Genomic DNA, 101,452 nt, shown 5'->3' on the forward strand with positions numbered 1-101,452 from the left:
ATGTTTGTGTCTGCTTTATCAGTTCTCACAAATGCATCAGCCTCCACTGTTAGTATTGCTGACCATAGTGAGGGCGACTGGAGCTTGACCGCAGCAGTCTCTGTAGGTTCTCTGTCTGTCATCATAACCTTGATCATGTTTGGGGTTCTGTATCTGAAAAAAACAACGGGCGAAACAGGCAGCCAAAGTAAGACAACTGATGCCCTTTGTAAATGGCAAAAAAAATATTTGTTTTCTACAACGTTTATATACTTTAATTCTGTTGTGTTTTGATTCAAGTATAGTAATACCTCTTTATGTTTATTGCAGCTGAATTAAGTCAGAGCTCCTTATATTTTCTTCAGGATTCTTTATATTTATCTCAGATTTCAGATGGTGAGTATAAACCCATACGGCAAAAATATATTTCAAATATAATTTTAAATATGTTTCTAAATATACAAGAAAATTGTCAAAAAATATATATGCTGAAATACATTTTGAAATATGTTTATAAAAATTATTTTCACCAATAGAGTTTTTTTATATTTTGAAATATATTTAAAAATAAGTATACTTTAAAGCATTTATATTAACATCGCATTGGAAGAAAAAAAATGCAAAACACTGTAAGCCCGGATAAATTGAGTTTACTTAAAAAATGAAGCAAACTTGTTGCCCTAAAAAGTTTAAGTAATGATTACTTAGCAACTTTAAGTAAAGTTTACTTAAACATATAAGTTGTTCTAACAACAATTTTAAGTCGAATAGACTTAATGTTTTAATTTCCTCTAATATTCCTGCACTCTTAACACAGATTAGTTGACATTACTAGAAATTTGTGAGGAAACCCTTGGCATATAACACGAAACTGTGTTTTTGACATTGTGAGAGAAATGCAATAGAATGTTCTGAACAGGGTTCATGTACGGAAACACTGATCACCTGAACTTCACAAAATTATAATTTACAACAAAACAACATCAATTAGAGCTTGAACCTATATGACATTTTATTAACAAATATTTCAGTAGTGAAAGTTTTATCAGTTTTTATTCTGTGAAAAAGCAGAAACTAATCAAAATATTCAGGCGCAAAGGATAATGGGTATCCATCACAACATGAACTAATAAGTTACTTTTACTTGAATGTTTTAGTTTAATGGATTTTGTAAGCTTAAAAGTTAAATCAACAATTTTTTTAAGCTTTGGCTTCAAAACACAAAATATTAAGTGATGATTACTTACCGGTAATTTGTTTAAGTAAAGACAATATCTGGGTTAACAGTGCATAACAGGTTTGAAAAGGTTAAAATTAAATTAAAACTGCTCAAATGCAAAAATATACGGACAGTTTTATATTTAATACATACTTTTACATTTTATACTTATAGTTTATACATTTTGTAAAAACTTTAATATTTTGGCAAGGAAAAATAGATATTTTTTTCCGTATAGGTTGTAAAATTTGAAATGTATTTGTTGCTCCTGAAATACATTTTAAAATGTATGTTCATATATGAAGTTTAAAACCAAATATATTTTCAAAAATAAATTTAATTAAGCTTTACTTACAAAATGGATTTAGCAAATATTTAAAACCTATTTTTCGCCAATTAAATTTATTTTTTGCTGTATAGGAATCTCTACAAAAAGATAATATAGAAAGTTTAATTTATTAAAGTGAGGGTGTAGACACTTTTGTTTTTTTGCTGGCAGGGCTCCAATTCCCACTGAATCAGTTGTTGAAAAATCCAGAAGCAATCTGTATGTTACTGCAAAACAACATTCATACCAATAGTTTTGTTTACATACCGTAAATAAATAGGACATGGAGCCTACACTCTAAAAACAAACTGTGCTTAATAGCACTAAAAGTGGTTCACTGGCTCGTTATCATAGGGAAACCTTATGCACCTGTATGGTAAAACCATATCGTTCTCTGTAGGACCATAAGCGGTGCTATAGTGGTGCTATATCACCTCTGTATGGTTCTTCATAGGTGATATATTGGTGCTATACAACACTAAAAATGGTTCCCCTATGATTACAAGCTTTTAGTGTAATTAAGCACCAATTATTTTTAGAGTGTATGTTAGGTCACTTCAAACGGGGCTGGACTCCTTTACATATTTACAGTATGACTCAAGGCCATCATTAGATTTGTTTTTGTAATAGTGACCATACTTAATTACTTCTTTGTCTTTTTTAGAATACAACCAGAAATACAGGAAATTTGTATGCAGTATGCAACTGAATAAAATTTAAGCTAAAGTGTGGTAGTGTGAGCTTCCCCTACACTTAATAGCATTAACAGGAACCTGCAGGCTCTCTTAAACCGAAATTAAATAAAACCCTACATTTCTATTGCCGTCAGGTCTTCATCAAGATGTATTGTGCTTTTTAACATGTTGTGTACATATTTACTGTATTTTCTGTTTGTATCTTTATGGACGGTCATTTAAAACTTTGCTAAAGCACAATATCTGTTCATGCACACATTTACAAATGTATTTTACCTAGATTTACTTATTTTTTTGCAATAAAGCCAGTATTATTGTAGCAATGCCATGCATAACGCTACTGAGGGTAGCTTGGTAGGAGAAAATACGTAATGTAAAAGGAGAACACTTGGATTTTGAGTGTTAATATGTGCTTAAAAGTTTATTAATGTAACAGCATTGAAGGTTTTAATGGTAATTAAAAATAAAATAACTTTTGACATTTAAATACAGCATTTCTTAACAAAAATATGCACCCAGACAAAAACAATTGGCATCTTTGTACATTTACAAAATAATATTTACATGTCTTATATACTGTATAGTATAATTAATTGTTGAATCTTATCTCTCAACAGTTGGTGCTGAACAAACAGAAGTTACATACGTCCAGCAGCCTGTAACAAAATGTAGTTCTTCTTCATATGTTTCCTCTTAATGTTGACTTTGAAGTCTCTTTACTGTAACTTCTAACTTACTTATGCTGTGCCATCTTTCAAATGCTGTAATAAAGGACAAAAATCTGTCCTCAACTGATGTTCTAGTTCCACTCTTGGATGTTTAGAATGCTATCATAAATATATTATTTGACTTTATATGTAAAACAGATGTTTGGTGTTGCAAACATTTCTTTAAATGTTGATCCTGTCAAAGTCAAGACTCAAAATTCACACCTACAACGCACACATACTGTAAGCCAGTACTAATCCTATTTTACTATTGCTTAATATCTATTGTCAAACCAATTTACTTATAGTTGAAGCTATTTTGAAAAAGACTTATTGTCCACTCCACTTCTCAGAATTGTATAGTCCCACACAGCTAGAGGACCTTGACGCTACAAATACACTTTGTTTCTTTCTTAGAACAGCTACATTTTTACCAATGTGGGAGTCTTCTTGCCCCCCCCCCCCCCCAATAATCTGGTGCTTCACCTCACTGAAGAATGTGTACACATACACAAAATGATGCTAAATACTAAAAGCTTGTAATGGAGAGCCATTTTAGTGCAGAGCACCTAACACCTATGTAGAACCATGGTTCAGCATAGCACAATATGGTTCTACACAAGTGCTACACTGGTGATGTTTAGCACTAAAATGATTCCCTACGGGCCAGTGAACCACGTTTAGTGCTATTTAACACCATTTTTAAGAGTGTACTGTATAACAATACTTTTGTTTCCTTTTCGCCCTGACTGTCCTAGAAGTACTAGTTTTGTTTCATTAGACCCATTAAATTCAATACCAGTATCCGGCCAGGGTTACAGTGATGAAATTATGATAGTTTCAATGTAGTTTCAATGGGTGCACAAGAAGTATACATTAAACTCTATATAGGATTTCTGAGAAAGAATTAATTTATGACTCTGATTAAGGCACACAAGTCAGATTTTGTCGTTTTCCTTTCTTCTCATTACGTATTTATAATAAAATATTGAATATAAACTAATAATTTTACTAATTGTTCGACTAAACATAAATTCTGTTTATTTTATTCCTTTAGGTTTTGACTATTACAGTACAAGGCTATTTGCTTATTTATACATTTTCATGCTGTACTAAAAAAGACTATTTTAGTCAAAAAGGCCAGAAAAAGCTTTCAAGAATCTACATGTTTAAGAGTGCAAATTCATTCTTTAAGATAGATAGATACATTAAAATACGTGAACTTTCACATTTTACTAGTTTTGTGTTGCTAATACTTCCAATCTATATTTGTCAATTTCGATTGCTTAATTTTCCATAACCTCAGGTAAGTGGAATGAGATCATACAGTAAGGAGGATTTACGCAGCTCTGCACAACGGCCAGCTGCCGTTGCAGTGAGGTCACCCGACGCGTTTCAGTCTGACGCCTATAGGTGTGTATGCGACTTCACGTGAAGTCGAGCAGAACGAACAGCATTTTAGGACCTTATGACATTAAAGTGCCGCGATAGCGAATCGAAACCATACGGAGCAGTCGGCACTCGAATCGCTCTCGCGGTACTTTGATGTCATATGTTGTTCTGTCATAGGTGTCTCCGTCTGCGCAGCACCGCATATAGTCGCACACACCTAATGAAACTTGTGAAAAGGAGGAGGGAAGTATCTGCCAAAACCGTTTAGCGCGAGGCTATATATATTCACACGATTCACACACTGCAGATCACAACGCAAGTAGGTTCAAAACGGACAGACGGCTTATATCGGGATATCAAACGTCTAATTTAATTGTCTATTTATTTATTCTTATCCGTTTATCTTTTTGAGCTACGATTTACGTTTCGTTAAAATGAGGCGAACCGGGAGTCTGTGCACAATTGAAGAAATGAAATGGGACGACAGAGTGGTATGTACCCTCTTGTTTATTAACAATTTATTTTATCTTTAGTAAGTTAAACCTTTTAACAATTCAGCAATTTAAATAATTTTACGCACTGTATAGAGAACTGTGTGGTTGGATCAGATGTAGCCTAACGTTACATGTAAAGATAAGACGTAAGTGATAGTTAATGTACATAAACATGAAGTTGTCCACATGTTGCCCACATGTGTTGTATATTATAGTAATTCCTACACTTAACTGCAATATTTTGCAATATTAACTATAATAAATTCATGAACTATAGCTAGTAAATACTATACTAATATCTAAATGTAAGGTTTTTACTAGGAATTTTTACTACAGGCTAATATAAAAAATATTTAGATAAAGAATATAGACTAAAGTATACTACATGTTTTTGTCATGTAGGTGGTTTATAAGTTAACTTTTTCATTCTCATTTAACGAAAACTTTGTTCCATTATAATGTATTCATTTCTTTCTGGTGAATGCTTTAATGCTGTCTGGTGTTCCTGAATCTTCTTTTCTTTTAAACATTAATTTTATGCCAATACTAAGATGTTTTCTTCATTCATTTAAATAGTAAAAATCAAAATGGTAAAATCCAATTTGTCTAAATGTAAATATGGATCTTTATTGATTATTTACAGTATACAGAGGAACTGTCTCTGCATCCACTTTTTCATTAATTTATGCACAACAGGTGCTTGATCAGCTTTAATGCCAATGACTTGATATTACTGTTTTAGTATTAACCTCTGCCAGCACATGGGACAGTATTAAGCCAGATCCCAGCTGTGTTTGCATCTGCTTCATTACCCGTCTCTTTTAGCTGCACTGACAGACATCTTCCTATCTTGTCATATTTATGTAGGCTAGCTTTGAGTTAGGTGATGATTAACTTGATATTTCCTTCTAGGCTCTCACAATGTTGACTATTACCATAAAATGCTTTTTATTGGTACCATTTAAATTACTGTAACTGAAATCAAAATATGAATTTAATGGCACCGTCAACGAAAGTCTCTCTTTACAATGTTTGCTTTTTGGGCCATTAAAACTTCACTTACAGTATATATGTGGCAGTTCATTTTATTACAGGACAGTTATGAGGCTGTATGTTTTGCATATCTTGAACACAAACTGGACCAGAGGTTAAACATAGTGAGATAGTGTTCATCTAGTGAGAGTTTGAACAATGCAATCTCAGAGGTCCATGTTGTTCAAAGTGATATGACTTTGAATCTAATATTAAAGAAGGTCTCGGTAGTTTGAGTTTTATCCAAAACTTTGAGTCATCTGACATTCAGCACTGTATTGTGTGTGTGTTTGTTGCAGCTAATGTTTTTTGCATATGATGTTCATTTGCAAGTTTGTAAACAGGAATATCTATTTGAACAGGAAGCTCTTTAATAGACATCCTATTGGAACGAGAGTTGCTTATTGTCACACATTTACAGACATGTGATTTACATATTTCTTTAGAAGTTAGCATGAATTAGACATAAACATTTAATTCATTTATTTTAACATGCAACAGAGAAAACACAACAAAATAAAATACAAAAATATCTCCCTAAATATGTAAAGCGCACGCCTACAAAAGTTATTTTGGTTGCTATATTTCTGGCAAGTTTGGCTGGATAGTAATACAAGGCGTTTCCCTTAAAAAAAATCCTTTGTTCAAGCAGCTGCGTCTGTAGTATTTACTCTCTTGCTAATTTTTTTCTCATCCATTTAATTCGTTTACTTCTATCAAACAATATAGCATTCACTTCTAAGATACACTGTAGGGCGAGGTTTCCTACAGCAAATATTTATTTCCAATGGTGTATTTATTCATCAGTTAAAATAACAATTTTCCCTTGATCAAAAAGATCACAGATTGTGAAGCAGGTTGTTATGCAAGATATGATTGTTATTTGTTGGTTCAGTCTGTTGTATTTGTCCTGTGGTGATATATAAACATATATAATAGAAAAATGCACACTATATAAAATGTGACTTGGTTGTGTGTTGCCTTAAAAATTGTAGTCGCTTGTGTTTACAGTAGCACCCATTTTAGATTATTATTACAGTTTTAACTCAAAATTCTGATTGGATGAACCGCATTCAAAGCCATTGTGAGGTTACTATAAACACACATCCGTGAGAGAGTACATGCATAGCCTATGGTTACAAAAAAAACTATGACAAATGGTTTGTAAACACTATTCATAAAAAACTAACTGTTTGACCATTTTAATGTCTATCTAATACTAATTATTTACTAATGTATCCCACACTTTTGCCAAAATTAACAAAATGATGGCATCATTATCATTGTTGCATTTCATTCAAATTCAGTTGTTGTGTAATGCAGCATGTAATGTATTCAGCCTCAGGTTTCCAGCAGCTATTCATTTTTTCTTGTGTGACCTTTGCATCTCACGCTTGTGTGATCTATTGTTTGACTCTCAGTGAGGCACGGAAGCCTGTATCCAATAACACATTCCACTCGCAAACAATCTCCTTCTTTTACAAGTTTTCATCTCTTTTTTCACCTTTACTTTCTCTGTGTGCTGGTTCTCTCATGAAGAATCTCTTCTCGGTCTCCATCTCCCTTTTTCTCTGTATACCTCACACACACCTGTGCTCAGGTTTCAGTCTGACCTGATTTGATTTGCAGTGGAAAAACAAATGTCAAGGGCTCAATCTCTCACCATCTGTTCACCTGCTGTTTTATTTGTTTTTTTTAATACTTGTACGTATGATTCTGTTTCCTTGGTACAAGCAATATGCAAATCTGATTAAGCTGTTACGTAATTGGCCAAATTATTCCTGCGTAGCTGTGTTTATTCAGCCTTTACTGTCCTACATTAGGGAATGTATACTCTATGTGCTTTTTATTAGCATTTGATTATAGTTTAAACTCTATGATTGTTTTATTAGAAGACAGGTGCACCAACAATATAGTCGGTGTGTGCGTTCACATGTGATGTTTATTATGAAATGTTCTTTTTGTAATGAATAGCCCTGTTGTTTGGAGCCTCGAGCAGAAACCTTGCAAGCTTTTCTCCAAAGAGATTTTTTAATCCTCTCCCATTACAGGCATGATGATTGTTTTCGACCGGGTGCGTGTCACCTTGCGTATGTGTGAGTTGATGTACTCCGTGTTTTTGTTGCTCTGTTGGGGTGAGGTGTGGTGTTGAACTTTACCGTGCTCAGATCTAAATGCCGCTTTGCCTTCTATGGCAACACCCGATTGACGTGCAGTCCCATTCATGGCACGTTATTCAAAGTATCAGAACAGGGAACCAGGAAGAGTAGATTTACTCAGGTAAATATATCACAGGATTTTCGTGTCAAATCCTTCTTTAAACTTTTAATTCGCAGTCATGACTCGCCGGAATTCTGTAGAGCTTTATTTAGTACACATTCATTGACATTGTGTTGACAGGGTGACCTGTGTACCGCCTGATCGTGTTGTTCTACTGTTTGTAGATGTGATTGTGATAAATGAGTTGTTTTGATACGGTAGGATGAGGTGTGACTCTGTATTGTATTTCAGTGATAATAATAGGTATTTCTACTTGACCGGGTTGCGTTTTGCAAACTTGCATCACTTGACTAATACTGTAATCCAGCTTCATTGCATGTAATAAAGCAAGTGCTTTACAAAGACTGTTGGCGTTGTCTAGACCAAACACAGAGATTATGTCATGGTATATGGTAGTATGCTACAGTAACTCCTCATTTATCATTTTATTATGTACATTTATTTGTTGTGAAATAAAAGCGGTACCATATAGACTCTCAGGATAAACTATGAAACGTCAATATGAAATATTTGTCTGACATATAATAACTTGCGTGTTATTGCTCCTGTAGCTTAACTGGTAGAGCACTGCATTAGCACCGCAAAAGCCATAGGTTTTATTACCTGGAATCACACATACTGATAAAATGTACAGTAGCTTGGATTAAACTAAAGTGTCTGGCAAATACGTCAATGCAAAGTGCATGTGTTATGTATCTGCTGGACTGTAGCTGTGGTCTGTACATACAGTAGCATGTCTCCTGTACAGCTTACAGCATCTATACAAAAACATTGATATGCTTTTATGTACATGTAGTGGTCCACTAGACTGTAAAGCGATGTTACAGTCAATTTTTTCAAATGCCATGCGTTCAAAAGAAGATGAGTTTACAGTATGACTGGAATGTGTTTTGTGTCCGTGCATAGTGCTCTCTATATCCTTTGTTATCTCACATTTCTTGATCTTGGTCTGTCTAGGTGGATTGCATACTGTTAATCGGCCCCCGTTGTCTCACACGTATTAGGAAATATGTCACCATGTTTATGCATGCGTCTGTCCTCTACATGCACGCACACACACTTTATATCCCCCCTCCATCAAAATACTTTTAGTTTCAAAAGACTGGACTCTGGATTTATGCATTGCACCCATCCTGTCCTCTGTGGTGGGTTTAATTAAGATTTGGATACCAAGTAATTTCGTATCCAACACAGTAGACTATCGGTAGCTTCTTTAGTCTAAATTTCATAGTGTGGATGTTTTCTGAATGGTGCACATGTGAGTTAAGCTGCTTTTTCTCTGCCTGCAGATGCACTGTAGTTTATGTTGTTGATGGTTGGCTAGGTTGTCATGGTGATATTCCGTTGGCCGGTGGTGTGCATTGTTCCATAGATTTGTGGCATTCCTGGTCTGTCTTTTCCACTATTTAAATTTACATTCAAATTCAAAGTTTTGGCAAGCCAAGGAGGCCCGGGAATGTTCCAGAAGCTAGGAAACAAAATCAAATCAAACTTTGTATATCTTTGAGGCTGGACAGGACTGTAAATACCTTTCACTTCATTTTTACTTTCAAATTGAGTGACCACAGACCTTCATGCCAAACTTTATTAGCCCACTCAGTCTCTCTCTTTCTCTCTCTCTTTCGAGTTTTTTCACTGGGTATTACTCAACTTCTCCACCCCACATGTTCCCCTCATCCAGATGACTCCCACCATTTCGTTTTTTATAACGGTCTCTTTGTTGCATCCCTCACATTTGTTCTCCTCTTCATTTCATTCAGAACGGGCGCAGGAGGCTCAGACTCACTCTCCACGACCAGAACCAACAGCAACCAATCACGGAAAAGGTAAATGTTTGTTTCTCTCTTTTAATGTCTCACATACACATCTAAGAAAATAAGGAAATCTATACCATAGTTGAGTGTGACATTAGGTAGTGAGCCATTGATGAAGTGTGACTTTTATTTATGTAAAAAGTTTTATATGACATAATTTTAAAATGTATTTAACTGAAGTAGTTTAATGTAAATCAGTGGACCTCACTGGTGATATGCAGATATTGCATTCTGACTACATTGGTCATGTGTATTTTTCTATGTGATTTTGTTAACTGGTGACAAATTTTATGATTATTATAAATCTTCAGCCGTTATACATGAACTTTATGAGGATATACCAGGAATGCTCCTGAATCAGTCTTGCATGCTTTCATAGTTTATAGCTGTGTATAGTATTTACTGTATCCATAGAAACGGTTTGTTATGGCACGTAAGACTGTGTAGGTGGTTGCGTGAAATCAGTATCCCCTTCTCATTCATTTCTAGTCTTTTCTCTCTCTCTCGCTCTCTCGCTCTTTCCTATTATCCACCAAAAGCTCTGTAAACAAGGAACAGGCATGTGGCTGTGTTCCAGGTTAAAGGGGCTCCTACACAAGACATTCTAGTAGAACCAGAGGCTCATTGTTTCAGACTTCAGGACTTACATAACTTTCCATGTCCCTTTTCCCACATCTGCGTCCATGCTGCTTTTAATGGGCTTCCTTCTCTTGTGTGTCACTTGAGATATTTATACTCAGCATTTAGAAAGGTCCAGTTTTCTACAAAGACGTACCCTGTTTTCTACAGTGACGTACATATGAAATTAATTTAATCATTGGTTATTAAGGGGCGGTTTCCCAGACAGGGCTTAGACTAAAATGCAAGTTTGAGTTGCCTTAATTTAAAAACACCTCATACTAACATATCTTAAGATATATCAGTGCCAATGTTTTGTCTTAAGATGCACACAAGTTTTGTTTTTGTAAGGTATGTTTGTAAAAACTACTAATATAACTAAGGCTTAAACCGGGAATCCACCTCTTAATGTTAATATATTTATTTACTTTACATTTGGATGTAATTGTTATTTTGACACAAAGAAGAAAATTGTTTTTGCGTCAACATGAAATTAAAAGATTAAGTAATAGTTTACCGTAATGTTCTTGTTATACTTTAAGTATTAGTCAGTGTGTACTTACATAACATCCAATAATCTTTTGACTTACATTACTAAGTACTCAGAAATTGGGTTCGACTGTGACATGTTCAATGTAAACTAAAAAAAGTTGTATACACACTTAAATACCTAAATTAAATGTTTTTTCAGTATGTAAAATAACAGCTGATATAAGTAGCAAGGGCATAGATGTCAAAAATATTTAACTACATAATCTTTATATTTCAGCCAATTGGCAGAGCTTTTGCTTTGGTGCAGCCAATCAATGAAAGGCAGCCACAGAAGACCGAGTTGATCAAACCATCTGAGGGTCCTGTTGAAGTCATTAAGGTGGGTGATATTTACTGACAGCTATAATAATTGCATGTTAACCCCTCCACTATTAAAAGATTAGCACAACCGTTTGTACAGCCCTATGCATATTGATTTGTGTTTATTCAGACATAATCACCAATGCTGATGCACTTTTCATCTTTATGTAATGTCTTACATTTTATTTCTGTGTTGCTTTATGTTTTAGGTTTATCTCGACGAGCGCAAACAAGCCCAAGCCAGGCACCAACAAAGTGTAAAAATGCTCTCAGAAGAAGTTTCACAAATACAAGAGGTAAGAGCGAAACATTCACATCCCCTTTCAGCCATTTTGCAACAGTTCTCTAAATTCCAATGGCTCTTACGAATGTTCACATTAAGACGATTCTGTGTTGTGTGCAGGTGAGATATTGTCTGAAGAACCTCAGAGAGCAAATGGCAGCTAAAAGTCACAGGTCTGAACACAAGGTAAGACAAACAAATACATTTATCTGCAGATGGGTGTGTGTGTATCTTTCTAAGCTTTATTAAATATAATGTAAACTCACTTACAACTTTCTCTCTCTCACACACCTTCAGCTGTTTTTGTCTGGTACTGGCTCCAGAGACGTTAAAGGTACTCACACAGTACTAACAAAGGCTCCAGAAAGACAGGTGAGAGATTAATGTGACCTGCCACATAGCACACGCACACACAATATATCTTTGTCTATGTGAAACGACTGTTTTTGCGTGGTCATGTTATGTAATGTAAAGAAAATAACATTTAGGTGATAGTTTTTTGTATCATTTAGATATTTGCTTTTTGACACCCACATAATCAAATGTTTACGTTTCTCACCCGTAAAGATGAACACCCATAAGTGTTTGTTATCCAGGCAGTAGTTCATAAATAATTACCCTGGAAACTATATAAAAATGCCGCAATTAAACCCATCAATCCAGCTTCTGTAATTTTCTCGTTTTTTTATTCGATGGTATTTGTTAGACTGGTTTTAACGCGTCTCACATTTTTCAAATTCCTCACTTTTGTAGTTTAGTGAAACTTAATTCAGTGTCTGCACATTCCTCAAAGTATGATATGAATCGGGTGGATCAGGCTCCCAACTGGATGTGTTAGTCCATGTTATTAAAGCTGGAATATGGATGTCAAACTTAATACGTCAGTATTTGGCGGTTTAAGCACTCCCTATTGACGCATGCAAGGCCCTCCCTCTCTCGCTCTCATTTATATTGTCCTGTCTTGCTTACACAAGTCTATTAATAACATCTGTGGGAGATGTGGGTGTGTTTTGATGAAAATAATCATCAGGACATAACATTTTTTTGGTGTGATGTCACGTTCGGTATGAAAATGTGTCATTTGCCTCTATTGTTATTACATAATCCAATATATTAGTTTGGAACAAGTACTGCATGAATACAAAACAGATAAAAAATCAGACAACAGTAATGGGATCTGCCATTATTGAGAGTTAAAGTGTTGTCACTTACTATATTTATTTTCTCTCTGTCTTTTTCTCAGGAAAGCATGGATGAACATGAACGAGAGAAGATGAGAGAGGCGAGTAAGCGTCTGTACGCTCAAATGCAGGATGCAGAAAAGCAACACCAGGAAGAAAGAGATAGACTGATGGTTTGTTACATCCCACCCTGTTTTTCTGTATTTTTAGTTCTTTTTTAAGTTACCAACTATATCACCTTTCTCTTACTCCAAAAGAGACTTTTTTAGATAATCTAGTCTGTAGAGAGGTTAGGTATTTGTTGTAATGCAATGCCAGTCATTCTGGTTAGCCAGCTGGAATAGATCCAGGACTGGGAAGAACAATGTGTCCAGGGGCGAGATTGCACATACCTTCATGATTACATAATGTTTCTATTTGCCCCTGCATGCTTTTTGTACGTCAAATGAAGTGAGTCAGTGTTAAGAAATCTAGCTACTGTAATGTGAAATATTATACGGTATTAAACAGTATGTTCATTCTTATTTAATTAAGTGTTTTGATCATTAAGTGTTTCAATTATTTTAATTTTCTATCTTAAAATGTATTGTGTACGTGTAGTGGTAATAAAAATGTATACAATTTTCTTAAATGGATTAGTTTACAAAAAAATGTAATATTTGGAGCAATTATCTCTAAGTAAAGTACCTGCTAAATAAATTTTTATGTAAATGTGCCTTCACTTGATGTGTCTTTTAATTATCGTTCTCTATTTTCATGTTCTCCTAGGCGGAAGCTCGACAGTACAAGCAGCAGTTATCTGAGCAGACAGACTATCTGAATAAAGTTCAGAAGACTAAAGAGCAGCAGGATCAACAGATCGAAGACCTCCAACGTCTCATGAGCGGTATGGAGCAGGAGAGCTCCTCTCTCAGAGATCAGCTGATGACCAGAGAAGCTCAACTCATGCAGCTACGAGAACAGAGCGAGGAGAACCAAATGGGAAGAGAGAGGTGGGGAACAAAACACATCCATTCATGTTGGTCATGTTGTGTAGGTTTTTTTTATAACAAATTTATAAATAAAATACCTATCTATCTAATAGGTCAGAAGAGCTGGAAAAGGAAAACGCCATTCTGAAAGAGAAGATTCACCACTTAGATGACATGCTGAAAAGTCAACAGAGAAAACTCCGGCAAATGATTGAACAGGTACATACACACACACACAGTTGTGGCTAGAAGGGATACAGCTATGGCCATAATCTCAAGAAATCTCCCCGGATGATCGCTGTTTTCATCCTAATCCAACTACCAAACATAACCCTAACCCTAACATTTGATGGAATTTAGGCTGTAGCTGTATCCTATCTAGCCAGAACCTCTGTTTTTATCCTAATTCTAAACGCAGCATCTCGCAAGATTTGGCCATAGCTGTATCGCCTCTAGGCAGAACACACACACATACAGATTTTTACATTGTCAAATAAACATTATTTAGTATGATTTTCAAGCTGTTTCCCTCATGGGGACCAAACATATGTCCCCACAAGGTAAACAAATGACTGATATTACTACTGTATGAATTACCAGGACCAGACACACACGTATACAGACGTGCACACACACTCTCATTGACATTTGCTTGCTTACACAAGATTTGTCTTCATTTGTGATTATTTAGCTTCAAAACTCTCGCATGGTGATCCAGGAGAGGGACAGAGTGATCAGAGAGCTGGAGGAAAAGGTGTCCATGCTGGAGGCGGAGGTCAGTGTACAGCGATGCTCTTCTCCATCATAGAAAATGCACAATTCTATCATGATCAATAAAAATGTGCAAAGATATATTATGGTCATTAACAAAAAGTGCACAGTTTTAACATAATCAATAAAAAATTTGCACAGATGTGTTATGGTCATTAACAAAAAGTGCACAATTCTATCATGATCAATAAAAAATGTGCACACATTTATAATGGTCATTAACAAAAAGTGCACAATTCTATCATGATCAATAAAAAATGTGCACAAATGTATTATTGTCATTAACAAAAAGTGCACAATTCTAACGTAATCAATAAAAAATGTGCACAGATGTATTATGGTCATTAACAAAAAGTGCACAATTCTATCATGATCAATAAAAAATGTGCACAAATCTATTATGGTCATGAACAAAAAGTGCACAATTCTAACGTAATCAATAAAAAATGTGCACAGATTTTTTATGGTCATTAACAAAAAGTGCACACATCTATCATGAACAATAGATAATCTAATGTCTTACTTTTTGTATGCAATTGTGCATTGTCTATTGCGACTTGAGTTCTATAATAAGACTTATTTACATAATAAGAGGTATGTTTGTGCTGTAAAGAATGACATTATTTTTATACATATCATGTAGCGTGTTTACTGTCTGGTCAAACCGGATTACTTTGGTGACAAAGACGCAGGTGTTTGGTATAAACCCAGCATGCAAACCTATTGATGCGATGATGAATTCTTATCCTGATTTATAGTGTCTAAATATACTACTGTGTTACAGAACAAACAAATGCGTGATCAGATGGATTACTACCTGGAGAATCAGAGGTCAAACTCATACCTGCCTTCAGATAGCAACGCCCAGATTGTTTACAGGTAGGCCAAGCACGCACACGCATCTATTGTACATGCAAATAATGCTGCAGATACTCTCTATGTGATTAATGCTAAATAAAGGAACACACATACTGTATAAGCACAAACAATCTAACCATACTTTTATGTGTCTTCACCACAGCAAGCCGCTGAGACCTTCCACCCAGAACAACAAGAGTCTACCATTCATCAAGGTCATTGAAATCAAATCGTGAAGGTTACCACGGTAACATTACAGCACTGCTGTGACAAAGCACCATCCTTCAGCAACCGTTGGAGGTGAAGGGTCCACAAGCACCATTGCACAATGACACACACCATCACCAAAGGACATTGTGATTGCTTAATGTCCTTGTATTTTGCCTATTGACCATTGTTAAAATGCTTGCAGAGTGACATTGCATTTATGTGTGCAGGAATATTATTATTGCTGTAAAGCACTCAAACGCTGAAGTAACAGTTTGTTAGGTTTGATGAAGGACTGTTGAAGTAAATAAAAAAAAAACATGAAGACAAGACCGTGAATGAAGAGTGGAGGAAGGTTAGATGGATGCTGAAATTTTTTGGGGCGGGACCTCCAAAGACGATGTGGTCCCTCACTGACCATTAATGGACAAATTTGTTGTTAAACTCTCTCATTGGAGTTTAATGCAATTAAGTTCTTATTCTGTAGAAACACGTGCAGATGTGTTCAAAGTTCAGAGGCAAAAGAAGGAAAGCAACATTTCCAATGAATTTATGAAGGATTGTAAAGTACTGAGTCATTCTTAGGCAGGGTTTAGGGGTCAAGCAAAGGATGATACAGGCCAAGCCCCCATTTCACAAGCATGTAACATGTGCTATTTTAGTACAGGGCTGTCTGGGAACATAAAGAGCCTGAAGCAACTTTGTTGTCTTTAGAAATGTTGCTATGATACAGAGACAATACTAAAGTCATTTGGTTAGAGGAGGGTGAGATTCATGTTTAATTAACCCTTCTCACTACCTTTGATGTTATTTTAAAATTGAAATATATATTTATAACTGGTCTACATACTTTTCCTAACCAAAGAAACTCGCCTTCGATGACAAAACAAGTCTTTGTGAACGTTACATAAGTTTGAAAGAATGTAACACGTACCCCCCACTGTCCAGTTCAGGCCAATAGGGCAGAGTGTGTTGACTAGTGAACCGCTGCGGTACTTGTTAGTTACTCAGTTAACCATCTGTGATATTCAATAAACTTGTTTATTGTACGTAAAAGTTAATTGAGAACTGATGTGACTGGTTGGAGCACCTGCTCTCCTCAAATAAAACAGCAGCGTACATTGAAACAGTGAATATTATTAATAACAGATTATTTATATTTAAAGCAATAATTTAATTTCAAACAGAGATGTTGAAATATGCATTTCATTGCCGTGTTATCCAAGTTCATGTTTGTAAATACTTTTTTGTATGCTTTTTTCTTTGTGTGAACCTTATATGTATTCTTGAGTTTGTGATGGCAAATAACATCTTGTTGCTTAATATTTTTGTAGTAAAGTGATTTTCAAAGCTTAAATTAATACGAATGCACCTTATGTATTTTATTTAAATAAAGTAGTTTCTCAACAGTGTTGTCAACTTGACTTCTCAACTCAAGCCAACAAAGAAATGTGGTAGTCATCTAGTTGATAGTCCTCTCTGTCTTTATAATAGCATTACAACTAAGTTTAATATGAGTGCCATTACACCAAGAAGTCTTTTCACACATGTAATAAAACACATATACTGCAAAACACACACAGTAATCATCTATTACACTGTTGGCCTATTAAGGACGTTGCCCAAATGCTCCACTGCATATTATTATACACGTAAACAACCATTTAAGTGAGAGAGTAAAATGCATAGAAAGATAAAAAAACTGCATCTTTAAGTTGATTCTATTACAGGCATGGCAGTAAGATAAGTCTGCGGTATAAAACATCGAGACAATCACATTTGATCAGATAGACTTTATAATACATAATATGTTCAACATACAATCTCTCATACTGTAGCTCTTAAAGCTACACATTCATCCGAACCACCATATAAAATGCATGACTGCAATTGCTTTCCTTGTTTTATATACAAATTTACATGAACTAATCAAAGATTTAAAAAAGTGCACTTACAAAAATGAGGACCACATTCGGGAAGTAATATTATGTAATTGTGTTACCTTTTATTATCTGTGGGAATGATAACATCTGGCCTGATTTTTGTAACCGTTCTTGAGAATAGCGATTTGAAGACAATTTGATTCCATGTTACTCTTGATACAGAATGAAACCGATTTCATTAGAAATGTTATCTCAGTCAAATCTTGATTAAAGCTTGGGTTACTGTCGTTGCTTATTTGACTATGATAATACACCATGACCTTTAGATTTTCATATTAAAGGGACATCTAATAGGAAATAGTAGTTATGCCTTTAAAAAATGCATCCAGTCTAAAGGGAAGTGGTTACTTTGAAGCTCTCCCAAAACACTGATTCACATTGAAAGCACAGAATGCCAAATGCCTTTTTTTGCATTTTAACATTTCTTATAAATTTCCACTTCTAGATCTACTCTCACTTTCATTTTTCCAGTGAATGATTTTGGTTTAAAGTTTCTCTATTACTCAGTCACAGTTTTGACACAAAAGGTCACAGTGTGCTCTCTAAAGTGTTGTAATTGTCTTTAAAGTTTTTGAGCTCCAGGAAATGCTTGGGCCTCTTGCTGCGCTGGCTGGTGGAGGGCAGGTATGTGACCTGAATAGTGGAGGCGTTAGAGGGTCCGGAGGAGCTGGTAAGATCTTTAGCGGCCGATTGATGCTGCTGGTTAAGACTTGTGGTGCTGGAGCGGAGTTTTACACTGTGGAGAAAGAGGAAAAGCCAGATTATGATACCATGGGTGATGTATAAGAAACTGAGTGAGAAACAGAGAGAAAAAGCTGAACTTACATATTGGCCAGTTCAGCCAGGTCCTCCTTATACTTTACAAACTCTGATTCACCAAACACCTATAAAAACACAAGCTTTTAGTTTTGGATATACGCACTGGTAATATGGTTATATGTCCTATAGCGCCCTCTGCTGCACACCAACATTAAGCACCATTTACTACACATGCATTAAACACTAGAGCAGGAGTTTCTCTGTCCTTCTCAGTGGATGTTCAGACAATAAATGTTAAATTAATAAATATTTCTGAATTTTGAAGTCAAATTTTTTTGTTTTATTATGTTGTGTCCATCTGAGAAGATTGTCTTGTTGGACAAAACGTGTAAGTGTCATAAACTTTTGTTAAACCCGAAGCTTATTTTTTTGTGATAATCCAAAAGTCTATGGGGAAAAAAAATTAATGGGCTTTTTGGAGAGAACCCAGTGTCCTGCTAACTTCTGGGGTTGGTCTACACAAATACGTCATCCCTGTGGCACTCTATAGATTGCAAATGAAGCAAAGACGACAACATCAAGATTAAGGAGATTAAACATCAATTACCATTTAGATGAATGAGAATGCTAACAGATTTTCATGTATATTAGTTGTCTGATTTATTTTAATGGCTGTGCTGAACTCTAACAGACACAGACTCTGTCTCAGGCTCACCCCGGTGCCGTGGCGAGCCCTGTCGTATCCTTCCAGTAATCGCTCTATGAGTGTGCTGTGATTTGACTTGAAGAGAGACTGAGAGTTCCTAAGCTCCATCAGCCAATTCCTGTAGCGTCGTCCAGTCAGAGCGCTGGCACTGTGACACAACTCATGGAATGGAATATCTGTATGTGAGACATATATAACCTATTAGTATAAGAATAGACCTAAAATCAGGTTGCACACAGAAATTGCTTAAAAAGTGCATGAAGCTCAAAGAAACCTGTGGACTAACTGCAGAAAATACAATTTTTCAAAATGTTTTTCCATTATCCCTAGCCTTAAATCCCTAAACTTGGGCTTTACAATGGAGGAAGGAGCTTACCAGAGTCTCTGATGGCATCTAATGCTTGCATTCTGAAGAGATAGTTATAACAGCCTGTACAAATAAACAAATATAGCTTTTATTGTACAACTGTCCACAACTGTAAGTGTCATAATAGGTGCAAGGGACTTATTTTTGTCTTTCACCATTCTGTCCTTGATGCTTCAGTCTGTCATCCTCCTTAGCAAGCAGACGTGGTTCAAAGCGAATGTCATTTACTTTTGACAAACGGGAGTCAATCTCTTCTTTTAGCTCCTGTAAAAGATACATCTTTGTTTTAGTGCACTGAAGGTGATGGACAAAAGAAAAAGATGATATGTATAACACTCAAAAATATCAGTTACCAGTTATATTCTGAACGTGGTACAAATTAAATAAACCTATACTCAAATATTTCACAAACTAGAGCATAAACTAACACAAATTAATCCAAAGTAATCTAATAGTTTTTATACAGTATAAAAGAAAATATAAAAGAAATTAAACACAAGACTACAAACAGTGAATGCACAGCTTTATAATAACAACAGAATAATCTTCATAAAGAAGCATTCACAGTATTAAGAAAAAAAAGGCTTTTTAGTGAGACACATTTTTAACATTAATGTTTGTGGAGCAAAGCGTAAAAATACTATAATAACTACGTACTAGAATTTATAGGAAATTTTGTCATTATTATTTGATAATTATTATACGTTACCTTTGGTGCGTTATGACCCAATGCGGCGTGAGGTCCTCTGCGAGACTTCATGGCGAATCTCATAATCTGTCTTTTCACAAAAATGAAGAGTAGCACAAAAACCTGCACACGACAGAGACAGGCTTCAGTCAACACATTATAACAGACTAATAACACACTAACTGTAAGTCTTTCTTATGACATAAGAATCATTTTCCTGACTTCCTTATTCGGATTTAAGACAAAGCTACAAAGCGATTCACCTATTCATCTTCTCGATTATAAACTATTTCATATCTTGCAAAAATTCAGTAAAGTAAAAAGTATAGATTCGCATACAGTACAACCAAACACATCGAGTTTATGAAAATGCTGGACAAACGCTAGCAACTTTGATACTCACCAGGCTACCGTAGGTCATAACAAGCACAATATTTACACCCGAAAGCGTTTGTCCTTGTTGCATTATGAAATATCAGTCGCTCAATAACTGCCCATAAAAAGTTAAAGAACACATATAATCAATATTATTTAGATGGACGGCACAAATATCAGGATGTAGTGCTCGGTTTTGTTGACATGTCTCGATTACTTCGTCGCGTGTTTTCAATGTGAGCTCGTCTGTTAACTTTATCGCCCCCTTGTGCCTCGGCATATATTACACAATACAATATAGTGCAGACCGATGTCTGTTCATGGAGCTCTTAGCAATGCACATATTATTTCAGGTAATTGCACTCAACCAGTAAGCTTTTTTACAGATTATAACTTTTTTATGCTTTTAGTATGAATATGTAACTATAAACTAGATTGCTTTGAGTGAGTCATTTAAATGCCATGCTAAAGTCAATAAACTTAAAGGTGATATATGATGTTTTTATAATGCTAATTATCTCCCATATTTAAATAAGCCATTCTTGATTTCTATAAAAAAACTGTTAACACGATGGCTCTGTCAAAACATTCAAACATTTTGATCATTTCACAACATTAAACTAATGGCAAGAGATTTTGACATGGCAGATGTGTTTAGGAAACATAATGGCCTACGATTTCAACATGGCAGATGTGTTTAGGAAACATTATTTTTGCAGTTTTATTTAATGAACATGGTGGATGATGAGCACTATAAAGCATATACCACACAATGCTGTTTCAAAATCAAATTCCCTCATTTATTATTTTAATTATTATTATTTATTTATGATGACAATTATTGTACCACTGCTGGGAGAATGACAGTAGGCCTATGTCTATTAGGTGTCCATGTGACCAATGTACCAAAATTGCTTGGTCATTCTTTTCTCATTTCTTGTGTTAGAGAACTTGTGAACCTGAAGAATTCATATTATAATTTTTATGATGAAAAAAAAGTTAAGATTACCACTGGTGTCCTGCCTATAGACGTTTTCATTAGATGCACATGTATTGTTATGTTTAAGTGTCTGAACCAAAGTGAACTTCCGGTTTGTATTTATTTATCCGTCTGGCTAGTGGGTAAACTGATCTCTGAAACAAATCCTTTATCGAATATAAAATGTTTTGGTTGACTAAAAACTAGGGGAGACGACGAGCATGGATCACAACTTTGCGGAGAGGTTGGGCAACCAGGCAAGAATTCAAAAACCATCTGTATACATGAATTTTTCACAAAAACTAAAAGACTCTGTAGTTATTAATACTATATGGAAGTCTACAGGATGTTACGTTTAGTCCACAATAGCATTGTTTATGTTGTTGCTGCTGAAACAGTCTGTAATATTACCAATAGGCCCAGACCAGTATTGTGTTGTAACCCATCTACATTTGCATCCATCCCGCTATATCTGTTGTTGCTCAGTGCCAAACACCTTCGTGTCACCTTTTCCAATCTCTGGGACTGTAGTTCTCACACGGCATCATGCACACATGCAGATATGCATTTCTTCAATGTTGATACTGAGAAACAAAATGAGCTCTCTCAAAGCAGACAGTTGGCCCTTATTTGACCAACAGAATGAACAATGGCACCAATTCTTTTAGAGGGAACAGAAGTGGGTGGCAGATACATCAAATGACAACAGGGATGAATTTATTTCCCTAATCAGGACTTGATACTCCATCTCAATCATCTCTTTATCTCAGCGTGTCTCCACATACTTTTATATATCATGTTCACTTCTGTGAATCCCTTTGGCGAAAAAAAGAGAGAGAAAAAAAAACTACAAATTAAATCTGTATTTAGTACAGAAAACCGACTGTGGTGGAAAATAGGAACGATCGTACAGTACATGAGTATAACATCTGTCCTGTTTTAAATAAACCCCGCTGACTGTTTGCATATTCGTTTGTCAGATTTTCATGAAGAGTGTTGAGATATGATATCAGACATATCTATAGGGAGGATCCAAAGCTATCCAGCAGCCAAAAAGTTACATTCCTCCACACTGACAAAATGTTTCCAGTCCAGAAAAAGTGTTGGGGCTAAACAGGTCGCCAAAGGACAGAAGACGCCGAAACGTCTAATTATACGCTGTGCCCACAAGCAGCTCAGCAATGTGACTTATTTTGTTTTCTTTATCATTCCTTTATGGGTTTCATGTCAGTGTTACTCGCAGTCACATGCAATCAGAGTCTGGTCAGAAGAAACAGTTGCTGTGTTACATTTTTGTCTGTGAAACCACAAACCTGCTTCCTCCGCTGTTGGCATCCGCAGTGCAGTCTGTGATGCAAGACAGACTGTTGAGTGACAATGGTTTTAAACAGGATTTATCTAGTTTGATTGTTCTTTTCAGTGATGTGCTAAACAACAGAACATTTAAATGTTATGGTATTTTATGGCATAAAGATATATTATACTGTACATATACGGTATATGCCACCATATCACCAACACTTATAAAAGTAATTCTACGATTTTCTCTGAGCATCTCTTGTCATTCATTCAAATTGTTGAGGCCAGGTCTGTCTTTACGTACATTACATTTACAGTGTGATTCCCGCCCATTTGTGCTCTCTCTCTCTCTCTCTCTCTCTCTCTCTCTCTCTCTCTCTCTCTCTCTCTCTCTCTCTTGTGCAGTTCTTATGCTGCACCATACATGTGCATTTGCATCTGCAGGAAGTTGAGCAGCTCTGCTCAACGTGTGCTACAGAAATACAACCAGGTAATTCCAAATATTTAACTTTCTTTAATAATTGTATATTGCTGTTTTAACCTGTGCATTTATGCATTTGGTAGACATTTTTATCTAAAGTGACTTAAAGTGCATTAAATTCTTTCATTTATCTGTATGTATCCTGGGGATCCAACCCATGACTTTGCACTACTACCAGTTGATCTACAGGAACACCATTTGTAATATATATTTATCCTTTAGCTGTATTTTGTCCCTTGTATGGTGGTTAAAGTATGTTTAGTGTTACTGTATACATGCATATACAGTTTCATCCTCAGACACCATCTGTCTGCAAATGTCTTTGTTTTTCTAGGTCACGGTTTGCTGGATCCCACAATTATGTTGTTTCAGTCAGAAAGCTGAAATAATGTTCTTTTTGTGTCTTGTTTTGTATACACACTTCGTGTAGTCATATCGGTTTCTATTGTTTAAAAGAATAAAGACTTTCAGTCTTTTATAGTAGTCTAGCCGCACTGGGTTTAGTGCTTATCAGTCTGTCTGAAAAACACTTCTTCCTTTGCTAATAATGTCATATTAGTTCATAATCATTTGTACTGCGGTGAGTATCAATCTCATTGGTGATTCACAGATGGGATAACTGCTCCTAACCACAACCACAATCTGACAGTTGAAAACACGTAAATATGGATGGAGAAATGAAGTGTATTGGCAGGCAGACCGATCAACCTATTAGCGCAATGTAAGCTCCCTATCAGTAGGCGTTAATGATGTCACGGTCAAGAGGTGTGTTGTCGGAAAAGATGCACAGTGACTGAGTGCTAGCAAATTGCCAAAACAGTGCAGACATTTTAATTAGACACAGTGTACACACGGCATGATTTGTTTCCAGTTTATTTAGCGGGTGGAGGCCAGGAAATATCAAAGGGAGCACACGTCTGTTTTAGTGATGTTTGCATGCTGACTGATTCAAATTCAGAGATTCAAACTCAATCACATACAGTATAAGGATTGGTTATATTGATCAAATATATTATTGTAAGTTAGGATCAGCCTCTACATTCATTCACTCTTGGTCTGTTTTGAAGGTCCGATCCACATTCAGGGCGCTGTAGCCGCAAGCTCATGAGCCTCATCATTACCTACCTAGTATTTACCTTCTCTACCCACTAACACCTACTGAGTCACCAGGAAACCAAGAATGTTCTCATTAGACGTGAAGGGTGTGCGTGTTGACAGGTGTGTATATGTGTCTGACGGAGAGAAAGACAAAAAAAGACAGAAATAGATAGAAAGAGAGCCGGACAGAAAGAGATGGGGGTGGAGAGAGAGGTAGGGAAATAAGAGAGGAAGGCCTAACAATCAAAGGGGGTGGAAACGGCGAGCATGTCGAACCAGTCAGGCGAGTTCTTCTTACAGTACAGATGTATTATAGAAAAATGACAGACAGTAGGGAGTGAGAGACAGAGAGAGAGAGAGAGTGAATGAAGGATGGAGGCACCTGTGCTCTTAAACATCTGAGTCAAAGCAGCAGACCTCTGAGGTACGATGTTTCTGTTTGATTCAGAGCTAAACCTCAACATAAGTGTTTATGTAGTTGACGTGGTGGGTTAAGTGTATTGTTGTTGAAGTTTATGTGTGTGTGTGTCGTGGGAGAACAGGTGTTTCTGTAAACTGACACTGACCTGTTGTCCTTGGAAATCCAGTAATGCTGCAATTATATGGTATTGGTGTTATCTTATTTTGCTTGTATATCTATGACCTCAGTTGTTGCAATGAGAAAAACAAATTTGTGAGCAAAAGCCTGGTGAAATGACCAGCATTCACCCACTGTTTATTAAGTTGTTTTCCGTAATTGGTTTTAAATCAGTTTAGGTTTGTGTTGGCTCTTATGAACGTTTAGGGTTAGTTAGCATCATCTATTCATCCCATATGATCTTTGCTTAGATCTTTAGATTTTTACATAATTCTGCAACTCCTGACCTATATATATTCAAAGATAACAAAGGCAGTCCTTGTACAACAACAGCACAAGGTGCGGCAAACAAATCTGGATTAGAGCATTTCAAAGCCCTGGTACACGCTTCTGTTTCTGCCTATAAAGAGTGCGATGTTGCATTGTGAATCTCATCTTCTGATTCAAAATTCTCAAGTGACTTGAGCTGATGTGTATTTCGAGCTTGATTGTGTGGACACGCTTGCTTGATTGCATGCGAGTCTTATCAGATGCCAGTGAAGTTTTTGAATGAATTTCAATGTGCTGCTTTGAATGAACGTGGGTGTGTAGGAGAAACAGATTGGCGTCAGAGCGATTTCTTTAAGGCTATTTAACATATTTTAGATTTATGAGATAATTTCATTATTTATTTATTCCTCAGACCCAGCAATTTTTTTTTCATGCCTCACGTCATTTTTATGTAAACATGTTTTGGGGCATCTATTTAAAGATCCTTTGCTATGCAGAAACTATTGTAATGATCAAAGCAAAACTGAAACTCTTTTGTTACTAACGTAATATATTAATGTATATATATATACATGTATATATATGTATATATATATATATATATATATATATATATATATATATATATATATATATATATATATATATATATATATATATATATATATATATATATATATATATATATATATATATATATGTATATGTTAATCACTTAATATATCTGAGTCTATTTACATGTAGAGTCTTTTTAACAGGTGGAGCCCAGTGTCTCGGATGACAATAAACTACACTTACATAAATTTTGAATAAAAAAACCCAATTAAAATAAATTACATATTAACAGTGTTTACAAAAAAATACATCTTATATTCCTCATTCAGTTATATGCCCAGCTAGAAAAAAATGTGATTTACTGTTTTCTACATAAAATCATCATATATAATGTATATAAATAAAATCTGATAATCTTTAATATTGACTGATTAATGTCATGCCAAAGATTGAAATTAATTTTAATTCAATGAGTGAAATTAAACTTTGACAGTGCACTCATAATCCCATAATGAGATTACACTGTCTGAAAAAAATGGTCAAAATTTGTATGCAAGTTATCACTGGGGCTGTACCCTTTGCAAGAAAGGAGTTACCTCATAGGTACATATTAGTACAAAGAGTGCTTATTAGTACCTTAAAGATACATATTACACTCTCAGAAATAAAGGTACAAAACTGTACCTTTTCTGTCACTGGGGTTGTACCCTTTCAAAAAGTACAACTTTGCACCTAAGGATTTCATTTTAGTACCTCAGAAGTACATGCTGGGGCAAGGTACATATTGGTACTAAATGTTTACACATCTGTACCAAATGGTCCATACAATTACCTTTTTAAAGGGTGCTGCCCCACTGACAGCTAGGTTACATATTTTGACTTTTTTCTAAGAATGTAGGTCCTTAAGGTACGGTAATCTACCCAAAATTGTATTCTGTTTTGTATTCCTGTAAAGGTGCCAAACAGAAACTTAGAGTACAGCCCCAGTGACAGAAAAGGTACATTTTTGTACCTTTATTTCTGACATTGTAGTATCTCACAAGTGCCTATTGGTACTAAAGGTATACATAGGCTTTATGTACCTAAGGTCGCCGTGAATTCACCAAGTAAGATGTGATCTTGGATCAACATTTTTTGTTGATCCTGGATCAACGTTTTAATCAAAGATACCCCAACTTACTCTTAACTCAAACCCTAACCATTTTAAAACACTCAAATTACTGTGAAATAAGAGTTTAAGGAGTATTTCTTAAAAGCCCCTAACCCAATCCAAAACCTAAATCTGACATACACAAGAATCCTAATCCTGCAATCTGACTGGTTAATGAAATTGTTGAGGACCAACAATGGTGTTGATCCAGGACACATCCTACGTGGTGAAATCATGTTCACCCTGTAGGTCGTGGTACATATAAGGACCTTTTTAAAGGGTACTGCCCAAGTAATAGCTGGGGTACAAATTTTGCCCATTTATTCTAACAGTGTATGAGACTTTAGCCTGGATTTCACAGACAGGGTCACATAAATATCTCGTAAAAATAGCATGTAAGGCTCTATGCTGTAGTCTAGGATTTGTATCTGTGACATGTAAATCAATACAAATCCTCTGCAGAAGACAGAACTGATTTGGGCCTTAGGTGGATATCATTTCATATTGTTAGGATGTGCACGCATATCTGCACTCTGACTGTGTTACACATGTGGTGTCAGGATTGTAGTCTGGTGTGTTGGACCTGTTATCTGACTGCTTATCAGGTTTTGTACTAGAACTAAAGACCGTGACGTGTAACATAAAGAATGTTTTCAAAGTAAACATACAGAAACTCACATATACACACACTAAAAAGTCACGGTAACTAATTTTTACATTTTTTCTACTTTTGGGGATGTTTGCGTAGTCTACAGTGTTTCCATAACAAGGGCATGGATGCTGTACACATGGCTGAGATTTATTGACTCTCGTTGTAATAAATACCGAGTTTCAGTATGGTGAAATCCTGAGGCACTAGAATGAACTCAGCCAGGTGATTTGATTGTATACATACTTTATGAATGTATACTTTAAAGGTCTGGGCCAGGTTGTAATATATAGGTACACTGGACAAGTAATGTTTAACTACTTAACAATTTTAGTAGGGGTCTGAAAGTCTGTGACCTCTATACTGTACACTCTAAAAATACTTGGTTGTTTCATCCTAGCACTGGGTCTAAAAGGATAAATCTATCCTGTGCTTGTTTGTATTAACCCAAAATGCTGGATTGTTTTAACTTATTGCTGGGTCAAATATAAACATTTTCTGGGAACCCAACAACTGGGTTGGTCGCTTTTTGTTTGACCCAACACTGGGTTTTATTTCAATACATAAGAAATACTTTTAGTTAGAAATGCTTTTAGTAACAATAATTTTATCTGTCTAACTAAGTGTAGACTTGACATGACTCCACACATTTGTGCCACACCTGATGATTTATGATAATCCAGAATGATCAGAGAATCTAAAGAGCACCTTACTGTATGTGCCTAAATAAAAGCAAAGATAACTTTTATATGTGACCCTGGACCACAAAACCAGTCATAAAGGTCTTTTTTATAGAGATTTATGCATTATCTGAAAGTTAAATAAGCTTTCTATTGATGTATGGTTTCACTGTAAAAAGTTAAAAGTTGGATCAACTTAAAAAATTACCTCAATTGGTAACCCTAAAATATTTAGTTTATTCAACCTAAATTTTTCACCTGAAGTTAAACTTAAATGAATTTTCAAGTTAAATAAACATACATTTCTTGGGTGGTACCAATTGAAGTAGTTTTAAGTTAAATTTTCACTTTTTACAATGTTGTTAGGATAGGCCAAGAAACAATATTATAAAAATCTGGAATCTGAGGGTGCAAAGAATCTAAATATTGCCATGAAAATAAAAAAACAGTAATTTGCTTTGGAATATTGTGCTTTTTTTTACAAATTACTTATCATAATTTTTTTATTCATGTGCCCTCATAATCTTTAATCAAAAACGCAAATCTCCTCCCCTCCTCAAAACGATTTCTCTTTACTTTACATCATATGGTATGGCAGGTGGAGGGGGCCCGGGAGAAGATTGCTGCCATTAGCAATCAGCAACACAACCCAACTTCAAACAATCCAATCAGGTCTCAATGGACAATCTCAATCCAGCCCTGCCTTATTTCATTTCAGAAGCCGTTTATACGTCACCACGGGGAAAATAAGGCAATCGATATTTTCGTTTCATGGTGACTTTAACAAAATCGCCTTTAAAGTTGTCCAAAGAAGTCCTTACCAACTGCCTCCACCAGTGGCGGCCAGTGACTTTTTTCGAGGGCGCTAAATGTGAAGTTCGTCACAATGTTTGTCATGTATGTCATGTTTGTAATTTCAAAATATGTGTTCGGCGAGTCAGTTCATTACGTGTCTTGTCAAAATAAGTGTCTGCTGCAGATGCGTCTGAAGGGTTTATTATAAAAGAGACGCTCGCGTTTGCCAGATACTCGCATAATCTCATGCATAATCAGAGTTTACTGTTAAGGGAGTGTCTTGCGTGTATTTTGTGAACGTGAGCGTCTCTTTTATCATTAACGGTTTTGACGCTTGTGCAGCAGACACTTATTTTGAGAAAAACACGTGATGCACATGGTTCACATGATGCAACAAACACATATTTTGAAAACGCAAGCAACACACATGACACTTCGAACACATATTTTAAATTTGCGCCCCCTGGATGAGCAGTCACGAGCCACCACTGGCCTCCACTCACAAAAATAAAGTATTCATATATTTACATTAGGAAATTCACAAAATATCTTCATGGAACATGGTTTTTAAATAATATACTAATAACTTTTAACTTAAAAAATATATATTTTTTTTACATCTCAAACTCAACACTATTTATTCATGGGCCATTCTGCAGACTGCTGTCCTGCTAAAATTGTCACTACAGCAAACATAGCTTCACCACATCTTAAGCCATGACTGTTTCGGAAGTGCACTTTTAGCACATGGTTCGCTTATAGCATTCTGAACAGTTGCACTTCTATGGTCCTTGTAGGGTCTAAATAATACTTCTAGAATTTCTAAAATATTTTTGTCAGGTTGTATGGTAAGAACCTTAAACATCCACTGAGCCTTTCTGTTGTACAAAATGATCTTTGTAGTGTAAAATAAGGTGCCTTAAGGCTTCTTCACAGCAATTGCAAAGAAGAACAATTTTTGCTTCCTCAAAAAAACATTAAGTCCGAGGTTCTTCAAAGAACCATTTCTTTCTTATAATTTTACCGCCTAAAGAGCCCTTTTCTCTGCTAAACAGAACGGTTATTGGTATTAAAGGTTATTTATAGAACTGTTCAGACAAAAATGATTTACCTATGGCAGTGTTTCGGGGTCCACATGGGGGGCTCAGCAGATTTCCAAGGGGGGCTCAAGGCCTTCAAATATTGTTGTGGGCAACTTGGGGGCAGTGAAGTGAAAAAGGTTGGGAACCACTGTTCTATGGCATCATAAAGCACCTTTATTTTTAAAAGTATATGGCATCACTGTGAAGAACCCTTTGTAGCTATTTTTAAGAGTTTAGAGTTTGGAAAAACTACTAAATCTACCAAAATAAAACTTTTTATTTTCCTAAATAAAAGTATCAATTTTAACTTGTCCTTCTGTCACAAACTGGAAATGCTAACCTTTATATGTCACGTTAGCAATATACAGTGCCCTCCATAAGTTTGTGGACTTTAAAGACAACATTGTATTGTAAGATGAATATGAGGCAAAAGAACAAAATGTATTTGATTATGTTGAAACACATACATGCTTTACCAACACAGAACGATAACCTTTCATACTGACTTATTTGTGTTGTCATCAAAGACTGCGAAGCAATGGATCAAACTGACACTACACATTATCTGCTTTTCATTTGTGAACAATAAATGCATTAGGACACAGTTTATCACACAACACTCAGACAATTTTCTCAATATGATCACATTAGATAGAAGAATTTAGTGTTTGTCATTGTATTGGTACATTGTATATGTGAAAAATAAAATGTGTCATTGTCTCATACTTACCATTAAATGTTTAGGCAGCATTTTTTGACAGCAAACAAAGCAATTTTGCCTTTATTGTCCCAATACATATGGAGGGCACTCTATGTGAATGCCACCATCACAGTATTCCAGAGGCAGTTTCTACACATAAACCTTGCAATTTGTAAAGGGCATCATATGAAGATGTAAATGATAATTGTGTTGTGCATTCTTGCAGGATAGACCCAGCTATAAGAAGTGCAACAAAGTCACCAGATCTCCTCCAGCACTGGATTACCAACACAGTTTCTTATAAGTGCTACCACTTCCTTACAAATGCTACCATTTAAACAAAAAGGAAGCTGATTATTTGGAAACTGAAACAAAAACCTTTCTTAAAAAAAAAGATGCTAAAAATCCTTTTAGCAACTGGCCTTCCATTCACACTGTAATGAATGTACTGTGTACCATTCAGAGACATTAAAAAGCATGAGTTTGTATCCTAGACCTACTTTTGGACGTCAGTTTTCTGAACCAGACGGCATAACATCAGATACACAGTTATCCAATGAAACGGCAGCACAGGGGCAAAGTCAGTTATCTGTTGGGTCTGCAGCCGCTAGATTCCAAATTCGCTCCGCTAACACACTTCACTACAGACCCATAAGACACATAAAGGAAGACAAAAGTCAGGAGGGAGGTGACAAGAGCTCTGAAGATGTGAAGAAATTTTATGACTCAAACAAAAGCAAAAGCTTAGACTGGAGAGGAGCAGGTGCAAGAAGAGGACATGGAAACGCAACTTGGACTTCTAGTGGGACCCGAGACTCCGGACAGAACTTTGTTAGGCGTACTGAAAGTTTAGGCAAAAAGGAGGACAACAACAACATAACTTCGGACAAAGAAGCTAATCTACCTAATTCGATGTCATGGAGGAGTCACAATTACAATGTAACCGAACAAGGGGACAGAAAGGTTTACCTAAACTCTGTTCCAACGCCTGTGGGAACGAATCATATCATGCTTAATATGGAACAGACAGGCAGTGGCCAGTCACTCCCCACTAGGATGAAACCAAGACTTAGCCAAGGTAGTATAGGAGAAGCTAGCAATCTCTGGGCACAGCTGCCACACAATGAAACAAGTCCCGATCAGACTGACAACAAAATAGGAGTCTGGGCCAGAGATCAAGGACATAGCAATACCCAGGAAGTAACTGGAAATCAAACAATTTTGGAAAGAATTGAGAAACTCTTAGGGTCAAGTTCTTTGCACAGTAAGCCTGATGCAAACTCAAATGATCTGGTCATTGATAAACGCAGCCCTACTCATGATTCTGGTCATCTGAACTCTGACACCATAAATTCCCATTTCCGTCAAAGAAAATCAAACCCTAACTCCCCCTCTGGACCTCTGTCTCCCACTGACAACCAACAATTGAGACCTTCATACACTGTAGAAAAATCTGGAACATTCCCAAGATGGTTCTCTAAAAGCGAACAAACACCCTACAGTAAGATTCAAGAGCCATCTAGGCCAGAGACCGTAAATGACCAAAAGGACGATTCTTCTGGCGTATTCTTCTCGAAGCCTAAATGGGGAATGGAAAAATCTTCTGGTAAAATCATTCAATCACTGCTCTCTAAAAGCGAACAAACACCCTACAATAAGATGCAAGAGCCATCTACGCCAGAGATCAGAAATGACCAAAAGGACGATTCTTCTGGCGTATTCTTCTCGAAGCCTAAAAGGGATATTGAAAAATCTCCTGGTAAAAGCATTCAATCATTTCCACCTGCAGCCAGTGAGGAGCCAAGTAAAATAAGCTCTCTCGATTTCAAAAGTCAGTCCATAGAGAAAAACAGGAGTAAAGTTTTTGAAACTGCTCAACCCAGCGGTCAAAGAACAACTGCTCAGATGATATTACAGTCCACGTCTTCAGATGGTATCTCCAATCAAAGTGTCAAACAAATCGCAACCCCTTCAGCAGGTTTCAAGAAAGAAATTGAAAAAGAAGAACCAACCCAACCCAAGCATCCATTAGCCTCAAGAGGAGCACCCCACGATGAAATACATCAAGAGGATTCTTCTGCAGTAAAGACTGAAGAAAAGAGAGGAGATGAAGAAACCATCTCCAGTCCAACTTTAGACTCTGTGAAGAATACGATACATAAGTTTGAAGCCTTGGCTCAACAAAGTCAAAACGCACCACAAATTATACGTCCTAGAAGAGCCTTATCAGTACCAGAGCAGCCCAAACCTGTGGTTCATGTGAGGAAGAGTGATTCAGATATGAATCTAAATTTTAGAAGGATGATGGGAAACTCGGAGAGCATAAAAGCAAATCCCATTGAGGAGCCAGAAGGCAATGTAGAACTAAACAGAACCCATCAGTCAAATCTCATCGTCAAAGTACAACCCACGTCCCAACAAAGATTGACATACAAAACGAGTATTGACCTTATTCCAACGTTCAGTCAGCTACATGAACCAAAGTCTGATCAGCATATCACCACATGGGATAAAAGGTGGACTGTTCGCAACAGACACATAGACGAACCAGATCTTACCATCACTCCTGGCACAGGTCTGCAGAGGTCTAACACAGATTCTCAACTGTCAAATGTCAACCGTTTAATAAAGCAACAAAGTATTCATGTAAATATGGATGACAATAATGACGAATGTGATGATGATACACCAACTAACTCTCCAGATAGAGACCCTTTTACAGTGAACATGCAGAGGCAAAACAGCACCTTAAAACCTCAAACTTCAGCACAGACCTTAGAACGTACAGATGTTGGTGCTTCCATCTCAGTTAAGTCTGCAGACAATAGCACTTATCCTAAAGTGGTCAATCCTTCTCAAAGTTCTGCTTCTACTGTTCCTGCCCCAGCAATCTATTCCTCATTTAATCATTCTAATAATAACAACTATAAAAAAGCATTGGAGGATCTGGGCCCAACTGTCACTAGCATGGCTAGGTGGAGCTCCGATGAGGAAGATTATGATGATGAGGAGGACTACGGGGGAACAGATTCAGAAGATTCTGACTCGGGAGAATCGTCTGTGACCATAACAAGCAACATGAGCCAATCAGATCGCAGAAGCTTTTCTTTAAGGTAAAGCATATTAACAAAAGTCAGGCTACTTAATTCATTACTGTTTTTATGATTTTATCTCCTTATACTGCCTTTAACATCTCCATCTCTTCTGTACAGTCTACAGGAGCTTTGCATTTTTGGTGGGGTGGACTATAAACCATCAGATGATGAGGACTGGGCGCCCTCACGCTCTGCCTCTCTCAGCTCAGACATCTCAGCCTTCTCTTCTGTGACCCTTCTGAGCAACAATGAACTGGATCGCTTAATGGATGACGTTAAAAACTTAGGAGATGAAACCTTGCAGGTCAAAGAAGTATTATGCAGCTTTTCTATAGCATACAATCTGATGTAGAAATCAAAAACCAATGGTCTAAGTAGGCGTGTACACCAAATTGTCTAAACACAGCTGAAACGCCAGGCGGGCACCGACTGTGGGTGCTTGCCAGCATTTTTTGCCAGCTAAGCACTTTGGTTGCTATGAAACTTCTGTTTGGTTTACCATTCATTGTACGATGCACCGGTTGGTTCTGGTATTTGTCCCGCCCCTCCTCCACTGTGATTGGACAGCTGAGTAAAAAGTGACATTGACGAGCTGAGCGTTTTACCCAAAATTAAAAAAAATCAACTTGGGGCGCTCAGCGCAGAAACGCTAAGGGGTTGTGCACACCAAAACTTTTAAACGGAGGAAAAAGCCTGGAGGACGCAGAATGCCAGAAGTTTTTCAGCTGAGCTCCAGCTTTCTTTAGTTGAGCTCTTTGGTAACTCTGATACTTCAGCTGTGAGCCGGTTGGTTGTTTTGATACTTGTCCCGACCCTCCTCCAATGTGATTGGACGGCCGTGTGAGAACTGACATTGACGGGCTGCGCTTTTCACCCAAAGTTGAATATTTTTCAACTATCAGCTGAGCGCTGAAAAAACACCAAGCACCGTTTTTCAGGATGGAAGAAAACCGCTAGCTGCTGGCTTTTTTGAAAAACGCAGAGCTTTCATTGGGTGTAAAAGCTTTGGTGTGCACGGCCCCTTACTGTGGAAAAAATCCAGCTGCGGGCGTTTTTAAAAAGTCTGGCGCTTCCAACTATTTAAACTATTGAAAACATATGTAAATGCTTTGGTGTGCACACCCCCTAAAACTCATTAATTAAATAGACCTTTACACACTTGTCCCACCCGACACCTCAACTAAACAATTATTATTATAAGCGTACCGTCGTGAATTGAGGTATGGTAAGGAGACATTTTTAAACACAGATTTAAACAAAATTTCTCAATAACTGATTTTGGTCTTATCTTCAACCACACGCCACAGATTGCAGCTTTAAACTGGAAATGCCATGGAAATGTTTGTTGTCAGCTGTATCTATGATTACAAATATGCAAGTGTTAATGAAAGCCATTGTATTGTTGCTTTGTTGCTTCCTTTTGCTATTATAATCTCTGTCTCTGACTTATAACAGAAGTATGAAGATGTGCAGGTGGTTGTATTGCACAAGGAGGTGGGGAGTGGCTTAGGATTTACTTTGGCAGGTGGAGTGGATCAAAATAAACCAGTCACGGTGAGAGTCTCAATGCCACAATACAGAAACATTTCGACACGAAACAAGGCATGAGTGATAGAAACATATACAAACATTGATTATTTGAATGGGTTTATGCAAACCATTCTTGTCACTCAGGTCCACAGAGTGATTCCTGGCGGTGTGGCAGCACAGGAAGGCTCTGTCTTTGAAGGTGCCTGGGTGCTGTCGATCAACGGCACGCCCCTGCAGAAATCTGCTCATTGGGAGGCTCTGAGGACACTGAGGAGGGCGAGGAGTCAGACCATGGCAGTGGTGGTTCTCCAGAACGTCTACCAAAATGAGACCATTCACACACCAGTAAACACAGGTCACTACTTTTATATGATTATAATGATAGCTTAGTACAGTCATTGCATTTAACTGTATACTCTCAGAGAGAGAGAGAGAGAGAGAGAGAGAGAAAGAGAAAGAGAGAGAAAGTTTATAATGTGTGTACGCCCTCTGTAGGCAGAAGAGTTCATGTCATTCTGAACAAGTCCAGCTATGATCTTGGCTTTAGTCTGGAAGGAGGGTTGGACTCCAGCTTAGGGGACAAACCCCTCACTGTACAAAAAATCTTCCAGGGTAAGAGCACCTTTTCTCTTCAATCAATATTAATGTATCTTTCTAACATCACTTTCAATCGTGCAGTAATGTGATCCCACCAATCGTTACACCCCTACAAAAAAGATTCACTGTCAGTGCATTACACGTTTTCAGGTGGACCAGTGAGTCAAGTGTTTCCTGGGGATGAGTTGTTGGAAGTGCAAGGTCAAAGTTTGACAGGCATGAGACGGATTGAAGCGTGGAACCTAATAAGAAGACTGCCACCTGGACCTGTGGAGGTCTTATTACACCGTCCTCACCAACCACATTGAGGATCTTATCTTTTTCAATTGCACTTTCTGATTCAGTCATTAGTTAAACACTGGTATATTTTCATACAAGGACTTTTGCTGTAACAGAAGCTTTTTTAATGCAATTTGACTGTTCGGCATTGAGGAAGTAGTGTTGTAAAGAACCATGAATTTACACTGCCTAAATTGAATGAGAAACAACAGACACTGAAGGCCAGTTTCTTCTAAATATTACTGTATTACTTGTTTATACACTCAAATTATGCAGCTATTGGTAATATTTTACAAGCAGTCTGTATCAGAGGTCATATATTGTTTTGCTACGAAGTGTGTATATGTGAATATGTTGTATGTACAGCACAGATCCGTCCTCAGCTATTATTTTTTTAAATATTAAAGCAAAGTTAGCAACTACTTTCTTGTTTGTTTTGTTTTATGACATTCTACATCATTGATAATTTTACACTCTTAAAAAATGATGGGTTATGTTCAACCCTGCATTGGGTCAAAAAGGGACGACCCAACCCGTTGGGATGTAATTTAACCTATGCTGGGTTGTTTACACATTTTAATATAGTGTACCCTTGTGTGATCTTTGCAAAGAAACTATACAAATAAGAAAGATTGAGGTATTATAGAGTCATTGGGGATTTGATCCCCTGCTTATCCTGTAAGAATATACTGTAAAAGCCTCATCGCTTGGCTGTAGTACAGTATTGTTAACAATCACATTTGGTTATTTAATTTAATGTAAACGATGCAGGTCCTTGCTTTGGGAAAGACATTGTGGTGTGGAGAGCTGAACTAGATAATTGCATGTCCACCGAATACTGTATGTCATGTCAAGATGATATTCAATGTCAAAATGATAACATTAGATCAAGATTATCTTTTTGGAATTGCATGTTAATGCCCCCTTAAGATCATAGATCATTAATTAATCTTTCCTCTCTATCTCTCTGTCCTCCTCGATCAGTAATGATTTATAAGGGGGTTGCGGTCTAATAGTCCAGATCTGTGTATACTGTAGCTCAGATGTGGATGTTGACTGGTTGATGTGGGGGATGTTTGAAACACGTGAATGTATTAAAAAGAAGGTTTAAAGGTGAACAGAGCTAATAGACAGGGAGTGAGGTCACAATCACTGCATGGCAGGAAAACGGCAGAAATCTAGGAAACCTGCAAACATGAGCCATGTTAAAAAAGTGATTAGGAAGATAAAGGTGAAAAATGAACTGACGCGACAGATTTTAGGAGAGCTGTTGGGCACTTTTGTCCTTCTGGTAAGTTTTTACATCGTTTGCACTTTTAAATGAACTTTGAGCATGGTTATTGATTTATGGAGCTTTTAAATTGTTGTTCCATTGATGTTTTTTCATTTAGAAAATTTTTAGCAAATGTAATATTAATGTAGCTGATTTTGTAAGCAATCTGCTATCTTATAAACCTATAACTTATAAACTTTATACTTGATTTTAATACAATTATGCATAAAACAGACAGAGATCTTATATATAAGATTTTTGTTTTAATTTTCTGTTTGCTTTTGCAACAAGCTTTTGTTTCATTGATGTTCTGAAGTTTTAATAAGTCTATTTATAAACAAAATCAATGTACAGAAAATCTTCTAATTACAAAATGTTTAACTCTTTCTCTATAAATACAGCATTATTGCAATAAATACAGAAAATTAAAGTATCATTGATTTATTTATAAACATATATGAAGGGAAATTGGATATCATGTTAACACATTATTAGATTATGTAACTTGTGTGACGCAAGACTCTGTTTGCCATCGTGGAACAGTGTTTGTTCATGTAATTTAACCGAAGCAAGCATGTTATCTAAAGTACCCTACAGTCCACAAATTATTAGCAAGGTCTGTTCCCTATATTGTATACATGACTTATACATCATTAAAACTATATGAAGAGCTCAGATGCAAAACCCTCTAAATGGGTCTGACATCTTTACTTGTAAATTAGCTTTTTTATTAGACTCTTAAAGGAATAGTTCACCCCAAATTGAAAATTCTCTCACTATTTACTCCTCAAGTTTTTCCAATCCTGTATACATTTCTTTGTTTCGCTGAACACAAAGGAATACATTTGTAACCAAGCATCAATCAGGAGCACCATTGACTGCTATGGAAGTCAATGGTGCTCCAAAAGTGTTTTGTTACATACATTGCTTCAACAAAATACATACATTGTGTTCAACAAAATAAATACATTTAAAAAAGGTTTGTAAATGATGGATTCTGCCATCAAACTGGTATTTCTGATTGAATTGAGGCCAGGATTAAGTGGATTTGAAAAGAAAGTAGTACATGCTGAGAGCATTTGGTTGTCATTTTTGGATACGCTATAGGTGGCTTTTAGCAGCTTTGCATCTGAGCTCCTCATATTTACCATTAATATGTCACCTTTTTTTCCGCTGCTTCAGCTGTTTGGTTGTGCAGCAGCAGCCCAGGTGAAAACCAGCAGAGAAACTAAAGGACAGTATCTGTCTGCTAACCTGGCCTTCTCTGTAGGTGTTATGTCTGCCATGTATCTCAGCAGAGCAGTCTCAGGTAAAACAGCGATTGAGAAGTCATCTTCTGAATATTTTTTTGTTTTAACATCTTTGTTTATGGTGCCCTTCCTCTTTCTCATTCAGGAGCTCATTTAAATCCAGCTGTGTCTTTGAGTTTCTGTGTGTTGGGTGATCTACCCTGGTCAAAGTTGTTGCCCTATTCTCTGGCTCAAGTGCTGGGGGCGTATTTAGCCTCTGGACTGGTCTATCTCATCTATTATGGTGAGAAAATACATTTATAGAGAAAGAGCATGAGATACTGAATCATTTCAAATCACTTCCTTTATCTTTTTGTGAAAGTTGCGTGTATTTTGGTCTCCTTCAGATGCAATCATGGAGTTCAGTGGTGGAGTCCTGACTGTATTTGGCCCCAATGAAACAGCGAGTATATTTGCCACTTACCCAACTGGTGTGGTGTCAATGCAGACCAATTTTCTGGATCAGGTCAGGGAACAAGCCGCTGCAGATTTGACGAGGCATTTACTGCTACATTATGCAATCACTATCATATTAATCAACAGATCTTGCCAGATGCTGACTCTTTGTTTTTGCATGTGTGTTATAAAATTTAGGTGGTTGGCACAGCCATGCTGATGTTGTGTATACTACCTCTAAATGATAAGAGAAATGCTCCTGCCCCCGAGGCACTGCTTCCTCCCATTGTAGCAACCGTTGTGTTAGGTATTTCCGTATCGATGTCGGCTAATTGTGGAGCAGCCATAAATCCAGCTCGTGACCTTGGCCCTCGACTCTTTACTCTTACTGCAGGCTGGGGAATGGAAGTATTCACGTATGTCTGCTTACAAATTATTATCTCTTATTAAGGGCTTCCTTATCTCTCCCCTTATTTTTTCAGTACTTACTTATATATTATCTCAGTACTTATCTTTCCGCATATAAACACTTCAAAGAGAATTTTACTTTGCTCAGAGTTGCCAACAATAACCTTACTTCAGTTTCTGCAAAGTTTTTATGAGCACCATGGGTGTTAATATAAAGACAATTCTATATAATCTGAAAAAACGTAGGTCAACATTTATATTGCTTTTCTAATTTAATCTATATTTCTCAGCTAGGTAAATTTAAAATCTGTCTTTTTGTAAACCACACAGATGCTATGACTATTTCTTCTGGATCCCAATAGTCGCACCAATGGTTGGGGGTGTGGTGGGCTCGATCATATATCTGATTTTCATTCAGTGGCATTTGCCTGAGCTTGAGGATGAGGTGGAGTCTGAATGTACGGAGATTAAAGATCAAACAAAGTTTGTGGAGCACAGTGACCTGCAACAATCGGGCAAAAAGGACGAGATATACCTTAAACTGTCAGAACTTTGAAAGGCGTGGGAGACTTTGAGATGTGAACGTAATGCGGCTCAAAATATCACAAAAAAACTACACATAGGTGGACTTCAAAATGTTTAAGCCTTGTTACGTATTACTTAGATATTACATTTTCCCCCAATAATTTTTAATTGGGAAAACTTTATATGGTTGCTTTCACAGCTTTATAATATTAAATGGAATATAGCTCATAAGTATATACAATATTTTTTATGTCCCATTTAAATATTTCATCTGATCTGTTATAGTTGAAGGGTGGCAGCTATAGTGGTTGGATAAAGAGTAGTTTATAGTATTTATAGCTTATTACACCACAATCTGAAAGCATTAAACATGACTGGTTTCCAAAACACAAATAAAAATCTCTCTTGAACTGGATTGTGTGTAAAGCATCTACATATTATTTCAGGCTTAGAGAAAATCTGTATACAGCAACTATTTATTATGTACAAAGTATATGTTGTTTGTGCTATTTATAGGATTAACACTAATATGAATAACAAACAGATTCATTGTATAATTGTATGTTATGCGGTAGATTGTGTATGTTATATTTGACACCATATTAAGAGTACCTTTCTCTCAGTTAAAATTCATGTGTTTGTACAATGAAATTTATTAAAATAATAAATACATTATCAAGAAAATAAATGATTTTAGTCCCCTTAATTATTTATAGTTTAGGTGATGTTTAAACAACCACATTAAACTAGTTGCTCTCTTTTGAATGCAGCATAATTCATGTAATAGTTATGTTGCATCAGAAGACCATTGTGTATTTGCTCATGTCCTGTGGTGCACGTGAGCAAATTCACAAACTAAGAGATTATGGGGCAAAGAGAAGAGGGGCATGAAGCACCTCTTAAGCAAACACCAATCAAAGCTTTTGGGAATAGCTAATTAAACATACTCTGAAAAACAACATTTATCCTTCTGTACATTCAGGGAAAAGATTTCACCATACATTGGATAGAATCCAACTAAACTGGTAGAGCATTGCATAAGCAGCGGCATAGGCTATGTTGATTTCCAGGGAACACAAATACTGATAAAAATGTATAGCTCCAGTGCGCTGCAAGTTTTTTCTGCCAAAAGCATACTGTAAATGTAAAATATCAATATTAGAGTCACAATGAAATGCACAAAAATACTTATATCTGAGCTTCATTAATAAAAAAAAAAATGTGCCTTTTCATAAAAAACACAAATCTCCTCCCCTACTCGAAATGATCTCTCTTTTCTTCATGGTGTATGGCAGGTGGATGGGGCAGGTGGGGGGTAATGGCAGGTGGACGGCCCGGGAAAAAAATTGCAGTGATTAGCAATCAGTGAAATGACCCAACTTTCAACAATCCAATCAATTCTCGATGGACAAATTCAAGTCCAGCCCTACCTTTTTCATTTCAGAAGCCGTTTTATTCAGATATACACTCACCTAAAGGATTATTAAGAACACCATACTAATACAGTGTTTGACCCCCTTTCGCCTTCAGAACTGCCTTAATTCTACGTGGCATTGATTCATCAAGGTGCTGAAAGCATGCTTTAGAAATATTGGCCCATATTGATAGGATAGCATCTTGCAGTTGGAGATTTGTGGGATGCACATCCAAGGCACAAAGCTCCCGTTCCACCACATCCCAAAGATGCTCTATTGGGTTGAGATCTGGTTACTGTGGGGGCCATTTTAGTACAGTGAACTCATAGTCATGTTCAAGAAACCAATTTGAAATTATTTGACCTTTGTGACATTGTGCATTATCCAGCTGGAAGTTGCCATCAGAGATTGGGCACATGGTGGTCATAATGGGATGGACGTGGTCAGAAAAAAATGCTCAGGTAGGCCGTGGCATTTAAACGATGCCCAATTGGCACTACGGGGCCTAAAGTGTGCCAAGAAAACATCTCCCTGTTTTTCCCTTTTCACACCATTATTTGTAAACCCTAAAAAGGGTTGTGCATGAAAATCCCAGTAACTGAGCAGATTGTGAAATACTCAGACCGTAGTGACGGGTCGTTTGCGAATGAGCCGCTCTAAGAGCTGATTCTTTGTAGCGAACGAGCAGAGCCGAATCTTCAGACGCAGGCAGGGGTGGCACCGTAAGAGCCGGCTCTTCTAAGGGAGCCGAGCCAGAAGAGTCGAATCTATAAAAAGAGCCGGACTGCCATCACTAAAACGTAGAGCCGGAGCTTGAGCCGAAAGAGCCGAATCTATGGAAAGAGCCGGACAGCCCATCACTATCAGACCGGCCCGTCTGGCACCAATAACCATACCACGCTCAAAATGGCTTATATCACCTTTTTTCCATTCTGACATTCAGTTTGGAGTTCAGGAGATTTTATTGACCAGGACAACACCCCTAAATGCATTGAAGGAACTGCCATGTGATTGGTTGATTAGATAATTGCATTGAGAAGTTGAACAGGTGTCCCTAATAATCCTTCAGGTGAGTGCATGTCACCATGGGGAAAATAAGATCACTACTTCAGTTTCATTGTGACTTTAATATGTTTGTATTTGTTTGGTTTTATAAATTTATGCAATTAGTTGCATTACTCAAACCTAGTCAATTGCAGTAACCTGCAGGTGTTACTGTAAAGTTTGTAAAGTTATACAGCTGTATCCTGTGTGCACTTGACACATGGAATGTCCATGCTTTTGCCCAGACGATAATGAAACTAGAGACAGATATTACTTACAATCATACATTGAGTATGTCACGCTGAGGATGATGACACAGAAGACGAATTTACAAAATGCCATATAACTTTAATAAAACTCAGGAACATAACATGAACGTGCACACAATACACAATAACCAAACAAAGACTGCAACTCAGGAGGGAAATATACACAGGGCTACAGGTGGAGACAGTCAGGGTAATGGGGTGATGATTACACAAAGATGAAAACATTATACACCATGAAGACTAAACACATGACAATGACAATCCTTACAGAGTACACTGTTTAATGTAACCATAAAAATAAAAAACAGTATTTAAACACTAAAATCCATTCTTTATTTTTCTGAGGTCTGAGGAAACTTTAAAACTGGCTCAACTTTATTTATTATAAATAAATAAACATGGAAATAAACATTTGAGAGTATTTAAAGGTAAATAAATACATATAGGCAATTAAATAAATAAATGTAAAAATACTGTAAAATATGAATACTCCTTAAACAATAAATCTCCTGTAAAGCACATTGGTGGAGTATTACAATAGCAGAATAAAAGGTCACAGGTTCATACCCAGGAAAAACACATGCTGATCCAAAAAATGTATACATTGTAATTATGCATTGCTGCTAGTCACTTAAAAAAGCATCTGCCAAATGCATAAATGAAATAAATAACATATACATAACAAAATGAATTCAATACTAAAGTTAATTTAAAAAAAAATGTTTTTGCCTAATCAAGTCACTTAATCCTTTATTTATTTTCATATTATTCAATTTTTAAAATCCTTTCAGGTTTGTTCCTCCATATTGTTCAGACATGCTGAACTGATAAAAAAATATATCCTTGTCTATGACCAGCAGAGGGCGCAAACGACAAACCAAAACAATGAGCACATGGTAAGGAACAAGTCAGGAAGCGCTACATTGTGAACAAAGTTACATTTTACTATATTAAACCAAAAAACACAATTAATAATAAAGTTTAGTTAAAACACGAGCACCACTTGTACGTTGAGCAAGAAAGACAAAAGCATGAAGCACAGACAAACACCGCCCCCGCCCCCCACCTCCCTCATCCTATTACGAGTATCTGCTGACCTACAGTGCCGTGTTCGATGCATTTCACCTTTACAAGGATGCTTTGACGATGAAGGAACCGACATATCAGATACAGCATGTTGTTGCCTATAAACCCGACTGGATAATACCTGTAAAGATGGAAGAAGCCCTCACAGATCACAAAGAAATGTCGGAAATCCTCAGTGTATATAGCAGGACCTAATAAAGGTAACAGCAAGATTTGACGTCAGTTCAGTGAGGCTTTACATGCTTTGTTTACATGCTGTCCATATTGATATTCATATAAATGTAACGGTACTCTAGATGTATTTTATCTTGGTTATTTATGGGTCAATATTACAACTTGTTTAAAATCCTACTTTAACACTTTAGAGATCTAGTTCAGCAAGGACAGATTTGTTGGTAGTAAATGGTCTGATTAGGTCTAAGCAGTTGCTTATTAAATGTTTTGACACTACTTCAATGTAAAGTTTTTCTAAGAACTACAGGTTTTTCATATACAAACTGTACATTTCTTTCTGCTTCTCAATATATGGGTTTTAAAGTATATGCAAGTCACTTTTACTTAATTGAGCCAAGGGTTTAAGCAAGTTCTTGAAATTCCTGTAAGAGTAAAAATCTGACTGGCAGCCAAGTAATGTGCTTTAATGTGCTTAGAGAATCAGCTATGTAATAATTTCCTAGGGAGAAAAACAACATAAGTGAATATGCTGTATATATGAGAGAGAGAGAGAGAGAGAGAGAGAGAGAGAGAGAGAGAGAGAGAGAGAGAGAGAGACAGAGAGAGAGCAGTTGCTCTTCATTTCCTATAGTCAGTAATATCATTATTGTGGTTCTAGCCTCATGTTATTTATTGTTTGACGGTCTTGGCCTTTAGAGTTGTGAGCATGAAATGACGTTATAGATAAAAAACCAAATGTATGATTGCACCTGATAATTTATTGTAAGCTTAATACTGTATTTCCTTCAGGTTTTTGTTCATAACTTTCTCATTCATTGGCCACAAACACATGTCCCTGGCATTGCTAGCACCATACACCAGTAGTACAGTCAGTGCTCACATGTGTGTACGTGCATTCAGCCATTGAAAGAAAGTCAATTTCTGTATATATGTACTGTATGTATACAGTGTGTTGCTGCATGATGCCTTTGGCCCGATGTATGGTACTAGACTCTTATCATGGCTGACATGCATGTATGTCAGTTTGTCAGGCTTTTTCTGTGTTTGCAAAGACAGAAATATTGCATTTCATCTAGGGTATCCTTCAGTAATGTCTGTGTTTCTTATATCTGATATCTCTGTGCATATTTAAAGCTATCATCTTCAGCAATATTCTGAGGGCCACTATGAGACAGAAGAATGTATCTCCAAATCACGCTTGGTCATTAAGAAAAGAATCAAGTCAGTATTAGAAAGGTATTACTGGGTGATTCTCACGAAAACTTGGTTGTAAAAATGTCAAGCATGAAAATGTAAAAATTGCTTAAATTTACTTTTTTTTCCACCAGACATTAGAAACAAAGTCTGAAGTATATGGGAACATTAATTTAAAAACGTTTACTTATCATTTAACACTTTTTGTAACATAATTTCAAAAGTAAGTCCTAAAAAATCTCATTACCGCAACAGTCAGAAAACATCAACACTGTTAGAAAAGCTAATATAATTTCACATTTTTAAAAATGGATTATTAATAGTCATGCACAGTAAATTGAAATTCTGAAATAATATTTATTTTAAATTTAACGTTTTTTTTATTTTGTTTTATTTAGCTCATATACCGCAACACCTTCCACAATTTGCAACTATTTTTTTTTTATATTTCGAAGAAACCTGACACATTTTCAAAATGACATGACAAACCTGAAAGAACATAATTTGGAGATTCTGCACATGCGTTTAAAATCAAAGTATTATGCTTCTATTAATGAAATTAACATTTAATAAGTATCTGTTGCGGTAATGATACATAGGTTTCGGAAATGAGGTTAATTATTTCGGTAATGAGAATACGTATACTAGCCTGAGATTTTGTTAAAAACAAATTTTAAAGTTAAAAGTCTGATAATATTTACAGCATCATGCGTTCAAGTTCAAAACTGTTTTATTGTGTAGTCTTTGAAAAAAATATTAAAGAAAAAACATGAGAACAGGAAGGCTTATATTAATATTCCTTTGTGTCATATTTAAGTCCCCATTTATGCATTTAACATACTGAAATAAGATGGTCTTGATGACATATGCTGCCTACAAATGCCAGCTCTGAAGGCTGCAGCCATCGGATTGAGAAATGACCAGCTAATGTCAGCTGGATATCACAAAACATTTGTGTAAATAAGATGAAAAATATTTCCTTGCTGGATATGATTTGGTCTTCTGACCTTTTACCATTCTGTATCTGTTTCGATTAGAGAGAGAGAGAGAGAGAGAGAGAGAGAGAGAGAGAGAGAGAGAGAGAGAGAGGCTGTATCCGAAAGTTTAGACAGCTGACTTGTTCCCTCGCTGCCTTATGAGACAATGACTTTGGCTGCATAATGGCAGCTCCGAGAAATGCTTTAGGACAGACTTCATAGGCAGCAAAATTGAATTCAGGTTGAAATGTAAGCAGCCCTCTCTGTGTTCCGGGATGTTGCAAATCTGCTTGTGGTGCGGAGGTCTGATTGACCCACCCAATTCACACAAGCTCTGTGTGCTCTGCTTGGGGCTTCTCCACCCAAAGGCGGCAATTGTTGGCTCAGGGTGTCCCTTATTGTGAGGATCTCCCGATGAAGGTGCTCAGGACCCGGCTCAACATTGCCCTTGGAGGTTTCTTACTGCAGTGTCCCACTGCCGGCAAAGAGCCGCTGGTGGTCGTCCTCCCCTCGCTCAACCGGTTCAGTTTGTTGCCGAGTGCTTGTGTCCTGAACCGGGAGCCGCCAGGTCTGTTTCCTTTGGGTTTCCGGCGGAGGAAGATGAGATGTCTCTGACAGCGTTGGATGGAGACTGGGACCAGGCTCCACGTGGTGCATCAGACACACAGCCATCCTTCTACAAGGAACTGGTGCGCATTCTCTTCAAAGCCGTGCAGGACTTGGAGATTGAGTGGAGCACCCCACAAGAACCCCAGAGAAGCAAGCTTGACTTTTGTTTTCTTCACTCAGGCCGCCCCGCTGATGCTCGGAGGAAAGTCACCAAAGCGTGGGCTACCTCTCCCCCATTTTTTTTCTTAGGTAGGCTACCTGTGTATTCCCCCCATCAAGGACGCTGTGGCTGCTCACCTCTGCCCCTTGTCCACTTCCTTGGATGGTGTGGCACAGCTTTGAGGGTAGTGAAGCCTCATGACAGCACACCTGTCCGAAAAAGCATACCCGCGCCAAGAGAGGCTCTGTCTGCATTGCACACTATGGCGGTCCTACAGATCTTTTAGGCGCAGGTGCTTAAGGCTCTGGATGAGGGCAGCACGGATCTAAATACCTTCAGGGATCTGAGAATGGTTACGGATTTCACGCTAAGGGCCACGAAGACCACTCATGGTGGCCATCCACAGTCACGCCTGTTTCTCCATCCGGCCTGTTTGGTGACACGGTGGGCACAATCACGGAGCATTTCTCGGAAGCGGTGAAGAGCTCTAAGGCTATGAGCCACTTCCTACCTCACCACCCTGTGTCTCATGGACCAGAACCGGTGGTGCATCACAAGAGTCCCTGGCACAAATCCTCCAGTATATGATGCAAGAAACTGGGTCCTGGGGGACTGCCGTCCGTAACGAAGCCGCTCAAAAACAGAGCATTTTTCTCCTCAGTTGGTTTTGTGTTGCTCGCCCCAGGGCCCGTCCTCACATAAGCGTCTACAACACGCCCTCCCCCACTCTCGAACACGACCCACATGCTGCGAAGACAGCAGAGGCGGAAAGGGTTAACGCACAGTCCTAATGAATTGCGCAGCAACCCGCTTTCTGTCACAGCGCCGGGCGCTTTTAGGCCATCCTCTCTGGTGTCTGTGACTCACGCACTGCGCAGAAAGGAGGTGCCGCCTTTAGTCTCCCTTTGTCCCTCGCCCCCAGGCAGCAATCTGACGCTGCAGACAGCGCGCGTTGTGCGGTCGCAGGTAGCTGAGATGCTGGCACGCATGGGATCCAACTTTGTGGATCTTGTGATCCAACTGATGTTGCAGCGCCTAGATGCGTGGCGTGCCATCGCTAGGTTGTTTTTGATACCTGAAAGTGGAAAGAAAGCATAACATTAAATTAGCATGTCTCACAACATGGGAGAAAAAAATTAATGTACACATCATCATATAGTATAGACTTGTTGCGTTGTGTGTTTGTCATGTACATTTCCTAACACTGTAGTGTGTTTTTTGCTAATTACACCTGCTAGTAACATCTCCAAACCTAACCTCTCTCTCTCCCCTTCCTTCTGTACTCCTCTAGCCATTCTGGGTTGCTGTTAAGTTTCTCCCTGAACTTTGTCAACCTGGCCTTTGCTAAAGCTTTTTTCTCACTTGCTGACTGTCTACAATGAAGCATCATAAAGCAAAATATCAACAGTTATTACATTTTAAATTTATATTAAATTCATAAGAGATATTTAAATGTAATAAACTTGCTTAAATTCTCATTTCCGAAACAGAAGTTCTCTTTACCGCAACTGCTATTAAATGGTTGCGGTATATGAGAATGGTGTTGCAGAGGATGAGGTACCCCAGTATGTTTTGCTAAAAATAGAGAAGCCACGTAGGCTTTGCTAATTTTTTATTCAGTGCATATAATTAGACTTTAATAAAGAACATTTTCATAAAAAATTGTAAATCAAACAATTTTCGAAATGTAGAAAACTACCTGTTTCGGTAATGATAATCAAAATGTCGTGTAAGCATTCTGACAAGAGAATATTTCAAATTTAACTGGAAAGATATAAAGAGATGATCTTACCTGGTAGCCATCTTGAAGTAACTGGTCCATCTGCTTGGTCACTCAAAATCAAACTTTATTAAAATTCTGTATGTGTGCTTAAACTGTTCTCAAAAAGTGTTGCGGAGGATGAGAACATCAGGCATGGACACATCAATTTCCTAATTTTTCTTCATTATTATTATACATGAATATTCAGTAAATTATTTTCTGTCATCTAAAGTAGTCTAGCAAAACATCCATTTATTTTTTTTCTAAATATTTTTGTTTTAATATGTTTAAATTACAGCATAACGCATGTTCAAACACAGCCGGACGCATTGCGGTAATGAGAATTTCAGCAGAAAATGAGATAAAATTGACAAATTATAAATTCTTATGTTGAAATCACACATTGTGCAAGGTAGAACACAGTATTGTGTTAATTCTGATGCTTTTTAATATTACTATATTACACATTTTATAGCTAAAATCATTAGTGCCGTGGTGCTTCAATGGTTTCGTGAGAATCACCCTACTAATTTAAATAGGATTTGAAAGAAAGTCATTGATTTTGTAAGCCAGTGTTACCTCCTGTTTCTCTTCTGATCTAATTATGAGATTAAGAGTTTGATTTCACTCATTGATTTCTCTTTGATTTCAATCTTTGACATGACCTTACTCAATCAATATTAAAGATATCATCAAGGTTGTTTTAGAATGTTCTTGTAGGATAATTTTATGTAGAAAACAGTCATTCGCTAAAAATTATTTTAACTGTGTTTTCACAAACTGCATCACAAATATAAAACTTACTAAAGTGTATTCTATTATCTATTTTTATGTATTTGTTGCAGGGGTGCGCGGGGTTAGTTGTAACATGGACTGTTTACATTGTTGGACAAGGTTGAGCGTTTTGTTTTTCCGTTACTGATGAATGAATTTTTGGTGGCATGCAAGTACATTTTTTCATCATATGTTTTTTTTTTCGGTTTCTAAGTTGGGTGTGTAAGATAGCAAATCCAATGCTATGTCATATTAATCAGTGTCTTGTTGACTAAAACATAGCATCGTTTTGAAATATGTCTGCAGCTCTTGGCAACTTTTTTGGAGGGCTTGAAAATATTTTGACCCAGCGGGGTTAATTGTAACGCTGTGTTACAACTAACCCCTCAGCACTTACGATATGAAAACCGCTAACGTTAGCGCAAATCTTGCCGTTGTTTTAAATCGGCTACACACAAATGATTGCTGGCTGCCAACAAAATAAATGTGCCTGCCTGTCTTATCAAAAATTGTGTGTCAAAATTTATTTTTGTTCATATCTTTAATATTGATTGAATAAGGTCCCGTCAAAGATTGAAATCATAATGAAATTAATGGCTAAAAATCAGTATTTGATGCGTATTATCTCAGAATTTGATTTTGAAACTGTAATATGGTTATTACAGACTGGGTCACATATAAAAAAAGTTTTGTCATAATTGTGCTGCTTTTTCTCACATATTTAGACATTTGTATCCATTTATAATTGAACTATTGTTAGAAAAGGGCTGGATGAATAAATACAGTGTGGATACATGTCTTTTATAGACAGATATATAAACAATATCCACTTTAAGTATATAGACAAAATAGTATTGAAATATTTGCCTGCAAACTTAATTTTTAGCAAGTGTTACAACTAACCCCCTGCCTGTTACAATTAACCCCACCTATGGGGTAAGTTTTAACGTTAGCACTCTGTCAGTTTTGGTGTAATTGTCCAAGAATGGTAAGTACAAGAAACAAAGTTCAAATCACAAACAGAGATGTGTGTGTTACTTGTGTAAAAATATAATTAATCAAACTCAAATATTTTTTTAATGATTGAGAAAGTGTTAGGTTGTGCCCTGCTCTCCCCTACTGATTAGAATTGCAATAGTAACTGCAATTTTATAAAATAGTTTAAATCTAAGCAATTGAACTCCGCTGGTGTGTGTGCCCCTCTATTTATTGTACCTCAGACATAGAGGATAAAAGTAGACAGTGTGTGGCGTCTTCAGAAAGAGATTTATTGGTAACCAGGCACACAGACATCTATTTGTTGCTCACCAGACCTAACCAGACCACATCTATCACTTAAACCTAAGGGTATAGTCCTAATAATTACTTCTCTGCTTTCAGCTTGCCCTATAAATAATGGGCAAATGTAAGCACCTCAGTTGTCTTATCTCAGTTGTTTAGCAAACTATCTGTTGTCATTAGATTAGCATATTTCATGAGTCACAAACACATGATGCAGGGATATTGTAAAACTCACCAGCATACAACATACAATAAATTCTTTCCATGTTTCAAGCATCAAGTTTACGGCAGCGAGTTCATTACCAATGGCTTAGTTTTAGCTGACTGTCGTTGTTAAGGATTAAATGTCATTGAATTTCCTGAGTGAGCGTAAACTGTTGGTATGTGTCCCCTGTTTTACCCTTGAGATTCTGTTGACAGTGTTACTCTCTCACCATGTGTGTTTTCACATGTGGTTGTAGATTTTCCCATGGGACGGAGCGGCAGAGATTCAGAGGTGTGGAAATGTTCAGAAAGAGACCTCCTCCAGGTAAACTATTAGTTATTCTCCCTAAACAGAAACACACATTTTATTGACATGCCCTTAGAATTTTTTTATTAATCTAATATAAAGGTGTAATGTGTATTTTTAGCGGCAGTAACGATGAGATTTCAAAACCCAAATCTGAACAAACATGCATGAGACAACATAGGGATGAACTGCGCTCTGTACAGTAGTTTGTCAGTTTAGAGCTATTGTACAAACCCGCTGTCTATGTAGATAAAACGGCTTATTCTAAGCTAATAAAAATATACATTTCATTATGTAAGGGTTTTATACACCGCAGATAATATATTTGTGTATATTATATTGCATTTGTGTCAAGAAAACCTTCTTAAATGCCCCTTTAATAACATCAGAACGTTTCTTTCACCCATAATATGCATCAGCATCAGCAAAACAGATGCATAATCTGTTGTGCTTGTGTAATCATCGGCCTCATTGATTTTCCCAAATATTTCATGCTTGAAATGAAATGAATGCATAAGGTTATTGTTCTAACAATACACCTACCCTACATGACCTTCAAAACAGTTACATGTTTTATGTGGACTCGTTCTACAGCCATTATGAGACTTTATCGTGATCTGCCAGACCTGATTTATTTATAACTTATTTTGATATATTAAGTTACATGTGGCAGAGTGTTGTTATCATTTATAAATCTGTTTCATACAGATGTTTGCATGTTCAATGAAGTTAAAAATCAACTGCTGCACCTGCACGTGAGTTTGTTTATGCTAGAGCACAGTGTTTAGCAGTCAGTAGGTTTCTTCAGACACGAGATTCCCTCCCTCCTCTCCACACATTCTGAGAGAGGGAGACATGACACGTGCACAGACATCCGACTAGTCCACATGTCGTCCGCAGTGCAAAACCTTTCTTGCCCCTCCTTATGACTTTTCTACAAAAACGTCATGAGACTGCATATCTGTCTGGAGCCTTTTGATCTCTCAATCTTATTACTTTTATGGATATTTCATCTCTAATGGAGCCGGCATGTTCTGGTTTCTGGTGTCTCCTACACCTTTCACAGTTCTGCAGTGTAAGTTGCCCTGGCAACCTCATCATCTGATTTCTATTGGACATGTCCTTAGCCAATACAAAGCCTTTCTGGTTATGTCATATAAAAACAACAGCGTACATCCAGTGGCGCCGCTCGGATGTTGTTAGTATAACGTTAATACTTTAATATGTCGCCAACCAGTCCTCACAAATATCAATGCGATTTTTGGCTCATATGTCAGTTAGCCTTCGATAATATAGAAGTTTAATAGACAAATGGCTGAGATACAACAAGAATGCGGATAGACACGAAAGGAACAACGTAGGTTGCTCTAGGTAGATGTGGACTCGGGGAAATTTGTATTTTTAAAATACGCGAGAGAGTCCAGATGTGTTAGATACTGTAGGACTACCTCACCTGAAGTGACCTCAACGAAGCAGCGGGAAATGAAATTGGAGAGGCATTAAGTGCACACACTCGTGTCTGCAGCTGCCGCGCGCATTTCCCCATCGCTGCGCGCGTCCCGACGGCTGTGCGCGCGGACCCCTGTAAACACCGGTGGGACAAAATGACTATCCCGAAAGACATCCCGGAGAAGTGGTTCCCAGTCATTCTTCCTCTTAAACGGAAAAAAGAGGAATTATCCAGCTCAACAAAAATAAGAAACACCGCAGGTATTTTACTTTAGCGATATTTATACAATTTGTTACAACAAATTTGCTTGTGTCTATGATATCTAAGTGTAATTATAAAGTAGCCTACTGTATGACGCAAGACATCAGTAGTGAATGAGAGGTCATTTAAACAGCTGCAATGAATTATATAAATTGTAATGTAATATATAAATAAATTCGTCAATATAGGCCTGTAAACAAATAGGTTTTCCATCGGCTTTCAATCCTTTATCCTTTCATGTAAATAAAGATTTTATGGTCTTCATAAATGTGTTTTCTCATTCATTATTTCACACTCATGGTTGTTTCACAAAAGTCACTGAGTGCTGTGTAAATGTGTGCGTGCCTGTGTGCGCGCGCGCGCGTGCATGGTTCTCTCCTGTTTTAATGACCTTGTGATGATAATGATGATGATGATGGCAATCTTCGTCACCCTTTCCCCAGTCAAAATGTTTCACTCATTGATCATACAAAACTTAGTTGGCATACTAAATCATATATCCTGTGGTTTTATATAAAGACAACTAATACTTTAGGAGGTTTTGTTGTTGATGTTATGGAAATGAATGCAATATTTTTGAATATAAAGGTCACAGAATGTATCATCCCATATGATGGTCCTCATTATATAGATTTTCGTCCTGTAGGTCTTCTTAGCTGTTTATTTAACCATGTGTTACATGAGGACTCTTTTATCACCAGGGTGAATCCCTTATCAGCGTGAGGTCAGATTGCTTTATAATTGGCCCTCTCTAAATGTCATTTTTATGTAACAAACACAGCCTGTATTATATTCACACATTCTGTTTTGTTTCAGCACAATAGGTTTTAGTTTTTTAGCGTTTTCATTAAGGAAATTACTTTAATGAATGTTTTTGTAACATGTATTAGTGAAAGTAAGTTGCTGGATGGTGATTTTTAGCTTTTTTGGTTTGTAAGCTGAACTTTAGATTATTGGAGCCATTCACTTCACACTTTAGGGCATCTTTAAGTTTTGTTTCTCACTTTGTCATCACTGCAGTCTTCAGTTTGACTTCATGTGTTCATTTTAAAGTCTGGGGGATTTCTCTGTGGTCTCCTTATACAGTATCTATAGGCATTTCAGTTTAGTGTTTAGAGTCACCCAAGGCCTTTTTGTGATTTGCCTGTACAAAATGACTTGAAATGAAAATGAGATTTCCCAGCTGTCTGTCTGTCTGGTTTATTTATGTCTCACTTTCCTCATAACAAGATATCTACAGTGCATGTTATATCATATATCCTCTTGTTTTCAACCATTAGAAGGTAAGCTTACTCTGAAAATGTCCAGGATGACTCATCAATGATGGATACACTGTGTACAAGATATCAGTGTCGTTTTAAATATAGAAAAATCCCACAAAACCTTTCTCTCGTAGCTGTACTTTTGTCAGCTTTCAAAAAATATACAGTAGTAAAAGCTGACAATCAGTGCACTGGGTGTGAAGAATTATGCTATCATAAACCAATGCTTGAAGTTTATGGGCATTTTGTTCCCATATAACTCCTATTCTGTACTACTTTTCACTGATTTATTATATATTTTATATATTTCATTGCTTGTCGTGGACGTGAGATTTTTTGGAATACTTATACGGTCTGTTGTCTTGAAAGGGTAATCAAGGCCAATGCATTTGGTCAGTACAGAAGAGTAGAGAGTTGAGAGATGGATGGCATCTTGTGCTAGTACACAGAGCCGAGTGAGGCGGTTGGATGTACCGCATGAAAGCACAAGCAAAAAGAAGAAAGAATTGAAGAGTAGAAGCAGATTGAATGAAAAGATAAAGGCTGGCATATAAATGCTGCAGAGTAAGTAAGATGCCAGATAAAGGTCATACTGTATGAAGGGCGAAGTTTTTTTATTTGTCAAACAAATGCTTTATGATTGCTCAGCACATAGCTAGTGTGTTTTGTAAGTCTGCATGTTCCTGCTTCAGCATGCAAATGCCTAGTATTATAAATGAAGACATTAGTGAGGATTTGACCTCTGTTACGGATGGAGCTTGTGTGCAATATTTGGCTCCTGCAGTACCACTGCTGTGTGTGCAAAACGGATGAAGCACTGTAGCAATTAGCTCACCCACTAAGAGGCTAATTTGAGCCTTTGACTTGTCACTTTCAGACATTAACTGAGACTAATAGTTTTAATGATGGAAACAACAGGTACATCAATGGTGCCCCAGTGCTTTCTGACACTGTGGATAAATATACTGTCATTAAACATGAACGAAAGACTGCCTTTGGCAAAAATTGATTCTGTTCATTTACATCACAAGTAGTTGAAGTTAGTGTTAACTTGAGTAGAATCAATATTCTGTCAAATTTTCAGACCTCATGGGTCACTAAACAACATCTGTCAATAACAATGAACCTACTCACGACTTTAAAGTGTCTCCATGTGCCACTAGCTGACATAAGATATAATCTGCACTGCAACCATCCATTGCCAGTCTGTTTAAAAATGTCAGTAGTGCTGAATCACAGCAGTAACTGCTTGACAGATTTTCTGTTTTTAAAGACGTCACATAAGCTGTGTTTCGCCCACTGCGGCTGTCCTTTGGAGTATTGGTAAGGGTGCAGTGTTAAAAAGTGCTTAATGGCCCGTTTTGCTGAGGTGCTCTGGGTTGGAACCAGAGCATCGGACAGGCAGAGCCATTATGTCATCAACAGCCAATAAGCAGGTGATGCTGTCCCGGATGCTGGCAACAACCGTGTGGTTTCCATCAGGATTGATGACAGCAGGAAAGAGTACAGAAGACAGCCTGGGGAAAAGAGGAGAGAACAAAGTGACCTTGAGGGAGAGAAAAGAAAGGAAAGATAATTAGTATATTAATGGGGTCAGACCCCTCAAGGTTATTTTCATTGTAAATGATGCTGCATCTCCTCACATTCCCTTAAACAAGTAGGTGTATATTATTAGAAACATCCTTTGTTTGTGCATTCATCTGTGCATTGGCAATGTTAGACAGTGACGATTAAAAGCAACATTGTGAATTCAGGTCCAAAAATAGCAATATAAACCAATATAGGTCAACCACTGATCTGAATATTAGGGGGCGTGTTCTTATTGTCTCTATAGTAGGCGATTTGTCTTGTCATAGGAAGTACTGTGAAACATAACTGAAGGTGTTTTTTTTTTCTGCAGTGCAATACAATGTCTCTGTATTTGTGTGTTGCAGTCTATGTGTGTAACCAGCAGTATGTGCGAACCAGTGTCTCTGGCCAGTATAGAGGAAAACACAAGGCAACTAAGCAGTATTTTCACAGGAAACCACAGAGATGAGAGTTTTAGTCACAGAGGACAGGACAGAGCAGGTGTGAGCGCTTAGTGCAGAAGGAAACGGGCCACAGGCTGAAGGCTATGTATGTTTGCGTGCAGGGCTTTGACCTTTAATGATGCATTTACAGTAAATGGTGCATGACAATCATCAGACTTCTCTATCTCTCTTCCTCTCTCTCTATGTCTCTCACTCTTTCTCTCTCTGAGGTTTTTGTAATGAATGGTAAGGTTGGTTTTTTTGGTCTGAATGTCCGTGCAAATTATATTAAGACAATAGTCTCTCTCTCACCCTGACAGATTTTGTTGTTGTATTGTATTGAACGTTATAGATTGGATATGTACAGTATGTGCATACATGTGTTTGTTATTGTACTTGAAGTGAAGTAGGTTTCTTTGTTTTTATCTTTCTCTTGTGCAGTGAGTAATCATTTCAGTCTTTTGATTTTTTTTTAGATGATTCTCATGAATATACATGTAATCAGCGAAATCACATGCAAGCAAGGAAACCTCAGTCTTTATATCTGTCTGCATGAGCTGCAGATACGCACACGTGACCATGTGTTTATCAGTGTGAAGAGGCCTAAGGTTATGTAGTAGTCTAGATGCAGGAGAGATGGCAGATAAGAGTTAGAGTCTCTAGAGACCAGTTTAGATTTATAACTGAATAGAGATAAGTGTCTTTAACTAAGATGCAGTGTGTCAGTCACCCATAAATTATATGGTCTGATGAAACCCACACATGCACACACAGCATTCTGCTTCACAGAGTAACCGACCATTACCCAGCAGAAATGAATGGTGCAGAAAGTGAATCCAACAGAGCAATTTTTCATGTTAACAGCTTTGTAAAATAGAAAATGGTGATTTTTTTTTCGAGTTTTTGTTTTGCTCTTTTGTTTTTTCTGTTTAGATGGAACAAGCTTTTTGTGAGCTTTAGAAACTCTTGTCATTGTAAGTTTCGCTCTTGGCAGAAGTGAAAACAACAGGTTGTCTGTCAGCTTGTGCTGTTTGAAACATTGATATCAGCCACATCTTTCATCTTCTTAGGTGTTATATGCTTAAGCAGTTACAGCCACCTGCTGATCATGTAGTTTCTCATAGATAACTGCTGATTTTTTTGCTGACAGTTTGTGTGAACGTCTATGTATTTGTGACCCACCCACCGATCTTATAGTTAACATTTCTATATTTGTCATTTCCGTTGGTGTCATTTCCTATTACATTACAAATTTACATTCAAACTTAGGTCCCTTGTGAGAACTTGGACCTGAATACAACACAAATGTGATAGCCACATGCATCACGACATAATGTGTGGTTCGGTTTCTTTATTTTTTTATGTTTTGAATTCTGACTTTTATCATTTGCGATATGTGAAGTGAAGAAGTGGAAGTTTTGCCAGAAAAGCTTGCATGCACTTAGAGGGTTTTGCAGCGAAAGACACTCATGTGTTAAATGCCAATTAAATGAATAAAGTGGCATTTGTGAAAATAATGCATTTCAATTACTGACCATAAAAAACATTTCATTGCCATTTAAGTGAAAGTACTAAACCTAAACACAAGAAATCTAATTTACAAGAAAATGCACTTAGAGGATTTTGCATCTGAACTCTTCCATGTGTTTCCTGGCAAAAACCTGTGACTAGTTGAAAATCTATTTCTTTCATTGACAAAAAAATTATGTCTTTCTGTTGGTTACATGTCAGTGTGTTTTGGTTGTGTGACAGAGGAGGAAAGGAGAGTCCGAGCCAACGACAGAGAGTACAATGAAAAGTTTCAGTACGCTGTAAGTGACACAAACACAACCCGTATTTTCATCTATCTGCCCTAATCTTGTTTTCCCTCATCAATAAACCCTGGTGTCATTGCCCACTATCATCTTCTGCCCCACCTCTCTTCCAACAGAGCAACTGCATCATGACCTCGAAGTACAATGTCATCACCTTTCTACCTGTCAACCTCTTTGAGCAGTTCCAGGAAGTTGCCAACACCTACTTCCTGTTTCTCCTCATACTGCAGGTAAAGACTATGACTGTGTGCTTATGTCAATTTTTGTTTTATAGACATCAGCACGTGAAGCATTACAAAGAGCGTAGTCATAACTGTGTGTAATCGTGATTAAATCACCATTCATAACAGGAACTACGGTGATGTCATCTCAAAATAAAGACTTACACATAAAAATGAAGTTGAAACCTCAAAAAAAGATAAAAAAAGATAGGAAAATTGGAAAATCTGCCATTGTATTCTCTGTATGCATCCATTATAGCAGTAGTTCTCAAACTGGGGTCCGCAAGATGGTTCCGGGGGGGGGGGGGGGCAGTTTTATGAGATTTTATAAAATACATTCATCTTTTATAATTTCTGTGTAATTAAACCTCAGAAAAATAAGGCTACTGACCTACAGCAATATGTTGTAAATGTTTTGTTACATTTAAATGTCAAGTTTTATGTCAAAACATTTTCTTTGGGGGGGGAGGTCACAGAGCAATGGACCACACATAAAGGGGACCGCATGCCGAAAAGTTTGAGAACCACTGTATGATAGGATTTCTTGAAAATGTCCCTTTATGTTTAAAAAATTGCTATAGAAATGGCTAAATGTGTGTTTATTTGTGTCTTAGTTGATTCCACAGATCTCCTCATTATCCTGGTTCACCACCATTGTGCCTTTAGTGCTGGTGCTGAGCATCACTGCAGTCAAAGATGCCACGGATGACTATGTGAGTTTCACATGCACATTTTGTAACTTACTGTAAATCCCAAAACCCCCTCCACGCACACATTTCAAATACATTTATAACGACCACCCAACACGCCGCAAGTACCACATGAATCAACAGTCACACGCTCACTTTACTTACATTTCTCTGCATTACAGTTTCGTCACAAAAGTGACAACCAGGTGAATAACCGTCAGTCTCAGGTCCTCATCGGTGGCATGTGAGTCCTTTATTAGTACCATATGCTTCCTTAAATTTGCTTTTGCTTTATATTGACAATAAAACATCTGCTGTGAAAGGGTTGTAACACTGAATTACAATTTTAAATATATATATTTTTTTCTGTTTTCTAAGGAGTCTTAATAATTTGCTCTTTTTAATCGATAAAGCACAAAATGCCTCACAAAGCACTTATGAGTCTTTATTATACTTTTTTTTATCGTTTTCAGTCTTCAGAAAGAGAAATGGATGAATGTCAGAGTCGGTGACATCATCAAGTTAGAGAACAATCAGTTTGTGGCGGTGAGTTTTTCTCCCTGATGCTTCATGACATCACTGAACACTCTGCCCCCAATTCAAAGGGCTTTAAATAAAACAAACTCTTAATGCAATAAATTCTAGACATGTCTGCATCAGCTCTGCACTCCCAGACACTTGACACTATCAGTAATTTATGACCATGTATGCTTACGTAATAATGTCTGATGGATTTACACCTAAATACTGAAACCAATGTTGCTATAAAGCCCTGTGTAATTGATCTGCCACTTTCTGTATGTGTTACAGGCTGATCTTCTCCTGCTGTCCAGCAGTGAACCTCACAGCCTGTGTTACATTGAGACTGCAGAGCTAGATGGGTACATTAGAGACTTTGGTTACTTATTTATGTAGACAGGAGTTTTTGCTCCTGTAAGCTATATTTAAACAATTTGAGACTCGAAGCTGTAAATTTATTTTCCAATCGCAAACTTTGTGTTAGCTGGCATAGGTTTGTTTGTACTGTACAGTAGCTTTGTTTGTTCACTTCTTTGTTTCTCTTCCTTAGCGAATCAAACATGAAGGTGCGTCAGTCTCTGTCTGTTACCTCAGAGCTGGGAGATCCTAATAACCTGGCCCAGTTTGACGGTACGAATCTGTGTGTGCCAGTATTAATAAGTGAGGGAGAGATTAGCAAACAATTCTATGTTAAGAAATTTAAGCGTAAGGTAGTAGATTGAGACAAGTGTGGATAAAAGTGTATGTGGTGGACAGTTTCTCAGCAGCGGCTGCCACACAAACACACACTCCTACAGCATCGAACCTGTGTCAGCACAGACCACCTACGCTTCCTGTTTTTAACACCAACAAAAAAAATCCTAATCACACAAAATGTACAGAAGCCGGATTGTGGCACGGTCGATCATAATCGAGTGCACACAGTTTGTGAACCGTAATCTCACTAACTTTGGGAAATCAGTACACACATAATTCATGGCATTAAATACAACGTCTCGGTTACTTATGGCAGTGGTTCTCAAACTTTTTCAGCTTGCGGCCCCCCTTGTGTACAGTGCATTCCTTCGCGCCCTCCCTAAACAAAATTTATGACAAAACAGTTCTAAAATATAACATTTTAATTACACAAAACATATTAAATTATACAAAGTAGGCTTATTTCTGGTTTAATAACACAGAAATTAACGATAAATTAAAGTATTTTATAAAATGCCCACCTGGCACCAACCTCTCGCGGCCTCCAGTTTGAGAACCACTGACTTATGTAACCCTCGATGTGACGTCGTAGTGACCGACTGTAGGGGAACCCCAGATACATGTGTTTGTTAATTAAATATTTTTGTTAATTTTATGATGCTTTTAGCTACCAACAAGAGTGTAAGGCTCTCTGCTTTATTTAACACTTGTACCACTTTGCAAAAAATATGGGCTCAGTAACACATTATATAAAATTGTACTAACTTCAATATTTTATTATTTGTGGCATCTTTGTTTTAAGTTTCAAGTTTTATTTGTCATATCATGTGTACATTTGTCATTGATAAAATGTACATTGAAATGCTTTGTGTGAGGCTCAGGCAGTCTACATCAGTGTTTAACATAATACTAATATAAAGAACGAGAAAAACTATTTTAAGAATAAGACAGAAGTAAAAAAAAACAATAAAATAATAATGAGAATATAATAATATGTAGTATTTACAATAAAAGAAAAAGTACAGTACAATAAAATATACAGTAGTAAAGAATGAAAAAGTAAGGTGCTATATTATGGAATATATACATTGTCTTGAAAGTGCAGGTGCTTAAGTTGTGAACTTTAACAGGTTCACAAGCACAATAGTATCTGTTCTCTGCGTCTCACGCTGTGTGTATTTGCAGGAGAGGTGGTGTGTGAGCCCCCCAACAACAAGCTAGACCGTTTCTGTGGTACTCTGTATTGGAAAGACTGTAAATATGCCCTCAGCAACCAGAACATGCTGCTGCGCGGCTGCGTACTGCGCAACACCGAGAGCTGTTATGGCCTTGTTATATTCGCAGGTATGTGTGTTTTAAGTTAACTCAGGTTTGGCCAAATTTTGTAAAGTGTCATTATGAGTAAAATGAAACAAGGCAAAACCTAAAGGATCTTTTAAATCCGTCCTATCATATGGGCTGATAAGTGGGTTAAATCATGTCTTGCTTTCAATCTGACTACTGTATAGCAATAGATTTCACTACCATAATGAAGTAATGAGAGTATATGAGATATATATTTTTCTAGTATAGTAAAACAAATCTCTTTGTGTGCACCTACTTGACCATATTTTTGGACAAATTTGTACTCAAAAGTGAGGGGAACCTGACAAAACCTGATTTTGGGAAGCTATGAAAATATAAACAAACATATAGACATATTTATAAATGTAGAATGTTTTCTGTTAGAATCTGGATTAGGTTTACGCTATATTTATAGTTTATTAGTGTATTAAAATATACAGTAAATATCAGGGGTATAAATAGTACAGTAGTGTATAGAAGTTTATGGAATTTAGGTAGCTAAGCACTGTAAATGTGTGTATGTGAGACTGTAATTCTTATGTAATGTCATAACATACTGGTACTGCTCAGGTCCTGACACCAAGCTGATGCAGAACAGCGGCCGAACTAAGTTCAAGCGAACCAGTATAGATCGACTGATGAACACACTGGTGCTGTGGGTGAGAAACCACTTAAACACACACACACACTCTATTAAACCCCTTAGTTGAATGTGTGAATTTTACACAATCAAGAACCATAGTTTTATAGATAGCCTATGTGCTTCTTTAAATAAACAAACAACATTGAACTTTTTCAGATTATTCACTTACTTCATTTTCCCTCATAATTTTCAAGCCATCACACAGTTGACATCACAGTTCTTAAAATCACAAGTGAAAGAATTTGGACTGCATGCTAGAATTCATAGTAGGCGAAAAACGGTATTAAACAAAAGTACCTGCATTACATACTTCTTTGAGCAAGATTTTTAAGTGTGAACTAGATGAACACTTTACGGTGGCCCCCGGGAGAGGAGTCACGCAAAGAAAAAGCTGTTGTCATATTAAAAAATGATGGAAATGGGTAGTGTGGCTCTGTTACAATAAATAAATACATCATGAATACAGCTGTTCCTTGTGGTAAAATTGTGCTTGTTATAATGACATATGTCATTTGATTTATCAACATGGCGGATGTAGTATGTCCAAATTCATTCAGACTACCCATATTCATACTATATAGATAAGAACATACTGTTTTAGTGGTCGATGAGTAGGCACTTCATCTACAGTAATTCAGTACGTACTGTCACAGTATGCGGTTTCGGACGCAGGGTATTGTTGTGATGCAGTTTGTCTTGACATCATGACATTATTTTCCTGCTGTAGTCACGTGGCATTTATGGCTCAGTAGATTTGCATAAAAAGTTAATTGTTGCATTAGCAAATAGGACAGATTTAGCATGCTGTTATAGTTCATTGGGCTCCTGCAGCAGCTGAGCAACTTCTATTGAGATGAATGTGAACCCTAACAAATAATACAAATATAGAAAATATTGGTCTCTCTTGCTTATTTGTCCCCATCTGCGTCTTTCTGTTCTTAGATTTTTGGCTTCCTGGTGTGTATGGGAGTGATCTTGGCCATAGGAAACGCAATATGGGAAAAGGAAGTGGGTGCTTTGTTTCAGAGTTTCCTACCCTGGGATCCTCCGGTAGACAACTGTATCTTCTCTGCCTTTCTCTCCTTCTGGTCTTATGTCATCATCCTTAACACAGTTGTGCCTATTTCCCTCTACGTCAGGTGAGAGAACAAGCAGAATGTAAAGATAGAAATTAATGCTGTGAATGCATTGCCCAAAAAAACATAAAAAATAAATTTAGTGACGTGAAAAATTATTTTTTAAGTGGACTTGGGTCTGCACCAGACAGTTTAGTGAGATAGCACCCTAAGACATCCTTAATTATTTTTTTTCTGTTTATCTGTTTATTTTATTTTGCTTTGTTTTGTTGCTGTCATGTTTCCTCAGACTTTCACTAACAGGTAAGCAGATAGTGAAGTCCCCCATGCACCACGCTCTCGTCTTTTTCTCTAAAATAACAACAGCCCCTCATTATTCCACAATTGGTACAATACCACTGAAGTACGCAACATAACCTCCCTTTCTAAACCAGCTATCTGAATAAGCTTTTACTCTGCTGTGTGGTTTGGTTAATGGATGCCGGAACTTCCTCCCTCTGACCTGTGCAGACTTATAAATAAAGTACCACAGAAATATATGGGCAGCATTGTGGCACATCACTTACCCATTCATATATTTTTCAGCCATCACTCTTAAAAATTAGGGTGCTTAAAAGGTTTTTCACAGAGATGCAATAGAATAACCTGTTTCGGTTCCTCAAAGAACCATTCACTCTTTAAAAAAACATTTTGTTTTTACATTTTTATATTCTTTCTTCTATGGCATTATAAAGCACCTTAGCTTTTAAGGGGGTATTTAAGCTCAAATTGTGTCCGTTTCTGAAACAAGGAAAAGGTTTTTGTATTTAAATGGACAGTTCAACCATTTACCATCAACCACAGATAATTTTTTGTAACTTGTTAAAATTGCCACTTTTTGAGAGCATGAGCAAAAATTTGCAGTTTTTGGTTGTGTCCTTTTAAATGCAAATGAGCTGATCGCTGCACTAAATGGCAGTGGTGTGGTTGAATAGTGCAGATTAATGGGGCAGCATTATCCCCTTCTGACATCACAAGGGAAGCCAAATTTCAATTAACTTATTTTTACATGCTTGCAGAGAATGGTTTACCAAAACTAAGTTACTGGGTTGTTCTTTTTCACATTTCTTAGGTTGATAAAAGCACTGGGGACCCAATTATAGCACTTAAACATGGAAAAAGTCAGATTTTCATGATATGTCTCCTTTAAGAATGGTGAATGTTTTAACCACTGTGCTTTCTTTTTCCAATGCATTTATATTTTCTAAATGGCTTCTATTAATGGTGTAATAAGACCGCTTGTCTTTTTTTAACTACAAATTCAAACCTTGTCTATAAGACCTCTATGCTCGTATGTTTGTTTTGGTGTTGGTGTGTAGGTCGACTCTGCAGATATTTTTTGTATTACCAAAGAAGCAGCTCATATTTGCATTGTGATGATAATAACCTGCTGTCTGCTTCTCTCCCAACCTGTCTGAATCTTTTAGTGTGGAGGTGATTCGTTTGGGTCACAGTTATTTTATTAATTGGGACCGGCGGATGTTCTGTAGCCATAGTAACACAGCAGCGGAGGCCCGAACCACCACACTGAATGAAGAGCTGGGACAGGTGGAGTACATCTTCAGTGACAAGACAGGAACCCTCACTCAGAACATCATGACCTTTAACAAGTGCTCCATCAATGGCCATGCATACGGTAAGGCACACAAATACATGGCAATTAACGTGTATCAGGAAAAGCATCATATATAATAAAGGTTTTCATATCATAATGAACGCATTACAACTATAAACTAAATGTACTGATGATGATTTATATATATATATATAGAGTTTCGTTGCAAAACGAGATAACTCTGTTTTTTTGTTCAGAAATCTTGTTTTTATGTTTGTGCATTCCAATTAATATCAATTCAACTGCAGTTGGTTTGTTTTGATTGAAACCTTCATAACTTAAAAAATACAGCTAAGTAGCACCATAAAACAAAATAATAACATGATAACATAATGATAATCATGTTTTGACAAAAATGTTAAAAACTGAGTTATCTCGTTTTGCAACGAAACTCTTCATATATATGTATATATACACACACACACAGGTACTGGTCATATAGTTAGAATATCATTAAAAAGTTTTACTCCATTCAAAAAGTGAAAATTTTACATTATATTCATTCATTACACACAGACTGATATATTTCAAATGTTTATCTCTTTAAATTTTGATGATTATAACTGACAACTAAGGAAAATCCCAAACCTGCAAAGGCATTTAAATGGTCTCTCAGTCTAGTTCTGTAGGCTACAAAAGAATGGGGAAGACTGCTGACTTGACAGTCGTCCAAAAGATGACCATTGACACCTTTGACAAAGAGGGCAAGACACAAAAGGTCATTGCAAAAACAGCTGTCTGTTCACAGAGTTGTGTGTTCAAGCACATTAATAGAGAGGCGAAGGGAAGGAAAAGATGTGGTAGAAAAAGTGTACAAGCAATAGGGATAACAGCACCCTGGAGAGGTTTGTGAAACAAAACCCATTCAAAAATGTGGGGGAGATTCACTACTGAATTTGGGATTTTCCTTAGTTATCAGTTTTGATCATTAAAATTAAAAGAAATAAACATTTAAAATATATAAGAGTCTGTGTGTAAAGAATGAATATAATATACAAGTTTAACTTTTTGAATGGAATTAGTGAAATAAATCAACTTTTTGATGATATCCTATACAGATATCATAAAGACGGAGATGTTGCATTGTATTTTGTTTTAAAAATTGACTGTTTGCTACTCATTTCAGGTGAGGTGGACACTCTTGGTGCCCAGCAAAAGGTACATTTAGGAACAAAATGTAGAGCGAATTAATGAGGACAAAATCTTTCTGACATATATTTGCTCCCAGTATTGAAATGTTGATGTACAGAATAAGCTAACAATGTATTCATCTTTTAGAGGACTCCAGAGCCCCTGGACTTCAGCTCGTGGAACCCCTTAGCAGACCGTGACTTCTGTTTTTATGACCAGTCTCTGCTGGAGGCTGTCATGATGGGGGAATCAGCAGTGCATGAATTTTTTCGTGTGCTGTCTCTCTGCCACACAGTCATGAGTGAGGAGAAGAGCGAGGGTAAGAATCTAAGGTGGTCTTTTAGTACTCACAAGCTTCTTCTTTCATTTAATACCTACCTGTAATATGAGTTGAAAGCGAGTTTAAGTTAGGAAGTTGTTACCTTTAATATTGTTAGAGGGAAATGGTAGAACAATTATGCATTTTAAATTTGATTCGATTATTTTATTATCTGTCATTTTATGTACTCTCTTTCTTTCTTTCTTTCTTTCTCTTTCCTCTTCTCTCTGAAGGAGCGCTGTTATATAAGGCTCAGTCTCCAGATGAGGGGGCATTGGTAACAGCTGCCCGTAATTTTGGTTTCGTGTTTCGCTCCCGAACGCCTGGTACGGTCACCACACAAGAGCTTGGCAAATCGGTGACGTACACGCTCCTCGCCATCCTGGACTTCAATAACATTCGCAAAAGAATGTCTGTCATAGGTATCACAAGCACATACTCACCAGCTTCAGAAATCATTTGAATATGTCTGTCACAGGCACAATATGTAATTTATATGGGCATAGCATTTGCTCTCACACATCTACTTACTACAGCTAAGTATGAATACTGATGCATTTGTGTAGCGAACTCTAAATGGCCATAATGCCAGATGGCTTAATACAGAGAAACAGAAACAGGCAGTAAAATTCCTCTGGGGACACAGAACTGAATCTGAATTAGCACTTTATGTTGTGTATGCCACAAACCATAACTCTAAATAATGCCCTTCATATCTGAGTAAGTGGTGATCACAGTGTGGTAGGCATTTCATTTGTGTTTGTATACAATAAATTACTGATGGTTGGGGTGTTGGTATATATTGTTTACAAGGACAGGAATAGTGTATAATGACATGTTTATTATGCTATAAACATGGTTTACTAGGACACAGGAAGTGTCCCTATAAACTGAATGTCTTAAAAACATACTTTATGGTACTTTTTCACAGATTAAGACTGCCAACAGGTTTTTGTGATGGTTGGGGTTAGGGACTGGGGTAGGTTAGGGGAATAGAATATAAAGTATGTACAGTATAAAATGCATTGCGTCTGAGGATAGACAGTTTGTACGGTATAAAAGTCATTATATCTATAGAAAGTCCCATGAATAAAAGCCTTACATGTGTGTGCGTGTGTGTTTTTGTGTTTCAGTGAGAAATCCAGAGGGCCATATACGTCTTTACTGTAAGGGTGCAGACACTGTGCTTTTTGAGAGGCTTCATCCCAGCAACCAGGAGCTGTTAAACATCACTTCAGACCATCTTAACGTAAGTGTGTTTATGTTTTATTTCTCCTGGTTTCTGTTTATATACATGGAGATTTTGGATCAGAAGATCAACATTTGGGAACAGCATTCTTATTTTATAATTTTTTAGTATAAGTATTTTTGTGTTTTTGTTTCCTACTTCATTTTGAGCTGTTTGTCTTTTAAAGTATTCACTAGGCAAAGTCTATAGTCTACCGCCTGCTTTATCAGTTCAACAAGTTAAACAACAGAGCCCTCTTGTGGGACTTTTGCTAAAAGTCTTTGATCTTCACAGAGTCATTTACTTTCATGCATTTAACACACATTTTAATACAAAGCAATTTACAGTACATTTATGCAATACACATCATCAGCTTGTTTCCTTGGGACTCAAACCCATGACCTTATATACATTTTTTACCTAAAATACATTTTAAGTTACTTTGGATAAAAGCATCTCCCATATGCATACCTTTGTATTGCACCATGCTCAACTGGCACTATTAGTCTTGTTTGTTTGCTAACAGTAGTGTGGTAAAAGTAAAACTATCTATGTTTCATAATCATTGTTTCATGTGCTTCTTTTGTGTTTATGTAGGAGTATGCAGGTGATGGGTTACGGACGCTTGCTGTGGCCTATCGGGATCTGTCTGAGGAGCAGTGGGAGGAGTGGGAGGAGCGCTATCGTTGTGCTGATAAGGCCACAGACTGCAGAGATGACCGGCTGGCTGCTGCCTATGAGGAGATTGAACAAGATATGATGGTGTGTGTGTGTGTGTGTGTGTGTGTGTGTGTGTGCGTGCGTGCGTGCGGTTTTGTTTCATTAGATTTTTATAATAATGTTTACATGCAACCTGTTGCTGTTTATAGCTGCTTGGGGCCACAGCTATAGAAGATAAACTACAAGAGGGGGTTCCTAAGACAATTGCCATTCTCTCATTGGCTAACATCAAGATCTGGGTGCTAACTGGAGACAAGCAGGGTAAGAACTAGGTCTAGATCAGATTGAAATGCCTTCTACACAGTGGCGGCCGGTGCTAAAAAAGAACTTAAAATCAAACTTTTTCTGTAGTAATGCAGGACTGTAAATAGCCATTTATCAGGTGTTGAATGTCATTACTGCATAGCTAAATTGCTGAAAATGTTACTGTTGAAGTCAACTGTTAAAGCATGAAATAAATGTACTATGAATCTGTATATTGGGATTATCAGTAATGAACTAATCAAGACAATCTTTTAAACACACATACCCGATCTGACACACACGCACCCAAGCACACGCACGCAAACACACACACGCACGCACAGTAAAGTTGCCTAATCACAGTCTAGTACTTTGCAACAAAGTTGACCAAGCCACGGAAAATGCAGAATTATCTGAGCATCATCTGAGCAGCTCAAATCCGATCATAAAGACTTTAAAAAAGTGAACAGGAACACAGCATCCTGCTAACGTTAGCCAACTCCGTTTGCCATAAATCCTGGAAAAGCACACAGTGGAAACTCGACCATGATAATTTCCTGCTGTTTAATCTGAACCCAAGCCCCTTAATCCTTTATTTATTCTTCAACTGATCGCCTTGTAAAGGGTGATTTTGTAAGCATAAAATCATATTTCCCTTTATCTCAAGATATTTCACTTGCTATCACTGATCAGAACTGTAGCTAGCAGTTACATGGCAATCTGCAATGCGGTTATGAGACTCTGAGAATGATCCAATCACATGAGGTCAAAGACCTGATTGCTTACAACATGAGTGGGAGGGTTTGGGGTGCACAGTCCTGCGCCCCAAAGCGGATCCAAAACCAGCCAATTAGAGCTCACCCTCAGGTCACATGTTTTACCCTTTTTACTGACTTACATACACACTTATTTAGGGTGCGCCCCAGACACACAAACATGATACACACAAAACGAAACCAGGTTTTCATTTTTTTTTAATCAATGATAACAAGACTAACAGTGAAATAGTACAACTAAATAATTTTATTTTGTATTAATTTGTACTATATATTTAACTTTTTGGTAACATGTTAAAGTAGCTTTTTTCCCTGGCCAACTTTGGGGGCGGTGCCCCAGCACCCCCTATTGACCAGCTGCCACTGCTTCTACATCAAAATGATTGCTTTAATATCTTTATCTTTTTTGCTTTATTCCACACATTTGGTTAAGAGATGATGAATAAGTATTGACTTTGGGTTTGATCTCATAACCAATGCAGATAATCCCAATGTTGTATTAGTTAATTTCACAATTGCAAGTTTATTGTGTCTCTTTCTCCCTCTCTGACAGAGACTGCAGTGAATATTGGTTATTCCTGTAAGATGTTAACCGATGCCATGACAGAGATCTTCATTGTTAATGGACACACTGTCCAAAGCGTGCGTGAAGAACTGAGGTACAGTGTTGACATCCATCCATTCATCATTCCTTGAAATATGAGCCCTTTTCATCCTCTCATCGTTTTCTTTTCCCTTCACAGAAAAGCCAGAGAGCGGATGATTGAGTCAGCACGCACCAGGGATGGAGGGAAGGAAGCGGAGGCTCAGGGTTGGGGTGGGGCTTGTGCAGTTGGCAATGGATGTGGAGGTGATGCTGCTAATTGGAGTCCTGATGAGAGTAAACGCCCCCCTCCTCAGGCCCCACCATCTTCCCTGCTGGAGTCTATCGGTGGAGAGTTTGCCCTCATCATCAGCGGACACAGCCTGGTGGGTGACACCTGCATCCTGGGCTGTAATAGGAGGAGTATGTGAGGGTTTTAAGGAGGAATTGAACCATTAATGTTCTAAATAAAATATTCAATAAACTTTTGGTACCTTTCCAATGTAGATCAATTTAGTTGAGAAGAATAATCAGGCAAATAATTTCACTTTCATTTTGGACATAAAATATTTCTCTCTCTCTGTCTCTCTCTCTTTTTGGGCAGGCTCATGCATTGGAAGCAGATATGGAGCGTGAGTTTTTGGATACGGCGTGTGCATGTAGGGCAGTGATCTGCTGCAGGGTGACTCCTCTTCAGAAAGCTCTGGTGGTAGAGTTGGTTAAGCGTCATAAGAAGGCCGTCACACTGGCCATTGGAGATGGAGCCAATGACGTCAGCATGATAAAGAGTAAGTGACATTTTTTAAGTGGGGATTTATTTTACGTTGTCAAGTTCCCAACAATTGGTTTAACCTACTGCTAAGGATTGCGCTCCCATTTTGTCGAATAACGAATGCGGAATTATTCTTAATACTTTTCCCAAATAGTGTTTTTAATTATATTTCATACACCATCCAGGACTTGATTGTGCCCCCCGATAACAAGGCCTGCAGAGGCCACATTTGGAGATGTTCGTTTGTTCTGTTGTTGTTAAATGTGGTTGTGTCACTTCCCTCGGCTGAGCAAAAACTTCTCACCGTGGGTCTTACGGTGTCACAAGCGTATTTCAAAAGTCTCCTGTGAACATGGATAACAACGAGATGTGAAGGATGTGGTTTATGTCTAAATCTCTTTGCACCATCCTGTTTTGTCCCTGCTCAACATTTAAACACCCATACACAGATACAAATTGGTATTTGCCCTTGTAATACGCAGTTTCCCCTTACTCCTGTTTAGTGGGTGTGTGCAGGTTTGTTTTTGTTTTGTTGCTGTGAAAGGTCATTAGTGTCAATCTCAGAAAGTGGTTCACATGAGTTTATGAAGTTGATAGAGACTTGTGTCAGTGCATTTAATCTGGATATGTTCTGAACCAATTATCCTAGCCAGTGGCGGCGGGTGACTGATCATCCGAGGGGCGCAAATTCAAAATATGTTCGGAGTGTCATGTGTGTTGCTCGTTTTTTCAAAGTATGAGTTTGTTGCATCATGTGAACCATGTGCATCACATGTTTTGTCAAAATGGGTGCCTGCTGCACACGCTTCAAAACCGTTTATGTTAAAAGAGACGCTCACGTTCACAAAATACACGCAAGACACTCCCTTAACAGTAAACTCTGATTGCGCATAAGATTATTCGAGTATCTGGCAAATGCGAGCGTCTCTTTTATTTATCATAAACCCTTTAGACGCGTCTGCAGCAGGCACTTATTTTGACAAGACACGTGATGCACATAGGATCACTCGACGCACAACACACATATTTTGAAATTACGAACCACACACAACGGGCTACATACATGTTGTGAGAAACTTCGCATCGAGTGCCCTCGAAAAAAGAAGTCACCGGCCACCACTGATCCTAGCATTTTCTGGAGCCAGTTGAGCCCTAGCAATATCAGTCATCTAAGTTAATTTTTTTGTTTCATAGGTTATGTATTGTTATACAAGACTCACATTGTTTTTTTTTGTTCTTACGCTGTGTTTCTCAGATGTACAGGATCTATTGCAGGGCTATTTGATCTGAGAACATCTGAATCCTGATCATTTCAATAAACCTCACAGAATTTTTGCTACTTGTGCCCTGATGAAGGCCTAGATGTAGGCCGAAACATGTTGGTGGTATTTTTAAGTTCTATTATGAACTAGCACCTTTATTAAAGCGGTTTTATAATTTAGAAGAGTGCCTTGGTTTCCTTTTGTTGTTTTTGAAACCTCACTGAATATTGGATTGATCAGATAACAGTGAGATTATGAATTATGTGTGTATGATAAGATTATATTTAAACCTGTGTTTCTCTCCTTTTATAGCGGCTCATATCGGCGTAGGCATTAGCGGTCAGGAGGGGATCCAAGCTGTGCTGGCATCAGATTACTCCTTTTCCCAGTTCCGCTTCTTGGAGCGACTCCTGCTGGTGCATGGACGCTGGTCTTATCTGCGCATGTGTCGCTTTCTATGTTACTTCTTCTACAAGAACTTTGCTTTCACTATGGTGCACTTCTGGTTTGGATTCTTCTGTGGATTTTCAGCACAGGTGAGTGTGGACCGTAGGAGTGCATTGTTTTCAGGCCCTGGCTGGATGTGCTTTAGAGAAATAATAATAGATTTAAAGATTTAAAAATATATTTTTAATTTGAAACTGTTTACATACCTTAATGCACAATGACCTAACATGAACAATTGTTTTGGCATTAATTAACATTTACCAAATTAATAAATGCTGTTGACTATACTGCCCTATAAAGCAAAAAGGCAGTAACTACGCAAAGTGCAGAAATAGTAAAAATAACTTTAAAGTTATCCTATTCCATCCAGCTTGTGCAAACGAATACCATTTTTTCTCCAAAACGACACACATTTGAGATAAAATGTTTTGTCACATAACAAAGGATCTCTTGAATTTAATGAAATGATAAAAACTAATTTTTACCCAAAATGCATTTACTGCCTTTTAGTTTTGTAGGGCAGTATATTGCTTATTGTTAGTTCATGTTAGTTTATGTATTTACCAATGTTAACAAATAGAACTAGGGATGCACTGATACAAAATTTCTGTGCCAATACTTATTTTCAACTACTTGGAATGACATGTACCGATACCGATAGTTTTGCTTTTCACTTCTTGTTTCAAATTATTATGTCATGAAGGGGCAGTTTCCTGGGCAGGGTTTACATTAATCCAGGACTAGACCTTAGTTATATTAGGACATTTAAGTAGTTTTTACAAACATACCTTACTAAAAAACAATACTTTGGTGCATATTGAGACAAAATAATGGCACTGATATGTGTTTAGATTTGTCAGTACAAGGGGTTTTGAAATTAAGGCAGCTCAAACATGCATTTTAGTCTGGGACTAGGATAAACCCTGTCCGGGAAACCGCCCCAAAATCCAGAGTGTACAAACCGAATTCTGTTGTCATTGTCAACCAGTTTAAAATAATCACATAGCATGAGTTCTGATGCGCTTTTTCACCTCTTCATTTTCAGGATATTGTCTGCCATGACGATGTCCAATAAGGGGAAATATTTGCCGATAACTATTATAGGACGATATATTGGTCCATTCCTAAATACCTTATTGTAACGTTTTACCAAAATGTGTTTAAAAAGTTTTTCCAAAAACCATCAATGTTTGGTCATCCCATACCTTGTTAAATCTTCTGTAGAAAATTTGTTTTAAAGCAAAAATAAATCTCTACGGAGCAGATTCCCGGACAGGGATTAGACTAGTCCTAGACTAAAATAAATGTAAGAGCTGTCCAAACTGAAAACAACTTGCACGGACATATCTTAAAATACATCAGTTCCCTTTATTTTGACTCAAAATGCACACAAGTAATGTTTTTAGTAAGGCATGTTTGTTAAAAATAGTTATATTTCCTAATTAAACATAAGACTAGTCCAGGTTTAAGATAATCTCTGTCTGGGAAACCACCCCTACATCTTCATATGCCTTTTTTCCATAAGACAAATGGAATTCAGTACAAAGAAATTCAGTTACAATTTTGCTTGATTCATTAAAATTTCCATATTAAGTTTGTGGCTAAGTGGCACTAAACTAGCAGATTCAATGTTTCTATAAAGTGCTTAATTGGTAAAAAATCTCACTAGTTGAGTCAGGACTGCCGCTGTGGTGCACACGTCAACAAGTGATTCATACCTATGAGGCAATGTCAAAACATTTTTTTCTTCTCCTTAGACTGTTTACGACCAATATTTCATCACTCTTTACAATATCGTGTACACATCCCTGCCCGTGTTGGCAATGGGCATCTTTGATCAGGTAAAGCACCTGTATTCATTGAGTAAATACTGAATGATTTACCATTACTCTTTAAACCACTTCAACTCAATTTTTAAACTACTTCACCTCAATCTTTTCTCACTCAGGATGTACCTGAGCAGAGGAGCATAGAGTATCCCAAACTCTACGAGCCCGGCCAGCTCAACCTGCTGTTTAATAAACGAGAGTTTTTCATCTGCATTGCACAAGGAATCTACACCTCTGTGGTTCTGTTCTTCATTCCGTATGGAGTTCTGTTTCATGCCACGCAGAGCAACGGCGTCCCACTCGCAGACTATCAAACTTTTGCAGTAACAACTGCGACAGCCCTTGTCATTGTTGTCAGCGTCCAGGTTAGTCCATGTGGACATCCACTGTGGACCACTGTCCATGTGGACTTTGTTCAAATCACAGGCATTAACCATGATTTAATATTTGCTATTTAGTTGCAAATGGTATTGGGGAGGAAATTGTTTTATTCTAGAGAGTATTTAATTGGATAAAAATATTATGCTCCATCCCCCCTGACAAGATTGTACATTAATTTAATGTGTACTAATGTGAACATTTTGAATGTTTAGGAGTACACTAGCATTTAGATAGTTGACACAGTTGGACTTTGATCCACAAAACCGTTTGGTGTTTTTAATAACTGAACGTTTTTGTTTATAGATTGCTCTGGACACTGGTTATTGGACAGCTATCAATCACTTCTTTATATGGGGCTCTTTGGGTACCTACTTCACTATCCTCTTTGCTATGCACTCCAGCATCCTGTTCAGGATTTTCCCTAAACAGTTCCAATTTCTTGGTGAGTCAGCATCTCAGCCAGCCCATAAATACAAAACCCACCTTGAATAACATCTACATGTGTCACAAACATAAATCAGCTATACCTTTAAACATTTTACATAAAAAAATTGGGTATTTCTCTCATTGATCTGGAATTTTATGGATGGATTGACAACACTAGTTTGTATAATGAACTCTGGTTAAAATAACTAAATTATTTAAATTATAATAAAAAAATGTAGTATGCTAGACACATATTGTCTTTTAAAAAAATAATTATGGAGACTGTCGTGTGGTGTTTTATTTTGGTAATTTGTCTAAGCGTGTGCTGTTTTGTGTTAATGTGAATTGTGACCACAGGCAGTGCCCATAACACATTAAGCCAGCCTGTGGTGTGGTTGACCATTGTTTTGGCAACAGTCGTTTGCATTGCTCCAGTCCTCGCCTTCCGCTTCCTCAAACTGGACTTAAAACCTCAGCTGTCAGATACGGTAAGTAATGTCTGTGCGACTTACAGTATGTCTTTGTGACCTTTCTCACCCAAACATTAAATTCTGTCGTCATTTTCTCATTCTCATTTTGTCCTAACCTGTATTTCTTTTATCTGATGAACACAAAAGAAGATATTTTGATAAATGATGATAAGCTAATTTAATGGGTACCGTTGACAATGCGCTTACCATCATTTATCAAAATATCTTCTTTACTATTTATCAAAATAGTTCCATAATATTTGTTTTCCTACTATGGAAGTCAATTGTTACAATCAGCTGTGTGCTTACCATCATTTGTGAGGATGACAAAATGATGACAGAATTTTCATTTTTGGGATAAAGATCCCTTTAATGCTCAGGCAATTTTTTTATATATATATTATTCCACATATCATGTCGAATGAAACATTATCAGTATTATACACTGTAAATATGTTACATACACAACAATCTAAAAAGCTTATAGTCCCTGAATGTTCTGTGCAAGACAACTGTGTAAATACTTTGTGGGTCTTTCTGAAAAGAGGAAATTAAACCAAGTTTGTACATGTCGTGAATGCAAAACTGTAGTATCAAAATATTACTTAAAATAACTACTTAAAAATATATACTTATTTCTACATAAAAGTAAATTTTCAAGTATTCGTATTTTATCAGTGTTTTTCTTTGGAAAACATACATTCCAAAACATATTATCATAATTTTTACTCCACTACATTTCATAATTTCAAGTTTTTGGTTTATATTTAATATTTAAGTACATTAAACATCTAGTATTTTTTTTACTTTTACTTAAGTAAAAATTACTTTTGTACCTTTACTCAAGAAAAGTAAAAGTAGACAATTTTTATGTAATTAGGTATAAAATCAATTTTAATATGCAATATAAAAGGAATACACAGTATGAATCTATGCTTTAGAATGTAATGAACATTTTTTAGTGAAGTATTTTTTTCCCAAAACGAACACTTTGATAAAGCACAGATGCTTGGAAAATTTACTTAAAATACTCAAGTAGTGTCCGCCTCTGATAAAGATACATACTGTACAAAAGTCTTAGACAACCACCACCGGCTTTGTTGTTTTAAGTTTTAATGATTTTTTTATGAAGAAACAAGCAGAAAAAACACAAAATATGTACACACAAAAAATGGCTTGTTCAGGAAAAAGTAGTAAGTGTTTAGTGTGACCTCCCTTAGCACTAAGTTTTTAACTTTTAAGGAGACTAAAGTCCTGAGGTCAATAGACTAGAATTGGAAATTAGGTTCCTGCTATTGCTCAAATGTAAGGGGAGGTCGCACATAATACTTCACACTTTAGCTTATGAAAGCTGTTTTTTTTTCTGTTTCAGTACTTGACACAGTATTCAAGTACTTTCAAGTTGTCTTTTAATAGAAACTGATAACAATAACAAGATACGGTCATGAAAATGTTACAGATTAAGTCATGGTTGATTGAAGAGGTGCGCCTGTGAACTGAACTTTCAAGTTCATAGCGTAGGTTCGATTTGATTCACGTCAGTATGTTTAACACATTGTTTTTCCCCCACTCACTCATCCTCGTCTCTCTATTGCTCTTTCATTCTCTTGCAGGTGCGCTACACTCAACTTGTGCAGCAGAAAAAGCGGAAGCCCTGTGGCCGCACGGGTCGTGGAGTGGGTGGGGCCGGACCAGCTGGTGGCAGTGCTCTCGGTCGTCTAGGGAGAGGTGGCTCTCGGCGCTCTGGATATGCATTCGCCCATCAGGAAGGTTTCGGCGAGCTGATCACGTCAGGAAAGAACATGCGCCTGAGCTCCCTGCCTCTCGCCTCATTCGCCTCTCGCCATAGCAGCGGTTGGATTGACACTCTTCGCAAGAAAAAACACGCAAACAACACAGGTTCACATATTACACTGACCGCTGCAGACGACAACACGGCTTCTGCTCATGGCACACCTCATTCTGCATCTTCCTCTATGATTGGCCCTCAAGACACAACGCAGGCCGAGGCAGGGCAGGGGTGTAATGAACCTGTCCTTACTAACAACCCTGATGATATTGCTCTGAGCATGGTTAGATGTAGAGAAAACGAGGCTGGGGGATGTAGTGCTGTAACGGTGCAGGTAAATAAAAAAATTACGCTTTTAGCATTGACTGAATACAGATCTGAAGTGAAACGTAGATGACCGTTATAGAATATGACTAAGAGACTAATTTAGTAGTTTTCACAAAAACAGATTTCCCCTAAAGACCAAATGACAGGAAACAGCAGAATATTAAACGCTTTCATTTCTCATTTTTTGGACATAGTAGTGGTCCCAACTGTCACAGGTTCCCCAATATATACTGTACCCTATTTCTATTTGGGTTATTAACAATGTTTTATTAAACAATTATGTGAGAACTTGTGTATTGTTACCATGGCTAACCTTTCCTCTTAGTGAACTTTAATTGGAACATTGCAGCATTACTGGTCCTGTAACTGAAATAGATTATTTTTCTTCCTCAGGAATCAATGTTTGCATGCAGGGGTCCTGGAACTTCTGCCATTGCAAAGGAAACCTTGAATGGCGAGTGAGGAAAAGTGACCAACGGATGGATAAACCAATTGGGAATCACTGATGTGAATCCTCGCACCTTCTGGTGTTTATTTGGCTGTGTTTCTGAGGACACGGCCGTGAAGACAGAGCACCTGACGGCTAGTTTGGGAGTAAAGACATGCTTAAATTCACATGAAAACACAGATCAATATGCAAACTGTGCATCCAGACAGTGCAAAGAGTGTTATCTGTTATCACATTCCCTGTACTGTATAAGACCTCAGATGTCTTGTCAGTAAGGGCCACTTAGTCATTTGATTTGTTTATGGCTGAAAGAAAGTTTTCCATTCTAGAAAAGCTTTCAAAACATCAAACTATTAGATAACATTGGCACATAACAGATTGTAATGTTAAAGCTTTTTTTGCCTTAAAGGTATTGTGGAGGATTTTCTTTTTCCGGGTGGATCATCAAGACTATTGGTCCTCCTAGTTGTCAATCAGGAGTGTTGTGCAATTGCATTTTTTTAAAAAGAGGACAAGGCGGTTCTTTTCTAAAATGCGAGAAAATCCTATGCTATACCTTTAACTTTGATCCTAAAAAGCCATATCAGTTTTAACTTTGATTGGTTATATGAGTTTTATGGCTGTTTTACACCGCATGTGCCAGCAGAGAGTACGAGAAGCTGCAATGTGACTACAGAAGCAGAACTGATGTAGCCCAGTGGTGTAGTGGTGCCCGGAGAAATGGGTATACGCTTAATTTACAGTATGATTTTTTTAAGTAGCCCAACTAAGGTTGAATGCCCTTGTGTTTCAGCGTATTGGTCATTTTTTAAAGATTATTATTTATCAATGTTTAGAATTTAAAAGTGGGTATACCCCATGCTCTCTAATAAAGAAGTGGGTATACTTCATATACCCTTCACTACACCACTGCCACAAACACTGAAAGCGTCTATGCTGCATAACAGCTGTGGCTCTAAATATGCAAAATAAACTTTATAATATAGTATATAAGTTAGAATTATAATATTACTTAAAAATAAGTAATTATGTACTACCTAGTTCAAAAAACAACCAAAGCTAATAAAAATATATACTTCTGAAAAATATTACAATGTTACTTCACCATCTTCATCAAAAGAGGAAGCTGTTATATCTCAGGCTTGGTTATTTCTTAATGAATGCTTTTAAAATATATTTATTTTTATGCACTTCTGCTGCTGTTGTGTGCAGTGTGAAAGGTCAAACTTGTTAATATGAGCGCCATAAAAATATACATTGCTTGCTTACACGTGCGGTATAAAACAGGCCTTAAAATAAATGGGTAATAGTATCACCTTTAGCCACATCAAGTTCTTATCCTAATAAGGGTGGTTTCCCAGACAGGGTTTAGGTTAAGCCAGGACTAGGTCTTAGTTAAATTAGCACATTTAAGTTGTTTTTACAAACATAACTTACAAAAAACAATACTAGTGTGCATCTTGAGACAAAACAATATCATTGATATATTGTAATATATGTCAGGGCAATATGGTTTCTCAAATTTGCATTTTTTGGGACTAGGATAAGCCCTGTCCGGGAAACTTCCTCATAATGTTTGTAAACATGACCTTCTCTTTCTTCAGTTTGTTTTATTTAAATAGTGCTTTTTTATCATCATCAAGAAGTGATCTTTAAGAGATAAGAACTGGTTTACCAACTATAACTTACAATAACTTACAATTTGATATATATTCTGTTTCCACTGTTGAGAATAGCACTTTGATTTTGTGTTGAAGAAAACACTATAGTTCTCGGTGAGAACGTGACTTTACTGTGTTAGATGAAACCCTTCCTTCCTCATCTGTTTCTTTGCACCATATTGGTGCTTCCACCTCTGAATGTCTGTCTAGACTCAAAGCTGATTGACTGTAAGTCCAACTCTGATCTGCTGGAGTCAAGCTACCGTTACCCTGAGAGTTGTGGATTGATTCAGTGGACTGTGAGTGAAGGTTTGGAAAAAACTTTTCACTGAAGAGTTACCAAATGGCAACTGGTCTAAATGTGGCCTTCATGGGTGTTCGAATTTAATAGGCTAGTAAGAAAGTAGTGGTGTGTGTTTTTTATTGTTTATGAGAGAGACAAATAGTCAACAATATTAGAAATACTTAATGAGCTTCTTGGTACTTATCATGCACCTGGTGTAACTTACAGTAGATTTAATCGTACTGATTAACAAAGATAACAGCTATATGCCTTTAAAGATAAACGTTACAGTGTTTAAAATGTGTACGTCCTTACCATTCACAGCATCACATTCTTTCATGCATTCTCTGTCTGTTACAACAAAAGATTTAAAGTCAGCTCAAAATCTTTTGGGGGTATATTTTTTCAGTTTCTGTTAAGGAATTTAATGAAGCTGCTTTCACAAATGGGCCTAATGGAAAAGTATAAAATTACTTCAAGTAAAAAAATCTAGTGAAAAACAGATCATGTTTGTGTATTTATTTCTGTGAGTGTGATATAAATAATATTTAAAGAGCCAATTTATAAATTGAATGATTGCCATGACCTCAAAATAAATACTTGAAGGGATAGTTCACCCAAAAATGAAAATTCTGTCATCATTTACACACCTTCATGTTGTTTTAAACTAGCACACGGGTGGTGGTACCCATTGACTTTCATAGTATTTTTTTATGCTACAATGAGATTAAATGGGTACTGTGTGGTTACAATCATTTAGCAAATTTTTGTTGTTTTTAAAAGAATACAGAAACTCATACAGGTTGACAACATTAGACAGAAATTTCATTTTTGGGTGAACTATACCTTTAAGAACTTTTGAAATACCAAGTGATAAAGAGGTACTAACTGTTTGCAGAAGTGGTTATTTTAAATGTACTAACTGCTTTAATTTATATATAAAATATGTGACAAATTGCAAATAATTAAATGTAAATAAATATCAAGTCAGTAGTGACTTGACACAATTTATCAGAATAGGTGGCATCTTTAATATAGTAATATATATAGTAGTATATATATATATATATATATTTTTTATATATATACACTATATATATATATATATATATATATATATATATATATATATATATATATATATACTATATATACATATATATATATATATATATATATATATATATATATATATATATATATATATATATATATATATATATATTAAAGATGCCACCTATTCTGATAAATTGTGTCAAGTCACTACTGACTTGATATTTATTTACATTTAATTATTTACAATTTGTCACATTAAGGCATATTTTTTAATAAACCACAGAAAATAGCTTTCTCCATCATATTTAATAAAATTAAAAAAATCAGAAGCAAGTACAGTATTGTGGACTTAACTTTGATGACTAGCAGATTTTAAGACCTTGGGTCATCTCTTCTTCCCTATAATGTAGTTTTATAAAGCTGACCGCAAACAGAAATACTTTGTTTCACGCTCTTTGCCTTGTCAAATAGGAACTTGTTTGTCTTTGTGGTTCAAGGGTTTCGCAAGAGCGGATTTGTTAAAGTAACAGATAGTTTAATATGCAGAGTGAGAGGGGAAGGGGTTGTACTCGTCTCTTACATACGTATACAAGATCCCGATCCGAACTGAAAATATTTATGTTAGACCAAAGAGAATTGAAATGAAGCGTTATTGTATTGGATGATTTGTATGAGTGTTTCTTTCATTAGAATGTCTAAATGTTGACTGCGCAAAATGTAAACATTCAGCACGTTAAACGTTATGCGTTGATATTATGTTTCGTCATACTCAAAGTATTTTTGTGGCTCTTTAATTTTGGAAGTGAAAGTTTTCATTTATAATGTGGTGCCCATCAACGTTCACGTTACTCCTATGTTTATCTGCGGTGAAAGTTCACTGTCACCATGAAAATGAGATGTGTCCTCGCAAAGGTAATTCATCATTTAAATTTTACAAACAATATTGCGTTTTTTTGAATTTGTGTCTTGGATATAAATCATTGTAGCGTTTATTTAAACATTAGAATATAATTTATATTTGAGATTAGATTCACGTGCTACGTTATTTTCCTTAGTTTCGTTGTATTATTTAATGTGTGTCAATCATGTGTTAATCTCTTATGTGGTAGATGTGGTAATTTTGATAATCGTTATCTTGGTATTTTGATTAATTCTATCTCAGGATCTGTAAAACTGTTTACCATAAGATATAAACGCAGTTGACGTAAACTTACACTGCAGAAAATCAAAACTAGCCTATTAATAAACATTAACGGATGAATTTTCCTGTTAATATCGAACTCATTTACAAAGTGCCACGAATCAATTTGATGAAAGACATTTTTGACACTTTTTGTCTTATATATGCTAATTGTTATTCTTATTTATTTTAAGTATTCAGATACTTTTTTTTACCTTAAAAGTGGACACATCCACTGGTGTGCCATCATTTCAGTCAGACTTAAAAAGTAATAGTCAGAAAGAAAGAGTGTTTGTGGTGATGAATCTGAGGAGTTACGCTCAGTAAAAGGAACTGAAATTAAAAGCAGTTCTTTGTTGCATAATTTTGTCCCATATTTAACTAACCCAATGAACTATGAAATATATATATATACTCAGACATGTGACATATTATGTGTCACCTTGCCTGTGAAACCCATAAAAATGGTCTTTGTCTCTGTAAAATTGTCTTTTTCAGAGCCTCCTCCTGGAGTTCTGGTATTGAAGTTAGGAAGCAACGTTGTGCTTGGCTGCAGAGGTGATGTCACTGTAAATGATGTCCCATTAGTTTCAGCCACTGTGCATAAAAAACTCAGAAACAGATCTGAGGGTGTAACTGTCGGCTTTACAACCCAAAAAGATGCGGTGTATGTTGACGTTAATAGTATAAATCAGAGCTATATCAAAGGAACTGCTTCAGCTGGTACAACATACAAACAGATTGATTCAGGTATATATACCAAAGCTAAAAAAGACACGATGGTTACTGCTAAACCCTCTATAACTACAAGAGAGGATCGACCCACGTTGAGTCGTGTCTTGCGTGATGTCGATCAACTCACCCATTCAGAGAAGGTGGGAGGAGCTAGACAAGAGGAAGAGGCCAATGGCGTTACCATGGGGACAGATTTCTTTTTGGAGGAAGATGAATATGATGACTACTCGTATGAAGAAGAAGGGTCCAGGGTGACCAGAGGGATCAAAAAGCGGGCACACTGGACTCGGAATGGCCGGCAAGTGCGAACAGGAGGGATTTTAAGACTGCCACATCTCAGCTTGGCCAATTCTGGAAATTACAGCTGCTACAAAGGAGAGAGACTGATTTCAACTATCAACATCAGTGTGGGAGGTGAGGACTTTCACAAACAAATGCTCCGATGTATTGTTTAAGGACATACGCAGAATTGCGCACATTCTTGCATTGTTTTTTATTACAGTGTCCCCAGAGAGACCCACCATCTCTTGCTACAGGAAGTTCCCCACTAGCAAGGTCCGCTGTGATTGGACATCCAAGCAACCAGTAACCCCACGGCCACTCTGTTATCTACTTCTTAGAAAAGGGTGAGTGTGTGTAAAGTAAATAAACCAAGATAACTAGTTCATTTAAAATCAGTCATTTATAAAACTGGACAAAAAAAGAGAGGGTGGCACAGTGGCTCAGTGGGTAGCACTGTTGCCTCACAGCAAGAAGGTCCCTGGTTTGAGCTAGGTCAAGTGTTTTTTCTGTGTGGAGAGAATAATAACAATTCAGTAGATGTTTGAAGGGGGAACAAGCAAAAATGCTAAAAGTGGTTTATTGGGCACTCTGACGTGGTTTCCCCGACAAGGATTCGATTAGTCCTAGACTTAAATAAATGTAAGAGCTGTCCAAACTGAAACAACTTGCACTGACATATCTTAAAATACATCAGTGCCCTTTGTTTTGCCTCAAAATGCACACAAGTAATTTTTTAGTAAGGCATGTTTTTTCAAACTAGTTAGATTTCCTAATTAAACTAAGGACTAGTCCTGGCTTAAGTTAATCTCTGTCTGGGAAACCACCCCTTTGTGTGTAGAGCAGGGGTTTTCAAACTGTGGGTCTTGTGGGTCGCACATTGGGATAAGTTGGGTCACGCAAAGTCACTTTGCTGTTGTGGTGAATGACACACACAAAAAAAACTTTAGTCCAAGTTCACAGCTCATAGTTTAGACTAGCAAAAGTATTAGACTAGTGTGGGGTTAGCAGTAAAACATGCTTGTACTATTGCTGCTTTAAACTGAAGGTTTTGTGTTTTATTATTATAGGATTTTTAATGTGGAGCTTTTGTTTGTTTTGCCTTTTTCTATGTACAGCACTGGGGTCAACATTTGTTGTATTAATAATGTGTTTTATAAATAAATTGAACATAAATTATTTTGATATTGCAATTAAACTTACATTTCATTATTGAAAAAAGAAAAAAGGAAAATAAAAACTACTCAATTATAAAAGAGGTAAAATGTGTATTTTTCTAATATTTCAATTTAAAAATATTTTGGATGGTCAGGACAGGATAAATAATACATATTTGAGTGTGTCACAAAATGAAAAGTTTGGGAACTGCTGATATAGAGCACCTATTTTTAGTGAAATGGTGCTATGTTGAAGTTTCTTTAGTCATGCTATAGCACCACCTATGTATGGTATAGGTTCTATTTAGCACTTAAAGTGGTTCCTCTATGATTGCAAGCCAAACACTTTAAGTGCTATTTATCAACATTTTTTTTTAATTGTGTGCATTTTATAATGCTAAGATCCTTGTTTGATAAACAGCCTAAAAGGTGAAGTTTACAAAAAATCTCAAAATGTCAAATTAATAATTATGCTGGCTGTGAATAATCAGATGTCATTAGTTTTAGTGAGTCTCTTGACCAAACGTTGTCTTCAAGCTAGACAACTGACACCATTTTAAGATCCCACAAAGCTATCCTACGGCTCCAGAAAACCTCAGTGCATGATCTTTTGGTGTTTTGTCTTTTTTGAGCTTGACACGGTAAAAATTCATAAACGTAAAGTTTAAATCTTGTGCTGGGCAAAGATTAATTGCGATTAATTGCATACAAAATAAATGTATGTGTGTACTGTGTGTAATTATTATGTATATTTAAACACACACATGTACATATAAAATGGATATATAAATAAAATGTATTTTGGATTTAAACAACATTTACAAAATAATAATGCTCTCTCTCTCTCTCTCTCTCTCTCTCTCTCTCTCTCTCTCTCTCTCTCTCTCTCTCTCTCTCTCTCTCTCTCTCTCCAAAGATTCTCAAATAATGTCACTCAAATCAATTGTTCATTCTCTCGATCGCGATGTTGGTGTGCTTTTCCTATGGAGGAAGGTGACGACGCGCTATATTTGGCAAAACTGTGTGTGACAAACACAGCGGGCAACGCCACCAGCCCTGAAATCAACTTTAGGTTACCAAATATAAGTGAGTGCTTCTGTTCCTTTGTCCTAGTGGCTATGTGATATTTAAAAAGTAAAGTTGTCACGGTTGTCTTTACTTCAAGCTCCTTTTATAAGATACTTTACAGCACATTTGGAGAATAATACATTTTCTCTGTAGTTAAGCCAGACCCTCCGATCAATGTAGAAGTGAGAGCAGTTACAGGCCATAACCATAAACTTAGAGTGTCCTGGTGGTATCCCAGTACTTGGAAACATGGCTTCTACAACCTGCAATTCCAGCTAAGATACCGACCACAACAGGCAGAAAATGTAATATGATGCTTATAGATGAATCACATCTCTTCCCCATCAATTGTTTCTATAAACAGATATATCTTGGGTTTGGCTTTGAGTTTGTTATTTTTTCTATGTGCTCTCTCTAGTACCAGTTTATCGATGGGATAATAGGTGAATTATGGGAAAGACGACTGTCTAAGACAATTTCTGATGCTCTGCCTAACACTCCGTATGAGATTCAGCTTCGGGCCAAGGATGAGTTTGTTGGCATCTGGAGTGATTGGACTGACACAGTCATTGGATTCACCTGGTCAAACAACAAAATACCCATAGGTTCGTACGTGCACATTGTATAAAGAAATCTCTCATTTACACCAAAGATGATTTCATTTATGCATTTAAATATATTTGGTTTTTTTGTGTGTGTTTCTCTGTAGTTCCCGAAATTAGTCCAACTTTTGAAAACAATAGCTGGGTATGTCCAATCATTATAATACATTGCAAATCCACACAACATTGATCCACACACACATACACATACACATAGTAACCAACACACCTCATGCCTGTTTTGTCTTTCACTTTTTTGCAGGAGATGTTTCCTGAAGATTCAGGGGGTTCTGGAGCAGGTTCTGATGTTGGTGAGTCGGTGGATATGACCCTTAAGTGAACATGGCATAAACATCATTGTTCTAATTCAGGGGTTGATGCTCACACATCTGTTAATTCAATGATGAGCTGATAAGGAATAATGTGGTACTTTACTGAATAAAACACAGGAAATTATTAATAGCACAGTTTCACAATGTGCTGTAATTGAAATGTTCCTCTCTAAATGTCAGTGCCATTTCTTTATTTTACACTTAAAGCCCTGTTTTCAGATTGTTTATGATGAAATAGAATGGTTTTGACTGAAATTTCTACATAATGGGGCTGCCCCGAGAATTTTCGGGTGTTTGTTGTTTCACCTCCCACCTCTACAATGGGGGTATAGGTGCACTGGAACAATCCTTCCTAAAATGCATTAAACTTTCGTTTACAAAGACGTGAATCTCACCGAGTGGTCAGGGGTGTTCACTGATATGCTCACACAAAAATTGCTGCAAAATACGCATTCCAACAGGTTTTGTCCAACTCCATTGACTTGTATTAGATGTGCTGTGAGGTACGGTATTACTCCGCGCCGGGAACTTTGTTTCTATTCTTGCAATTGGCAAAGGAGGATTATCGCCACCAACTGGGCTGGAGTGTCTATTATTCAAGCTCTCAACGGAAGAATATACGGATGTGAGGCGTTTGGAAAAATAGGTCCACAAGTTAACAACGAATGGTAAAACACTTGTTGGAAAGCATCTTTTGCAGCGATTTTTGTGTGAGCATATCAGTAAACACCCCTGACCACTCGGTGAGTTTCACGTCTTTGTAAGCGAAAGTTTAATGCATTTTAGGAAGGATTGTTCCTGTGCACCTATAGGCCCATTGTAGAGGTGGGAGGTGAAACAACAAACACCCGAAAATTCTCGGGGCAGCCAGCCGCATATGTCGAAATTTCAGTCAAAACTGTTCTATTTCATCATAAACAATCTGAAAACAGGGCTTTAAGTGTAAAATACCGAACTTGTCCTTTAAGCTTTTACTTTCTTTCAGGTTCAGTGATCATAGTTGGAGCTGTTGATAGCACTGCAGTATGGATGTATGTGTTGTGGATTTGTGGGATGTGTTGTTTTGTATCCCTCCTGATACTTACAGTTTATTTCTTCAGGTAAAACTCTTCACTGTTACATCTTTATTATGCATTTAGTGATTTATGCACTTTTTTTACTCACCTTACTCATGTTACAAACCTGCTATATACTGTAAAATAATGATTTAAAAGACTGCAAATCACCTCACCTGTCTCCGTGTTTTCTTTCTACCATGTCTGTTTCTCAGGTATAAGCTGCGTTTTGTGTCTAAAGTAGGAAAAGAGAGTTTGCCTTGTTCTTCCCAACCTCATTCCTCTCCCCCTCTTACTCCTACCACACTTTCTGAGTGGCTTCCAGAGGAGGAAATGTCTCTGATGTTTCCTATCAACCACAAACAGCAACAACCAAGTTTCCTTCCTGATCAGCAAGAGGGAAAGGAGGGCATTTACCTGCATAACAGAGACTACTTCCTGACGCCGGTGACTGAGGGTGTGCCATTGACAATAAGCTCTTCTTCATAAAAAAAGACATGAAGAAAAAATAAACATTTGCTGTAGTAAATACACTGTAATTCATTGAGGACTTTTTTTGCTTAATCACACACACTGCTGTTAATTGTAATGTGACCCTGACTGTGAAATCTAGGCATCAAATGTTTTGACATATCAGTCAATATTAAAGATATCAGTGTTGTATTTTCAGATTATGTTATTTACGGTATGTAGGATGATTTGATTGTAGTAGAAAACTTTGACTTTAGTTGGGTTTATAGAGGCAGGGTCACAATATTTGTGTTATTGTACAGACCAAACAATTTATTGTCATAGGCCAAAATGAAATGTTATAAATGTATATAAACTATTTTTACATAATGCTTCACATCAATTGATTTCAGCAGTCATGTATAGCTAAAGCACTTTTTATTAGTTCCTCTAAAAATGTTACAATATAATAGTGCTTATGTGCTTACACCGCTTGTATAGTTGCTGGTCAAATACAAAACTTTTAATTGTAATTTTCTTTTGTGCTACAGTGGTTACATTTTCTCCAATTTTAATCAGTGTTTTCCACAAAATAAACGTTTTTATTGAAGTGCCTTGGTTATATTGTAAAACACGCTAGTAGAGTATTAGCAAGGACAGCTAATATTTGATTTTAAATAATATTTAAAAAAATCCCGCCCACACATGCTCGGTTTTAAAGAAATATCCGTCCTCATGAAAAAGCAAAAACACGCTATGAGGCTCTGTCAAGAACATGCCAAACCAGCAGAAAATCACAATGACAAGTGCCATCACAATTTGGCTCTTGTCAAAGTCATTCAGATCCTTACGCATCAACTTTGAGGACAGGTAGTTGATGTGTTAAAAGCAGGATCTGACTGACTTTGACTAGGGCCAAATTGTGATGGCTAGATGAATTGGTTAGAGCATCTCCAAAACTATAGCTCTTGTGGGGTGTTCCCGGTCTGCAGTGGTCATTACCTATCAAAAGTGGACCAAGGAATTCCAAGGAAAGTGTTGGACCTGTGACAGCCAGGGCTCATTGATCATGGGGAGCAAAGGCTGGGCCGTGTGGTCCAATCCAACCAACGAGCTACTGTAGCTGAAATTGCTGAAAAAGTGAATACTGGTTCTGATAGAAAGGTCTAGTGGAGTCCATGTCTCGATGGGTCAGTGCTGTTTTGGTGTAAAAGGGGGACCTACACAATATTAGGCAGGTGGTCATAATGTTGTGGTTACTTTTGTATATTTCTAAGGTTGGTAAATTTTAGATACTGTTGGGTAGTTTAATCTACATCAATGTGTCATTTTTTCTAAAATAAAATCTGGCTCCATGTTTATTTTTAAGTCTGATAAGTCTCAGCCGTTGTGTTGCCCCCTGACTCCCCCTGTAGGCTAGACCGTCTCATGTCAGTTCCCTTTGTGGACTTCAGAGGCTGCAGCCTTTAATTACAGAGTCTTGCCTTCAAAGTCTGCAGCCTTAGAAGGATCCAGACCCTGAATTTGGATGCACCCTTTGAATTCGGACATACTAGGCCAGCCCAGGTGTCTCCAACCTTTTTGTGAGCAAGAGCTACCACAATGTATAAAACGACTTTTTGATATAGTCTACTCAAAACTTTTTTGTTTTACTTGTTTATTTTATTTCACTTAGTGATATGTTTTAGTATTGTTTAAAATGTTAACATACGTAAACCAAGCCAAGCTAATATAAAATAAATATTACAATTAAGACTATTACAAGAATGTGGTTTGGTGGGCACTTCACAGACTCCGTTGGAGACCCCCGTACTAGGCCCTGTCCTAAATGGCACACTCCAGGCTTTTGGACTTCATCAGAGTCCACACTTTGATGACATTATGTACAGTAGTGCAGACCTTAGGGACCATTGACACGTGTCCACGAGGGACCACCGGAGTCTTTTGGGATAGACTTGAGCATCATGCAGGAAATAGGAAGAGATGTTGCCCATTAATGTGAACTCCTCCCATCCGTCATCTGATTGCGCTTTCGCAAGGACTACTAGGTCGGTAAAGTGCGTAGAGCCTGCAGCAGGGCAGATTTCGGCAAAGACCAAATCAAGAGTGCAAAGGGGGCGCTGATGAGCACACTTCAGAGCATAAAAATGACCGATGGGACACCCAACGGACTCTTAGACTAAGAGAGCATGCACAAAAATTAAGGCCACAAGACCGAAAGTCCACATGAAGTGCGCCATTTGGGACAGGGCCCTACTCGCCTCGCCTACTGCTTTTCGGCTACTATAAATGAGATCAGACAGCTTATTATGCTTTCGAAAGGCTCTTACGGCAGTGATGTCACTCACCAATCTGTCAGTGCAGCGCTGCATGAAGTTAAAAGCAAGGGGGCCTCCTGGTATGGGGTTAAGTTAGTACAACAAAAACTGAAGCTGTTTAAACCCATTCAGCTCAATAATGATCAAACCATAGAGCACATTGAGGTAAGATGCATCTGTTACATATTAAAAAAGTGGAGTTCAACCTAAAATTCTGTCATCATTATTTCTTTGTATGCTGTATAAGCTGACATTTTTACGCAATGCAAATCCTGCCCTTGGGCAAACATCTAAAGTCCCAGAAAGTACACACTTCATCTCAAACAATCAGGATGCTTCAGTCTGACTCAAAGAAGTGCATTTATACTTGTGAGATCTTTCTCAAACCACATTCAAAGTTGGTTAGCAAAAACCTATTATTAAACCTATAGAGTCGTTTTTTATAAACTACTTAAAATATACTGCCAACCTGAAACGTATATTGTGGTGGTTACCAGACATGGATTAGCCAACATCAGGACTAGATCTTAGTTTATAATATAACTAGTTTTAACAAACATGCCACTAAAAACATTAATTGTGTGCATTTTGAGGCAAAACAAAGGGCACTGATGTATTTAAAGAAATCTCAGTGCAAGTTGTTTTCAGTTTGGACAGCTCTAACATTTATTTTATTCTAGTCTAGAACTAGTCTGATCCCTGTCCAGGAAACCTTCCCATTGTGTATATCTATTTATAAAGCATAGTTCCTGTGCACTTGAAACCATTGTATATTACTCTTAACACTCACCTAACATTCAGTATTGCTGCACCACTAAGTTTTTGTGTATATCAATCAAATTTATTTAAATTAAACAAATTTAAAGTTAAATTGTTTGGTAACCATTTTGTTGAATTGTGTCACAAATTGTTTCAAGACACAAAGGGTTGAGAATCCAAATGTAATCTTTATTTGGGATGTAATACAAACAGGCAAAACATAAATGCAGAAAGCACTCAAAATAGCAGATGATATTAACAAGTCTTTGCATAGATAAACTGAATAAGCAGGGTTTAAATATAGGTTGGATGAACTGACTGGATGAACAATGAGACCAGGCAATGGGTTATGGGAATTGAAGTTCAAGCAGAAGTGAATACCATGTGCCCCCTGGTGGACATCAAGGGCATCCAGCTGTTGATCATGACAAATTGTTTCTGAAGTACTACATTGGTTTTACAAATAGCATTGCATTTTTATGCTGCATGTTTATTTTATGTTATTTGGAATAACCTTTTTATAAAAGTCATGTGAAGTCAGTGAATTTCAGGGGTGTTAATGTAGTACTTTTTTACTTTTACCTAATATATTTTTGGCTAGGTACTTCGACTTTTAATTGAGTATCTGTACTTGCACTAGCATATAATTTTTAAAATACTTTTTACACCCCTGGTGAATTAAGAACTATATTGCTTTATTGCGTTAGTATCTAATATCCCCTTTGATTGTTTGCAATTCGAGTTTTAGACCAAGCACAGAGAGGCAGATTAAGATAAATTTTAAGACGCTTCACCAGTTTCTTCGAGATGAAGAGGCAGCCATGATAGCTGCACAGAGAGAGGAAGAGGAACAGAAGAGTCAGATAATGAAGAAGAGTAAAGAGATGATGACGGAAATATCAGTTCTTTCAGACATAATCACATTCACAAATGAGCAAGTAAAAGCTCTAGACATTTTATTCTTACAGGTTTGACATATACAAATCATTAGCCAAAATTGGTTTGGACATTATATGGAGTTTTAACTTTAAACTTTTAAACTTTTTTTCATAACTTTCATGATCTTCTTTTTAGAACTTCACTAACACTATGGAAAGTTGAGTCGGCACTTTACTATTCTTTTTTTAATCCAATTTCAAAACTTTACTGATTCCAAAATGTTATTCCAGAGCCCGATACACGAGTACACCACAATTCCCAGAAAACATTTCTGGAACTCTGATGGATGTGGCAAAACATCTGGGCAATTTGAAGTTTAATGTCTGGGAGAAGATGCAAAGCATTGTTTGATACAGTAAGTTTTGCAGTATTTGCAATGAAAAGCATAATCTGAGCATAACATGTTTGTTAAAATTATAATCTTGATACTTACAAAATTATATAATGACTACAGTCCAATTTAAATGGGTAGTTTCAATAACATTAAATGTACACAAGTTTTTGTAACCACGCCACATCCTTTTCTGTATATTTTTTATGATCTCTTTCTCTTCTGGACCCAAACAAAGCATCAAAATCTGGCTTGTTATCTGATGATCTTACCAGTCTAAAATATTTTGTAAATACAAAGTGTGATCTAGACATTGCAAAAGAAGAAGATGATGAAAGAAATGAGGATGACAAAGAAAAGGAAGCAGAAGATGATGATGAGAAAATCTTATTATGTAACAATGATGAAGGAGTTTGAAAATAAGGACATTTATTTTGATTTACATGAAAATTATGAATTACACAATGAATACTGTGATGATGATGGTGATTATAATTGTGAAGATGAATACAGTGGAGCTGATTCCCTGTTATCAAAGCTTCCTGATAATCCAAAAAAAAATTTGTGATACCTTTTGATCAAGGTTTTAAAGGCTTTAACTCAGGATCACACTGCTGTGACATTGTGTCAGGATCCTGTCAGAATTATGTCTTAAATTATATCTAGTCTCTGTAAATGGGTCCTGGCAGTACCATGTTTTATGTGGGAGATGCGTGGTTTTAGTATTGGTTTATTCTGACCACGCATTTCCCGGATCTCGTCACTTTTTCCGATCCCTTACCTGTAATGATTTCCAGGTGTATGTAATTTATTTTGTCCCGATTTAAGTCCTTGTGCTCTGTGTTCTGTCTACGTTCATTTTGTTCTGTTCCTGTTGTGTTGAGTTCTTGTTTTTTGCTCCTGTTAATCCTGTCAATAGACCATTTCAAAAGATGTAAACAACACTGGTCCAGAAGCACTTGTTTCAGTTTTTTACACTAAATAAAAGTTGGGATAAAATACAACCAACAGAACATATAGAACGGAGTCAAAAAGTTAAACAAACATCTTAAAGATAATGATATATGTGTGAATTTAAAAAATTAGTCACAAACTTAAACAGGAAGTGCTTCTGGACCAGTATTGTTTACATCTTTTAAAATGGTCTATATTAGTCTAGGTAGTCCAGTTTTTGTTTAATGTTACAAAGTTTAGTCTTGTCCCATTAGTGTTTAGTTTTCTTGTTGTTAATAAATATCAGTGTTTTTTCTATCTGTGTCTGCACTTTTGTTCGTTCATTGAAAATTCCTGACACATTGAGGTTAGTGAGTGGAGACTGGAGTTGGTATAATAGAAAACCGTGTCAGGGGAAGTAAGAATCATATTTGGAAAATTGGATATATTAGTGATCATTATGAAATAGAATTTCTAACACAATCACTTACCATCCTCTCACTGAAAGATAAACTCCAGAGGATCAGAGATGATTTGGACTGGGACACAGGAAAGGTTTCATTCTCTGATCCTCTCACAGACACACATTTGCACACATTCACTCAACATTTTAATCACAAAGTCTATCCAGTTTTTTCTAATGGCAGTGAACACATCCCTCTACGTGTCCTATCACTAAAGTAAATCTATACTGTGTGATATTCAAATTATTTGATTTCTCTTCCTATTCTATTATTATTATTATTAGGCTTGAACAAATGTCTTTATTTGTCACACAAATATACTCCATGTTTCGACAGAGTGGTGGCAAAACATAAAAAATTCTTGGTGCATTAAAAAAATTACTTAAATTAGGAAACTGTAAATGTTTATGGTCAAATGCTTTAATAAGAACATTATAAAGAATGTGAAATATAAAAATGTCAATAAAAAAGTTCAGAGTATTTTACATTTTTAAGCTCTTTCTTTGACGGGACTGTGGAAAGTGCCCACAAGGGTGCAGCATTTACCTAGATGTTGCGAGCGACAGCACGTGAAACTTGGTCTTGAGCAACAGTAAAAAGTTAAGATTAAACATGGGAATCGGGTTTTTAAATAAATATTATTTCCCGATGATTCTCTTTATGCATGCTTGTCCACAAGTCAGTGTGACAAATACAGTAGCCGTTTGGTCTTTAACTGGAATGGCTGGAAATGGCAGAAATTCCCATGGGGGGATCTCAGGGGTGTGGGGGGATTTTAGATAGCTTTTTAATAGTTATAACATTTTATTTTTTATGTTTTCCCCCAAGTATGTGTTCTTGCATATTTTAGTCACATAAACTTTACAATTTAACAATAAATGTGTCCTAATGGTAAAGGAAATTTTTGTAGAAAGTAAACATTTGGATTATTCGTTAACGAATATTTTAAATAAGAGGATAAACATCAGTCTTACTGTGAAGTGCTTTATTTTCTCAATGAATGAATTTGAATCATGATTTGAATGAATTACGGTGGCACCACTTCAAAAAGCCAGAAGGCGCTACCATGCAGAAACTCCATTTGTGCCACACATGAAGTAGCATTTTCAAAACGCTAGTCCAGGAAATATCTGGAGACCTTTATATCGCTGTTCTTCAGATTGTTTCAGGTATTTTCATGATAATAAAGAATATTTTGAATGATTGTGTTTGACGATTGTTGCTTTTTTAAATGCACGTTATAAACGAGTCAAACTCGTGCATGAAACACAGAATCGGAGTCTTGCAATCGATTTCAAACAGGTTTTTTATGGGTACGCGATGCATCGATGCACATCCCTTTTCCAACCCGGAGTGAGCACAACTTGCATGAAAGAGAGACGGGAAAGTTAGGAGGAGATAAAGCAAAAAAGGTGACACGGGGATAGGAGGACAAAATGAAGGAGGAGCCATGTTAAAACCAAGTCTCCGCTCAACTTATTCCACTATTCATTGCTGGAGCGTCTTCCTGGTATGAGCTCTGAATAAAAGAAATACGGGACGTTGGCAACATTGACAGCAGCGACCCATCGGATGATGATGATAATCATTTGCTTGTTTTTATCGGCAGGATATTGCTTGGCTTCCGAAATACCGGGTAAGAGTCGACGATTGTTTAGTTGACTTTTGCGCATTAGTCTAACGTTACTACAAAATGCATTGATTTGGAAAAAAGCTCCTGCGCCGGATGAATTAATACATTTAGGCGTTTCGTGTCCGTAATGAAAGATCGTGATAACGTAAGCGATGGTTACACATAACTTTATTAAGAAACTGTGATCTGTATTTGACAGAATGTCCTACAGCGCAGGAAATACTGTGTGAAAAACTTTGTACAGCAAATGGATACACATACACTTCGCCTCCGATGAATCATCTAACAAGTGAATGTGAACATGGATGGTACTATCCGGTGAGCTTGTTTACATGTTAACTGTACAATTAAAAATAATATTAATGAATATGAAATTTGTTTGTAATTTCTGAGTTTTCTGTGTGTAGAATGGAAAATTTATTAAAGATTCAACTGGGGGGATGACAGCTAAGAACTTGACCTTGAGCATCTGTGAGGACGTTGAATGGCAGATTGTCTGCCCCACCAAGCCGTTGGTATGAAGTGTCTGTACATTAATACAGTAGTAATTAAAAGTGGATAATAAAATGCAGGGTACCTGGTATCGTTTGGATCATTCTAACAAAACTTTTTATTCTGTTACAGTTTAATTGTACAGTCATGTTTGCTGGTTAGTAGCCTACTTACGATTTTTGACCTTTTCATACTAAGAGCTTCTTTCACTGTAGATGATAAAAATGTGCTTTTGTCTATGTTTTTGTCTCAAGTACCTAAAAACTCCACAGCCCTGGAGCCCCAGAAAAATGGTAATGGTCAAGAAGACAAAAAAGATGGTAATAATGAAGATCACAGTCAAAGCAGTACAGTGTTTAGGCTAAAGTTTTTATGTTATTTTACTTTTTAGTTTGCCTAGTTTATATCTTCTTTTAATTAACACTTCTGTTTTTATGTATTTCAGAGAGGTTACCTGTCTTAAAGATTGTTTTCATTGGGATTGGGATCGGGATTGCGATTGTGGTTGGGGTTGGTTTCATCATTTGGAAATATTGTCCAGGCAGTAAAGGGTGAGTTCCTTTAACAAGTTGTAATAACTTCAATAAATGTATGCTTGAGGAGCATTACATTTCAGGCTTTATCATTTCCTTTGGTTAAATCATTGGGTTGGGTCATGTAAGCTTCTCATTGATCATAATCAGATGAAAATGACTCAATGAAAATGATAAAAAATGCTCCCTATAGCTGTCACTAGGGTGGTATCCTTTAAAGGGACACTCCACTCTTTTTTAAAATATGCATATTTTCCAGGTCCTCTAGAGTATAAACATTTGATTTTTACCGTTTTGGAATCCATTTAGCTGATCTCCGGGTCTGGCGCTAGCACTTTTAGCATACCTTAGCATAATAATTGAATCTGATTAGACCATTAGCATCCCGCTCAAAAATAACCAAAAAGTTTCGATATTTTTCCATTTAAAACTTGACTCTTCTGTAGTTACATCATGTACTAACATTGACAGAAAATTAAAAGTTGCTATTTTCTAAGCTGATATGGCTAGAAATTATAATCTCATTCTGGCGTAATAATCTTGCTGTCGTACAATGGCTGCAGGAGGTGCAATGATATTACACAGCGCCTGAAAGTAGTCACCCTGGTTACTTTCAAAAGCTGGGGACTATTTCTGGCAGTGCGTAATATCATGTTACGGCAGCAAAGTCCTTGATTATTACACCAGAATGAGAGTATAGTTCCTTCCCATATCGGCATAGAAATCGTAACTTTTAATTTTCTGTTGGTCTTCTTAGTACACGATGTAACTACAGAAGAGTCAACTTTTAAATAGTAAAAAATATCGAAACTCTTTGGTTATTTTTGAGCGTGATGCTAATGGTCCTATCAGATTCAATGGATTATGCTAACCTATGCTAAAAGTTGTTCTGCCAGACCCGGAGATCGTGAATGGATTCCAAAATGGTAAAAATCAAACGTTTAACTCTATTGAAGCTGGAAAATGAGCATATTTTCAAAAAAAGTGGAGTGTCCCTTTCAAAAAATACATCTTTGCACCTTCACTGAGAAAATTTAGAAAATTATGTAATTCAGTTCAGTAATTCAGACATCTGTTCCACATGATCGAAATAAGTTATCTTAAATAAAATGAGGTATCCGCAGAGGTAACATGTTAAGTTTATTTTAAAGGGGACATGTAAAGTTTTAGGTGAAAATACCATATAGATAATTTATTATAGCATGTTAAAATTTCAACTTTGTAGGCGTGAGGAAAAATTTGGCATTTTTGGGTGTTTCCTTTTTGCAAATAAGCTGATCTCTGCACTAAATGGCAGTGCTGTGGTTTTATAGTGCAGATCAAGGGGTGGTATTATCCCCACACATAACATCACAGGGGAGCCAAATTTCAATGACCTATTTTTTCACATGCGTTCAGAGAATGGTTACTACTATAAGTTTGGTAGAAGCACTTAAACATGGAAAAAGTCAGATTTTCATGATATGTCCCCTTTAAGAAAACTTATTTCAATCATGGGGCACCAGTGTCTATAACTGAATTATGTAAATCCAACAATACTTTTATTAGTACATAATGGACGTACATAATGGTACCAAAGAGTGCATATTAGTACCTCAACTTTACACCTTACAGAAGTGACTTTTACCATGTGTCTTTTTCACAACAGGCAAAATGGGTGCAGGCAAAATGGTGTGGTGTAGTGAGGAAAGATCGGGGGGCATCGAGAAAGTGCATATTCAGATTGTTGTGCAAAGGGAGTTAAAGGGATAGTTCGAGATGCATATGTCCATCATTTTTCAGACGAACACATTTTCAGTTATTTTAGAAAATGTTTTAGATCTTTCAGTTAATCAAATGTAAAGTTACGGGGTCACCGTTCTGTGCTGCAGCTCTGTGCCCCTGCCCTACCGAATTTGTCATACGTCACAAAGAAAAGTGCGTACACTACGCTGATACTCTCTCCTGAATACAGAGGAGTCTAAGATGGCGGTGTTACCGGAAGCTAGATATTTTCGTTTATTAAGTTTTAAATTTGGATATTTCTAACAAAACAAAAAATATGTTTGGCTGAAAAATGATGGACATATTCATCTTGGACAGCTTGAGTAAATCGTTGGTTTAAAATAATTTTTGGCCGAACTATCCCTTTTAAGGGCATTTATATAACTAATATACTATACATGCAAAAGAGATCTAGGCTAGTTGTCAATAATAAAGAAACATAGATTTTAAAAAATATATACAACTTGCCCCAATAGAAGTGTTATTTCCTATGACCCCGATGAATTATCCTCTTCCCATGACAAAATAATTTGGTATATTTATTGTAAAATGGGCATTCATTTTACTGAATGTGTGCTAATCAGTGGTGACCGGTGACTTCTTTTTCCCAGGGCGCATGATACGAAGCTTATCACAACATGTATTTAGCCCATCATGAGTGTGGCTCGTCATGTCAAAATATGTGTTTGTGTCATGTGAATCTATGTGCATCACATAACATGCCTGCTGCTGACGCTTCAAAGAGGTTTATGATAAAATAGACGCTCACGTTTGCCAGTTACTTGCTTAATCTTATGTGTAATCAGAGTTTAGTGTTAAGTTTGTGTCTTGCGAGTATTTTGTGAACGTGAGAGTCTCTTTTTAATCATAAACGCGAGTGCAGCAGCAGGCACATATTATGACATTACAAATGATGCACGTGGTTCAAATGACGCAATGAACACACATTTTGACATGATGAGCAAAACATATGACACTACCGAACACATATTTTGAATTTCCGCCCCTCAGAAGATAAGTCACCGGCCACCACTAGTTTTAATGGTTTCATTTGTTTACTCAATATTGGAATTTTACAGTAGTTTGAAGGAGAGAATTCACAAACTATTGTACATTATTTTCATTTACAAGGTTTCTTATCTAGATCTAGAACATATCTATATATAAGTCGGTATTTATATACAAAACCTTACAGGTACTAAAATATATCCCTTTTGACAACTAGCCTTGGTCTCAGTAATATGGTTAGCGTAACTATATAAACTATGTAATGTGGCATGGCACATGATACTCCCTTGTTGCGACCACAGATAAATTAACTTTGCTGGCATTATCCAGAGCTTGGCTTATATTGACTAGGCACAACTATTTTGGTGCATATAGCTATAATTTAGGGCAAAATAACTTCATTACGGGATGTTATTTTATTATATTGGGCAGGTATTTCAAGTTGCTGTGGAAGCAAAAATGCATTGAAATGCTGTGCCAGTGAGTACACACACCTAATGCATTACAATTAAAGGTGCTCTAAGCAAATTCACACATTTTAAGCAATAAAACATTTTTGTTTCATAGAGTAAACATCTCCTCAATATCTGCTAGCTGCCTGTCCCCTGAACACACTGTAAAAACACGGTTTCTGTAGACAGCCCAGGCTCCACAAACTGCAACAAAAACAAAGTGGTCAAACCTACCACCACGAAACATAACAAAGTGTTCTAGGATTTGGGAGTGGGGGTTGGGCGCGTTCACGACTCGTTCAGAAAGCACACAAGGGAGGGGAGGAGTTAGCTATGCTTCGTTTTATTTGACAACACTTCAAACGTCAACAAGAAGTGATGTCACACAGATTTGCTTAGAGCGCCTTTTAAATACATTCAGCATGTACCACTGTTTTACAACAAAACTGTGGCACGTGTGTTGTGAAAACCAAGAACTGTAAATCTTTACAGAACAGTAAAAGTCTACATACAGTAAACGTATGTAAAACACACCTAATTAGAAAATCAAGAAGTTTTAGTATTAGACAACAATAAATGTGTTTCTCTGTGCCATGCTATGTTACTTTAAAAACAGTACTTGTTTTATTGCTAAATATTTGTAATATTATAATATATAAATTATGTAATGATATTGAATATAACATATTATGTGGAGTAATATGATATGGATAAAACGTAATCAGGGTTCCCACAGTCTTTTTTACATTTTAAAATTGTGATTTTCAAGCTTGTAAAAGTCATTGAAATGAGCAGAATGAGATGAATAATGGTAATTTCTAAAGTGAATCTATTTCATCAGACATATTTATGAGCACTTTTGTTGGGTAAACTTGTCCACGACCCAGTGTGACAACATTATCTTTGAAGGTTGTGTTGGACACTTCTTTTAATTCAGACATTGCTATGGACTTACAAATTGAAATTGACATGCAAACAGAAATCATCCAAACAATCTCTTGAAACAATTTAAAAAATCATTTTCCTGTAATCATATTCAAATTCGAAATTACTGGGATTGATCAAAAGATCATGTTAATCTATAGGTCAAAAAGTGTGGGGACCCTGAAAAATGCAATTGTAAAATTGTGTTGAATCTACAGCTCATTCATTGTAAAAATTGCATTTGTCATCTATGATGTAATGTGTACAATTTAAGGAGTTATATGATCATGTTGCGTTATATGTAAGCATTATTGATCTTTCTTTTTGTGTATCATAACATTACTAAGATGCTGCAAATTTATCTTATTTTTTCATTATTTTTTTCTTCTGCATTTCCTTTTTCATCTGCTATATTGTGGGAAAACAATCAATAAAATCTGATACATTTTAAATCTGAAACCTGATAAGTTATTACAAAACAATTCACCAATGGATTAAGAGGTTGCGTAATACATTGCCTGCAGCTTTTTTTCTTTCAAAGTATTCCAGAAAGTCCCTTTTCTCTCATTTGAATGAGAGAAAATCAATAGAATGCCGCTGTTATACTGTTTGTCTCCTGTCCCCAGAGAGAGTTTAACATTTCATTACACTTAAACCACACACCAGTCAAGCAGACTGCTTAGAGGATTTAAGGCCTCCACTATTAAAAAGTAAGAGAAAAGCGCTACCAAGTTACCAGATAGATGCTCTTTTAATGATTGAGGGAACCA

The 101,452-nt window shown here is 36.8% G+C and overlaps 7 protein-coding genes across 15 annotated transcripts; 6 read left to right on the forward strand and 1 right to left on the reverse strand.

Annotated features, from left to right (window-relative positions):
- Positions 1 to 4,617: 4,617 nt before the first annotated feature.
- tuft1a (tuftelin 1a) lies at positions 4,618 to 17,088 on the forward strand. 2 transcript variants are annotated; one of them, XM_065261048.2, is made up of 12 exons: positions 4,618 to 4,811; positions 9,887 to 9,952; positions 11,328 to 11,429; positions 11,620 to 11,706; positions 11,814 to 11,879; positions 11,991 to 12,065; positions 12,937 to 13,047; positions 13,643 to 13,866; positions 13,959 to 14,064; positions 14,537 to 14,620; positions 15,401 to 15,495; positions 15,638 to 17,088. In XM_065261048.2, the coding sequence occupies exons 1-12, from the start codon at positions 4,755 to 4,757 to the stop codon at positions 15,708 to 15,710; spliced, it is 1,146 nt and encodes a 381-aa protein (XP_065117120.1). In that variant the 5' UTR covers positions 4,618 to 4,754; the 3' UTR covers positions 15,711 to 17,088. The 2 variants fall into 2 exon arrangements, with proteins under 2 accessions (XP_065117120.1, XP_073667709.1); XM_073811608.1 differs by lacking the exon at positions 4,618 to 4,811 and adding an exon at positions 8,063 to 8,126.
- Positions 15,634 to 20,764, reverse strand: c13h1orf43 (chromosome 13 C1orf43 homolog). The gene is made up of 7 exons (XM_065261050.2): positions 20,548 to 20,764; positions 20,166 to 20,267; positions 19,612 to 19,720; positions 19,466 to 19,519; positions 19,099 to 19,265; positions 18,450 to 18,508; positions 15,634 to 18,360 (listed from the first exon to the last, which is right to left on the reverse strand). Exons 1-7 carry the CDS (start codon positions 20,608 to 20,610, stop codon positions 18,153 to 18,155), a joined length of 762 nt encoding a protein of 253 aa, XP_065117122.1. The 5' UTR covers positions 20,611 to 20,764; the 3' UTR covers positions 15,634 to 18,152.
- Positions 20,765 to 23,204: 2,440 nt separating this feature from the next.
- LOC135727754 (uncharacterized) lies at positions 23,205 to 36,757 on the forward strand. Of its 3 annotated transcripts, none has more exons than XM_065245762.2 (7): positions 23,205 to 23,287; positions 31,061 to 33,947; positions 34,047 to 34,233; positions 35,385 to 35,483; positions 35,604 to 35,814; positions 35,955 to 36,071; positions 36,207 to 36,757. In XM_065245762.2, the coding sequence occupies exons 2-7, from the start codon at positions 31,312 to 31,314 to the stop codon at positions 36,362 to 36,364; spliced, it is 3,408 nt and encodes a 1,135-aa protein (XP_065101834.2). In that variant the 5' UTR covers positions 23,205 to 23,287; positions 31,061 to 31,311; the 3' UTR covers positions 36,365 to 36,757. The 3 variants fall into 3 exon arrangements, with proteins under 3 accessions (XP_065101834.2, XP_065101835.2, XP_065101833.2); XM_065245763.2 differs by having other exon boundaries at positions 23,249 to 23,287; positions 31,066 to 33,947; XM_065245761.2 differs by lacking the exon at positions 23,205 to 23,287 and adding an exon at positions 24,671 to 24,800.
- Positions 36,758 to 37,344: 587 nt separating this feature from the next.
- Positions 37,345 to 40,914, forward strand: aqp10a (aquaporin 10a). The gene is made up of 6 exons (XM_065261054.2): positions 37,345 to 37,626; positions 38,791 to 38,917; positions 39,004 to 39,141; positions 39,245 to 39,363; positions 39,492 to 39,709; positions 40,032 to 40,914. Exons 1-6 carry the CDS (start codon positions 37,492 to 37,494, stop codon positions 40,255 to 40,257), a joined length of 963 nt encoding a protein of 320 aa, XP_065117126.1. The 5' UTR covers positions 37,345 to 37,491; the 3' UTR covers positions 40,258 to 40,914.
- A 3,128-nt stretch (positions 40,915 to 44,042) lies between these two features.
- atp8b2 (ATPase phospholipid transporting 8B2) lies at positions 44,043 to 80,720 on the forward strand. 6 transcript variants are annotated; one of them, XM_073811609.1, is made up of 30 exons: positions 44,043 to 44,240; positions 45,349 to 45,450; positions 51,433 to 51,500; positions 58,199 to 58,278; positions 58,398 to 58,511; positions 59,117 to 59,215; positions 59,374 to 59,435; positions 59,665 to 59,737; positions 60,002 to 60,072; positions 60,261 to 60,340; positions 61,592 to 61,750; positions 62,321 to 62,409; positions 63,336 to 63,532; positions 64,936 to 65,144; positions 66,250 to 66,281; positions 66,402 to 66,573; positions 66,807 to 66,995; positions 67,707 to 67,822; positions 68,399 to 68,563; positions 68,671 to 68,782; positions 70,094 to 70,199; positions 70,284 to 70,509; positions 70,728 to 70,911; positions 72,470 to 72,693; positions 74,362 to 74,445; positions 74,553 to 74,798; positions 75,118 to 75,256; positions 75,598 to 75,728; positions 77,324 to 77,833; positions 78,220 to 80,720. In XM_073811609.1, exons 3-30 carry the CDS (start codon positions 51,476 to 51,478, stop codon positions 78,286 to 78,288), a joined length of 3,963 nt encoding a protein of 1,320 aa, XP_073667710.1. In that variant the 5' UTR covers positions 44,043 to 44,240; positions 45,349 to 45,450; positions 51,433 to 51,475; the 3' UTR covers positions 78,289 to 80,720. The 6 variants fall into 6 exon arrangements, with proteins under 6 accessions (XP_073667710.1, XP_073667711.1, XP_065117129.1 ...); XM_073811610.1 differs by having other exon boundaries at positions 58,220 to 58,278; XM_065261057.2 differs by lacking the exon at positions 45,349 to 45,450.
- A 1,092-nt stretch (positions 80,721 to 81,812) lies between these two features.
- Positions 81,813 to 88,742, forward strand: il6r (interleukin 6 receptor). The gene is made up of 10 exons (XM_065261059.2): positions 81,813 to 82,186; positions 82,953 to 83,603; positions 83,692 to 83,815; positions 85,542 to 85,711; positions 85,847 to 85,998; positions 86,112 to 86,298; positions 86,403 to 86,440; positions 86,558 to 86,606; positions 87,613 to 87,727; positions 87,898 to 88,742. Exons 1-10 carry the CDS (start codon positions 82,096 to 82,098, stop codon positions 88,169 to 88,171), a joined length of 1,851 nt encoding a protein of 616 aa, XP_065117131.1. The 5' UTR covers positions 81,813 to 82,095; the 3' UTR covers positions 88,172 to 88,742.
- A 6,613-nt stretch (positions 88,743 to 95,355) lies between these two features.
- On the forward strand, positions 95,356 to 101,083 carry LOC141280024 (uncharacterized). Its single transcript, XM_073811721.1, has 7 exons — positions 95,356 to 95,512; positions 95,709 to 95,827; positions 95,917 to 96,024; positions 96,134 to 96,158; positions 96,256 to 96,321; positions 96,447 to 96,552; positions 98,183 to 101,083. Exons 1-7 carry the CDS (start codon positions 95,449 to 95,451, stop codon positions 98,214 to 98,216), a joined length of 522 nt encoding a protein of 173 aa, XP_073667822.1. The 5' UTR covers positions 95,356 to 95,448; the 3' UTR covers positions 98,217 to 101,083.
- Positions 101,084 to 101,452: the final 369 nt, after the last annotated feature.

The sequence above is a fragment of the Paramisgurnus dabryanus genome, chromosome 13, assembly GCF_030506205.2.
Source record: "Paramisgurnus dabryanus chromosome 13, PD_genome_1.1, whole genome shotgun sequence".
Classification (NCBI taxonomy): domain Eukaryota; kingdom Metazoa; phylum Chordata; class Actinopteri; order Cypriniformes; family Cobitidae; genus Paramisgurnus; species Paramisgurnus dabryanus.

Bases quoted from the DNA above. Each gene is read 5' to 3' on its own strand.
- tuft1a (XM_065261048.2), top strand. From the start codon at position 4,755: ATGAGGCGAACCGGGAGTCTGTGCACAATTGAAGAAATGAAATGGGAC. The intron at 13,048-13,642 runs GTTTGTTACATC...ATGTTCTCCTAG, and splicing joins AAGAAAGAGATAGACTGATG to GCGGAAGCTCGACAGTACAA. The intron at 15,496-15,637 runs GTAGGCCAAGCA...TCTTCACCACAG, and splicing joins AACGCCCAGATTGTTTACAG to CAAGCCGCTGAGACCTTCCA.
- c13h1orf43 (XM_065261050.2), bottom strand. From the start codon at position 20,610: ATGCAACAAGGACAAACGCTTTCGGGTGTAAATATTGTGCTTGTTATG. The intron at 19,721-20,165 runs GTAACGTATAAT...TATCTTTTACAG, and splicing joins TGGGTCATAACGCACCAAAG to GAGCTAAAAGAAGAGATTGA. The intron at 18,509-19,098 runs GTGAGCCTGAGA...GTGTTTTTATAG, and splicing joins GGGCTCGCCACGGCACCGGG to GTGTTTGGTGAATCAGAGTT.
- LOC135727754 (XM_065245762.2), top strand. From the start codon at position 31,312: ATGAGTTTGTATCCTAGACCTACTTTTGGACGTCAGTTTTCTGAACCA. The intron at 34,234-35,384 runs GTCAAAGAAGTA...GACTTATAACAG, and splicing joins TAGGAGATGAAACCTTGCAG to AAGTATGAAGATGTGCAGGT. The intron at 35,484-35,603 runs GTGAGAGTCTCA...CTTGTCACTCAG, and splicing joins ATCAAAATAAACCAGTCACG to GTCCACAGAGTGATTCCTGG.
- aqp10a (XM_065261054.2), top strand. From the start codon at position 37,492: ATGGCAGGAAAACGGCAGAAATCTAGGAAACCTGCAAACATGAGCCAT. The intron at 37,627-38,790 runs GTAAGTTTTTAC...CCGCTGCTTCAG, and splicing joins TGGGCACTTTTGTCCTTCTG to CTGTTTGGTTGTGCAGCAGC. The intron at 38,918-39,003 runs GTAAAACAGCGA...TTTCTCATTCAG, and splicing joins TCTCAGCAGAGCAGTCTCAG to GAGCTCATTTAAATCCAGCT.
- atp8b2 (XM_065261055.2), top strand. From the start codon at position 53,087: ATGACTATCCCGAAAGACATCCCGGAGAAGTGGTTCCCAGTCATTCTT. The intron at 59,738-60,001 runs GTGAGTTTTTCT...TATGTGTTACAG, and splicing joins AGAACAATCAGTTTGTGGCG to GCTGATCTTCTCCTGCTGTC. The intron at 77,834-78,219 runs GTAAATAAAAAA...TTTCTTCCTCAG, and splicing joins GTAGTGCTGTAACGGTGCAG to GAATCAATGTTTGCATGCAG.
- il6r (XM_065261059.2), top strand. From the start codon at position 82,096: ATGTGGTGCCCATCAACGTTCACGTTACTCCTATGTTTATCTGCGGTG. The intron at 83,604-83,691 runs GTGAGGACTTTC...TTTTTATTACAG, and splicing joins TATCAACATCAGTGTGGGAG to TGTCCCCAGAGAGACCCACC. The intron at 86,441-86,557 runs GTATGTCCAATC...ACTTTTTTGCAG, and splicing joins CTTTTGAAAACAATAGCTGG to GAGATGTTTCCTGAAGATTC.
- LOC141280024 (XM_073811721.1), top strand. From the start codon at position 95,449: ATGATGATGATAATCATTTGCTTGTTTTTATCGGCAGGATATTGCTTG. The intron at 96,159-96,255 runs GTTAGTAGCCTA...TTTTGTCTCAAG, and splicing joins TTGTACAGTCATGTTTGCTG to TACCTAAAAACTCCACAGCC. The intron at 96,322-96,446 runs GTAATAATGAAG...TATGTATTTCAG, and splicing joins TCAAGAAGACAAAAAAGATG to AGAGGTTACCTGTCTTAAAG.